At 39.3% G+C, this 144,179-nt stretch overlaps 1 protein-coding gene across 2 annotated transcripts; it reads left to right on the top strand.

Annotated features, from left to right (window-relative positions):
• Nucleotides 1-56,735: 56,735 nt before the first annotated feature.
• STAT4 (signal transducer and activator of transcription 4) lies at nucleotides 56,736-140,745 on the top strand (the record flags this gene model as incomplete). 2 transcript variants are annotated; one of them, XM_079924622.1, is made up of 24 exons in its annotated part: nucleotides 56,736-57,230; nucleotides 57,895-58,023; nucleotides 59,337-59,481; nucleotides 101,596-101,694; nucleotides 104,560-104,652; nucleotides 105,579-105,657; nucleotides 108,457-108,542; nucleotides 110,034-110,185; nucleotides 111,806-111,964; nucleotides 112,770-112,862; nucleotides 115,636-115,695; nucleotides 115,997-116,014; nucleotides 116,101-116,194; nucleotides 117,980-118,024; nucleotides 128,921-129,004; nucleotides 130,522-130,620; nucleotides 133,018-133,153; nucleotides 134,730-134,779; nucleotides 135,016-135,110; nucleotides 136,241-136,377; nucleotides 136,707-136,898; nucleotides 138,362-138,428; nucleotides 139,355-139,463; nucleotides 140,504-140,745. In XM_079924622.1, exons 2-24 carry the CDS (start codon nucleotides 57,896-57,898, stop codon nucleotides 140,528-140,530), a joined length of 2,247 nt encoding a protein of 748 aa, XP_079780748.1. In that variant the 5' UTR covers nucleotides 56,736-57,230; nucleotide 57,895. The 2 variants fall into 2 exon arrangements, with proteins under 2 accessions (XP_079780748.1, XP_079780747.1); XM_079924621.1 differs by lacking the exon at nucleotides 140,504-140,745 and having other exon boundaries at nucleotides 139,355-139,505.
• Nucleotides 140,746-144,179: the final 3,434 nt, after the last annotated feature.

Below are 144,179 nucleotides of genomic sequence, written 5' to 3'. Positions count from 1 at the left end.
GTATCATTTAAAGCTTATGTTTCCTTATTTATTTTCATTTTGGTTGATCTGTCCATTGGTGAAAGTGGGATGTTAAAGTCTCCTACTCTGATTATGTTACTGTCGATCTCCCCTTTTATGGCTGTTAGCATTTGCCTTATGTATTGAGGTGCTCCTATGCTGGGTGCATAAATATTTACAATTGTTATATCTTCTTCTTGGATTGATCTCTTGATCATTAGGCAGTGTCCTTCTTTGTCTCTTGTAATATTCTTTATTTTAAAGTTTAGTTTGTCTGATATGAGAATTGCTACTCCAGCTTTCTTCTGATTTCCATTTGCATGGAATATCTTTTCCCATCCCCTCACTTTCAGTCTGTATGTGTCCTGAGGTCTGAAATGGGTCTCTTGTAGACAGCATATATATGGGTCTTGTTTTTGTATCCATTCAGGCAGTCTGTGTCTTTTGGTTGGAGCATTTAATCCATTTACATTTAACATAATTATTGATATGTATGTTCCTATTACCATTTTCTTAATTGTTTTGGGTTTGTTATTGTAGGTCTTTTCCTTCTCTTGTGTTTCCTGCCTAGAGAAGTTCCTGTAGCATTTGTTGTAAAGCTGGTTTCGTGGTGCTGAATTCCCTTAGATTTTTCTTATCTGTAAAGGTTTTAATTTCTCCATCGAATCTGAATGAGACCCTTGCTGGGTAGAATAATCTTGGTTGTACATTTTTCCATTTCATCACTTTAAATATGTCCTGCCAGTCCCTTCTGGCTTGCAGAGTTTCTGCTGAAAGATCAGCTGTCAACCTTATGGGGATTCTCCTGTATGTTATTTGTTGCTTTTCCCTTGCTGCTTTTAATATTTTTTCTTTGTATTTAATTTTTGATAGTTTGATTAATACATGTTTTGGCATGTTTCTCCTTGGATTTATCCTGTATAGGACTCTCTACGCTTCCTGGACTTGATTGTCTATTTCCTTTCCCATATTAGGAAAGTTTTCAACTATAATCTCTTCAAATATTTTCTCAGTCCCTTTCTTTTTCTCTTCTTCTTCTGGGACCCCTATAATTCAAATGTTCATGCATTTAATGTTGTCCCAGAGGTCTCTGAGACTGTCCTCAATTCTTTTCATTATTTTTTCTTTATTCTGCTCTGCAGTAGTTATTTCCAGTACTTTATCTTCCAGGTCACTCTTCTGTTCTTCTGCCTCAGTTATTCTGCTATTGATTCCTTCTAGAGAATTTTTAGTTTCATTTATTGTGTTGTTCATCATTGTTTGTTTGCTCTTTAGTAGTTCTAGGTCCTTGTTAACCGTTTCTTGTATTTTCTCCATTCTGTTTCCAAGATTTTGAATCATCTTTACTATCATTACTCTAAATTCTTTTTCATGTAGACTGCCTGTTTCCTCTTCATTTGTTTGGTCTGGTGGATTTTTATCTTGCTCCTTCATCTGCTGTGTATTTCTCTGTCTTCTCATTTTGCTTAACTTATTGTGTTTTGGGTCTCCTTTTTGCAGGCTGCAGGTTCGTAGTTCCCGTTGTTTTTGGTGTCTGTCCCCAGTGGCTAAGGTTGGTTCAGTGGGTTGTGTAGACTTCCTGGTGGAGGGGACTAGTGCCTGTGTTCTGGTGGGTGGGACTGGATCTTGTCTTTCTGGTGGGCAGGGTCACGTCCAGTGGTGTGTTTTGGGGTGTCTGTGAACTTAGTATGATTTTAGGCAGCCTCTCTGCTAGTGGGTGGGGTTGTGTTCTTGTCTTGCTAGTTGTTTGTCATAGGATGTCCAGCACTATTGCTTGCTGGTCATTGAGTGGAGCTGGGTCTTAGCATTGAGCTGGAGATCTCTGGGAGAGCTCTCGCCGATTGATATTACATGGGGCAAGGAGGTCTCTGGTGGTCCAATGTCCTGAACTCGGCTCTCCCACCTCAGAAACTCAGGCCTGACAGCCGGCTGGAGCACCAAGACCCTGTCAGCCACACAGCTGTTGGAGGACAGCTGCCTTGAATAAGTTCGATCAGGCTTATTCTGCTGCTGGTAATGTCTTATTTTTGAATCTGTGTGCTGGTTACATGACTATACTTAGTGTCCACTGCTAGCTGGCTGGGAGCTCAGCTTTGCATCCTCATTCCAGGATCCAGGCTGCTAAAGCTGCCACAAAATGGAACATTACCTATATTAAGGAACCACTGACCAAAACTGCCCGCCTTGGCCAGACACGATAATAACCACTTGCCTGAGTTATCTCATAACAGGAGGTCGCGATAAAGAATGAGGTTCTGCCACCAAAAAATAACCAGGAGAATTTGGGAGGGGCCAAAAACAGGATTAGTGTCCTTTTAAGCAGAGACACCAGGCAGCTTGGCAACTTGCTCCCCCCAGTGCACAGACTGAATAAATGCCACATGAAGACAAGCAAGAAGGAGCTGTCTGCAAGCCAGGAAGAGAGCTCCAGCCAGCAACCAAATTGACTTGAACCTTGATCTTGGACTATTAGCCTCCAAAATTATGAAACAATGAACGTCTGTTGTTCAAGCCACCCCGTCTATGATATTTTGTTATGGCAGCCTGAGCAGACTAAGATACCCATTCTTTCTCTTCTCCCCTCACTTAACTCAAGTTCCTTCACAGGAGGGCCTGGGTTAGGTCAAGATCCCTCATCTTCATCATTGTGGCTTCTCTCACCATTTCCACACTGGATTGTAAGCACCTGAGGGCAGGGACTGACTTGCACTTATTTCCATAACTCCCCAGCATTTAGCAGATTATTCCCCTGCAGTAATACGTGAGAGACCAGGCAGGACACACAGAGGAGGCAGATGCATGCAGAGGGTGCAGAAGGAAGATGCCTAAACTGTCTTGTTATTTCACCTTTTCCTTTTAATGGTGTGTCAAGAAAGCATTTACTCCCATTGTTATGACTGCATGTGAACATATTGAGGCCAGGAATGGCTGAGATGCTGGAGTAAAAACAGAGTGAACCATGGTCATTATGTCAAATGTGGAAGACAAAGAACTGCATCAGCTGCCCAGTGCAGGCCCCTCTTTCCAGGCTTGGCTGGGAATTGCAGACAGCTTGAAGTGCAGGAGATGGTGTGGGGGGTGGACTCCTAGAAGCACTGGAAATCTTGCATTGGTGAGTCCTTGGTATATAATTAGGAAGATCTATCCAATCCTTATTAGGGGAGATATTCAAAATATCTGACATCTGGTAGGGCAGTTGTAAACAACCAGTGCAGCTGTATTGGTGCACAGCAGCTGCTCATCAGCCCAGTAGTGAGCTAAACTCTGTTTCCACTTTCCACATTTGCTTCACATACAAAAGTCACATTTGTGGGCACAGCTAGGTCAGGGCAGTTAAAATCCAGCCTGTATAATTCACCAGAAGAGCATGTGTGCTGCCATGAGAGTTACCCAGAGAACTAAGTCACTCAAGGGCACAGGGGCAGGAGACCCCGTTCTAGATCAGACACCCGTCTAGCTCATGCAAATGTTTTTCTTTTTTCTTTTTTAAATATTAATTTTGTTTATTTATTTGGTTGTGCCAGGTGTTGGTTGTGGCAGGTGGGCTCCTTAGTTGCAGCATGCGTGTGGGATCTAGTTCCCTGACCAGGGATTGAACCCAGGCCCCCTGCATTGGGAGCACAGAGTCTTAACCACTGTGCCACCAAGGAGGTCCCCATGCAAATGTTTTTAATTTAAACCAAATACCAGGGAACCAAAAATAATGCCCACAGTGATCCTTGCCAAACACAAATATATTAAATGTACAAATTGGCATCCTGTTTTCATGAGTACTTCATCTTCTTCACTGCAAAGTTTCAAATATTGCAAGGAATAGATTTAGAGAGACAAAATGTAGAAAACAAACCAAATATAAGATTTTGCTTATACTCTAGGAATTATGTAATGTGAAAAAGTTATTTCTAGTAGGTCCTGGCATAAATTCCATAAGATGAGAAACAGTGACAAGGGGAGTAGATGTAACCAAATGTTAGGCTCCAGTCTAAACTGTTCAGGCCACATACAATTCCTGCACACACTGGAGGCACATACTTCGAGAGGAAACTCCCACATTTGGAATGCATCTATGCGATACGGCAAAGCAGAATTTCTTGAATTCTAGAAAAGGATTTTATAGATAAGTATTCGCTTCAGCCACAATAGCACCTCCACTGCTCAAATGCCATTTATGTAATGAATTTAGTTATTCAGAACCCAGCTGGGAATCTGGAAACATTTCCAGAGGCCTTGTAGTGATGAAGGCATAGAAGTCCATGCATTAAATGCCATTCATTTTACTTCCTAGGAGAAACCCACATTATTCAAGACCTCTGCACAATTCTCTAAGAGGCTTGGATATTTGGTATTGGAATATGGCAGAAGCTGCTAGCGGTTGGCCCCAGCATCCATTCTTCCATTTCTACTTAGTATCAGAAACTCAAGTTTGTTCAGGGGAAGTCGTGCAGCCAGGTAAAAACTATATTTACAACTATAAAGGTGATAAACTTTTGACCAATGAAAGACAAGCAGAAATGTTGTTTTATAGGCCACCCAGGAAGTATCCCACAAAGTGGGACCCAGCCCTGCTGTCTTCCCACCTTCCAATCTGCTGGCTGCCTTGCTATGATGATTCTAGGAGTCTTCTTGGACTGTGACTATGAGGACTATGGCCTAAAGATGTTGCAGTGGAGAGCTAGAAGGAAACTGAATCCCTAAGAAATTCAAGATGTGTCCTACTCATCTTGGACTGCCTATCTCTGGTTTCTTACACATGAGACAGAAATAAGCTACTATCTTGTTTTAGCTGCTATTACTTTTGTTCTAAATGTTATATGCAACCAAGTTTATTCTAATAAATATGTTCAACATAAATCAAAAGTAATAAATTGGGCTTCCCTGGTGGCGCAGTGGTTGAGAGTCCGTCAGCCGATGCAGGGGACACGGGTTCGTGCCCCGGTCTGGGAAGATCCCACATGCCGTGGAGTGGCTGGGCCCGTGAGCCATGGCCACTGAGCCTGCGCATCCGGAGCCTGTGCTCCGCAACAGGAGAGGCCACAACGGTGAGAGGCCCACGTACCGCAAAACAAAAACAAAAACAAAAGTAATAAATTGTTAGTTTTGTGGATACTAGAAGCAGATACATGAAACCTGGAAAAAGGGATGTCTGACACCCCTAACAAGATACCAAAAAAAAAAAAAGAAAAGAAACCCAGAAAACACAAACAACTAAACCTGTAGTAGGTTTTCCCGTAAATACTTTTAAAGTAAAGCATTGTAGTCACACCTATTGAGATAAATTGTCCCAGACCTCTTAGGTAGGCTCCAAGGGTATCAATATGCTACAGAAAATTAGAATCATCTGAATTCATGTGTAATTATGCTTGGAGTCATCAAGAATAAATTATGTTTGGTTTAAGAGATAGGAAACATCATAGAAATATTTTAATTCAAAATACTTTCGTTTTTTAAAAAAAATTTGCTCACATAAGAGCATGCAAAAAGAGCAAGTTTTCTGGAAATTCTGTGATATGGAATAGTACATTTTTCCAGGTTGCAAAATAAATGAGTTTTCACCAGATATGGTTCTGTTGTTTCTAATGTGCTGATTTTATGTAAGAATAATTTTCTCAAAGTATCTCTATACTTAAGTATTGTATTCATTTTGTTTGGTCAGCATGCCAACTAGGTATACATTTTTGCCACAAAATAAAAAAGTTAAAAGAAAACCACAAAATAGTATCTTGAGCCTTGGAAGCAACAAAATAAATGTTATGCCCTTCCTGCTCTCTTTATTTCCTGGGAAGTTTTAGTTCTTCTATTCAAATCATGTGAAAATTCTCACCTGAGCAATGCTTTACACAGATGAGTGGAGAAAGAGCCAGCTTTTTCTGGCAAAGATCAGAAGTAGGCCTAAAGGCAATTTGATCTTTAAGCTAAAACCAGATAAATAAGAAACATATTGCAAATGGGAAATCAACCGAGAACTTGCTGGCTATTTGCCATTCTCCAAACAGAGCTAAAGATAACAATGGCATAAACAGTGCAAGCCAAAGGTTAAAGAACAAAAGCATTCGTGCATAAAATCCCTTAGTAGTGCCTTCATTCACATAGAGTAACAGGAACTCTCCCCTCTAATGCTTTACCTTCCAGGAGATAGATGCCCACACCACACGTTCCCTCACAATCCCCAGCTTCCAGGATTCTTCAGTTCTCTTACCAATTATTACATTTTTTTTCCCCACAAAAGTTTTCAGCACTGTGAGGGCAAAGGCTGTATTGTTCTTATGCACAGTTTATATCCCTGTTACCTGCCTACATAGAGCCTGGCAGATAATAGATCCTCATTTAGATATTGGATGGATAGATGAATGGATGATGGAGAAAAAGAAATTTGGAGGAAGGTATGATTAGGCCCATAGGCCAGGGACATATTTTAACCAGAAAAAATCCTTAATTCCCACTCCTTCCAACCTATCTTTGACTCTGAAAACATAAGGGCTCTAGAGGAAGAAAGGTAGAGAAAATGTAAAGAGGAAATAGAGGAAAAGGAGACAGTAATGAGAAGCTGACCAAATTGATTTTGTAATATTCATCCCTACACACACACACACACTTCTAACATACAGAGCTGTTCAACACAGGCCAGACGTTGCCTCAAAAAATGGTTACTTTGAATATTGTGTTAATTAGATAATAATCGATCATATGCAAATTTCTGCAACCCCCAAGCCTGACAGTGGGCCCTCAGCGGGGACTTTCCTAGGTGGATGGTACAAGGCCCAGGAGCCACATCTGAGGTGGATGAATTTGCATTTTACACTTCTTTCCCTCTGGCTCTTTAGTGCTTTGCTTGCTGAGTAATAACAAGCCTAGAGGCTGGACGAGAAAAGCAGGAAAAAAAGAGGCCCGGTTTATCCAGAAACTGAGTAATACACCTGTAGGAACATAGAGTAAACCATTCCTTAACTAGGAACACAAAGCTCAGCAAAAATATAGCCACAGAAAGAGATGAACAGCAGAATGACGCAATGTACAATAGTCAGGACCAGGGCTTGTGTTTCTGGTCGTCTTCCTGATTCTGCTCTTCTAGGCTCACACGTGTGCTTCCTTACCTCCATATATTGAACTCAGATGTGGCTGTATGATTGCCTACCATCAATAAAACATGAGGGCAAGTGATACAGGTCACTTCCAGGTGAAGCACTCAAGACCTGGTGCACGATTCCTCGTGATCTTTTTTCTCCCTGCTGCCATGATGGGTGCCTTCCAAACAAGGGAGCCTCTACCAGCCTGGGTGCCAGAGTGAGGATAATGTAGAACAGGAATCAGCAATCTACAGCCCCTGGGTTGGCTGCCTGCTTTTATAAATAAAGTTTTATTGGAATAAAGCCATATCCATTTGCCTATGTTTTCAAGTTGCAATGGTAGAATCAGATTGTTGAGGCAGAGACTGTATAATATGCAAACCTAAAATGTTTACCAAATGGGCCTCTAAGAAAAAGTATGCCAACTGTTGATATAGAGCACTGTTTCCACAGCCCACATACTTGAGAAAGACATGTAGATTGAAAGGAAATACATGCCTTTGCTATTTTAAACCAACAAAAAGTGGGAATTATTTGTTAGTCATACATAACCCAGGTTATTCTGACACAAAACTCTTAAAAAAAATCACCCAATTTGTGTGTATGTCATTAATAGAAATATATTACTCAAGAAATAGTGAAAACACAGATGTTAAAAACAAACTTATGGTTACCAGGGGGTAGAGGGGGAGGAGGGATAAATTGGGAGATTGAGATTGACATATACACACTACTATATATAAAATAAATAACTAATAATGACCTACTGTAGAGCACAGGGAACTCTACTCAATATTCTGTAATGACCTATATGGAAAAAGAATCTAGAAAGGAGTGGATGTATGTATATGTGTAACTGATTCACTTTGCTGTGCAGCAGAAGCTAACATTGTAAATCAACTATACTCCAATAAAAACTTTAAAAAAGTAGTGAAAACAACTAACACAGTACTTGGTGCAGAGTAGGCACTTAGGTAGTAGTTTCTCTTTTCCTGGTTGAACATTCCCCATGGAAAAGAGACAGAGCACTGGTGTAATCAGGAGGGGACTACTTGTCACTCCCTCAGAACACATTGTCTAAAAGTGGTGGGTTTTCAGCAATTTTTAAAGGAAAGATGTTGACTTGTCAGTTATTAAAATGTTAGAAAACATTAGAAGAGCCAGAGAATGAAAGCAAAGGTGAGTCTGTTGAACACGTTGAAATCAATTGTCAGAACAGGAGGCATGTAAAGAAAGGAGGCAAAGAGTGGCCCCTTTTCATCTGATTGCTCCTGGGATGCTGGAGCCTGGCTACACATTGGAAGCAGAGGTGAAAAAGCTGAACTGGATACAGCTACTTCAGTAATGGAAATGATTTAAAGTTTTAAATGGTAAGTATTTCCGCCCCCCACCCCCACCCCCCGCGCTCTGGAAGAAAGTTTAGGGAATATTTATTAAGTTTTAAATATCAATACCAACAACGAACACTTTGACAGCTCTTATAATGTTCCAGGCGCTATTCTGAGCACTTGACACATTTTCGCTCTTATAATCATCCTACGAGTTAGGTATCATCATGATCTCCAGTTTAAATAAAAGGGTGAAGCATATAGAAATTAAGTAGCTTTCCCAAGGTCAGCAATTACAAAGAAGTGGAGCTGGCCTTGAACGCAGGCATTCTGGGTCCAGGGCAATGGCTCTCAACCGTTTTGTTCTATTGAAGTTCAAAAGTTTACTACTGGACTTGGGACAGAGTATGAAGGCAAAGACTCATTGCTAGGCTGCTGTGTTCGCTAGGATGCTTTGGCTCTGCGTATCAGAAAACCCAACTCAAACTGCCTTAAGCGACGAAGAAATTATCTCGTGTAACAGAAGTCAGTAGGAAGGGCAGCTGCAGAGTTGGTCGTCAATGGTTCACCGATATCATGGAGAACCCAGGTTCTCTTTGCCTTTTGATTCTGTTACTCACAGCACTGACTTCACCTAAGGCTCTTTGCCCTTACGGTCAGTGACGGCAACCAGCAGTAATGGGTGCATATGTGCTCCTTTGCTGGCACCCAACAAGAAAGAGACCCCTCCCTCCATTTTCCATTCTTTCTGGACGAAATTAGGTCACACGTTTATGCCTGGGGTGGGGTAGCAGGGGGGAAAGGTGACCAGGGCAATGCCGATGCTGTTCGGCTTAGAAAAATCGAGGTTCCTGGAATTGGAGAAGGAGTCAACTTCAATCCTGCTGCATGGCAAAGGGACTTAATACCTGAATAAAATCAGAGTTTAGTTAGGAAGGAAGATGGGAGCTGGATGGATTAGCAACTAACAATGTCCAGCGGCAGGTATCAGCTAAAATGCAACCGTATCTGCCAACTTGGTTATCTCTGCCACCCTTTCTCTGGGAATCCCTTCACAGAGACAGTATGCTGAAGTGATAAAAACTCATACTCTTGTTGCATCATGAGTCTGAATCTTAATTCTGTTATCTGTTCAAAGATAAGCTGCTTAAATTCTTGAGAGACTGACTATACAAACAGACAAATATATATTAAAACTATGAATATATAAAAAATATATATATGTATAAATATATTTAAATATATATATAAATAGGACTCTGACCCACAACCTGCAGCAACCCACCCAGAAAGCCAGCCTAGTATGCAGTCCAGGAAGTCAGATTACTATCTCTAGCCATCAGTTCATGAACCCAAACGGTACCCCTGTAATGATAGGCCCCAAACAGTCAGGACTTGATTAATAACTGACACCTTTCATCATTTTTGGCCTCAATTCCAACTCAGGACCAACCAGAGAAAGTCAAATACGCACCCCTAACCAATTACACAGCAATTCCACAATTCTAGTTAGCAGCTTACAGCTTTCTCATGCCAACAGTCTCCAATCAGGATAGACCTGAAGCCTTCCCTTTCTCCACTACAAAGTTTTAATTTGAATTGCATATTGAAACCATTTTCATGTAGTTAAGAAGCTAAAATGTTAAGGATCTATGATGGAAACATATACTTAGTCCTCATAAATAATATTTCAAACCACAAAATTATAATTCATTACCCCTACTGAAAGGAAGATACAAAGAAATATGATTAAAATATAGTGAAGAAGAGGAAATACGAAGGGAGAAAGAGGAAGAGAGAGACAGGCATCTTTTCCCATGTGCATTACGAGACACATGAACAGGGCGGAAGAGGCTCCCAGGGGGAAATAAAAAAGGACAGGATGGTGTAAGTGTCTTACAGAGAAGGAGATGATTTATTCCCTTTATATTAAGAAACGGTAAAGTGTTTGTTTTGTGCACCCATCTGTATTATAGATTATTCTGATTAAAAGGAGTTAAATCTCAGTGAAAGGTGGAGAGAGTGAAGATGAAAGTAACTATGGTTGGGGGTAATTCCAGGTTATAATCAGTTTATCCCTCAAAGACCTCTCCAAGTGATCAAAGAATGTGAACAAGTTCAGGACAAAATCATTTTAATCATACTGATTCAGAGAAAATACTATGAGGCACCTGCATGAGGTAAGATGAGTCAGGGCTAGGTTTCTCAAAGATGATTCATGGGGTACCCTGGATTCATGGTGACCTATTCGCATGAAAACCCCAAGAAGCATCCCCACGCAGCCACCTGTCTGGACACTTGCAAATACATGGACAGCAGGGGGCTAAGGGGGAGGAAACACTTCTTGGAAGGTGATAATTATAGCCTCTGGGAAACACTGAGAGCTCAAAGAGATATCCTAAAAATTAGTCTTTGATTATCTGTAACAGAAAGTAGTGGGGAATCAGAGTCCCATCTCCTTTAAGTGATAAAACAATAAAAGACAATAGGGAGGCAGAGAACTGACCACAGTCTTCTGCTGTATGCCTTAAGCAAGAATGATTTTTTTTTTTAAGCTCAGACTTGATGTTTCAACAGTTGCCAGGCAGATTTTTCCTTTGTGAGCCAGGTTCTGCGCTTACTCACTGATTCTGCATTTGGCTCTCTTACACTAATAACCCCACAGAGACCCCTCTTCTTTCACGCACAGTGAAGCAGTAACTCCTCATTCTCTATCTCTCCATGTGAAGCAGATGCTGTGTCAAAATGCTGTCGACACCCAGAAATAGATCCACACAAATATACCCAACTGATTTTTGACAAAGGTGAGAAAGCAGTTCAATGGAGATAGGACAGCCTTTTAGCAAATGGTGCTGGAGCAGTTGGACATCATAGGAAAAAGAGAGAAAGAGGGAGAGAGAAAAGGAGAAAAGGAAAAGGAAGAAATGAGCCTTGACCGAAGTCTCACACATCATAAAAAAATTAACTCAAAATGGATCATAGACTCAAATGTAAAACATAAAAACTACAAAACTTTTAGAAAAAAAAAACAGAGAGAGTCTTTGAGACCTAAGAGTAGGAGAGTTTTTAGACTTGGCACCAAAACCATGATCCATAAAAGCAAAAAAAAAGAAAAAGAAAAAACCACACACACACAAAATCGGACTTCATAAAGTTTAAAACTTTTGCTCTATGAGAGCTCTCATGAAGAGGATGAAAAGAAAAGTTATAAGCTGGCAGAAAATATTTGCAAATTACCTACATGGTAGAGGATTAATATCTATAATGGGAAGAACTCCCCAAACTCAAGATTTAAAAGAGCAAACAATCCAATTAGAAAAGGGGCAAAAAAGACATTAATAGACATTTCACCAAAGAGGATAAACAGATAGAAAATAAGCACTTGAAAAGATGGTCAACTTTGTTAGCCTATAGGGAAGTGCACAGTGAAACCACAAAGAGATATCACTAAGACATATCAGAATGACTAAAATTTAAAAAGTGGCAATACCAAATGTTGGGGAGAATGTGGGGAAATTGGGTAACTCATACATTGCTGTTGGGAATGTAAAATGATACAACCACTTTGGAACACACTTTGGAAGTTTCTTATAAAACTACATGCAACCATCATATTACTCAGCAATTGCATTCCTAGGGTATTTATTTCAGAAAAATGAAAATATACAGTCACACAGAAACCTGTACACAAATGTGCACAGCAGCTTTACTTGTAGTAGCCGAAGCTAGGAATCAACCCTCCAACATGCACATGGTTAAACTGTGGTACATATATAACATGAAATACTGCTCCCCAATGGAAAGGAACAGACTATTGTGATGGCTGCAACAATTTGGACGAATCTCCAGGGATTTATGCTGAGTGAAAACAGCCAATTCCAAAAGGTTACATGGTACAAAATTCCATTTATATAACATTTCTGAAATGATGAAACTTTGGAAATGGACAACAGATTAGTGGTTGCCAGAGATGAGAAATTGGGGAGGTGGCACGAGAGGTGGTTATAATGATAAAAGGGCAACAACATAAGGGATCCTTTTGGTGCTGGGACTGTTCAGTATCTCGACTATGGTGGTCACAGACCTACACAGCTGGTAAAATCATATGGAACTTGATACAGAAGTGTGCCTGCACCTACAGGAACACACGCAAATGAGCACAAGTAGAACTGGGAAAATCTCAGTAAGATCAGTAGATTGTGTCCATGTCCATATCCTGGTTGTGACATTATACTATAGCTTAGCAAAGTGTTACCACTGGGGGGAACTGGGTGAAGTGTACAAAGGATCCCTCTGCCCTGTTCCTTACAACTGCGAACTTATAATTATCTCAACTAAAAAAATGTATGTATACGTATTACGCTGTTGATGGAGTAACAACCAAAGTAACAACACGTGTCAGAAAACTAAACTAGGCCCTTTTGCAGGTAATTCTGACCATTCTAGATGTTTGTATGTTTACTCTCAGGCTGTGTCCATATCATACCCAAAGTTTTGGTTTTTAAGTTTAATTTTTATCATAAAGGTAATATTGAACTGTAGAAAAGAAAGAAATAGACATAAAAGGAAAATAAAATAAAAATCACTTTAATCCCACCACCCAACAATAACTTGAGATTTGGCTTTTTAAATAGGCCATAATATAATTTTTAGTTTTTATCATTTTAGTATTATGATTAATGCTCTCATAAATATCTGAGGCTTTCTTAAAATATATATATATTTTTAAAAAATATCTTATTAAAGATACCATTACTATACATATAAATAAGATTAAGAGATTGTATGTCAATATCCCAGTTATGATATTATACTACAGTTTTGCCTTTGTACACACATGTACAAGAGAGTTTACTCCAGTACAGTGATCATGAACATTCCTGCTGCTCATTTTGGAGATAACTCTGCATCCGTGTTCATATAGGAGGTCAGGACCCTCAATGCGTGCTTGGAGAGAACATCTATTGCTAGTGCTGTTACCCGACTGCTCTACTAAGGTGTTGGGCTGCACCCCGTGTGCAGGCCTGCAAGCCCTGTAATTGTCCAGCCTCAAGACCAAAGAAAGAACCTGGAGACAGCAACAGAGACATCAGTGACTTACTGGGCAGGGCATCCTACATGTGTGAAACGAAGGATCCTGGAGCAACACCTGCCATGTGTGGTATGCAGCAGGCAGGACATGGCAGCAGTCCTCACTACTCCGGGGAGAAGGAAGCTACCGTTAATAGGGGGAATTGATGTCAGTTGGGCTCATCAGTTACCAGGGAAACCAGTGGCTGGGGCTGGGGTAGGGGGAGAGCATGTAGGCAGTTACTAATTAAGCCCTATAATTAAGAGCTTGGATAATCATGTGAGTGAAGTGGGGCTTGTCCAGCAGGGATGTACAGAGAGCAAAAGATTAGCCATCTTGAATGGCCTGACCATATGCTCCACCCCTACATACCCTGCATGACCCTTAGCGTCCTGGTCCACCCCTCTTCTGGGATATCCCTGGGGCCAGTTTTGTAGAGGGGCACCGCAACCAATTACCACGAATGCAATACAGATGGCAACAGCTGAAGAGTATTAGGAGTAAGACACCTAGTAGACTAAAGATAGTAATTCACGAAAAAGTGGGCAAACTTTGGAGCCAGATGCTTATCGGGTCAAGTTTTCATGAAAATCTAGAGGAGGATAACAACAGCATCTCGCTGGAGACCCAGCAGTCAGACTTTTTCCACAGGTGAGACCACCACTGTCATCCAGTCTGCAAACAGATTCCTTCCCCTCAGACTAGGGATGAAACGTAAGATGTTTAACAGGCACAGTACAGGTAAGTTCATGACCGTTAAGCAGCATACAAGCAGTAACAGCATTCTGAGATAATACCAGCCCTGCACGTGTTTTTTGTCCTGGCCTGCAGTTCCATACCCTCTGTCCACACTCAGTCCCCACAGCCAGTACCGGACACTGGAGAGACAGTGGAGAAAAGCAGAAAATAGGGTTAACATATTGGTACATTTCTCCAGTAGGGGGCCTGGATTAATTACCCTAGTAGTCTCAGGTGGGGCCGGGTAGAAGACAGGTGAAATCTGTACATCGTTTTTTTAAATTCTTTTCCCCAAGGGGTGGCAAACCCAAACCACCAGGGACTTACCTTACCAGGACCATTTTGTAGTGTGTTCACCTGGGGTAGATCCTGTGAGGAGAGCAAAAGTGAGTTTTCATCCTGACAGTTGGCAATGGTACTTTGGTGGTCAGCAGTTGAACTCAAATTGTGTTGACTAGTTGCCTCTGGGTTAACTTGGTGTAGGCACTGGGATGATTGCTCCTGGGATGTTTGGTTATAGTTTGCAGGGCTTAGCTAGCCTCCTGGTCCACATGTTGAGACAGTGGTCTCCCACCTCAGTCGTTCACAGCCCGGCAGCAGTCGAGTTGTAAGGCAGGTGGAAATGCCAATGTACGTTATTTTTATTGGCCCATTCCTGAACTTCATGGTCCTTGGTCGCTCTCCATGTCCATGGGAGGCCCATATGTCGCACACAGCTGTTCCAGACCCCGAGCAGCGGTTTTCTGTGTTGCTTGACGACTCAGGTAAGCCTTTCGTAATGTCTTCCGCCTGTTGTAACACATCACAGAATGCATATAGCTGCTGTTCCATCATACTCTTGTTGCTATGCCCCCTCCAGAGCTGGGACCAGAAGCCCACGGGTACTCTTTTATTGTTTTGCCATTACCACTGGCCCCAACCAATCCGTCTGGGTAACATAGCCACGTCCAATTCACATGCCTGTCCCTAAGTTAATGTCCCTGAAGGCTGTGTCTGTAATTCTTTAGGGGTGGTGGGTTGGGGGTATGCTTGTCTTACCCAACCAGAAAACATCCAAGTATTTAATAGATAATCCAGGTCCTTGCGTTCTGTCTGTATTCACCAGCCACACCCCGTGCGGTCGGATGAGCCATGAGCGTGGGGCTGCTACTTTTAAACTGGAGAGAGGCTCTGAGGTTTACAGGATATCATCCGTACAGCAGAAGAGAAAGACATCTCTCATGGTGGTCAGCTGCCACAGGGCCCCACATGCTAGCGGATGGCCACCTCAGGATTACCTCCTGAAACTTTCCGTTCCCGTCCTTATTTCCCGACATCTCCATGCTCATGACGTTTCCTCGGCCTCCTGGCTGGCTCACCAGTTGTTGGGCTGGCTGCACCCTCACAGGCCTGCAAGCCTTGTAGTTGTCCAGCCTCAAAACTGAAGAAAGAGCCTGAGACAGCAACTGAGACATCAATGGCTTATTGGACAGAGGATCCTACACGTCTGAAACAATGGATTCTGGAGCGACACTGTACCATGTATAATGGGTGGGTGGCAGGCAGGACGTAGCAACAATCTTCACTACTCAGGGGAGGAAGAGGCTACCATTTACAGGCTGAATTGATGTCAGGTGGGCTCATCAGTTACCAGGGAAACCAGCGGCTGGGGCAGGGGGTTGGGGGAGAGCAGGTAGGCAGTTACTGATTAAGCCCTGTAATTAAGAGCTTGGATGCTCATGTGAGTGAAGCAGGGGCTGGTTGAGCAGAGGATGTACAGAGAGCAAGAGAACAGCCATCTTGAGTGGCCTGACCATACATAAGGGTATACATTCAAGGAGGGGCAGAAAGTCCTCCAATATCTATCAAAGACTAGGAGATTGCCTCTCCTGGATTTCTGTGGGCTTTACTGCACCTCCCAGGTCTGAGAGGCATGTACATTCAACAACCTTCCTTCATATAAAAAGAAAAGGAGAAAAAGCAAAACAAACAGACAACCAAAAATCACACTTCTAGAGAGTCCAGTTCTGCGAGCCTGGCTTAGTCTCCATGAGTAGGTGAAATCTGATTTTTTGGCTCTACTTGTGCAAGCCTGGAATGGATTCTCCTAGGCAGCAGGTAATAGACCCTGACATTTCAGAAAGCCTCCAAAGTAGAATTCACTGGAATGAATACCCTGCATAATTCAGGAAACAACCAAAGAAGTGCATGACTATATATTTCCAAGTCTTCGTCATCACAGTGCCACAGAAGGACAGTAACCTTTCTTAAGCTAAAAGGGGTAAAATAGGAAACTCTACAGGCACAAAAGTGTGCTATTACTTCCATTCCAGGAGAGGTTTCCAGCATCAGAGTAGCACCTGGCAGTCCCTGGAAGCGAGCATCCTTTCTGTGGTGGAAACACTAGTTGAAATGCTTTACTTGCACTGCTGATGTGACAGTCTTGCCTGGAAACTACCTATGCTTTTTCTCACACTTCACTGAATTACATTTAATCTGTGTTTTTCTTGTTGTATTTCAATGTATCTTTCTGTGCTGGAAAGGGATATAAGGAGAAGAGCTGACAGATTGAATAGATGCTGTTCCCCCCCCCCTCCCCGTCTATAGCTGTCTTCTCATTCAGGGCTTGATTCCCTGTGGAATCAGAAGTGAAATTTTGGCTTGGCAAAAAGCCTCTGAAAGCAGTGCCAGGGCACACCGTAGTTGGCATCCACCTGTGGAAATTCAAGCCAGCTCCTCAGTTCCCTCCCACGGCACTGGGGCAGATATTCAAGCAAATTGGTACCAGGCTAATTTAAGACATGATGGGAAACTGATTTTAGCAAGCCAGAATTACTTTTTTTAAATCTTCTCCGACAGGAAATAAAAACAAGAAGTTCCCTAGGATATTATTTGGAACATAAAGTGAAAGAAGATTAGAACATCGTCCCTGTGTAGCTTCTGTAGCTCCAGAAATGGGAGCTGTCAGAAGGTAGAGTTCAGGTCTTTACGTTGTCAGCGCACATGTCAAGAGGGCAAGAATCTCCAGATGTCACTGAAGTCAATGTGTCCACCAAGGGCAAAGCGAGCAGGTTGGCTAGAAATGAGGTTATTTTCAAGGAACAAGGGGTTTCTGCTCTAGGTGCACATGGACCTTTATGACAGCTACGAATGCTGCTTCAGTAGCTGTGCTGAAAAGGGCACAGACTGTTATGTCTCCACTTCGGCATGAACATAGAAGAGAGGAAGAAGACCTCCCAGCCAATCCTCGAGAGTTGTTAACATAGATTTCGAATTCAAGGGAGCCAATAACTCCACATGACACACTCACCTTTGTTTGTTGCACTTCCTTCTCTGTATTACACTCTATTTCATATCTGAAGACGAGGTGTTGCTTCTGGAAACATAGATCCTTCTAACACCCACTGTGATTCACCAACAAGCCAGGCTAGTGTTGTTTAAAGACTTTTTGTTCCAAAACCAACAACAGCACTTCAAAATTACATAACATCTTTCCTTCAGTGTTCTTACAGCAGCTCTTAGACATCACCGCACTAAACCGACACCTTCAAAATACTTTGATAAAGGCAAGAGTGGGTGCCAGGTAACCCCCGCCCCCCGCCCTACACCTGCCTTATCCGTGTGATATTGCGGAATGAGGCCTGCGCTGGAGGGAGGTGGTCTCGCTTCTCCACTTACTGTTTGGCCTGAGAGGGTCACCTAAGCTTTGTAAAGCTCACGCATCTCATCTGCAAAATATGGAGGCTGAACCAAATGATTTGCACGCTTTCCAGTCCTGTGAGCCTATGAAATTCTGACATGGGGAAAGGTTCTCATGACGAGAGGTAGAGAACCAGCTTGCCATGCAGTTAAGTGGGCTTAACTTTAACATCAGGCTTTATTTCCTTGAAGGGAAAGTGCATATACTAGGCCCAGTTTCTGTGCCACCCAGATCCACTCATCCTCACCTATTCAATAAAACCTGGCCATTAGCCTTCTTTCCTAACTAGGAAGGGCCTGGCTGCAGCCCATCCATTGCTGCAGTCGTAAGGTCTGGCCGCTGTTGCTGGAGCTGTCACCACAGACGGAAAAGCTTCAACAGACGTGACCAGCTAAGGAGGACAGACGACTGTGACCACGCGCTGCCTGGATTGGGCCTTCAGAAGCTCCAGGGTCTTCCTGGAGGGGTGATGAAACAACTCCGATGTGGCGGGAAATTGACATAATGGGGTGAATTCTGACCAATGGGAGACAAGAAATGAGAGGCCACCTGCACATAAACTCCTTGCCTTTTTCCCCCCAACAGACTGTCCCAAATGCAGTTATTTTCATATTGTCCCTCTGGGGATGTCCTTATTTTATTTATTTACTTTGTGTGTGGCCCCGTCGGGTCTTAGTTGCAGCACGCGGGCTCTTCGTTGTGGCGCACGGACTTCTCTCTAGTTGCAGCACGTGGGCTCAGTAGTCAGTAGTTGTGGTGCATGGGCTTAGTTGCCCCGTGGCATGTGGGATCTTAGTTCCCCAACCAGGGATTGAACCCTCGTCCCCTGCATTGGAAGGCGGATTCTTAACCACTGGACCACCGGGGAAGTCCTGGGATGTCTTTTTAAGACTGAGAAGCTAATGTGTTTGTGGCGAAACTCTGGCTAGCTAGGTCATGCACTTCCTTGTGTTTGTTCTTCCTCATTCCTGTCCTCATTTCTCTTTGCCTGCTGCGATGCCACCCTACAGTTAAGTGTTAGCACAGAAAATTTTGCCTCAGGCTCTGTTTTCTAAGAACCTAGGCAAATACAGTGGTATAGGGAGTGCCCTTAGAAGTCAGACATTCAGGATAGAAGTGTGGATCCCCATTTGTGGTGGTAAACTGAAAGCCCCTGATCCCTGGCATGCAGTGATGTCATGTCCCTGGCATGCAGCCCCTAATCCCTGGCACGCAGGTGATAAAATATTCACCTGGGTTTAGCTGGTATGTGGTATAGGTGGAAGGCAAGATATTGGTGTGTCAAGTGGCTGCTGTACCTTGACATGAAGGGGAAGTGATAATTACCAGAACTGTCTTATGGAGCAGCTGCTTTTGATGGCTTTGGAAGATTTACAAAATGGAATAACAGGCTCAGGAAAGCTAATTGCCCACTTACAGCATGCTGTGAGAGCCAGAGGGTCTCTATGGAAGCTTTTAAAATCCTCTCGTCTCCTACAGCTGCAAGGCAGACAAGGAAGAAAATCATGTCCAGGATTGCATGTTATAGGGTAGCAAACTTTCAAAGTAGACAGAATGCACAGCCCAACGTGCTCCTATGTCAAAGTGAGGGTCTGGAGAGGAAGAGTAATAACCTGAGACCTAGAATGGGGACATTTGAGTGAACAAGCCTGATCATCGTGAATGTCCAAATGTCCCTCTGCCCCTCCTTCCTGCCTGGGAGAAATGGCCCCTTCTCCCTCCCCAGAGGAGAAAAACTTCTACTTGTGCTGAACAATGTAATGATCTCATCTGAAGTCTTGTTCTGCTCAAGATCTGCCCCATTGCCTTCAGGCTGATAATCACGGTAACATCTCAGAACAGCCTGGCCACGGAGGGTGCTTTGGTCCACAGGGATCGCTGGTGATGGGTAATGGATCATGACCATCCTAGGAGTGAGATGGATAGACAGACAGCCAGAACGTTGTGTTCTCACTCTCTCACTTTAGCTACCAGATCTCTATAAAGAAGGCCCAGTTTCAAAAGTGGCCCAGAGGCAAAAGTGATGTGCAACCAGTCCAGGCTGCAGTGAGGGCCTCTCTGCCACTTGAGCCATGTGACTCACCTGGTTGGAAGGTTCTAAATGTATCTGTGGGTGAGAATACTGCGTAGAATCTCTGAAAAGTCTCATTAGAAGAATCATAGCACAGACCCTCGTGATTCTGGAGCACAGTTTCATCTTTTGTCGCAGAGAACAACTCCCTATTTGGAAAAATAACACAATGTTCATCCCAAATAACAATTTAGACCTCATCATGGAACACCAAGTGACTGTGAAACACAGCTGCTCATCATGAGCTGAGTGCTATCAGATCTACCAAATCACAGGGCCGGGTGGAGACGACAGCAATGCATGACACAATAGAAGAGGTACATTCAGGATTAGACTAAAGTCAGTCCAGGACACCTGAGTAAATTACAGAGGCAGGTGGCCTGGGCTCGTTTTCCCTAACTCTGTTGTACTAGTACCTGTCCTTCAATCTACATCTATGGCATCATCAGGGGTTCCCTATGGCAACTGTCAGAGGGAGAAAGGACTTGGGCCTGGTTCACAAAAGGGATAGTGTAATATGTTGGTTCCAGCCAGGGGTGAGCTGCTGCTCAAAATTGACCCTGAAGGAAAGTGGTTAAGAGAAATCCTTCCACTGGGCAGAGTTAAGGGCAATACATTGGTTATCCATTTCATATTGAAGGAGAAGTGGCCTGAGGAAAGGATGTATACCGACTCCTGAGCAGTGGGAAGTGATTTGATTGAATGGCCAGTACTTAGACGGAACAAGACACGAGACAAGGATTTCTACAAAAACTGCATGTACACAGACTAATGGGAGTGAACAAAATGCACACAGATCTGTTATCACATACTAATACGTACCAGAGAACAGCAATCTCATACCAAGCTCTCAACAAACAATGTTAGTCAGCTCCTTACTGAGTCATCCAGTGCTTATGCAATGGGGCCATGAAACCAATGTGGCAAGAATGGAAACTAAGCATGAATCAAAAAGACATGGACTCCCTCTCAAGAAGGCTGAGGCTAGCTCCTGCCACTACTGAATTCCCTACTTGCCAGGATCAGAGACTAACACTGAGCCTTTGATATGGCCTCAGTCTTGGAAAGACCTGCCAGCCAGCTGGTGGCAGGTCAATTACAGCAGACCCCTTCTACCTTAAAGAGAGCAGTGATTCATACTTGCCTAAATTGATACTTTGGAGATGGATTTGCCCTCCCTGCCCACAGTACCTGTACCAGAAAAGGGACAACACCTTGTAGGGTTGGGGTGCTGTCCTTCGTGGTGTGATTGATTAGGTAGGTAGATGTCCTATATGGTATAGCGTTGGACCTGTTCCACCATAATTCCAAGCGACCCACCTGCAGAATTTGAGCTTCTCATGCCCACAGACTCAGTCTCTGCTAAATTAAGGTGTTCTGCCTCCCTGGGTGGGAACTCTTGGGCCTGGGGTTCCACTGAACTGAGGGCTAAAACTACCACCTGACCTCTTTGGGCTTCACATGCCAGTGAACCAGTAGGCAAAAAAAGTTACAATACTGGCAGGCATGATTGGTGATGATTCCCTTGAAGAGAGAGGGTTGCTGGTACAGAAGGGAATATGTCTAGAACGCAGGGGATTCACCGGTACGTCTCTTGACTCATCTGTGTCCAATAATATCTATTAAAGGGCAACGCATCAAAAATGATTTGCTAAGAATAAGGCAACTAAGGGCTGAAACACTTCAGAAATGAAGGTCTGTGTTACCATACCAGGCAAGCAACCAAACCAGACCAAAATGTTGGTCAAGGGTAAGGAAAATCTAGAATGGGTGGTCAGGGGATGAACGATGAGTGTCGGTGCTGCCCAGGGATGGGCTGCAGCAGCAAGGGCTGTAGCTTGGTTTGTTAACCTTCTTTAAGCCTTTTAAGAGATTACAACTGACCAAAGGACTGGATTGCATTCCCGCTTTCAGGAAAAGAAAGAACTTATCATCATAAGGATAATAAAGTCAGGATATCAGGTCTGAGTAGCCCGAGGGAGGGGTCATGTCTGTGAAGGGAAAACTACCACGTTGCCAGCATCATACTCACTCTCAGACTCTGTCACGATGCTTCTCATCATCAAGGGAAGAATCAAGGTGTTTCTATGAAACCAGTCCAAACAGTAAGTCTTGATAAAGGGAAGCACTGGGATGGGGGAGGGGACGAGGTCAGGGGAGGATTCCAGCACTGGTTCTTGGAACAGCAAGAAGAGCCGGCATATGCTGCCCTGAGGGTACGAATCGGCTAAAAATCTAAAGCGTGCTTGTCGTTCAGCAAGGCTGAGGCTTGCCCGGCAATTTTCCACAAAGAAATGCAGAGTCATCAAGGGATGTGCAACCAGTCCAGGCTGCAGTGAGGGCTTCTCTGCCACTTGAGCCATGTGACTCACCTGGCTGGAAGGTTCTAAACGTATCTGTGGGTGAGAACAGACCTCCTGTCAACTGGATCAGCCACCTCAGAACCAAGGTGTGGAATGAAGAAAATGATAAGACTTTTGCACGTTTTGTTTGTGTTAAATAAAACCTCAAATGGGGTGTGTGTGTGCGTGTGTGTGTGTGTGTGTGTGTGTGTACGTACACAACACACATACAACAGCAGTAGAGGGTAAAAGGAAGAAAACTTAAACTTCTCAGAAAACCCACAAAAGCAATCTGGGGAGATTCCGAGAGGAGCATAGATACATATCAGTTTGTTTAAATCTGAATTGAAGAGAAAAGAAGACTAGGACTTTGTCATTGAACTCTCTCCACTGATAATCACTGGATTGAGGTTCAGGTGACCATGAAATGGGCTGTACTTGAGACTCAGAAAGTAAAGACAATGAACCTAAAGAATCAAAAAAATCCAGTCTATGTGACAAGTCAATACTCAATGAACTAAATTGGGCATCTATAAAGGATCTCCCTACCCACTGCCCCCATAGTTTCTGTTCACGTAGTAAATTACTTTTGTATTCAAATTACACAAGGACGTGATGAACTATAGGAAGACTCAATAAATATTTATGGAATGAAAAATATTTACTGCAGAATTCTAAGGCAATGCTAGAAAATCCCTCTAAATTTCTAAGGCCCAAACAAACAACTTTATCGGGATATTAGTCTCTAGTAAAGACTTTTTTTATTATTCCTGGTAATTGTAAAACTGGTTATTTGGAAGGAAGGACTTAAATTATGTATTAGCAGTGTAATAGGGTTCTTTGAGAAACAGAACCAATAGGATGTGTGTGCACGTGTGTGTGTATGTGTGTGTGTGTGTGTGAGAGAGAGAGAGAGAGAGACACAGAGACAGAGACACAGAGAGTGAGAGACACATACAGAGACAGAGACACACACAGAGAGAGACACAGAGAGACACACAGAGAGACACACAGAGAGAGAGAAACAGATGCACACACAGAGAGAGAGACACACAGACAGAGAGACAGAGAGATTCATTTTAAGGAACTGGCTCACACAACTTGTATCTCTGTGGAGATACAAGTCCAAGACCTTCAGGGTAGGCTGGCAGGCTGGAGACTCAGGGAAGAGTAGCAATTGAGTCCAAATGCAGTCTGCTGGCAGAATTCAATCTTCATCAGAGGACATCTGTCTTTTTTTTATTAAATACTTCAGCTGACTGGATGAGGCCCACCCACTGTCTGGAGGGTAGTCTGCTTCACTCAAAGTCTACTGATTTAAATGTTAATCTTGTCTAAAAAATACCTTCATGAAATAATGTTTGACCAAATACCTGGGTACCATGACCTAACCAAGTGGACATATAAAATTAACCATTACAAGCAGTAAGTGAATATTCAAGCATATTTCATTGGATTATAAAGTTGTTTCTTTGCATTGAGACAATGAGTGTATTTGTTGAGTTTGCAACATCAATGCTTTGACTTAGTTGTTAAGTAGTACGTTTAAAATACATGAAAGTGATTCGTGCTCTGTGAACTCCAAGACATCGGGTCCTAAGTGTGGCCAGTTAACACCCTAAACTTTTGTGATGTGTTGGGTTGTGGTAAGGTGAGCAACTCGTTTTGGTTTTCCTAGGACTCCCTCGGCTTTAGTACTAAAAATCGCACTTCCTCAGAGACTCTTCCATCCCAGCAAACCAGGCCGCTGGTCACCATAGTGTGCTGTGCTAAAACCTTCCCTGCTTCCCAAGAGCAGCAGGGATTTAAGGGTGGTTTGTGCTGACAATAAAATAATTTATGTTTGGACAGGTGTGAATTGCTTCATGATGCTCTCTGCCTCTGCCTTGGAAAGAATCCCAAAACAAGCAAAGAGAACCCGAGATGGGGCATCATCCCTGGGCGACTTTATCATTTGATATGACTAACTGGGAATTTTACCAAGAACAGTTTTGGCAATCTCACATCCAAAATAAGGTATAACCTCACTGTTTGCTTCCGTGGCCCCGAGGACCAAAGTCAGGACCTCCGTCAGGAGGCAGCTGCCCTGGTGGTGGGTATTAAACCAGGTCTGTGATTGGTTCTGCCCTCCTCTAGGACATAGGAGCACCCATGACAGCACAGGAGTGGGTCCACCGGTGGCCAGGGCCCTCATGGCCACAGCATTCCACCTTGTCAAAGATACACCTCTGTCACCTATATATGGCGTTGGTCTGTTTCCTGGATTCATTTGCTTGAGCGGTATGTAGACAAATGTTTAGGATTCTAAAAATTATTGGGGGCTGTAGACTAGAACCACAGAGTTCCTGAGGTTTTTTTTTTTTTTTTTTTTTTGCGGTACACGGGCCTCTCACTGTTGTGGCCTCTTCCCATTGTGGAGCACAGGCTCTGGACGCGCAGGCTCAGCGGCCATGGCTCACGGGCCCAGCCGCTCCGCAGCATGTGGGATCTTCCCGGACCGGGGCATGAACCTGTGTCCCCTGCATCAGCAGGCGGACTCTCAACCACTGCGCCACCAGGGAAGCCCAGAGTTCCTGCGTTTTGGGAAAATGGTTGAGAGACCGGAGGATGCTGACACCTGGTCAACCTCCCACCTCCAAGGCACACCCTGAGATACTCCCCTTTCATGTACTTTACATTCTGGGCATCCACACCAGGTTCTGTTTAATTAAAATATTATTTTTATTGCTAAAATGTTTGAAAACAAAAATATAGGATACAAAATATTTAACATTTACCTCTACAGATATGATTATGAATACTTTAAAGCACTTGAGTGCCAAAATGACCCCAACATGCAATATTTTAAGCCACATAAATTTTTTTTTCTTTTTTTTTCATTTCCAAATATAGCATTCCCCCACCCTCCTGCCTTTTTTAAAAAGATGTTAAGGCTGAGAACTTGAATGATTAGGTTCAAAATCTAGCGCTGCCATTTTCTACCTTTCTTACTGTGACCAGTAAACTTAAGCTATGTGAGCCTCTGTTTCCTTGTGTATAACATGAGTATAATAATGCTGACTTTCTGGGTTCTGTGAGGGTTAAATGAAATAATGCACATAAAGTGCCTGGCATGTAGTTGCTTAATAAACGGTAACTACTCTTCTAATAAACTGACCATGAAACTTCACGACCAAGCCTCTGCATACCTCTCCAGTCTCACCTCTCACCATCCCCTTACAGTTCACCTTATTCTGGCTTGAACATCCTTTCAAGTTCTGGCAGACGCTTAAATCACTTTCAGAATAAAGAAATTAAAGAGTTTTCTTATTTGGGAAAGGGTGGCAGAAGACGCCTGAAGTGTGAACTCATCATGCCATCCTGCCCCCAAATCTCCTTCTGTGCTTTGAATATGCTGTTCTCATCTGCCTGTGGTCCTGTTTCTCATCTTCTTCACCAGACTAATCATTAATGCTCCCCCAAGGGTCAGCTCAGGTGTCACCTCGCCAAGAAGCTTTCCCCTTACTCCTCCCATCTAGATGAGAGGCAGCCTCCTCTGCAATCTACCATGGAACCCATGAGAAGGCCCTGTAAATGTATGCTTTAACATTTTAGCCCTCACGAGACTATTGTAGCAAACACATCTCATGGTGCCTGTATGACCAGAGCCTGTCGTAAGAGGATCTCGCTACTCAGATCCCTGGGGTGGTCATGTTTTGTACACCCTGCTCCTCTCCACCCTATCTTTCCCCTCCTCAGATGAAACTGTACTAATTAGGAGCACCCGACCCAAGGTCTTCGCCATGAACTACAACGTATGACTTGTCACCTATGGCAGTAGTTTCAGTCCTATTTGTGCATCAGTATCACCAGTGGAATTTTTTTTTTTTTTTTTTTTTTTTTTTGCGGTACGCGGGCCTCTCACTGCTGTGGCCTCTCCTGTTGTGGAGCACAGGCTCCGGATGCGCAGGCTCAGCGGCCATGGCTCATGGGCCCAGCCGCTCCGTGGCATGTGGGATCTTCCCGGACCGGGGCACGAACCTGCATGCCCTGCATCGGCAGGCGGACTCCCAACCACTGCGCCACCAGGGAAGCCCCATCACCACTGGAATTTTAAAACAAATACACATGCTGTGCTTTCCATCCCCAAAGATCCTGAGTCAGTAGGTCCAGGATGGACCCATGCATGGATGTTTTTTAAAAGCCCTCAACTGATTCTGAGAGGCATCCAGGATAAATGACTCTCTCAACTAGCACAGAAAGAAGACCCTGCCTAATTAGATCTTACTGGAAATTTGAATAAAGAAACATGAAAGGAATTTTAAAATGAGCTTGGATTGGAAAGGGACAGAATTTCATGCGATTGAACAAGGGTTATGGAAAGTCAAAGGCACTCATCATAGGAGGTGACAGGGAGCAGAGCATATGTGGATGGTGAAGTTGGTCCTTAGAGAGAGGACAATGGAGCTGATGTGTAGGCAGAAGCTAACCAAGCGAGAGAGCAAGAGACACAGAGACAGAGCGTCACAGAGAAAAACAGAAAGGACAGAGGCAGAGAAAGAGAATGAGAGAGAGAAACAGGCAGAGAGAGAGAGAGAGGGAGAAAGAGAAACTTCTTTTAGAACTGCCACCATTAACCTAGTTCCCCAAACCTCTATGAAATTCTCGCTCCTCAGCCACATCCAATCTTGTCATTTCCATCTCAAAAAATGTGTTTGAAATGTGGCTTTTTGTTTTCTCTTATCCTGCTGTCACTACCCTAGTCCCAGCCTCCATTAGCACTTGCTAAGACTAAGGGCAAAAACCTCACGTCTCGTCTCTCCCTCTGGAATCCTCCTACCCCAGTCTATCCCCAACTCTGTTGCTAATCACACCACCTTATCCTCTGGTTTATGAGACGACAGGCCTTCCTGATCTGGTCCAACCTGCTTTGCCTCATCTGCAACGTCTACTCCCTCCAGATCTCACAGCAGCCTGGGCCCTCGCCCTTGTAAACGCGGTTCCCTTGGCCCTCTCTTTTGTTTTTGGCAAGCTTCTACTGAGCCTTCAAAACCTAGCTCAAAATTCGCCTCAGTGTTGCCTTTCACCTTCTCCAGGCAGTGTTAGCTTATTCGAAAGCTCCTCCCTTCCCCATTAGCCCGTGAGCTCCTCAAAGAGAAGGGCTCTTTTGTTTGTCTCCGATTTCCCAGAAGGCACTTGTGAGGTGTTATCACTGTGTCTGGGGGATTGTAGTAACCAGCGAGCAGTAATCTGAGAGCCAGGGTATTGCTGTGTGCAGAGGCAGCTGTGTGTATGATTCTATACCCCCAGACTCTGCTCCTGCATTGCAGTGTCTTGTATTCATCTGCATTTACATACACAGATCCTCTGGATGCTCCAAAGAGACTTTCCCCAAAGTTTCTGGAGATGACAGCTCTGGGAAGCAAAGAAAAGCAGGTGGGGAGAAGAAGCCATTTGTCCATGTGGGTATTTGGACTACCTAGATGTACAAAAGGACAATTTCTTTCCTTTTTATTTTGAATCCTAAGAAAGTGCCCCAATAGGAAGACTTAATCTTGAAAAGGGAGAAGATGGAAATGTGAATTAACTCATTCTCCATGACCTGAACCACTTAAAACCTCTAACTAAGCTTGGGGGGCAGAAATATGAGTTCAATCAATGTTGAAACAATCATTCTGATGTGGAAATGTACATGCAAAGAGCAATTGCTTTTCTTTTTTTTTTTTTAATATTTATTCATTTATTTTAGCTCCGCTGGGTCTTAGTTGCAGCACGTGGGATCTCCGCTGCAGCATGCGGACCTCTTAGTTGTGGCATGCGTGCGGGATCTAGTTCCCCATCCAGGGATCAAACCCTGGCCCCTGCATTGGGAGCACAGCGTCTTACCCATTGGACCACCAAGGAAGTCCCTCAAAGAGCTATTCTGACCAGTTTTTTTTTTTATACTTTTTTCCCTTTGACGGTGATGGCAAAAGGAACAAGACGTTTGTTCACTAGAGGAAGCTCAGTAACATGTATCAGGGCAATTAACTTGAAAGTCTCTAGTGGCTAAGCATGGTTCAGGGGCCTACTGAATGTCAATTCAAGGCCTCTCATGAATCCTGTTTGCTTCCATTGGCTGAAAAAATACTTTAAAATCTTGAATTATGTGCTAAACATTTTCATTTTGGTCATGACTCCCACTTGAGTCACTTGGTATTAGATGGAAAATGAGTAGGAAGGGACAGATCTCTGCCAATTGGAAGGATAGAGGCTAGTCTGGGCAGAGCATTTCGTAGGATGCAGATTTGAGTGTAAGCCAACTATTTTTAGAATCCTCATTCTTCTAAGCTAGTGCATGACCTCCATAAGGGCGAGGGGATTCTAGAGGTACATATTTGCCATCTGAAGTGGCCTGTGCAATTCATCTAGAAACCTGCATCACTGAGAACTCGAAATTAATCACAGTGATGAACAAGGAGAACAAGCTGGGGCAGAGAGGTCAGTTTCATTTGATAAGAATGGAACGCGTGGTCTAGCTGGGAATGTGCTGACATTCATTACATTCAGGAAAATTCTCCACAGCCTCTCTCTCTGGAGAGGATTCCTGGGAAAGAGAAGGGCTCCCTGTGAAGCTATAAAAAAGAGAACCCCTAAAAACCCTGGCTTTTGATGGTGTCCAGAATCACGGTGACCCTAATACCATCAGATGCCATTCTTTTTGGTCCTGCAAGGGAAAACATCTTTCCATTCACACCTGGTGGGGTTCCTGTGTTTGTCCGAAGCATGTTAGAAGCAGAATGCCTAGTTAGTAACCAAGCACCAGCTGGAGCTGTTTTCTACCCAAATGGATGGTTTTTATCTTGAAGCTCCCTGTTCCATTGTTCTTCAGAGCTGTGAAGGGCTTGTAACTTAGCTAACCGCATCTCCCACTTTGTCCTGGGAAACCAAACGCAGATCTGGCTTAAACTTCAAGCAGGCTAGAGGCAAATTTTATTGAGTTCTGTTGCTGTTATTCGTTTTTGAAAGAGGCAGCAGTGGGAGTGGCATTTGAAGTTTGCTTTCAGTGTTTGGGGAAATAGGCACCTATCACTGTAAAAGACATTTTCTTCAAAATGTGAAAGAGCTCCTCACTGTTTCAGCTTAGCTCTTGAAATTGAAGTGTTTAGGGAGAAGTGGATATCTGGTAATAGATGATGATGAAGAACTTAAGGGGGTGAGAGAAGATATGAAAAGTCATCGAATACAATTCCTTGCTTTAATAAGACCGCAATCTGTAATTTTCTTTTGAAGTGATGCAGCCTGGAAATAGGTATTGCAGATGAGTCTAGGTCCTTGTACTTCTCTGCTTCTATGTCTTGGAACCGTCATTCACGAATTCTACTCTGCCGTCTCTGAAGATGACTTTTGAATCTGCGTGTGCAGAGGAATTGGCATCAAACAGAGCTGGGTTAAAATCTCAACTTGGCCACTTTACTGCTGACCTTGCATAAATTACTTGCCCACTGTGACTCTCCTGATGAGTCTAATCCAAGTTGATATCTCCCCTGGCTTTAACCTATTACAGTTCATTATTCAGTATTGGTTCTCCTCACCTATAATAATAATAACTATCTTGCAGGGATGATTTTTAAGACTAAATGAGATAATACTATTTCCCCTACTTGGGTAATGCACACAACTCCTTTTAAGTAAAAAATTGTGTGAAATTCAGTATTTACGAAATTATTTTTATCATAAGGTTACTTAAGTCTTGGTGCTGAGCTGTGAATAGTGTCATAGATGCCCATACTTGAGTGGGCTTATGGAACCACACCCCTCTAAAATCCACTGAGAAATCTTCAACAGAGGGGTTATAAGTTAACTGCATCTTATAAAAAGATCACTTTGGCAACCATTTTGAGGATGGCTTGGAGTGGCTGAGAAGTCAGGGGAGGCCAGCTGGGCCCTAGAAATACTCCAAACTCATAAGCCTGACACTCAAAACACCACGGCTCTTTCACTGCTCGCTAGCTTTACCCACTTCTGTTTGCCAGTATGAAGCGTCTGCTCCTTCCCCAAACTCACTGTGTTTTCCTGTCTACTTGGCCTTTACTGACACCTTTCTCATCACTTACAACATCTCCCAGTTCTTATCAAGGATCCTAAACCCAACTAGGGTCCTTCTTCTCCACTCAGTCTTCCTTAGTTTGTTCAAATGACCTAATATGAATCACAGGTCACCTTGTACTGAGGTATTTATGTTCAATACTATGATTTGTCTCTTTCAGCAATTGGGATCAAATTTGATGGTAGGGACGAGTCTTTTACAGGTTGGTGTCTCACTTGGCTTTAACCTATTACAGGTCATTGTTCAGTGTTGGTTCTCGGTAACTTACTGAATTAATAATGAATAAATAAACCACCCACTGACTCATCTTTTAGAGACATCTGTATACAGGTATAAGAAAATTATTTAGTAAATGCCTAAAATCTATTCAAACTGGATGTTTTACATTAAGTTCATAAGTGAAAAGTGAGAGTTCATTTAAGACATAGAAGTTTGTCAGAGATTTCTAAATGAAGCTTATTTAATGAGCTATTTTACAAAAGAACATGTACAATAATGGAAAGCCACAGAAAGTGGAAGTGATGTAGAAATATGCTTTCGAGAAAAACATTTTACTAATTTCAAGGAAAGTAAAAATAGAAGCAAACAGTGAAAAGACTGAAATAATCTTTTTTCCATATGTTTTGTTTTATGTTTCTTTTACTTCTGACCATGACAGAAACAAAGTTGCAGATAAAACAGCACTTTTAGTTGGTAAGAGCAGGGCACTGGTTTGCAATACATAGAAACTATAAAACAGTAAGAAAAAAAGTCAGAAATCTAGGATCAATAGACAAGGCTGGAATGATACTCTACACCGTAAGTTTAAAAAGTCAAAATGAAGCAAAGTCATAATTTAAAAAGCTGTTTTAAGAACTGTTTTTTTGAATTCTTGTCCTAGTTTGCACCAAGTCTTAAAAGTACTTAAGGACTTAGTTACACCTTAGTTGTTATTCTTGGCCACTTTACAATTACTCTGATAATTTTTTAAATAGAAAAGTCAGTACTGATTAGATCATAATCAAAATGCTCCCCAATGCAGCTGTTCCCATTGGGGAAAAACTTAACGAACTGTTCATAATTTTTATTTTCTTTACACCTCATAAGGTGCCTTGCAAAAACAAGGCATTTAATAAGTGTTTGGTGAATGAGTGAATGAATGAATGAATAAATGAATGAAGGATGAATAAATAAATAGTACTGCACAAAGCAGTCATCCACTGACAGCTCTTTGAATGATGGGCAAACTGTCTCAAAGGAACAAAACCGTCCTCGTTGGTCTGTGGTTGGAAATTCAGTTTTTTAAGGAACAGAAAAAGGCACAACATCTTAGATTAGCTCAATCCCCTTGGTTTTATACCCTGGTACAAAGTATGTCCCTAGCTGTGGTCTCCAACCCCCCTTACTCCCACCTGGAGACCCAGCCTTGTCATGGCTTCTCAGCTTGGCTGTGTACTCTGCACCACTGGTCCCAGCTCTGACACACACCTATAATTTACCTATTATTTGTCAATAGATTAAAATACTAGATTGGTCTGGGGAAAATGTAGTTCATGTAAAGTCAGTATCTTATTCTAGTCACATTATCCACTGTGGCAATTTTTTCCCTTGCTATAAAAGTTGAGCTTACAGGTCTTTAATTTTTAGAACTAAACCTTTTTCCCTTTTATTACACAATCGTTTTATGTTGGCTCTTTTCCCAGTGTGCGGTCACTTCCTCAGTCCTCCATGAAATGTTAAAGCATAACAGATGTAACTCGGCAAAACTTCAACCAATTCAGCGTGTTCACTGTGAAGTAAGTCATACTCCCTGTAAGTCTGAAGACAGCTTCTTTATAAACAATCTACCATCAGTCTCTTGTTCTCTATCTGGGGCTCTCTGTCCCTATTTCTAGTCCATAGTGCAGTACTATTTTGATATTCTATCAATCACATTGCTTCTAATAGAAATTCAACTCCAAGTTGCTTAAGGGAATAAAAGGAGTATTCATTTTCTAGGTTAGCCAGGAAGTCCAAAGGTCCACAGCTTTAGATACAACTAGATCCAGAGACATATGTTGGCTTTGTTGAATAACACCTTCCATAGACAGGAGAGGAGGCCACTGAGAGTTCCAGGCTTACATGGTCCTTACCATTCATGATCCTGAAGAGAGAGAGTCAGAGAGATTGAGTGCCCTGACTGGCCATCCTGGGTCCCACCATGAGTCTGAAAACATGCGTGATTCCGAGGAATAAAGCATTGCTGGCTTGAGATTACTGCGTTCTTCACAACAAAGACCAAATTGGAGTAGGAATCTGACAGCCAATCTGGATAGGCCTAGCCTCCCATCTCCAGATATTATAAAATGCACTTTGAGAATTTGAATTAGCCATATATGTATTCAACATTTGATTGTAAAAAGAAAATACACTCAGGAACAAGATAGACTCTCCAGTTCATAAAAAGAGCAAAGCCTAGGGATGAGAAATCAAGCATTTCAGCTGTGCTATTGAATACATTCAATCAGGTGAATAAATAAGCCGGAAACAATGGCCCTTTCTGAGCCAGAGTTTACACAATACAGTACACAGCAAAGGTGAAAGCCTCTCTAGCCACGAGGGCCCTCGAGGACTTTCCCCCTCGTTGGCCTTGTCCTGTAAAGGTGTTCTCTGCAGTAACCTGACCTTGAGTTTTGCGCAGGCATCATTTACAAGAGTTAATTACATTTCACCAGATACCATTTACTCCACTGGTTATCTCCAAAGAAAAGAGCAGGACTGTGTTGGAAGCTCCCATTTAAGGAATTAAGTAGAGCATGAGCACAGCCGACTAAAACAGATTTGGTGCTCTGTCAGTATTGCCAGAGAAGACAGCACAACGAAGTCAGTGTAGCTCTTACTACTTGGCCCTTTGCCTTAAATAAAGTGTTAGATTCCCTATCTGGGGATTCTGCCCTTGGCTGGAAAGATGAGTTGCCTGGATGATCTAATCATTTTTTCTCCTTTTGCCAACCACTGTATGTAATCCATTGTTATCATTATTAAGCAACACAGAGAGGCTTTCTCTGGGAATGGCATAGGAAGTTAGAAATACAAACACAGGGAATACAGCCTTCCCCTATGATGTCAGCTTCTGTTTTAGTTTAAATATTTTTTAGAGGATCTCCCAGTTAAGCCAGACGTCTTGTTTACAATGGGGCAGTATTACAGAGTGTGAGAGAGAGGACAATACACTTATAGTACAAGTTACCACTATGCAATCATGTCAGAGTTTCATGTTACATCTGGTTAACTGGCTGCTGCCGATACGGCCAAACATGACAAGCTTCTCTGCCCTGAATCTACAGACTGAACGCCATCTAAAAGGGGGTTTGAGTAGCTAGCTAGCTCTTTGGTACATTACCAGGGATCTTAGTATTTATGAGAATGAACATTATTTTTATTAATTAATCTTTGATGTCATAGCAACACTTGATAAAGATGACTACCACCCAAATTTCCCTGTGGATTTTTCTGCCCCTTGTAGCAAATGAGGAAGTGAATGCAGAGGCCTTGCCTTTATATGACAAGTGAATTGGATTATTAGGGAAAGTTCTCTGGAAAAACCAGTGAACCAACAAATAAGCAGTAGTGGCTCTAGAATTTCCATAAAGAGAGAACTTAAAAGTAACACCTTTTCTGGAAAGGACAGCCAAAGAATTTGTCTTGAAGGTGAATTTGCATAGCAAGTACACCATATTTACTTAGATAATGTGTTCTTTGGTGGGTGACGTGGTGAATGTTATGGAAAGGCAAGAGATTCCTGATCTCTTGGCAGTACCGCTCTGGGTAAATTTGAAAAACCCAAGTAAATAAAGTGCAAACAATGATTTTTATCTAAATTGACCAAATTCCTGGCTCAGATCTCACCTAGGCATGAACCTGACAGTGTCACCATTCAGGTATTCAGGTAAAGCCGAGCCAAGAAAAAAGCCCCACCATTCGTTGACCTAAGTATTATTGTTCACATCACCACTGCTCCCCTACACATCCATCCTGGTGTAAAGTACTATCCAATACACTTGCCGTAGAGCAAGTTGGTGGGTCTAGTTTATCAATTCTGTAAACCCTGTGATGTCTCAGGGACAAGGCCGTTATTCAGTCACAGATGACAAAAGCCTAGAGAATAATACTTGTCTCGTTTAAATGTGAAAGGAACTGTTATAGATAAATTCAGAAGAAGCCTCTGTCTTCAGTCGCTCTGTGAGTTGGTTTCCCTGTGAGAATAGTGCCCTCTGGTGTTTCTTTAATGTTCTAGCCTTCAAATTGGCTAGGGAAGAGAAAACCTTTACAACTTGACCAACTGGAACGATTTAGGTAATAGGATTGGCTGTCCTTAAAATAGCACTTTTCCATTAAAGACTGTGTTCTTAATTGTGCCTCAGACTCCCCACCTCCCTTGTTCTAAAATAACATAAAACTAGGAAGGAACTCGGTAGCTGACACAGACAGATCAATGCAGGCAGTAGCCAAGCAGACAAGATATACATTTATTGCAGCTCAGCAGCGCTGATTTGCAAAGTCAAACATTTCTTAAGAGAAAAAAGATAGCAATCCTTCATTTTCAAGATTTAGTTCATTATTTTCACACCCAGTGTAGCTACAGATGGAGGTTCACCATCCGTGGAGACATCTAATTTAGTTTCCTTTAGTTTATATTGGTTTTGGACGGCACAGCCGTTGGTAATTTCTACATATGGAAGAAAAAAAAATGCTATTCCCTTCTCGTGACAGTTTTTCAGAAATCAGATATTTGTTACAGGTGGTTATTTGCTTTAGAGAATTTATTTTTCTTTCTTTTTTTGCTGGTAGCAAGGAATTCCAAGCTGGTGAAGATTGGATACAGGTTTTTTTCTATAAAGATCTGTTATAACAACTTTCATAATCTCCAGATCTCCAGAGAGGGATACTAGTCTGAAATTTGGGGGGGGGGGGGGCGAAACTAAATACAAAACTATAGATCCAACCAGTTAAGTCTGCATCTGGTTGCTTCAATCTATTTTTCCGGACGCGCAGGCTCAGCGGCCATGGCTCACAGGCCCAGCCGCTCCGCAGCATGTGGCACCTTCCCGGACCGGGGTACGAACCCGTGTACCCTGCATCGGCAGGCAGATTCTTAACCACTGGGCCAACAGGGAAGTCCCGTTTCCTCGGTTTGGTTTTTTTTTGTGGTACGCGGACCTCTCACTGCCGCGGCCTCTCCCGTTGCGGAGCACAGGCTCCGGACGCGCAGGCCCAGCGGCCATAGCTCACGGGCCCAGCCACTCCACGGAATGTGGGATCTTCCCGACCCGGGGCACGAACCCGTGTTCCCTGCGTCGGCAGGCGGACCCTCAACCACTGCGCCACCAGGGAAGCCCGCTTCAATCTTTTAAGATCAAGCTGATGAATGAGAGGGGAGAGAAAGGAGCTGTTTGGGTTCATGTCTTCCAAAATACTCACATTCATCCATCTTGCCAAACTGGGTAGTATTTGCCTTGGTTCTCCTCTTCCTCCCTCTTCCCTTTCTCTTTCTTTTTGGGGGAACCCGCAGGAGGTAATATAACTGTGTGTAGAATGATCAGGGCTTGGAAATACTGCTTTAAAACTGAGAAGGCACGCTAGTAGCATTCACGCCTGCAGATGTGTGTTATTTGGTTAGAACAGTGTAAGTCCACACTGTGTATTGTGAGGTGTACCTGTGTGTGCAGGGGGCGGGCTTACACTTTTTTGAATTATGCCAACAGTTGAAATGCAAGAGATTTTTCCTTAAAAATCCGGATTTGCAGCTTCTCCTGAAAGACTTTCCAGAGAAAAAAGATTTTCAGGTATATGTTAGAAAGGTTCTCCACAAGCCCATTATCTTCCTGGCCCAGGAGGCCTTTGAGTTCACAGCACCGGATTTATGGTGGCCATTCCTTTTTTTTTTAATTGAAGTACATTGATTTACAGTGTTGTGTTAATTTCTGCTGTACAACAAAGTGATTCAGTTATACGTATATATACATTCTTTTTAAAAATTCTTTTCCATTGCAGTTTCTCACAGGATATTGATTATAGTTCCCTGTGCTATACAGTAGGACTCTGTTTATCCATTCTATATATAATGGTTTGCATCTGCTAACCCCAAATCGCCAGTCCATCTCTCTCCCACCCGCAGGGCCATTCTTCATTGGTTGCCTTTCTGTTAATATACAGACCATTGGGGCTTGTGTTGAACTCCCGAAGGGTCCTATCAAAATATTCATCCACAGCCCCATCAGCTCCATCTCACTAAACTACTCTGTTCCCTCCAACCATAATACGAAATTTCATGCTTTCCCTTTGCACTCTTTTTTTCCTAGTAGCCCAGGAAAGAAATGCTCATGGTTCAGAGACGATGCACCTTCAAACATCTCCACCTACCTCTCCCCATAGTGGCTCTCACACGGAACCATCTCGGTCAGATGTCCGGAGGTAATTGTACTGTGACTACTTAGAAGGAAGGTACCAAAGCTTCCACCCGGAGCCTCAGATGCCCACAACAACCTTAAAATTAGAAAAAGCATCCTTTCCTCTGACTAGATGAGCCCCAGCACTGAGACTTATATCTTGGAAATTAAAACAGTGTAGATTTCAGTCCTCACCTATCCTCCCACCCGGTTCCCCTTGTGCAGTGAACAAACTGAACAACTATTCTCAGAGGCCCTGGTACCAGCTAACTTTGTTTACGATGGCTCTTCCATAGTGTCTTTTTGTTCAGGTTATTTTCTCTGTTGTCCAGAAGGATACCAATCTAAGTCCTGCATCAGCGTCTTACATCTTCAGGCAGGCTGAGCGTCACTGTCCCTCCCAGGCCTGAATACAGTTCTTTCATCCTTCACTTTTTCTTGCTAACCATGTCTCCTGGATTTTCTATTTCAGTCCGTTTTGGTCTTTAACTCTTCTGAATTCCTGTGGCATTCATGCCGAGTATTTTAGGTCAACTGAGAATTGATTAGTCTCATATATGCTTATTTTGTCTTCTCTGTCAATCTGATATCTCCTCCTGGAGATCTCTCCCTAAATCATTCTCATTCTGATGAGCACAGTGTAGGAGTTTGGTAAGTATTTCACACAGAAGGGAGTGGATTTCCAAACAAGTATACAGCTCCAGTACCTAAAAGAGTCTATGGGAACTTCTGCTTTGGACATGATGAATTAATAGGGATTAAGGTTGCCAGATAAAATCCAAGAAGCCCCATTAAATTTGAATTTCAGATATAATTATACTATAAGTGTGGGTTATGATAAAAAGTATTTGTTGTTGGTCTGATATTCAGATTTAACTGAGTCTTGCCTTGCTGAGTTTTGCTACATCTGGCAAATCTTCCAGGAGTGGATTTACCCTCCTGCCTTAAACAACTTTGAAAAAAACTGAAAAATATATGAAACAATGGTTTTCAGACATTGGTGAACAGGCAGTGCAAGAGAATGATCCCTGAGAGAAGTGAAGAAATGAGGCAATTTTTATGATTGCCCTAGCTTACTTTTTGGAAAAAGTTTCCAGGCTGCTGCACAGTAAGAGGGAACTCAAACAGAGCCTGGCAGGCTTGCTGAAGTTGAGAGCTTGGGGAGGCCAAGTTGGCTAGAATCTACAGGACAGAGCACCAGAAAGGAGACTGCAGAAGGCTCCCCTTGATTTTTCAGCTGAGTACTGATCACTACCTGTGTGTGAAGGAACTACCCAAAGTTGGGGGGAAAACCACTAGAAAGGAGAGGGTGGGACAATTTCTGGAGTTCACACAGGGCTAGGCATAGTTCATATTCCCAACAGTCAGAATGGAACAAGCCCATAATACACGACAAAGGCAGAAATTGGCAAACTGGATAAAAAAGCAAGATCCAGTTATAGGCTACCCACAAGAAACCAGCTTCAAATATAAATAAATAAATTAATTAAAAGTAAAATATTAGGGAAATAATATGCCATGCTAACATGAATCAAAGAAAATGGCTATATAAATATAAGATAAATAGACTTCAGAGAAAAAACCATTATCATGGATAAAGAGGGATTTCATAATGATAAAGGGGGAAAGCATCAAGAAGACAAAATAATCCTAAATGCTTATCACTTAATAGTAGCGCTTCTAAATACATGAAACAAAAGACAGAGCAGAGCTGGAAGGAGAAATATACAAATGCAGAATTATAGCTGAAGATTTCAATACTCCTCTGATAATAATAGTTTGAATAAATAGGTAGAAAATCAGAAATGATGTAGAAGACTTGAACAATACTATCAACCAACTTGGCCTAATTGATGTTAATAGAACACTCTACTCAACAGCAAAAGAGACCACCATCCTAAATATTGACCAAGATAAACCATATTCTGTGCTATAAAACAAGAATCAATAAAGTTAAAATAATTCAAATAATTAAAAAGTATAATCTCTAACAACAATGGAAATAAATTCAAAACAGATAACAGAAAGATATCTGGAAAATCTCCACATATTTGGAAACTAAATGACACACTTCTTAAAAAAAACCCATATGTCAAAGAAAGAATCATAAGGAAAATTAGAAAGTATTTTCAACAGAATGAATGAAAATTAAAATACAGTATATCAAAATTTGTGGGATGTAGCTAAAGCAGTGGTAAAGGGGAAATATGTACATGCTTGTATTAGAAAAGAAAGGTCCAATCAATGATCTAAGCATCCACCTTAAGACACGTGAAAAAAGCAAATTGAAACCAAAGTACGCAGAAGAATGGAAATAATAAAAGCAAGAGCAGGGATTAATAAAATAACAGAAAAACAGAGAAACCAATGAAACCAAAAGCTTGTTCTTTGAGATGATCAATAAAATTGATAATCTTCTAGTCAGATTGTCTTGGAAAAAAGAAAGAAAGAAATTACTGGTATCAGGACTGAGAGAGGTGACTTTACTACAGATTCTACAGATGTTAAAAAGAGCAAAAAGGGAACATGAACAACTTTATGTCTATAAATATAACAATTTAATTAAAATGGATACAGTTTTTTAATTGAAGTATAGTTGATTTCTAATATTGTGTTAGTTTCAGGTATATAGTAAAGTGATTTGGATATATATATATAACCAAAAGAATTTTTAAAATATATATTTTATATATAAATAAATATTATATAAAAATATATATTTCCATTATAATTTAGTACGATACTGAGTATAGTTCCCTGTACTATACAGTAAATCCTTGTTGTTTATCTATTTGATAGATTGTAGTGTGCATCTGTTAATCCCATGCTCCCAATTTATCCCTCTCCCCCTTCCCCTTTGGTAACCATAAATTTGTTTTCTATGTCTGAGTCTGTTTCCGTTTTGTAAATAAATTCATTTGAACTATTTTTTAGATTCCACATGTAAGTGATATATAATATTTGTCTTTCTCTGCTGACTTACTTCACTTAGTATGATAATCTCTAGGTCCATCGATGTTGCTGCAAGTGGCATTATTTCATTCTTTTTATGGCAGAGTAGTATTCCACTGTATATATGTACCATGCCTTCTTTACCCATTCATCTGTCGAAGGACATTTAGGTTGTCTCCATGTCTTGGCCATTGTAAATGGTGCTGCAATGAATATAGGGGTGCATGTGTCTTTTTGAATTATGGTTTTTTCTGGGTATATGTCCAAGAATGGGATTACTGGATCATACGGTAACTTTATTTTTAGTTTTTTAAGGAAACTCTGTATAGTTTTCCATAGTGGCTGTACCAATTTACATTCCCACCAACAGTGTCGGAGGGTTCCCTTTTCTCCACATCATCTCCAGCACTTATTATTTTTAGACTTTTTAATGATGGCTGTTCTGACCTGTGTAAGGGGATACCCAATTATAGTTTTGATTTGCATTTCTCTAATAGTTAGTAATGATGAGCATCTTTTCATGTGCCCTGTTGGCCCTCTGTAAGTCTTCTTTGGAGAAATGTCTATTTAGGTCTTCTGCCCCTTTTTTGATTGGGTTGTTTCTTTTGTTGTTATTGAGTTGTATGAGCTGTTTGTATATTTTGGAAATTAAGCTCTTGTAGGTCGCATTGCTGGCAAATGTTTTCTCCCAGTCTGTAGGTTGTCTTTTCATTTTGTTTATGGTTTCCTTTGCTTTGCAAAAGCTTATAAGTTTGATTAGGAAAGTTTAGCAAGGTCACAGAATGCAATGTCAATATACTAAAGTTAATTGCAATGAACAAGTAGAAGTGAATTTTTTAAAAAACCATTTATAATCACACCAAAAAAGAAGCAATTTGGCATAAATCTAACAAAAATGTATAGGATTTATATACAAAACACTAATGAAAGAAATCAAAGGCTTAAATAGATGGAAAGATATGCCACACTTTAAAAAATACTCTTTTCATTTCCTTCAATAGTACCACAACAAAAACCATGTTGGTCATTCATGAAGCCTGGAAGGGATGAAGGAGGTGGGCAACAGAGACAAAAAATAACTTGATATAGATTATTAGACATGGGTCATTAGACCCCACTACTCAAAACTTTCCACTGGCCCCCATTTTGAGGCAAGTTTTGTGCCATATTTTGTTTTCTCTCCCATTCTTTCCCCATCTTCAACTTCCTCTATCTTCCTGTATCTTCCTCTTTCCTTTTCTTTCTTTCTTTCTCTCCTATCTGCTTCATTCTCCCAATTTCTATTTATGTCTTTAAGTGGAGTCCTTTAGCTGTTTTTTTTCACTTTTTCCTACCACCCAAAACACCTTAACCAATCTTTTCCTAAGTAAAGATTGTGCTCTCCCCAAAATATCTGAATGAGAGAATGAGAGAGAGAGAAATTGAAAGATAACCTACTCTTCCCTCTTTAACTTGGTGTTCAGATAGAATTGATGTACATTAAATCATTATATTAATTTATATAACTATTAATAAATGTATAAATGTGAGATATTATTATACTTTTCAAGTGTAGTGAAAACCGTGGTAGGAATTAAGGGACTCGACAAGAAAAGTCATCAGAAAGAGCCCTTCTCAGGACAGACTATGATAATAGAGCCCTTCATTAGCTCTTCTCTCTGTTCAGTAAACAGAGCTACTGAGCCCGTGTGCCACAACTACTGAAGCCCTGTGCACCTAGAGCCCATGCTCCACAAAAGAAGCCACCACAATGAGAAGCCCGCACCCCACAACAGAGAGTAGCCCCTGCTCACCACAACTACAGAAAGCCCACACGCAGAAACGAAGACTCAGTGCAGCCAAAAATAAATAAATAAAATAGATACAACATTAAAGAAATTAAAAGAAAAAATGTTAAAAGAAAAAAACAACCTAGCCTGCTGTCAAACTTCATTTTCTAATTTGTGGCTCAGCAGAAACAGTCACCTCATGTACAGTATAAACAAGATGCTGTAGAAACACGTCATTTGCTAAATGTTTTGGAACTCTGTTGGCAATGTGTCTACCATCATGATACATCAAGGACTTTTAAATGCATGGCTAGTTGTCCACATGCTCCACAGAAACGCTGGAGAATCAGAGTACATGCATCGTCTCTAACCAATGGACTAGGTAATGAGCCTCTCTATTTTGGAATTTGTTTTTAGATCCTTAAATTTACCTCTTCCATAGCTCTCTGAGCAATTTATTCCTTTTATTATCAGAGTAGATAAGATTTTTAGTAAAGCTGAATGCTTTCAAGTGCTGTTTCTGGAGTCAGATAGGCCTGTGTTTGAATCCTAAATCTGCCCCTTACCATCTGATTAACATTGACCAAATCCTCTAGCTTCATTAAGCCAGGTCTCCTTGTCTGTCTTGGAGATAAGAATGATACTTAGTCCTGGCGTGTATTGTGAGGATTAGGTAAAACAATGCATGTGGAGTTCTCAGCACCTTGCCCGCCTTGGAGTTAAAGCTGAAAAAATGCTATTATGGGAAAGTGCTATTACAAAGGCCCATTTGTAAGTTGCAATGCTGCCTAATGGGCAGTAGAGGGAGCACTGTCATTGGGAACTGGACTTGAGAACTCTAACTTAAGATAGGTAGTAAGCCCCTGTACAAGACATTGTTTTGGTGGAGCTTGAGTGACCTATACACAGATGAGCTACTAAGACCCACACCAGACTGCCTTGTCCCAATAATCCTGCTGTACCACTCATTTGATACCAGCTACCTTGGAATCCGGTGTATATTTCTGTATGTATTGATAACGTGTTCTGTCAGTCCAGCATCCAACTCTTAACTCACTCCAGTTCCCTTGGGACACACAAGAGAGGAAGCTTGAACAGGAGAGGTAAGGTGCCACCACAAAAATAAAAACAAAACAAACAAATGTTTATATTCTTTGTATAAGAATTGGGAGAACGTGGAGCTGGCTTACACCCTGCGGCAGAGAGAGTGATACCTTCTCTTCCAGCCTCACTGCCTCCAAAAAGCAGCTCTACTTAGCACAGCAGAAGAAGCAGTCAGAAGAACTGACTGAATCCTCTCTGCCTCCAATTTACAGGTGTGAACCTGCTTATCTCACTTTACCTCTCTTCATCTCATCTCCATTTGAAACCCCATCTGGACAATGATGGGGAAGGGAAGATGGAGGGTTAACCTAGTGACCTCCAAAGTTTCTTACAACATGGTTATATTTATTACTCTATTAGCAATAGCTGCTGAGCATTTTTCCTTATCTCATTCCTGACATTAGATCTTTGAATCTTCCCAGCAATTTCGTGTGAGCTATAATATCCCCATTTTTACAGGGAGTTTGGGACTCAGAGATTAGGTAGCTTAACCAGCTTGGTACTGCTAGAAAGTGGCAAAATCAGAACTAGAATGTATTTTTCTGAAAATCTATAATCTGGTATTTCCTTCTTAAAATGAGGCAAAAAAAAAAAAAATAGCGGTAGGGCTTATAACGAGGGCAATTAGGGGACCATTTAAAGGGGAGAGAGATCCCTGGGGCCTTAGGGCCAGGTCCAGGGTGCCACAGGACTGTCAACCGTACCTACTTCCACCTAAATTTAGTAGGCTCTCACAGAAGCTGTTGGTCTGATAATTCAACCTTGTTCTTAATTTGTATATTCTGGATAGTTGTAGTTGTCAGATATATGTACAGGGAATATTTTCTTAACAATGACATTTTTTATAGGTAATCTTTTTTTTTTTTTTTTTGCGGTACGCGGGCCTCTCACTATTGTGGCCTCTCCCATTGTGGAGCACAGGCTCCTCCGGACGCCCAGGCCCAGTGGCCATGGCTCACAGGCCCAGCCGCTCCGTGGCATGTGGGATCATCCTGGACCGGGGCGCGAACCCGTGTCCCCTGCATCGGCAGGCGGACTCCCAACCACTGTGCCACCAGGGAAGCCCATAGGTAATCTTTTTTTTTAACTTTTTATTTTATATTGGAGTACAGTTGATTAACAATGTGTTAGTTTCAGGTGTACAGCAAGGTGATTCAGTTATACAAGACTTTAAATTTTTTTCATGAAATACAAGTTGTTGGCTTTTTTCCTGTTAGTTTTAGTGTTTTTATATCCTTTCTAAGAAACATTTGCCTACCCCAAGTCACAAAGATAGTCTTCTGTTTTCTTCTAGAATCTTTATAGTTTTAGCTTTTAAGAACAGTTCTATGATTTAGCCTGAATTAAGTTTTATGAGGCATAAGGTAGGGTTCAAAGTTAATTTTCCTCATGCATTTGTTCAACTGTTCCAGAACTATTTTGTTAATAAAACTTTACTTTCCTTAAATAAATAAATAAATAAAGGGGAGAGAGAAATCTCTGAAGGCCTTTGAGCTTGGGAAACCTTATGGGGATTGCACTTTAGAGTGTTTTTGTTTGTTTTGCTTTGGATTCTTTTGGGGGATATTTTTGGTTTTGGGGTTTTTTTGTTTGGTTTCATTTTGGGGGTTTTTGTTTTGTTTTGTTTTGTTTGTTTTTTGTTTTCTGGCTCTGAGGCACTGATGAGGCCAAGGTCAGTGTAGGGTCAATAAATTGGGAACCTAGCTTTTTAGACTTGATTCTAAGAAAGAGAAGCAAAGTGGATGTAGACATACCCGTTCTTAGAAGCCTGGCTTAGTTCATGAAATAGGAGAGGAAACAGAGGTTAAGCATATGTTTTAACCACGAAAAAGTGTCCATTTGGGTGGAGATTCCCTCATGATCTATACCTCTGGGTGACTGACTACTGTGGACAGGAGATGGTGTGGTGGATGGAACAGGGGTTCTGAAAGTGTTGTCTAAGGACCCCTGAGGATAGTCCCCCAGGTCTTTTCAGGGCGTCCGCCAGGGTAAAGCTATTCTTGTAATAATACTGTTTTGCCTTTTCACTCTGTTGACATTTGCACTGATGGCACCAAAGCAATGATGGGTAACGTTGATGCCTTAGCATGAACCAAGGCAATGGTGCCAAATTATCCTAGTACTCATTGCATTCTTCACTACCACACACTTAAATTTTTCTAAATGCCAGTTTGAGTTAAGAATTTTCAGTGAAGCAGGAAAACGTATTAATTGTATTAGATCTCAGACCTTGAATCCATGTCTCTTAATATTCTGTGTGATGAAATGGCACATACACATATTAATATATGATGGTCATTTCAAGGAAAAGCACTTGTGTGACTGTTTGAGTTGCCCGCCCACTGTCCCGGCCACTTTTACTTGAAAGAATGACTGACAAACTATGGCTATACGGACGTGGGAATTTGGAAGACGTTTTCCTGAAAACGAACAAAGTGAGACTGTCACTTCAAGGAAAACAATTGGCAATATCTGTTGCCAATAACAAAATGGGAGTTTTTAAGCAAAAACTAGAATTTGGGAAGCTTGTATCTGTCATCATGAGTTTAACAGCTTTCAAATACTTAAAATACTTTTCTAATGAGATCAGTGGAGATATTAACTAATGTGATTTTCTGATATTGTATGATGAAGTATGTCAGCATCTGGAAGAGCTGCATAATTCAGTGAGCCAATATTTTCCAAATGGACAGTGTGTGATATTACAAAATTATTAGTGGGTAAGAGTTCAATTCAAAATACAAGGTATACCAATGGATTTTAATGTAACAGTATATATAAAGTTCTGTGATATGGTTTCACATTCCACAGTACAACTAACTCTTAAGGAACTACCACTTTTTGAGTTTTGGTGTGGTATCAAAGAAGAATATCTACATTATCTGAACAGGCTGCTAAAATGCTCTTCCCTTTTCCAATTATATATCTGTGTGAGTCCAGACTTTCTTCAAATACTTCAACCAAAACAATATTTGGCAATAAATTATATGTAGAAGCAGATATAAGAATCCAGCTGTCTTCTCTCAAAGCAGACATCAAAGAGATTTTTTTAAATGTAAATCAATGCTACTCTTCTGTTTTTTTGTGTCTATGTTGGAGAATACGCTTGTTTTCCATTTTTTAAATGTTTAGCACATAATGGGTTTATGACTATAATTTTCGATGAACAGATGTTTTAATTTTTCTCAGATTTAAGTACAATACATTAAAAAATGAATACAGAATAGAAATACACAAAAATTCTTTGGGCTTGTCAACAATTTTTAAGAGTATAAAGTTATCTTGAGACCAAACAGTTTGAGAACTGCTAGGAGTGTCCCAAGGTGAGGTCCTTAAAAGGAAGAAGGGAACAAACTCTCTGCTTCCTACAGCAGTCACTCAACAGTTGAATATAATGATGATAAAGACCTGCAAAACCACTATGACTAATACTATAAGGCAGGAAATGAAAAGTGTTACGTGAGTGGGCTAGGTCTCCACTGTCCAGTATGGTAGCCACTAGCCACATATGGTTACTAAGCACTTGAAATGTGGCTGGTCCTAACTGAGATATCCTTGAACTGCCAAATACACACCAGACATCACAGATTTAGTATGAAATAAGTTTTTTAAATTGAAGTATAGTTTATTTACAATGCTGTGTTCATTTCTGGTGTACAGCAAAGTGATTCAGTTATACATGTATATATATATATTCTTTTTCATATTCTTTCCTATTATGGTTTATTATAGGATATTGAATATAGTTCCCTGTGCTATACAGTAGGACCTTGTTGTTAATCTATGGAATGCTCTCTCTCATTAATAACTTTTTATATTGATTATATGCTGAAATGTTAATATTCTGTATTTTTAATGTGGCTACTAGAAACAAACATATGTGGCTTGCATTTTTTTTCTCTTGGACTGCACTAGTTTGGACGGGAAGTACGATGAGATTTCAGAGCGGGGAAAAGTTGCTTATGGGTTGGGGTCATCAGTGAAATCACTGAGAAGGAGAGGATTTCAATAAGTAGACAAGTTGGGGGAAGAAACTGCAGCTGAAGGGAGCATCAATACTGAAATATGAGAGGTTCACCTAGGGAGCAGAGAAGACTGGTCTTCATCAGATCATAGGCTTTCGTTGGGGGCGTGGGGGGAAGTTTCCAGGAGAGGTTAGGACCAAGTTGTACAGAACTTTGAGTGCCTTGAATCTGGACTTTTTCCCATAGGCGGTGACCTCTTCCCCAGAAGAAACCCAGGCTTTGCCCCATAGCTTACGGAACAGCTCAGAGGAGGCACTTTCTTCAGGTGGGGGCAGATCAAGCGTAAGCCCCTGGAAACCGCCCAGTGAGAGCAAGCGGCCAGGACCATCTCTACCTGACCAGTGAATTTAGAGGGATGACTTTGAATTTAGATGTGTGACTTTGGGGTGGATTGACTTATTTTTTGTGAGTGAGGGAGAGGGGTAGTAAATTTAATCACATGATAATAATGTCTCCTGAAAGAGGAGGAGAATCCTGTGCGATGCTGGTCCCCACGATGGTGAAGCAAGGCCTTTGACCTTGGCAGATGGCTCTAGGCATGTGCATAAGCAGATTGAGTCATTCTTTCTACCTCCTTTTGTCTATCTTCCTTTATTTTTGTCTTTATTTTCCTGAACTTTTGTAGAACTCTTACTGCGTGTCAGGATGTTAACATCTGGCTCCGAAGAGATGAAACGAAAAGAGCACTAAGGAGGGAGTTGAAAGCCCCAGACTCTTACCCAGCCTCTGCAGCTAACTCATTGAGTCACTCTGGTCACCTCTCTGGGCCTCAGTCTTTTCAGATATGAAAGAGGAATCAGAACCAGATGAAGCCAAGGCTCCCTCCAGCTCTGTGATTCTAGGACCAGCCCAAGTCACAATGGGAGAAGGGCCCCAGGTGTGGGGAGGGAAGGAGGATACTGGGCTAGTAAGGGCAGGAGTCCACCTGCACAGGAGACGGCCCAAACCTTTGGGTGAGGTTGTCCTCCTCCTGGCGAGCAGACCCTGCTGGAATCCGGGCACAGTGAAGTCTTCGATTTGCTGTTTTCATCCTGGCGAGGTACCCCTTTCATCCCAGGGGCTGGCTCTTACCAAGATGAGTGGAGTCTGTAAGGAGGAGGCTGGGAAGCCAGGAATGTAGCTCCAGGCAAGTAAGTCTGCAGGGGGTCTCCGATGGTCCGGGGAAACCAGAAGAAAATGACTGTGTGTGACCCCCCTCCCACGCCCCTCCTACTGACACCCACGGGCCACAGGCAGTGGCCGGAGTGATTGATGGGGATGCGGAAAGGGCGCCCTGCGAAGCGGCTTCAGCCAGACTGTTTCTGGTCTTCAGCTTTTCTAGAAGAGAGAGTGGGTGGGAACGACCCAAGTAAAGTCCCAGACTCTTAACGCTGACGCACAGGAAAGCCTCAAGTGGGAGGAGAAATGCAAATCCCCTACTGACGATGGTGTCAGCGGCTGGGTTCTGGGGAACTTGAAGGGCGATTCCGACTTTGGACTTGAGCACCGCCTGGGACCCGGGCTGAGAGAGCCAGGTAAGGAGGCCGACCACACCTTGGCCTAGCTTCTCCGGAGCAGCGCAGGCCAGGAAATGCTTCTGCAGGACGCTGCGGAGCCTTAGCTGTTCCCTTGCTGTTTTGACAGTTACTTCACGTTAACCTAGCTGAGGATGGGTAGTTTTAAAGAGAAGCGATCGACTCCACGATTCAAAGGTGCGCCGTGGCGGGTCTCTCGGGGAGACTCGGGCGCTCTGCCCCCGAGAATGTGAACGGTGGGTGGGACCGTTGTGGCTGCTGCGGAGGTGTGTCCTGGCGAAGGGCGGAGTGGGCGCTCCCTTCACTTTCTCAGCCGACTTCTCTCAACTGTAATTTCTGACATTAGATTGCGTGCCTCGGTTTCAGCAGACAGCCCCGCAGCTGAGGTAGCTAGTGATTGAGGCTTTGAGGAGAGCAGTGATATTTTAGGGCAGGTCTCCTCCTTTGCACGCTGCGGCTCACCTCACAACTAAAGCGGCACCATTAGCTGCCAGGCGGTGGGACAAAATGCCCGTTTATAGGGATCTTCTAGGACCAGGCATTCAAAGAGACTAGGCAGGCACTCAGTTTTCAAAAGAAATGCTCCATAGTTTTCTTGGGATGGGAGAATTAGCCCGTAGAGAGTGAAAGACGTTTTTAGAATCCTTTAAAGGCATTTCTAGAAGCTGCAACAGAAAAGAATGTCCTAAGACTGTGAACCTATCTTTTCCCTTTTCAGCCTTGAGTTCAGCTCTCTGGAGGATGACTCAGGTCCTAGGAGTGATCTCTCTAACTTCAGGATGGGTTCAGTCCAGTTAATTGTTAGTTAGAAAACAGATTTTCGTCCAAATCATACCAAGGGTTTAACAATAGTAGCAATTACAATTATAAGGCTATTTTCAGCACCTGTTCTCTTGTCATTAACTAGAATAAATTGATAGAGCAGGGCAATGGCAATAGTAACATGGGAACAAATGTTCCAATTTTGGGTGGAATATGGTTACACCCAGCGTCTAGAAAGACGACCATGTCTGGTGTCAGGAGACCTCAGGTTGATCCTGAGGAGCTGTGCATCTTGGGCAAGAGTCGTTTCGCCTATGTGTCCCTCAGATTTTTTACATTTTAAAGCTGGGGTAATACTATCCACCTGTGCTATTCATAGCATCAGGAGTGCCACTCATTCTTCTCTTAATGAGCACTTATTGAGCACTTACAACACACCTAGGATTTTATGTGTAAGTATAAAGTGATAGGAAAGTGAAACATTTCTTTTTCCAGTTGCTTTCTTTAAGCAAAACATTGGCAATAATCTTTTTCTAATACATTTAGATCAGGGAAAGGTGCCCCCAAATGGTTCCATTTGAAACCTGAGGAATATGTATATGAAATATATGAAATTTATTATCATGATGTTCTGTAGGCAAAAGTAAATCTTAACTTACCTACAAGATAGGTTGAAATACTATCGTGATTGATCACATAAAAGTTTTTTCAGTTTAATCTAGAATTACTGACAAAACAATAAAAAATTTGACTTTGAAAAAAGTAAAATACGGTAATTTCAAGGAGAGATGTCATATTAATTTCCCTGAGTTAAGAAATATGTCTAAAGCTTCTAAACTGGACAGATTAGGGTTATGTTGGGGAAACACATACTTTCATTTTATGACAGGCTGCTAACTATGTATCAAGTGTGGTTTCTTCTTAAGTATCTTGAGGGTTTAACTACTGTCTGATGCATATCAGAGACTAATTAAAAGTAGACTTTAAAAGCTTTGCCTAGCCATAGCGGATCATTACAGAGAGAAAGAAAAATATTTATTTGTCCAGAGGTATTTTGAACTGAAAAATTTAGAGCCCACGAAAGTGTATACATGAAACTCTTCATAAAGATAAGTCTGAATTAGACTAGAAGACTTGGAACATAAGGCTGACTCCAGAAGCCAGACAAATCTGAAATAAAGAAAAAAGGATTAGGCAGTTTTATATAAAAGAAGCTTTTATTGGGTGTTCCTCACACATAAAGCCTTAAGAGGCTCTTAGGACATATACTTGAGTATGTTATTTGCCTTCAAGTTGCTCAAAGCCTAATAGTGTAGAGGCAGCAAGAGATAGGGAAGGAGCTTGTTGAGAATCCAAATCTGTGTACACAGGTGTGGGGTAGGGTGAGGGGTGTTGAGTGGGAGTGAAAGCTTTCTAGAGAAGGCAGAACCAGAGTTTCTGTTAGAACAAAGAAGGACGTGGCTTGGGGGCCGAGAAAGAATCCTGTTTCCTTCACTAGTGATGACGTAGGAAAAAGCTCAGAATTACATTATCTTCGGATTGAAAATGTTTTAGCATTTCTGTTTTCTTTAATTGGGTGACTATAAGAGAATTTTTTTTTTACACCTTTATTGGAGTATAATTGCTTTACAATGGTGTGTTAGTTTCTGCTTTATAACAAAGTGAATCAGTTATACATATACATATGTTCCCATATCTCTTCCCTCTTGCGTCTCCCTCCCTCCCACCCACCCTATCCCACCCCTCCAGGCGGTCACAAAGCACCAAGCTGATCTCCCTGTGCTATGCGGCTGCCTCCCACTAGCTTCTATTTTACGTTTGGTAGTGTATATATGTCCATGCCTCTCTCTCGCTTTGTCACAGCTTACCCTTCCCCCTCCCCATATCCTCAAGTCCATTCTCTAGTAGGTCTGTGTTTTTATTCCTGTCTTACCCCTAGGTTCTTCATGACATTTTTTTTTCTTAAATTCCATATATATGTGTTAGCATACGGTATTTGTCTTTCTCTTTCTGACTTACTTCTCTCTGTATGACAGACTCTAGGTCTATCCACCTCATTACAAATAGCTCAATTTCGTTTCTTTTTATGGCTGAGTAATATTCCATTGTATATATGTGCCACATCTTCTTTATCCATTCATCCGATGATGGACACTTAGGTTGTTTCCATCTCCGGGCTATTGTAAATAGAGCTGCAATGAACATTTTGGTACACGACTCTTTTTGAATTATGGTTTTCTCAGGGTATATGCCCAGTAGTGGGATTGCTGGGTCATATGGTAGTTCTATTTGTAGTTTTTTAAGGAACCTCCATACTGTTCTCCACAGTGACTGTATCAATTTACATTCCCACCAACACTGCAAGAGTGTTCCCTTTTCTCCACACCCTCTCCAGCATTTATTGTTTCTAGATTTTTTGATGATGGCCATTCTGACTGGTGTGAGATGATATCTCATTGTAGATTTGATTTGCATTTCTCTAATGATTAATGAAGTTGAGCATTCTTTCATGTGTTTGTTGGCAGTCTGTATATCTTCTTTGGAGAAATGTCTATTTAGGTCTTCTGCCCATTTTTGGATTGGGTTGTTTGTTTCTTTGTTATTGAGCTGCATGAGCTGCTTATAAATTTTGGAGATTAATCCTTTGTCAGTTGCTTCATTTGCAAATATTTTCTCCCATTCTGAGGGTTGTCTTTTGGTCTTATTTATGGTTTCCTTTGCTGTGCAAAAGCTTTGAAGTTTCATTAGGTCCCATTTGTTTATTTTTGTTTTTATTTCCATTTCTCTGGGAGGTGGGTCAGAAAGGATCTTGCTGTGATTTATGTCATAGAGTGTTCTGCCTATGTTTTCCTCTAAGAGTTTGACAGTTTCTGGCCTTACATTTAGGCCTTTAATCCATTATGAGCTTATTTTTGTGTATGGTGTTAGGGAGTGATCTAATCTCATATTTTTACATGTACCTGTCCAGTTTTCCCAGCACCACTTATTGAAGAGGTGCTGTCCTTTCTCCACTGTACATTCCTGCCTCCTTTATCAAAGATAAGGTGACCATATGTGCGTGGATTTATCTCTGGGCTTTCTATCCTGTTCCATTGATCTGTCTTTCTGTTTTGGTGCCAGTACCATACTGTCTTGATTACTGTAGCTTTGTAGTATAGTCTGAAGTCAGGGAGCCTGATTCCTCCAGCTCCATTTTTCGTTCTCAAGATTGCTTTGGCTATTCGGGGTCTTTTGTGTTTCCATACAAATTGTGAAATTTTTTGTTCTAGTTCTGTGAAAAATACCAGTGGTAGTTTGATAGGGATTGCATTGAATCTGTAGATTGCTTTGGGTAGTAGAGTCATTTTCACAATGTTGATTCTTCCAATCCAAGAACATGGTATATCTCTCCATCTATTTGTATCGTCTTTAATTTCTTTCATCAGTGTCTTATAATTTTCTGCATACAGGTCTTTTGTCTCCTTAGGTAGGTTTATTCCTAGATATTTTATTTTTTTTATTGCAATGGTAAATGGGAGTGTTTTCTTGATTTCACTTTCAGATTTTTCATCATTAGTGTATAGGAATGCCAGAGATTTCTATGCATTAATTTTGTATCCTGCTACTTTACCAAATTCATTGATTAGCTCTAGTAGTTTTCTGGTAGCATCTTTAGGATTCTCTATGTATAGTATCATGTCATCTGCAAACAGTGACAGCTTTACTTCTTCTTTTCTGATTTGGATTCCGTTTATTTCCTTTTCTTCTCTGATTGCTGTGGCTAAAACTTCCAAAACTATGTTGAATAAGAGTGGTGAGAGTGGGCAACCTGTCTTGTTCCTGATCATAGTGGAAATGCTTTCAGTTTTTCACCATTGAGGATGATGTTGGCTGTGGGTTTGTCATATATGGCCTTTATTATGTTGAGGAAAGTTCCCTCTATGCCTACTTTCTGGAGGGTTTTCATCATAAATGGGTGTTGAATTTTGTCGAAAGCTTTCTCTGCATCTATTGAGATGATCATATGGTTTTTCTCCTTCAATTTGTTAATATGGTTTATCACATTGATTGTTTTGCGTATATTGAAGAATCCTTGCATTCCTGGAATAAACCCCACTTGATCATAGTGTATGATCCTTTTAATGTGCTGTTGGATTCCGTTTGCTAGTATTTTGTTGAGGATTTTTGCATCTATGTTCATCAGTGATATTGGCCTGTAGTTTTCTTTCTTTGTGACATCCTTGTCTGGTTTTGGTATCAAGGTGATGGTGGCCTCGTAGAAGGAATTTGGGAGTGTTCCTCCCTCTGCTATATTTTGGAAGAGTTTTAGAAGGATAGGTGTTAGCTCTTCTCTAAATGTTTGATAGAATTCGCCTGTGAAGCCATCTGGTCCTGGGCTTTTGTTTGTTGGAAGATTTTTAATCACAGTTTCAATTTCAGTGCTTGTGATTGGTCTGTTCATATTTTCTATTTCTTCCTGATTCAGTGTTGGCAGGTTGTGCATTTCTAAGAATTTGTCCATTTCTTCCAGGTTGTCCATTTTATTGGCATAGAATTGCTTGTAGTAATCTCTCATGATCTTTTGTATTTCTGCAGTGTCAGTTGTTACTTCTCCTTTTTCATTTCTAATTCTATTGATTTGAGTCTTCTCCCTTTTTTTCTTGATGAGTCTGGCTAATGGTTTATCAATTTTATTTATCTTCTCAAAGAACCAGCTTTTAGTTTTATTGATCTTTGCTATTGGTTCCTTCATTTCTTTATCATTTATTTCTGATCTGATTTTTATGATTTCTTTCCTTCTGCTAACTTTGGGGGTTTTTTGTTCTTTCTAATTGCTTTAGGTGCAAGGTTAGGTTGTTTATTCGAGATGTTTCCTGTTTCTTAAGGTAGGATTATATTGCTATAAATTTCACTCTTAGAACTGCTTTTACTGCATCCCATAGATTTTGGGTCATCGTGTCTCCGTTGTCATTTGTTTCTAGGTATTTTTGATTTCCTCTTTGATTTCTTCAGTGATCACTTCGTTATTAAATAGTGTATTGTTTAGCCTCCATGTGTTTGTATTTTTTACAGATCTTTTCCTGTAATTGATATCTAGTCTCATAGCGTTGTGGTCGGAAAAGATACTTGAAACAATTTCAATTTTCTTAAATTTACCAAGGCTTGACTTGTGACCCAAGATATGATCTATCCTGGAGAATGTTCCATGAGCACTTGAGAAAAACGTGTATTCTGTTGTTTTGGGATGGAATGTCCTATAAATATCAATTAAGTCCATCTTGTTTAATGTATCATTTAAAGCTTGTGTTTCCTTATTTATTTTCATTTTGGATGATCTGTCCATTGGTGAAAGTGGGGTGTTAAAGTCCCCTACTATGAATGTGTTACTGTCGATTTCCCCTTTTATGGCTGGTAGTATTTGCCTTATGTATTGAGGGGCTCCTATGTTGGGTGCATAAATATTTACAATTGTTATATCTTCTTCTTGGATCGATCCCTTGATCATTATGTAGTGTCCTTCCTTGTCTCTTATAACATTCTTTATTTTAAAGTCTATTTTGTCTGATATGAGAATTGCTACTCCAGCTTTCTTTTGGTTTCCATTTGCATGAAATATCTTTTTCCATCCCCTTACTTTCAGTCTGTATGTGTCTCTAGGTCTGAAGTGGGTCTCTTTTAGACAGCAAATATATGGGTCTTGTTTTTGTATCCATTCAGCCAATCTGTGTCTTTTGGTGGGAACATTTAGTCCATTTACATTTAAGGTAATTATCGATATGTATGTTCCTATTCCCATTTTCTTAATTGTTTTGGGTTTGTTATTGTAGATCTTTTCCTTATCTTGTGTTTCTTGCCTAGAGAAGTCCATTTAGCAGTTGTTGTAAAGCTGGTTTGGTGGTGCTGAACTCTCTCAGCTTTTGCTTGTCCGTAAAGGTTTTAATTTCTCCATCAAATCTGAATGAGATCCTCACTGGGTAGAGTAATCTTGGTTGCAGGTTTTTCTCCTTCATCACTTTAAATATGTCCTGCCAGTCCCTTCTGGCTTGCAGAGTTTCTGCTGAAAGATCAGCTGTTAACCTTATGGGGATTCCCTTGTGTGTTATTTGTTGTTGTTCCCTTGCTGCTTTTAATATGCTTTCTTTGTATTTAATTTTTGACAGTTTGAGTAATATGTGTCTTGGCATATTTCTCCTTGGATTTATCCTGTATGGGACTCTCTGTGCTTCCTGGACTTGAATAACTATTTCCTTTCCCATATTAGGGAAGTTTTCAACTATAATCTCTTCAAATAGTTTCAAAGTCCCTTTCTTTTTCTCTTCTTCCTCTGGAACCCCTATAATTCGAATGTTGGTGCGTTTAATGTTGTCCCAGAAGTCTCTGAGACTGTTCTCAGTTCTTTTCATTCTTTTTTCTTTATTCTGTTCTGCAGTAGTTATTTCCACTATTTTATCTTCCAGGTCACTTATCCGTTCTTCTGCCTCAGTTACTCTGCTAGTGATCCCATCTAGAGTATTTTTCATTTCATTTATTGTGTTGTTCATCGTTGTTTGTTTCATCTTTAGTTCTTCTAGGTCCTTGTTAAATGTTTCTTGCATTTTGTCCATTCTATTTCCAAGATTTTGGATCATCTTTACTATCATTATTCTGAATTCTTTTTCAGGTAGACTGCCTATTTCCTCTTCACTTGTTAGGTCTGGTGTGTTTTTATCTTGCTCCTTCATCTGCTGTATGTTTTTCTGTCTTCTCATTTTGCTTATCTTACTGTGTTTGGGGTCTCCTTTTTGCAGGCTGCAGGTTCGTAGTTCCCATTGTTTTTGGTGTCTGTCCCCAGTGGCTAAGGTTGGTTCAGTGGGTTGTGTAGGCTTCCTGGTGGAGGGGACTAGTGCCTGTGTTCTGGTGGATGAGGCTGAATCTTATCTTTCTGGTGGGCAGGTCCACGCCTGGTGGTGTGTTTTGGCGTGTCTGTGGACTTATTATGATTTTAGGCAGCCTCTCTGCTAATGGGTGGGGTTGTGTTCCTGTCTTGCTAGTTGTTTGGCATAGGATGTCCAGCACTGTAGCTTGCTGGTCCTTGAGTGAAGCTGGGTGCTGGTGTTGAGATGGAGATCTCTGGGGGATTTTCACCGTTTGATATTACGTGGAGCTGGGAGGTCTCTTGTGGACCAGTGTCCTGAAGTTGGCTCTCCCACCTCAGAGGCACAGCACTGACTCCTAACTGCAGCACCAAGAGCCGCTTATCCACACGGCTCAGAATAAAAGGGAGAAAAAGTAGAAAGAAAGAATTAGTAGAAGTAGAAAGAAAGAAAGAAAGAAGCGAGGGTGGGAGGAACAAAGGAAGGAAGGAGGGAAGGAAGGAAAAAAGAAAGAAAGAAAGAAGATAAGGTAAAATAAAATAAAGTAAGATAAAATAAAGTTATTAAAATAAAAAAATAACTATTAAGAAAAAAAATGGACGGATAGCACCCTAGGACAAATGGTGGAAGCAAAGCTATACAGACAAAATCTCACACAGATGCATACACATACACACTCACAAAAAGAGGAAAAGGGGAAAAAAATCATAGATCTTGCTCTCAAAGCCCACCTCCTCAATTTGGGATGATTCGTTGTCTATTCATATATTCCACAGACATCAAGTTGATTGTGGAGCTTTAATCCACTGCTCCTGAGGCTGCTGGAGAGATTTCCCTTTCTCTTCTTTGTTCTCACAGCTCCCAGGGGCTCAGCTTTGGATTTGGCCCCGCCTCTGCGTGTAGGTCGCTGGAGGGTGTCTGTTCTTCGCTCAGACAGGACGGGGTTAAAGGAGCCGCTGATTCGGGGTCAGGCCGGGGGGTGGGAGGGGCACGGAGTGCGGGGCAAGCCTGCGGCGGCAGAGGCCGGCGTGACGTTGCACCAGCCTGAGGCGCGCCGTGCGTTCTCCCGGAGGAGTCCCTGGATCCCGGGACCCCGGCAGTGGCGGGCTGCACAGGCTCCCCGGAAGGGGGGTGTGGAGAGTGATCTGTGCTCGCACACAGGCTTCTTGGTGGCGGCAGTAGCAGCCTTAGCGTCTCCTGCCAGTCTCTGGGGTCCGCGCTTTTAGCCGCGGCTCGCGCCTGTCTCTGGAGTTCCTTTAAGCAGCGCTCTTAATCCCCTCTCCTCGCGCACCAGGAAACAGAGGCAAGAAAAAGTCTCTTGCCTCTTCGGCAGGTGCAGACTTTTCCCCGGACTCCCTCCCGGCCAGCTGTGGCGCACTAACCCCCTGCAGGCTGTATTCACGCCGCCAACCCCAATCCTCTCCCTGTGCTCCGACCGAAGCCCGAGCCTCAGCTCCCAGCCCCGCCCACCCCGGCGGGTGAGCAGACAAGCCTCTCAGGCTGGTGAGTGCCAGTCGGCCCTGATCCTCCCTCATCCCTGTGCTCTCCTCCGCGGCTCCGAAGCTTTCCCTCTCTGCCACCCGCAGTCTCCGCCCATGAAGGGGCTTCCTAGTGTGTGGAAACATTTCCTCCTTCACAGCTCCCTCCCACTGGTGCAGGTCCCGTCCCTATTCTTTTGTCTCTTTTTTCTTTTGCCCTACCCAGGTACGTGGGGGGTTTCTTGGCTTTTGGGAGGTCTGAGGTCTTCTGCCAGTGTTCAGTAGGTGTTCTGTAGGAGTTGTTCCACGTGTAGATGTATTTCTGGTGTATCTGTGGGGAGGAAGGTGATCTCAGCATCTTACTCTTCCACCATATTCCCGGAAGCCCCTCTCTTGAATAACTAGGCTTTAAAATGCTTAGGCCCTGGATTCTGCCTCACCCAGTTTCTGACTAAAACTGAAGTGGATTTAGCCCCTACCTGGCTTCTGAATAACTAGGCTTTAGAATGCTTAGGCCCTGGATTCTACCTCAGCAAGTTTCTGCCTAAAACTCTATAAGAGAAATTTTTTTCTCCGGTTACTTGATGGACAACATTGTCTTTGTCCGAAATCCAAGAAAAAAAGAAAACATGTACCATAGTTATTAATTAACATTATTTTTAAACTCTAATTTTCCCTCTTCTTTGTAGTATGACTCAGTGGAATCAAGTCCAACAGTTAGAAATAAAATTTTTGGAGCAAGTTGATCAATTCTATGATGACAACTTTCCTATGGAAATTCGGCATCTGTTGGCCCAGTGGATTGAAAATCAAGACTGGTAGGATCAAACATTATTGTATTTTCCCTAGAGGTTGATGCACAAATGCTTTATGCTCTATCCACGTGGATTTATTCTATGGTCCACTTTTGATTCAGTTGATACATTCTTATCAGGTAAAGAACTTTCCTTGAGGATTTGGAAAGCTTCCTTAACGGAGGAGAATCATTGTCCTTTCTGGTTTCATCCACTGTAGGTGAAAAAATGGCTCTAGTGCTTTGTTTTTTAATAAGCTAAACTCCAACGATTTCTAAGTATTAAAAAGACAAGAAGTAAATCTCTTGTTTATATCAATTCTCTATCATAGACTCAATATAAATATTTTTCTTAACATGTTTTACAAACGTTTTTTAAAGCTCTATTCACCTTGTACAATTAAAAACATATTTTGCTTTAAATAGTTGTCTTAAAATTTTTCTTTTGATAAAATATACATAACATAAAATTTACCATTTTAACCATTTGTTAGGTATACAGTTTAGTGGCATTAAGTATATTCACACTGTTGTGCATGCATCTCCAGAACTTTTTCATCTTCCCAAACTGAACCTGTGTACTTATTAAATAATAATTCCTCATTCTCTCCACCCCGGCCCCTGGCAACCATTATTCTGTTTTCTGTCTCTGAATTCAACTAGTCCAGGTACTTCATGCAAGTGTAATCACACAATATTTGTTATTTTGTGACTGACATTTTACTTAGCACATTCTTTCAAGGTTCATTCATATGAGAAGCATGTATCAGAATTTCCTTCCTTTTTAAGGCTGAATAATATTCTATTGTATGTATCTACTACATTTTATTTATTCATCCATCCTTCAGTGGACATCTGAGTTGTTTCCACCTTTCAGCTATTGTGAATAAAGCTGATATAAATGTTGATGTCAAGTATCTACTCAAGTCCCTGCTTTCAATTCTTTTAAGTATCTACCCAGACGTGAAATTGTATATAATTTTTTGTTTTTAATTTGAGGAATCTCCATACTGTCTTATACAGTGGCTGTACCATTTTCCATTGCCACCAGCAATATATAAGGGTTCCGGTTTTACATCCTCACCAAAACTTATTTTGTGTTTTCAATAATAGCCATCCTAATAGGTGTGAAGTGGTATCTTATGGTTTGATTTGCATTTCCCTAACGATTAGTGATGTTGAATGTACTTTCATGTGTACAATTTAATTTTTAAAAACCAGTAAATGCTTATCACTGCGGGGTATATTTATCACTTTAAAATGATTATGGTTAAAAAAAAAAAAGTAGACATTTTACTAAGTTGTTTCCTGCTGTGTAATAGCACTTTTGTTTTTTAGGGAGGCAGCATCTAACAATGAATCCATGGCAACAATTCTTCTTCAAAACTTGTTAATACAACTGGATGAACAGTTAGGTCGCGTTTCCAAAGAGAAAAATCTGCTTTTAATACACAACCTAAAAAGAATTAGGAAAGTCCTTCAGGTGAGAATTCATTCTACTTTTTAAAAATATTTGGATTTACAAGTCCTAAATTTAGCAAAAACAAAAATGTAGCCTCATCTTAGTTCCAAACCAGATTTAAGAGGGAAAAAGCTGAATTCTCTTACTATTTTAAATTTTGTGCTCAATTTTATTTCATTACCCAATGTTTGTTTTGCACCAACTTTTGAATCTAAAATACACTACAACTGGGAGGGTATGTGATTTACATGTGACTGCTTACTAGGTATGATCAAATTGAGAATGTGGATCAGGTATTTGAAAGATGCTAGGTTCATGGCTATCTCTCCATCCTCCCTTGCCTTTGTCTCTTATGTAACAATTTAGACTTGGTATTGTTCTCATTCATAGGTGGAGGCATTATGGTTGTATGTGTCCTTCCAGATTTGGCTCAAACTTCACCTCCTTCAAAAGCATTCTGTGGTGCCCTGTAGCTTCCTATTCCAAAAGTTCACCCAGGCAAAGCCCATCTCTCTGTGTTCCCATAACACCTCCAACACATCTGTACCACAGCATTTAGTATATTCTACATTAGTGTTATTTCTAAGTTTTTCTTCTCCCTCAAATTGTGGGTTACTTGAGGCAAGGACGTTATATTCAGCTTTGAATTCCCAGTGCCCACCACACAGCTGGATATATAGTAGGTGTGTAATATTCATTGATTAAAGGGATGAATGAATGAAGTAAGTGAAACAGAGATCTAAAGAATTAAGGGCAGACTAATAATGACCTAAACCCAGAGATGCTTATGAAACAAACTCTGAACGTGGACAGCTCTAATATTTACTGAGTGCCTATACAACGTATTAGAGAACATGAAATATACATATGTCGTTTCTCAGTGAGGCTTCTTTAGAATCTCAAACTTACAATTAATGCATTTTTACAAAAATTTTCCTAGACTATAATAGAAATGTGCTTGATGTTACTAACACTTGTGAGAGGGACATAGGTATTAATTTTTTATTGTTGTTTGGATTGTTGTTTTTAATTGTTGTTATTGTTTTATTGTTGTTTGGATTGGATTTTTTTCATTGCTGTTTTACTGTTACATTTGCCCTTATAATCCCCTACAAATTTGCAAGACACTTGGCTGGGGGTAGGAAATGAACTTGTTGCCAACAAAACGGGATTTTTCACAGTGTAAAGCAAACTATCTGTTCCAGAGGTAAGACATTTAACCTTGGCTTCGTTAGTTAGTGCTCTAATCAATAAACCTAAAACAGGGGTTTGGCATACTGCTACCCGCAAGTCAAATGTGGTCGCTGCCTGTTCTTGTACGGTCCATGACTGAGAATGGCTTTTACATTAAGTGGTTGAAAAAGAATAAAAGTAAAATAAATAAGTGGCATGAAAATTATAGGAAATTCAAATTTCTGTATTTTAGTGGAATGCAGCTTGGTTAGTCAGTTACGTATTGACTCCGGCTGCTTTTGCACTGCAGTGGCACCATTGAGTAGTTGTGACAGAGACTGTATGGCTCCAAAGCCTAAAATAAAAATGTGTATATGTGTATTGTGTGTGTGTGTGTGTGTGTGTGTGTGTGTGTGCGTGCGCGCGTGCGCGTGTATGTCTGTATTAAGCATATTTATCTGGCCATTTATAGGAAAGGTTGCTGACCCTTGGTCTTTGCTAGAGGGACATGGGTGGGTAAAATAGGTGATGCATGGTCTTTGGAAATTCTGATTCTCAAAATGTGGCCTTGGGCAAGTCACTTAATTTTTCTAAATTCCTATATCTTTTCATGTAAATGAGGATGATTATTATCTACCTTTTGGGATTGTAAGAAAGACTGAAGCTTTTATTTTGGCAAAAAAAAAATAGGCTTTCAAAAAACAGACATTTTTGTTGATAGGGAAAGTAGCAGGATCTTCTCTGTAAATCAAGGGTAAGTGTCCAGCCCATCATTTTTCTGAGTGGAGATAAGATTGTGAGGGAGCCTAAGAACCCAACGGTAATTCCCAGTCACATTTCAGCTCAAGCACAAATGTCTCTGCTTAGGTCACGGGCCTTCCAGCATCTTGTCTCTGTCGACCTTTTCCAATAAACTGCCCCAAGCTCCTCAACATTCCTGCCCCAGAAAAATAGATCTACTCCTTGTTCCTGAGCACAACCAGCTCACTCTTGAATGACTCTGGGCCTTTGTCCATGACAGTCTCATGGCCAGGAATGCTCTGCCATCTCTCTTCCTCCAGTCCAGCTCCCATTCATCCCTAGAGGAGCTGTGGAGGTCCCAGAGCAGTAAGGGAGCCTTCACCGGTGCTTTACCCCTTATTCTCATTCCTCACGGAGCATGGGCTGCAAGACAAGCAGTATCTCATCTGTGCTAGATGTGTCTAAGCAGGTCACGAGCTCTTTGAAGTTAAAAGTCTGAGTTCCTTTTGTGACCTTCCTCTTCCCTCCAGTACCCAGCATGGTTCTACTACGAACTAGAGACTCCCAAAACAGTTTGATTGGTTAGGATATTTTGTATTTATTTTTATTTATTTATTTTTGGCCGTGCTGTGAGGCTTGTGGGATCTTAGTTCCCCGACCAGGAATTGAACCCGTGCCCCCTGCAGTGGAAGCTCAGAGTCCTAACCACTGGACCGCCAGGGAATTCCCTGGTTAGGATATTTTGAATGGACAAAAACATTTGTTCTTTCCTTTGATTTATAAACTATACTTATTGGGTATTTATATTGATTCAGAACATTGCCAATTATGTTAAGACAAGTCTTTTTGATAAAACAAGATCCCCCTCCCCTCAAAAGAAAAAAAAAACACCTCCTGCTGAAAGAATAGTGACACTGTTCTTACCTGGTTTGAACATTTTCATCCTCTGGCATTTTAAGTACAACCCATCATAACTATTATAGCATAAAAGAGCAAACAGTATTGTATCAGGGGAGCTAAGCAGGTATAAGGTAAATTTATTTTAGCTCTTGACAGAGCAACTGGGATCTCCAGTTTCAATATTTTAATTTACTATTTATATCCCACCTACTTCTGATAAGAATTTGGAATGGCTTGTTATAAAAGACAAACAAAACCATTGAACCAAGAGTCAAGGCAATCTCCGTGGTGGAAGCAGTGAACACTAATGTCCAGGTCGCCTTAGTCCCTCTAAGGGGAGGTAGCCTCAGGTGAAGGCCAGGAGCAAGGACTATGTTGGGTTGAATCCTGACTCTGTGACTTCCTTGCTGTGTGGCTCAGGGCAAGATGTTTACACTCTCTCGCCTCAGTTTCCTCAGCGGTGTGAGTGGAATCACAATGGTACCTACTCCACAGGGATGTTAGGAGCATTAAAAAAAATTGTAAAGCATGTGGTAAGGACTGTATTAAGGTTTGCTAAAAATAAATATCTGTCCCAGATATTTCAAGAATGCTTCACCCTGTTCTTAGGACTTTTTAAAAAAAAACAATAGACTTTATTTTTTTAGAGCAGCTTTAGGTTCGCAGAAAAATTGAGCAGAAAGTACAGAAAGCTCCCATATTCTCCCTCTCCACCTGCCTCTCCCCAGTTTCCCATATTATTATCTGGCATTGGTTTTGTACATTTGTTTCAGCTGATGAACGTATCGTGGTACATTATTATTAACTTAAAGTCCAAGATTGCATTAGGGTTTACTCTTTGTGTTGTACAAGTCTATAGGTTTTGACAATGCGTTATGTCATGTATTCACCATTTCAGTTTCACTGCCCTAAAAATGTCCTCTACTCCACCAATTCATTTGTCCGTCCCTCCCCCACTCCCTAACTCCTGGCAACCACTAATCTTTTTACTCTATAGTTTTAGCTTTTCCAGAATGTCATATAGTTGAAATCCTACAGTATGTAAACTTTTCAGATTGGCTTTCCTCACTTAGTAATATGCTTTTAAGTTTCCTCCGTGTCTTTTTGTAGCGTGATAGCTCTTTTTAGCGCTGAATGATATTCCTTTTTATGGCAGTTGTACAGTTTGTTTATCCGTGTTGGGAATTGATAAACAAAGCTGATATTAACACTTATGTGTAGGTTTTTGTGTGCATACGAGTTTTCAATATATTTGGGTAAATACCTTGGAGTTTGATTGCTGGATCTTTGTTCTTGGACTTTCTAGTGAGAATCTATTTTCCTTATTCGTCTTCCTGTCTGTGTCTTAGTCTGTTCTGGATGCTATAACAAAAGTACAATTGATTGGGTGGATTTTAAATAAAAGACATTTATTTTTCACAGTTCTGGATAGGAAGCCCAAGGTCAAAGTGCTGGCACATTCAATGTCTGATTCAGCTTTCTGGTTCATGGATGGCTGTCTTTTCCCTGTAACCTCACAGGGAAGCTCTCTAGGTTCTCTTTTAAAAGAACACTAATCCCATTCAAGAGGGCTCTGCCCTTATGACCTAATCACTTATAAGAGGCTCCACCTCCTAATACCATCACATCAGGGGTTAGGATTTCAACATATGAATTGGGGAGACACAAATATTCAGCCTCTAACAACCCTTCTCTCTCTTTGTCCCTCAGAATGACTAAAAAAATTAAAATGGTGCATATTCATAACTTTAAAAATTGAAGCAATACAAAAATATGCAAAGAAAATATGAAATAATCCAAAATCTACTCCCCAGATATAACCATATTAATATTTCATGAACATCATTCCTAACATACATATATAAATATATGTGTATATATATATATGAAGCAATACAAAAATATGCAAAGAAAATATGAAATAATCCAAAATCTACTCCCCAGATATAACCATATTAATATTTCATGAACATCATTCCTAACATACATATATAAATATATGTGTGTGTATATATATATATATATATATATATACACATATATATATGCAGATAGTAGGGCAAGCTGCTATTGACATTTTATACTCAGTTGCTATCAGTGTCTTTGTAGCCTCCTGTGCCCCCACCCCCATCTCCACTCTGCTCTCTTCCCACCTGCAGTAACCACTCATCTAAATTTTAAGTTATAGAACCAAAAAAAATTTTAAACTGTAAAACAGAACTGTGAGTAGGAGCTGACCTTGTGGCTGTCATATATTCTTAGATTCTAGAAATACAGGCCCCAAGCATCATAAATAAAAAGAAACTGCAGGACACCAGAGAGGAAGAAAAGGTCCAAAAAGTAGCAAGGGAATCCAAATCTATTACCTACGTAAAAATGAGAGATAAACTGAAAGCCAAATTTAAAACAGTATTAAGTGAGAGACGAGTGGAATAAACTCTTCACCGAGCTGCAATACAATACCCATCAACTTAGACTTCTATACCCAGCTCAATTATTATACAAAAGTAAAAGTTCACTACAAAGGTATGCTCACAGAAGGAGCTACGAAAGGGAATCAGACACAGATGTTAAGCGCACATGCTAAAATTTCAAAAGTATCATTACAAAAAGTGAAAATAGAGTGCATGAAAGATTGAAAGCACCCAATAAGATATCAGAAAATAATATCCATTATGTGGACAAAACTTAGCAATTCTAAGACAAACTGTAGTTTTTTCAAGGATGTATCTAAAACATGAAATAACAAAGTGATGAGATCAAAGAGGTTAGCTGGGCTGTCTTGTATAGAAGCTTGTGGGCCTTGGTCAGGAATCTGAGTCTTATACTGAGTGTGATGGGAAACCATTGAGAGGTTTGAGCAGAGGTGTGACATGAACTGATTTCTGTTTTTTAAGCTTACTCTGACAAATGAATTGTAGTTAGTCAAGGAACAATCAGGGAGATCTGTTAGAAAATTCCATTGATTTTTTTAAAGCAACATACTGAAGTCAATCTTTTTCTATCACTGTGGGTTTATCAACTCTCCTAAGCTTCTAGAAGTTTTTGCTTTGTGTATTTGTTACTATGTTGTGAGGAGCATAAGTACAAGATAATATTGGTGAATGCAACTTTTAAAAAATCAATGTAAAATATCCTTTTTGACCCATTTATTAAGTTTGCATTTTACTGTGTGGCTTTCTTTTTGTTACCATTTGCTAATAGGCACATAAGTCCATCTCTTCATTTTCATACCTTGTCTGTCACTTTATACTGAGTCTTTTATAAATATCACGTAACCAATCTTATTATCTAGTCAACAAATATTTAATAAGTTCTTATGTTATCAGTCACATATTAAGCACTAGGAATACAATTGGAGGAAATCATGAAGCTTACAGTCTAAAAAATTCACACCTCCTGCATTTTTGTTTTTAACTGATGGGAACTTCTATGGCTATCCCTCACAAATTACTGTTAGGGAAGTAAGGGGAAACAGGCAACAGCAAAGTTGTCTGAAAGTAGAAAAAAACTCCATCTATTAGAAGGCTGAGTTCAGGGTTTTGGTGTTAAGTCTGTGGTTAGTAACCCCACCACCTACAGAGCATTTTTCACCCACCAGGGTAATGAGTCTGTTAGTGAGAGTTTTAGACTCTGTGTGTGAGGGGGGAGTGGGCAAGGGCAACCCACACCTAGCATGTTCTATTCTCTGTACCCCCACGGCCTCTTTCTCAGAGTTGTTTGGATTTGCCTGAACAAAAATACATGTTGGAGTTGAAAGCTCCTCAGAAGTTGGGCAAACAGTGTTTCCTTCCTGTCCTGTCTGTAAAAATCCTATTGTTGGTTCTGAGTATCAGGTGATATGAGATTTTTTTGTGTGTGTGGTATGCGGGCCTCTCACTGTCGTGGCCTCTCCCGTTGTGGAGCACAGGCTCCGGACGCGCAGGCTCAGTGGCCGTGGCTCACGGGCCCAGCCGCTCCGCGGCATGTGGGATCTTCCCGGACCAGGGCACGGACTCGTGTCCTCTGCATCGGCAGGCGGACTCTCAACCACTGCGCCACCAGGGAGGCCCATGATATGAGATTTTTTACATGACAAAGTGAAGAATAGGAGACACTATTTTGCGATATGGGGGAGAAAAAAGTTGCTTTAACTGCTGAGCAGCTCTGAGTCTGCCAGATTGTATCCTCTAATTCATGCTGCTTTCTCAGTTCACTCCTCTTCCTTCCTCTCTGCACCACATTGCAAGAGACGCCACCTCAACCTCCAACCTGAACAGAGCCTGGTGTGGCCACTCGGTGTTAACTCTGAAAGAGCTGAATGGAGGGTTCAATCTTTCAGGTCATTTTCTGCACATGGGTGGCAGCCAGTGTGTCATTTTCAGGCCACAGTTATTTCCCCAAGTCCTCAGCACACACCCCCAAAATCTGTTTTCCTCTGAGAAAATTACCTGATGCCAATATCACAGTGCTCATATTTCAAAGGCTAAGAGACCTGCATGTCATGCCATCTAAGATGAAATGTGAGTTAGCTGTCAAGATTTTGTTTGCTGTATAATCTGGGACAGCCAACAGAAGGTAGATGGTGTGCATCACAATCCTTGTCCTGTGCACATCGCACTACACTAGAAGTCCAGAGTGATCAACTCAAGATCCCACCCACCTGAAACTTTCTTCATGGATCATTTTGTGCATATTCACCCAAGCCTTCATCTTAACCAAACCTAGATTGCGCTCCCTCCTTATTAAGTTTTTTCTCACAGTTTATTACTTGTCTATAACAATTTGTCCTTTCCTTCTTTGTGAAACAATTACTTTGTCTATAGTGCACATGTTTTTAAATTCCAAATTATAGTTCGGATTTCTTAAAGTAGGGCTCATATAATTTGCTTAGTAGGTATACTAAGTACCTACTTCACAGACATTTGTTGATCGAATATTGGTTTCATCACATGGATTTTTTTTTTCTTTCTTTTTTTTTTTTTTTTGCGGTACGCAGGCCTCTCACTGTTGTGGCCTCTCCCATTGCGGAGCGCAGGCTCAGCGCCATGGCTCACGGGCCCAGCTGCTCCGCGGCATGTGGGATCTTTCCGGACCGGGGCACGAGCCCTGCAGGGAGAGGCCACCAACCAACCATAGAATGGCATTCCATGCCATTAAATATTCTTTTTCAGCATCATTTGTATTCACCTATTAATTGGACATTTATTATTTGTTCCTGTTTTTTACCAATATAAACCAGTGAAGAACACATACCTATTGTCAAAATTTCATTAATATTTATGATTATTCTGTTAGAATGGTGGGTTTTAACTCTATGCATCAAAATCGCTTATAGAGTTGTTTTTAATATACCCACTATTGACATGAGTGTAAACTGATATTAATGAGAATAACACTAGTTACTGTACTAAATAAACTATCAGACAATAGGATTTTATTTATCATGCACATAACAGTTTAATATTGGTTACTCTGTAGATAAAGTGGGTGGCTTTCCTTTTCGTTGCAATTCAGGGATCCAAGTTTCTTCCACAGTGTGGCTTGGCTATTGCAAAGGGATGTCTTTGGAGATAGACAGGAGCTAGAGAAAGAGCATGAAGTCACAGCCACATCTAAGATTCCTTGGCCTAGTAATGACACACTGTGTATGCATCCCATTAGCAAGAACTAGTTACAAGCCTTCCACACCATGCAAGGAATGCTAGGCAGTGTAATCTCTGAATGGGCTGCCGCTTTCCACCTCAAAGGACTTACTGCATCCTATCACAGAGGAAGCAGGAATTTGAGGGGACAGGTAGGTATGTCTGCCACATTTAGTAAAACCATTTTGGAAAGCAGTTTGTCAATATCAAAGTTTAGTGCAACTCATGAATTCCATTTCTGGATATTTATCCTACAGAAATTCTCACACAGGTAAAAAGAAGGATATCCATACAATGATGTTTTTTGTTTTGTTATTTATGATAACAAAATGTGAAAATGATCTCAGGTGTCCATCTTTAAATGATCTCAATGGTTAAATAAATTGAATTATTTACATCCATAAACAGCTATTAAAATATTAGATTTGAATATACTGAAATAGAATAATAACTATAATATATGTTATAGAGTGAAAAAATGCAGAACAACATGTTCTCTGTGATTACCCACAGGGAGTGAGGGGAGGAAGTGGAGGATGGGGAAGGATTTTAACTTTTTTAACTTTTTAAACTTTTTTTTAACTTTTTAAAAACTTTTTTAACTTTCAGCAATTTTAACTTTTTTATTACCTGAAATTAAAAAAAAAAAAAGCCCAAATGACAACAGTATTTTCAAAACCCATGTTCCCAGACCTTGCCCCAAATCCACAGAATCAGAATCTCCAGGGAGTGGGGCCCAGAAATGTAGTTCATAAAAGCTTCACAAGGGATTCTGATAAATTGCCAAGGTGGAGACCACAGCCTTAGGATGAATTTCTAAAAGTGGAATTACTATGTCAAAGGGTATGAAAAATGTCAAGGCTCTTGATAAGAATTGCCAAATTGTCCTTTAGTCACATACCAATTCACATTACCACCAGCAGCGTGTAAAAGCTCGTTCCACCATCAACACTGAGTGGTGCAAAGTGTTTTCATCTTTGCCAGTTTGAATAATGAAAAATGGTACCTCTGATTGATTTCGACAGAAGCGCTCGTTTGTTGTGTCTGGTTCTCTTTCGGAGACATTCTGTCCCATCTGTCTTCCTCTTAAATTTTGTAGAGAGATTCATCACCCTAAGTTAGCATTTCGTTATAAAAATCCCTTGGGAACTTGTTAAAAGTGTAGATTTCTAGCCCCCGCTTCCAATTCTGATCGAACAGGTTGAAGATGTGGTTTGGGACTATGAAGAGGAGGGGTAGGATTCAGAGAGTTTACAAAGGAGAGATGCATCCCAGGCAGAAGCAACAGAAGAAGAAATGAGCAGTGGTGGATTTAGTTTATGGGTATTTCATATCCCTAGAATAGATGCTTTGCTCATGATTTGCCAGGCCCTCTGCCCAGGACCCAATTCCCCTTTCCTCCCAGCATTCATTCACCAGCCCAAGACCTATCTCCATGTCATTAAAATCCGCATTGATTTCTCCCTCCTCTGCACTCCCCCAGCCCTTAGTGTCTGAACAACTCATCCTGACACTTAATCACATGCTGCAATTACTTTAGATAGATGAGAATCGACTTACAGTAATAAAGATATAGTCTAATGAAAGTTGTAGAAGTATTACTTCAGGACAAGAAGAAATGCCCCAGGGTAGTCTGGAAAATAATCCTGCAATAAATTACTTTTGTGTTGACACTAAATTAGAAGCAATGGCATCTCTATAGAAGACGAAAATTGAAGTCAGGCAGCCTTAAAGAATTGGAAACGAGTGCTTCTCTGTCAAAACAAAATAGAGGTCACTTTTTACGATATCTTCCAAACTGGCAAAGATTAAAAACCCTTGATGACACTCGGGACTGGGCGGTATTGTGGACTGAGCAACCCAGGTGATTCTTATGATCAGACAAGTTTGGGAAAGAGTGCCTCTCAGTCAGTATTCTCAACATTGCCTGCTTATTAGAATCATCAGAAACACATTTAAAAATTAGCCATGCTCAGCTCCATCCCAGAGATTCTGTTTCAACTGGGATTTTTTAAAGCTCCTCAGTTGATTACAATGTGGAGCCAAGGTTGAGATACCTTGCCCAAGGCAATGCAAAACAAAAATCATGTGTAGATGGCACATATAATGTATCTTATTATTTTTTGCCACTTTACATGGAGGGGATAAATGAGTTGCTTTTCTAGTGGAAATGATGGATTCCCAAGGATTTATTTAGTATCTCCCTCAAATCCATTGTCATTTGTGAGACGTTTGAGTAAGTTTACTTTTATTCATTCATTCATTCACCCAACAAGTATATGCATTGAGGAAGTTGTCTGTCAGGAGCATGGCTGATGTTGGAGGTATTGACTTCATGGTGTGTATAATCTACCAGAGCAGATGGAAATTTAAGTAATTGCAAGGAATTACATTGGAGCTGAATCTGTGGCTAGGCTTTAGTGATGTTCTACTTTAGCCAAGAAAGTTAACCGTTATGGACCATTCCCAAAATATGCCACCTTTGTCTTAATTGAATGCATTGTGTTTAAAAAAAAGCTTTTCTAATTCTTTTAGGTTATTTCTTCTAATTTTTTTTGTAAATCTACAGTTATTTTGGGCTTCCCTGGTGGCGCAGTGGTTGAGAGTCCGCCTGCCGATGCAGGGGACACGGGTTCGTGCCCCGGTCCGGGAGGATCCCACATGCCGCGGAGCGGCTGGGCCCGTGACCCATGGCCGCTGAGCCTGCGCGTCCAGAGCCTGTGCTCCGCAACGGGAGAGGCCGCAGCAGTGAGAGGCTCGCGTACCAAAAAAAAAAAAAAAAATCTACAGTTATTTTATTAGAAGATAATTTTCTATGGTACTCAGGGTTATTTCTTTCTAACCTGAAATAACATTTCTCAACTTTCATTAGGCTATTTTTTTTTATTATGACTAAACTGATTCTTCTTTATCTAAACTTTATATTGCAAAGTAAATTGTATACCAACAAGACCAGCTGACCAGGGCATGAGTCCAGGTTGGAGTGTAGTGGCCAATAGGATCCTGTAGAGAAGGGGGTTACCAGATGGTAGGTCTAAAAGCATTGCATTATCAAACTGTTTCCCTCTTGTCGACATCAGTGGACAAAGGGTACATGTGATGTTTGTCTCATGTTGGGAACTGGAAACAATGGAAGGAGCCATCAAGATTTCCATCTGTCAGTCATGACCTTTACCCAAAGTATTTCATGTTATAAGCAGAGCACATTCCAAGTAAATGCAGTTTTTCTGACAATTCAACATCATTCAAAGTTTTTCTCATGATCATAAGGTTCATTTGAACCATAGGTTCCATGACCATAGGTTCATTAATCCCATTTGACTAATCCCTTACTCCTGCAAGAATTAAGCACTACTATATAATAGACACAATCTTATCTGGCCTTTTCACGTAGCCCTGCTTGAAAACAACAAAGGACCTAATATGTAGAATCAGAGTACATTTTTGGACCCCCAAGAATTGATATATATTGATTACTATAGTCCTGATATAAAGTACGTAAGATGATACCTAATTTATTAAGGAATTCTTCACTGTGCATTGGTAGGGAGTCATTATTTCCAAGGACCAGGCTGGACCCCCAAATACTTAAATGTAGCCCAAGATCCTCATTGGAAACATGGAGCTGGAAGCTATTGCAATTTTGCTACAGCGGGGGCATCATTCTGTCCAGTTGTGTGCAGATGAATAAGGACCCTAATGAGACACAATAAAAATGCTGCATAGGCTTTTGGGGAGTCTGATAAAGTAGCATTAAGCACAAGACCAATGCAGATGTTTTCAAAACAGTAGAGCTTTCAACGTCTTGAAGTATGGTTGACAGGCTATGACCTGCACAGATGTGCTAGGCTGGGGGAAAAGAGAGGACCCCTGTTATGAAGCTGTGTGTCCTGGTGTGAGACTGCCTAGGTTGCTTTATTGCAAGTCACATTAAGTTGTCCTAGGGCCCAACAGCTGTTTTGGTTTTGTTTTTTTTTAACTTTTTTTTTTTTTTTTTTGGCCTCGCCACATGGCTTGCGGGATATTAGTCCCCCGACCAGGGATCCAACCCAGGCCCACAGTAGTGAAGTGCCGAGTCCTAATGCTTTTCTTTTCTTTAATTTCCTATCTGCCTATGAGCCCTGGCCCTTCCTCAGCTGAGACACATCCAGTTTCTTGTCCTCTGGGGTTGGCATTGTTTATGAACCTGACAGCGTGAGGCAAGACATGACCGCCAGCTAGAAGGGAGAGCCCAGTGTGTGCACAACTACTTCAGGAGCAGTTGAGGTGTATTACTGAGGTCAGGACTTACCAGCCCATCCAATTTCAGGCCTGTATATGCTTAACTAAGAAATTATGGAGCTGGGAGAATGGAGTTGCTCTTTTTGCTTCAGTGAGGCTGTGTGAGTGAGAAGGCTGTGTTCAAATACTTCTAAAAAAATGATACAAATGAACTTATTTACAAAACAGAAACAGACTCACAGGTTTAGAGAATGAATTTACAGTTACAGGTGGGGGGGAGGGGTGGGGGGAGGGATAGATTGAGAGTTTGGAATTGACATGTACACACTGCTATATTTAAAATAAAATGCCTTTCCATTAAAAAAAAAAGAATTCTTATAAACACAAGGTGAAAGTACATAAGTAAAAGGAAGACCCCCTCCTTGTGCTTAGTTTGGACCAAAGCCTAGAGTTCAAACTAGCCTTTGAAAAACATACCCTTTCTATCATCCTGCTTGACTTCATGAAGAAAAACTAAAGGACACAATACAGATTAAATCCAGCTCCTCCTTAAGAGTACAGATCAAATCACACTTTCTCATTGGATTGATCTCTAACCCCAAAGAAGAATTATTTTCTTCTCTGGGCTTTGAACAGCAACTTTGTTCACACCATTGATAAAGCAGACATGTCATGGCTGTTTACATATCCGTTTTCTATTAGATTGTGAGTTTTTGAGAGCAAACAGCCAGGAATCACTTTGGCAAATGGGCTTTTAGTGAACTGGTTTTTGACGAATTGACCTGGTGGTAGAATTATATTTTATTCAACTTTCCCTATTACAGAGCACAATCTCTGGCACATAGCAGATGTTCCATAAGTGTTGGTGGAATTGAAAAACAGATAACATTTTTTTTTCTGTTTATAAAAGTAATGCACTTCCATGCTTGTCAAAAAAAAATGTGGAATGTAGAGGGAAATATCAACAAATTTAACTTTTGAGCACACAAACTAGTTTTGAGAACCAAAAACTAATAGTAGCAATCAATGATGACAACACAGAAACCAAGAAATATGAAACGTTGCCATTGAAAGCGGGACTATATCTTCCCCTGACCCAACAAAACACTGGTTGGCTGCTAAATTGAATTGGAAGCAGACCTCTGTCCTCTTCCATTTTCATATGTGCTGTCTCCCCCTCAAAGGAATCCTCTAATCTCTCTACCCCTCAAGGGGCACGGTCAACAGCACTGACCCTATGGCAGGTGAGATATTTTGGTAGGAGAGCCCCAGTGCTTTGATTGCGATGAAGGTGACGTCACATGTTATAAGTTGTGTCATGATGGTGTTCTCACTAGAAGTGACTTCATATTTCTAATAAATGCTCAGCTGAAAAATACACAGAGGATGGAAAACACAAATTATGCAACTGAGAACTGTGACTTCCTGTTGCACTTTGTGGAGGAGGTGAGAATAGAACAGTAAGAGAGAAACTATTCTTGAATGCTTCTTTTTTGACATATTGTTTCTTCTTTTGCTTTTCCCGCTATCTATACTATACAGAGAGAACACTACATTATCTGTTTATTACACTATATGTATAAGCATCCTAGAAAAATAACATTTTAGATACGGAAAGGACCTTAGAAATAATGAACATCTATGCAACAAATAACCAGCAAAACGGTTTTTTTGTTGTTGTTGTCGTTTTGGTTTATTTTTAGAGAAAGGAACATTGTCTTGATATGTGGTCTCATTATCATGACTTTGATAAGACTTCAGGCTATAAATCTTTTTTAAGTTTTATGTCTTGTTCAGCTTTAAAAACGCTATTAGCAGCTTAGCATTGCATACAGCAACACTTAAGCCTTGAGGTTTTTCATTAATTTCATTGATAATTATTCCCCTGTCTCTATGACAATTCAGTTGCTTAAACTAAGTCTAAAAAGCTACCTACATTGTAAAACAGTTGTGGCCCAGACTAAATTCTAACAGCAGCTTCCTGTATATCACACTTTGCTCAGACCACAGCTTTCTTAAGAAACAGTGTATTTTAAACTCAGATTTGATCAACCATAAACTCTAGGGGAGCCTCCTGTCTGTGGTAGTTTTGAGCAGAAGAGAGAGAGGCAAAAAATACATATGAAAACATTTTCTCTATATAAATCACTTTCTCTATTTTAAAAACCTATAACGTTCATACAACATTCTCTGCTGCTCTTGGGGAGAACTTCCTCTGTGAAAAAGCTGCTTTTAAAAAAATTTAAAATTTCCACAGATTTTCATTATACTGCTTTCTGTAATTATTTTTCCTTGATACTATTTCCCTGGTCCTTTTGCTGAAACTCCCACTTGAAGCACTCTCTAAATTTTACCTTTAAGCTATTTAATCCCTCTTTCAAGTGACAAAACGTGGTGAAAGTTGGCCCTGGTGGCACCTAGTTGCCTTCCTACATCTCCCTGAGAGGCCAAAAGTTTCCTAGAGTTTCTTAAACCACTTCAGCCTTGTTCAAGTTTGGCTACCTTGTGTGAGTTTCTGAACATTATTTACATCAAACTTTTTTATTATATCATTTCAACACTTTCCCTTCTCTTAAATTAATAAATTTTAAATAAGAGTTTGTCTCCCACATCTCAAGCCCTGTACCATGCACCTGCCATAGCTCTGAAGGTTAAAGGAACGACTACAATATAGGCACTAAGAGTGAAGGTCAGATTCAAAGAAGGGGAATATGGAGGAGGTGATGCTTCTTTGGTGTGGTTTTCTCAGCACCCAGATCAGTGCCTGGCAGTAATTGTTGTTCAATACAAATTTGTGGAATGAATGAAGGAATAAGTGGCATCAGTAATGTCTGCAAGCACTGGCAGAATCTTTATAGTCAGAGGTGTGAGCAGGTGTCACAGGTGGACAAAACTATGTATGCAAAGGCACAGAGGTAGGAAAGCAATGTGAGGAGACATAGGAACCTGGACCAGGCAATTTGTGGGCACCCTTGGCCCATGCACTTGTCATGGGAAGATGGATCAGAGCAATGGAGAACTGTGGGGATGCCCTTCACGTGATGGAGCACAGTGAACTGGCATGGGGTGCAGGGCAGAAAATCCTTTTCCTTAATACTGGGTTGGCCAAAAAGTTCGTTCGGGTTTTTCTGCAACATCTTATGGAAAAACCCAAACGAACTTTTTGACCAACTCAATATTTGCTCTCCAAAAACGTATATATAGACATAGGACTACAAATTGTCTATTTAATCTGAGTCACAGAATACTTATTAACTACTTTTGAGAAATGACCTTGAATTTTCTTCCTATGGTTTGTCCAAAGAGCCCTAGACCTGAAGTCAGAGTGTCTGTGTTCCACTCGTTAGCTGGATGACTTACCCTCCTTCTGTTTCAGTTTTCTTACCTGCAGAATGTGGGTAATATTAGGACTTACCTCACATTGCTGTTAAAACTAAGATGATGTTTGGGAAAATAATAATAACAGAAGTTTCATTTTTCATAGATTGATTCATTGCTGCTTTGGGGTTCATCACTATCCTATATTATACATAGATTGTGCCACAATATCTGCTTGTATGAAATATGTACATGCATACACATAGGCGTACATATTCATACATGTGCATGAATAATGGCACATGCTTAGTATACTCCAATGTCTAAGTTCATTAGCTCATTTAATCCTCACAACAACTCTGTGAGGTAGCTACTGTTATTTCCCCCACTTTACAGGTGAGAGAACTAAGGCTTAGAAAGGTCACACAGCTAGGAGGTGAGAGAACTAAGATACAATCTCAGTTTTTCTGAATCTAGAGCCTGTGTCCAAAATATTATACACATGTAGGTACTATCCCCAGTTTTTTCTTTATATTTCTCCGAAAAAATATAGTTTATGATAATTTCAATAAGTTATTGAGTTATAATGATGTACAATAAACACATATTTAAAGTGTACAATTTGAGAAGTTCTGACACAAGTATCCACCCATGAAGCCATTACCACAATCAAGATAATGAACATACCCATCACCTCTAAAAGCTTCCTTGGGTCCTCCCTTCTATGCCTGCCTGCCCTGGGTCCCTTCCACAGGCAACCACTGATCTCCTTTTGCTTACTAAAGATTAGTTTGCATTTTCTCGAGTTTTTATATCAATAGAACCACACCTTGTACTGTCCTTTTAACTGGCATCTTTAACTCAGCATAATTATTTTGAGTTTATTACTTTTTGTTGCTGAGTAGTACTCCATTGTATGTATGTACTGTAACAAGTTTGTTTATGATCATTTTTAATAATTCCCTATACCCTGCAAGAAGTATAGAAGAATGTGCAAGAAGTAAAAAATCACATCAGATTCTTAAACGTGGTGAGAGTCCGTTCCCCTTAATTTATATTTCTTTTAATACTTAGTATCATGTTTCCCTGAAACATTAAGTAAATGTCTAAACTGAAAAAGAATGACATAGGGAGTTAAGAGAGAAGAGAACAGAGGATGGATAAGATTTGTCTCCCAGATGTAATATCACTCTGGTCTTTCAAAGCCATGTTAATTTTGAAATTTTACCCTCACAGGCATGCATACAAAATCTATATTTTTGTATTCTCTATATAAAGTTCTACATTTGGAATATTATGTTTACAATTAAATTAATCCAATTTGGTGCTATAAACTATGGAAACTCACTCCATGATACAGTGCTTCAATTGTATCAGTTGAAATTCATACTTCTTTTCTTTGGTGATACAGTTGTAAGTGACCAATAAATTTTCCCACTTTAGATACACTTATACCATGAAAAAACACTTTAAAGAAAGACTAATGACTCTTTTTTCAGAGTTGCAGATTGAAATCAACATGACACCTGGCTCCAGATGATATAGTAGAAAGACCCATGGATCTTAGGCTGGGATGTGGCTTCCCTTCTCCTCAGTTTCCCTGTTTGTAAAACAAGAACAATAGCTCTCTTGAAGGGCTGCACTGGGCTTTAAGTAAGAAGGTGTTTGAGAGCCTATGACACATGGAAGATATTTATAAATGGTATTTCCTCTCCCTGCCCTTCCCGAGTCCTTTTTCCTAGAGACTTCCTTAGGCTCCCAGGGAACTTAAGACTTAAGGACTCCTTTTACCATTCCTGTTTTAGCACGTTTCATATACTTGCTTCCCAACATGTATCACAGAGGCAGGCACATAGCTGGTGCTGGAATATTTGTTGAATGAAGGCCTGAAGGGGACCTTTTTATCCTAGCACTGGGCATCAAACCAAATCCATGGTTGTGCAGACTGAAGAATGGGAGAGATTGTTCTGCGGCCTGTTCCCGTGAAAGGCATGAAGCAGTGTCTCTCTGGGGGAACTGAGGCCATTGTGTGGTTGGCATTTGCTGCGGGGCCTTGTAGATTGTGCTGTCGGTTGTTGGATCTTGGGTGGGAGGTGACAGCTCAGATTGGAAACCAGGGGTTTGCTAATTGTGGTCTTTCTTTGTGCATGAGGCCACCTGGGAAATGTAACAGCTTATCAAGGGCCGTTTCGCACAGCTGGAGTGTTGGCACACCCTCAAAGCCAGTGATTAATAAACCAAGTACCTTGCCATTGTGCGAAGTGCAAATATTAGTTTACAGGGAGACAATCAAGAGACCCTTGTGAGACTTTAAATGCTTAGAAACTTGGGCATGTTGAGTGAGAAAGAGAAAATGACAGAATTGTTGCCAACGTCAATAGGTTTGCTTAGACAGTGTTTCTGGGTCTGCAGTTAGGCCTTTTTCCACCAGTGGTTTGTTCTGTGTGTTCTGAGCCTCCATCCTCTGTATTCGTTCCTGCTCCAAAAAAGAAAGCCAGAGTTGAACTCTAAATGACCACATAAAACCAACAGTGGGGTTGTTTGGAGGGATAGAGTGGGACATGAGAAATAAAATGTTCTCAAAAACATTTTTGAAACCACTGGAATCAGAGAAATTCAATGCAATGTAAAACTTAAAGAAAAATGGCTAACCTGTGTAACTTTCTCCCTCCACTATTATAGAAAGACTTCTGGAGGGGCAGGAAAATTTGGTCTGAATTTCAAGCCGGCCTCTAACAAGGTCAATGACTCCAAGGAAGCCACTTCACTTTGAGAATGCTCATTTCCCCCATTTGTGAACTAGTGATTCATGGCATCTATCCTACCGAACTGCTTAGAAGAGGACAGACAAATGCAAGCAAATTGAGGACAGACAAACTGAACACAGGACTTAGCACAGTGTTCAATAGATCTTTGTTGCATGAATGCCTGAAGGAGGCCTCCTCCTCTTAGCTATACAAATGGAAAACATCCTTCTGGCTTCCCTCCTTCTCTTTAAAAATATTTCATCATATTTTGTAAGTTTCTCTGAAAAGCTGAATTTTCATCAGAACTGATAGAGTTTCCTTTCTGCCTCTGTTCTGGTATCTGTAAAATGGGGATAAATCCATCTGCCTCCTAAGGTGTGTGTGAGAACCACAGGAAATCAGCGAAAGTGCTTAATGCACACCCAGCGCACCGCCGCTCAACAAGCATCTAAAAACGCTGCTTTTCTCCGGAGCAGAAACACACGGCTGTTTGCTAATACTTGTCAGTATCTGAAACCATTCAGATAGGGGGAGAGTCTCTTTGATAAATAGGAAAGTAAATAAAGCTAATACTTTGCAATTTTCCATTAGAAACCAAGAGGTTTCTGTTTTTGCCAAATGGAAAAAGATTTGTCACGCATGCAGTTTTAATTTTCAGGTAGTTTAGTAGACATGGAAAATTCAATTAAGAAAAGCTATTTTGTTAGTGAATCTCTATCAAATTTTTTAAGGGCATGTACCCAGAGTTTTAGGGGAGTTTCCATTAGTGAATAGCACTTGTTTTGGCTGTGACCTTTTGGCTGGTTTAAACCTGTCAGGTCCAACCACAGAATCATGGTCCCAGGGCACAAACTTGTTTTCTCCTTTTAACCTATTCACCACCCCTGTTTTGCTGATGCTGACCAAAAGGTTTCCTTTTCTAAGTAAGAAAAATGCATCTGCTTAGCTTCGTATAACTTGTATGCATAAATTGAAGTGAAATAAGCAATATTTCATCTGTCCCTTTTCTTCTTCCCCCACCGCCTCCTCCACTTCATTTCATATTTGACTTATTTGTCCTGAACATGCCAAAATCAGTTTCTGAATCTGTTTCTCAGAGCATCACTGCGTGTAAGTGAAAAAGTATCTGTTTCCAAAAGAATATTCATCTAGAACAATACTGTAACTATCATTACATTTATATATAAATAAGTTCCCTTTTTTTTCCTGTTACATCTCCATAAGTTAAACAATGGATAATCTCTTTATTTCATCCTTGGTATGCTTCATAAATTACATAATAGTTTTCAGAGATCATAGAAACTACCTCTCTTTGTAAAATGTGGGCACTGATCAAGTAAGAAACATTCTATAGAAATTGGGGCCCTTCAGCCTATAGAAAATTTGGGACTTCCCCACATAATAAATACTTGATGAAAAACTAGAGCTGTCATTGAGATTCTCTTTCTGTGACCAGACATTAAAACAGCAGGAAGGGGTAATAATAATCCAGATTGAAACAATGTAAAACAAAGAATTATACCTTGAATATTTCCACTTAGCCTGGGTAAACCGAAGCCATACTCACTGACCTGCTAACACATGTATATGGAATCTAAAAAAATGGTTCTGAAGAACCTAGGGGCAGGACAGGAATAAAGACGCAGACGTAGAGAATGGACTCGAGGACACGGGGAGGTGGAAGGGTAAGCTGGGACACAGTGAGAGAGTGGCATTGACATATATGTACTACCAAATGTAAAATAGATAGCTAGTGGGAAGCAGCCACATAGCACAGGGAGATCAGCTCGGTGCTTTGTGACCACCTAGTGGGGTGGGATAGGGAGGGTGGGAAGGAGACACAAGAGGGAGGAGATATGGGGATATATGTACGTATAGCTGATTCACTTTGTTATACAGAAGAAACTAACACAACATTGTAAAGCAATTATACTCCAATAAAGATGTTAAAAAACACACACACACATTAAAACTAAAAAGTGGAAACAATTTAAAAACAATAGCATAATGTTTAAGTGCGCATGCATTCATGAATCAGACTACCCGGGTTGACTCCTGGTTCTGATTTACTAGCTATGTGACCTTTGACAAGTTACTCAATCCCTCTGCACCTCACTATCCTTATCTTTCCTATAAAATGGGGAGAGCAGTAGTGCTATGCCCATTATCATAGGGCTATTATGGACTAGATGACATAATTCATGTAAAGAGCTTAGCATGGTGCCTGGTACTCAAAAAGCCCTCAATACATGTTATTTTATAAATATTACCATATCTAGAACTGAGTGTAAATGACATGTTTCTTTAAGACTGGTAACAGGACAATTACAAAAAAGAAATAAGGATGATTTGGAGAATTTCAGCTCATAAACATGCTTGCAGTACATACAGAGGTCATCACACTAGGTTTGACCTTGGGGATAAAAGGATGACTATCACACCATAGATCTCACAGAACAAGAAGGCTAATCTCTGAAACTTTTAAGCACTTTTCATCTTACTAACTTCCCTGGACACTGCATTAAAAAAAGAAACCTATATTTATTCCGTGCAATCACAAGTTTCTGCTGATGGTAAGTGTGTAGAAGTACTTGAATTCAGCAGCTCTGCAGATCAGCAGATCAGTATCAAATGCAATATCACTTGACTGACACACTAGTTATATCACCAAACACTAAACATGTCACCTCTTCAGACAGCAACATCCTTGTGTAGTTTACTTTACCTAGAGGATTCCAGGAATGCTCTCTCATAAAACTGAGGTTTCTCCACATACTGTAATATTCCTAATGGGATCTGGCCTCATTCTAATGCTGTGCATAGACATATGCCGTCACAGGGATACAGTCTTGCTCTACGCCTAAAGGATGTATGTTTGCTTTAACTAAAATGATTTGATGAATCACACACATTTTATTTTTCCGAAAGCTCCTTAAATTGGACACATTTTTATTTTTTTCCTACACAGCCACTAAACCGTGAAACTTAAACAGAATTAGGCCTGTGTTTTGACTTGTCTCCTGCTTTGCCAAGTTGGAAAGTTCCCAGTACCGAGTGATCTGTTTGCCAGCAAAGCCACGAAAGTACAAATGAGACCCCAAGGGTTACAAGTTCTTTTGTAATATCTGTGTTCTAATGGATGGCTAATTATTTTTGGCTTGAGACCCATTAATAACAAAACAAAAATTAGGGGAGCTGGAATTCTAACACCATTTAATCCAACTCTTAATGTTACTGATGATTCAATTGAGGCCATAATGACCTGACCAGAATTCCTCAGTAACAGAAAAGCTGACCGGGGATCTTTCTCCTGCTCATTCTCCTGCAGTCCTCACAGCAAATCCCAGTGATACACCCACAGTCTTAGGCTATCGTAAGCCTCTAGGCTGATGCTAACACTATCCCACTCCAGAAGTTAAGGGTTAGCTATTTTCCGTTCATATGTGTTAGCAAGGATAGCAAATACTATATTTAAAAATCAGGAACAACCTGAATGTTCATAACAGGGAACTTGTTCCATAACTGTGGCCTAGCCAAATAATTCAGTGACACACATTTATTTAGCATCATGTTTTTGAAGGCTGTTTAATGCCATGGAAAAATTATCTTGATGTGTTATTTACTAAGTGAAAACTATGGAATACAAACTTTCATCTCAGTTTATATCATACTATATATACATATTAGGAAAAAATAATTTTAAAAACCTGGAAGTAAATTACATAAAAATGTTACCGATGGGGGCTTCCCCGGTGGCGCAGTGGTTGAGACTCCGCCTGCCGATGCAGGGGACACGGGTTTGTGCCCCGGTCCGGGTAGATCCCACATGCCGCGGAGCGACTTGGGCCTGTGAGCCATGGCCGCTGAGCCTGCGCGTCCGGAGCCTGGGCTCCGCAACGGGAGAGGCCACAACAGTGAGAGGCCCGCGTACAGCAAAAAAAAAAAAAAAAAAAGTTACCGATGCTTATCTTTAGTGAGTAAAATTCGGCATGATTTTAATTTTTTATGTATAATTTTCTTGTGTTTTATATATTTTATACAGTAGATATGGATTATATTTATAATCTGAAAGACAAAGATTGTTATTTTAAACAATCCAGTGTATTCATAATCAACTAGAAGAGAGGTGTCAGCAGCTGTAGGGACCATCCCCTTTTTAAAGTAAGATGTCAGCATGAATATGATGCATGATGTACGTGCCATGAACTCATGACTTTGGCTTGACTAGGACAGTGTAAAGACTGTGGCTTTTATTTTGAAATGAGAAACCACTGGAAGGTTTTGGTAGAGGAGTGGCATGATCCAACTTAGATTTTAACAAGATCACTCTGGCTTCCATGTTTAGCCAGGTTGAACAAGGATGGTCGTGGTAGAGGCGGTGAGAAGGTTTGAATTCCAACTAGTTATCCATCACAATGTTAGGTTTTGAAATCTATTTTCCTACAACCTATCATTTATTATATGGGGATTTATATTTTTTATACCTTTATTGGAGTATAATTGCTTTACAATGTTGCGTTAGTTTCTGCTGTACAACAAAGTGAATCAGTTATATGTATACATATATCCCCATGTCCTCTCCCTCGTGAGCCTCCCTCCCACCCTCCCTATCCCACCCCTCTAGGTGGTCACAAAGCATCGAGCTGATCTCGCTGTGCTATGCTATATGGGGGTTTAAATATGTATTTTATATATTTTTTTATCAGTAGAACTTGTGATGAACTGACAAAGCATTGGATCTTCTCCATAAAAATAATACCAAGTCTGATTTTTCCTTTCCTTCTCAAACATCTGCTTCTATACCAACAGTTACTCTGTCTCTATGGAGCCAGGTAAGATGGGCCTTTGGGACTTCTCTGTCCAATCACCAGAAGAACCAAGTCTTAGTCCAGGGGGCATCAAGCACCAGCCAGGGCCCATCCTTAATAAAATTTTCACCAGTCAGCAGCAAAATAAGAAAATTTGCAAAGCCAAATTTATTCCTTTTAAAGGATTTTTTAAAAAAATTCTATAACATTGTGTATCCTTTCCAGTCATTTGGGATAGGAATGTTCTGTTTTTTTGAAATGATGATGATATGCATGGAAATGTTTGTGGAGCTTTCCTTATATACTTATTTAAGCAGAATAAAAAGTTGACAACTTTATATCAGTCACCAAAACTTCTACTATTTTCTGGTCCACGAAATCCTCACATCTGGAAAACACAGCATTAGTCTGTATGGCAAAATCTTCTTCACATGTGCCTACTGTGAATGTCTTTTTGTTTGTTTGTTTGTTTTTGGTAACTGAATGAGAAATGACCCCTAATTCTACAATTTTGTATCCACAATCTACTTTTGTCCTTTCCCAGAAAACAAATGTTAGTTGGAACTGAACATGGGAAAAACATAATTCATTGGTTTAATTCCTTCATCATTAACGCTTTGTTCAGTTAGAACAGAGTGGGTTTTTCTTTGATTATATAAGTAATGCATATTAATTATAGGAAATTTGGAAAATAAAGGCAAAAAGAAGATAATTATCCATAATTCTACCATCCAGATTTCTACCATGGTTGATACTTTAATATATTTTTTCTTATCATTTAAAATGTATTATAGATGGATGCATACACTTTTTCACAAAATGGAGATTATATGGTTGTTTCTTTACTATACTACATCAAAAAGCTATCACAGAGGCTCTGATACCTAGAAAGCTTAGCAACCCATTACTCATAGTCTCAAACCTTATTTGCTATCAGAAATGTACAAATGAAATTACATATATTTGAAAGGCTGGGGTGATGAAAAACATAGGCAAACTAGGGAAAAACTACAGATTCCCCAAAGTCTGTGAAACTTCCTTCATGTTAAAATAGAGATTAATAGACATTAAAGACATATTAGCATCTCAGTGAGACTAATATGGTAAAAATAGTGACAGCCATTTTTTAAAAATCAAATTATGCTTCAGCTTGAATAGAACCAACCCTACGAGCAAGAGAAATAGGGCTTTCTAGTTTTGCTATTAGGAACTCTGACAAGAGATTAAATTTTAGCACATCCCTAAAGATGTCTTTTTCAGTCTACCATAGTGCCTGGAAATCATACCTTTGACTTTGGTAACAAAGACTTCAAATTTACAATTGTATATAAAAATCTCTCCAAGCTTTTAGATAAAATACATAAGAGGAAAAAAAGACAAATACATACAACATTAAAACCTAAAATGACTGGACAGTTAAATACCAGAACATGAGTGAAATCTATACCAGTATGAGACAAATAAAACTAAATCAGGAAAATCAACCCCACATTCATCCATTGAAACATTGCCTAAAGATACATGCCCAGGACTTATGAAAAAATCCTGATAACAAAAGACTGGCAAGCTCAAATTGATGTATTGAAAAACCAGCACACTTCTGAAAATGATCTACTCCAAAATATGAAGAGTTTTTTGGAAATCATCTGAATAAAATAGGAACAGAAATCTAAAAGAGGCAAATAGGTTTAAATGAAAATTTCAAACAGATAATATGAAAAGAGGGAGATGATAACTAAGATAGGAAGTGATTTTAAGAGGGAAAAAGAGAAACAGGATTAAATCCATGTTGGACACAGGAAAGGATAGAATTGATACTATGGAGAATAAATAAGTGATGTGGGATGTACGCTTGAAGCACCCAATGTAGTGAAGTGAAGGAAAATGGAATATGGAAATCAGAGACAGAAGGGCCAACACACATATAATTGGTGAAGAGACCAAAACAAATGGAACAAAAATAACAATTGAAAATATATTGTAGAAGAATACTTTCTTGGGATGACAAAGAAACGACTTAGACATGGAAAGTATGCTAAATTCCTTATTTTGACGTGGGAATTTCAAAGCTTAACTTTTACTCCAGATACTTAAAATGAGGCTTCAATGGCAGTGTCATACAGCCATGGCATCTTGTGACTGGTGCAAGAGAAAATGGCAGAATTAGAGATGGTGCAACTGGGAATTGTACATAATCCACAGCCCATTCTATTAATGTGGCGGTGCACAGAGGAGTATGTGGTGAATGTGAGGTTATCCACCAGGTGACTGTGGTGAAAACTAAGCTGTGAACTATTGGGTGCAAAAAACAGTTTTGATAAATTCAATGATAATTGCTATAAGTATGTAAAACTGTATTTATATCTTCCAAAATAGTGGAGAGAGTGACAGAAAAGATGTATAGACTATATAGCAAAAGACAGGCAAAGGAAAGAGAAAACTGGTGACAAAGTAAAACCAAACATATTAAATATGGCAGTGAATGCAAGTGGATTGAGCTCTCTTCTTAAAAATAAGAAGATTCTCACTTAGAATCAAAACAGAAAATTCAATGACATGCTATTTACAAACAACCCCTAAAATGAGGTATAAGAAAAGCTGAAAGTAAAAGGTTGGGCAAAGGTATATCAGGCAAATGGAGAGAAAAAGAAAGTATGGTCACTATATATTGTTATAATAACAATAATAAAATAGAAATGAGATATAATAGCTGACATTTATTTAGTGCTCAGGACATGTAACATCTCATTTAACCCTCATGGTGGCTCTGAGGTTGTTAGACAATGTCAAATTCCAGTTCAAAATTCCAGTTCAGAAGCAATAATCAGGACAAATATTGTATTATTATCAGAGACAATTTCAAATGAAAGTATAACTTTCACAGATCAATATGCACCAAACATATTGAATCAAAATATAAAGTAAAAATTATAAGTACAAGAAGAAATGAGAGGGCTTCCCTGGTGGCACAGTGGTTAAGAATCTTCCTGCCAATGCAGGGAACACGGGTTCGAGCCCTGGTCTGGGAAGATCCCACATGCCGTGGAACAACTAAGCCAGTGTACCACAACTACTGAGCCTGCGCTCTAGAGCCCGTGAGCTACAACTACTGAAGCCTGCGCGCCCTAGAGCCTGTGCTCTGCAACAAGAGAAGCCACTGTGATGAGAAGCCCGTGCACCACCACGAAGAGTAGCCCCCTCTCCCCACAACTAGAGAAAGCCCGCACACAGCAGCAAAGACCCAATGCAGCTAAAAATAAATAAATAGATTTAAAAAAATAACATAAAAAAGAAAGAGAAAGCAAGTAGTAGTGGGACACTTTAATAAACTTTTCTTAGTTTCTGACATATCAAGTAGGCAAAACCATAAATGAACAAGATCTAAATACTGTAATTTAATGAGGTTGGTTTAATCAAGAATATATAATATCACAGCATTTTAATGGTGAAAATTTATAAATAATCTAAATGCCAACAGTGGAGAATTTATTCAGTAAATCAGAGTAAGGCTAAATTAACCATTCAACAGCTATTAAAAATGATATTGTAGATGTTTTAATAACATTGTGATTTAATTATCAATTAAATGGAAAAGCAGATATATAATAATATATAAAGTGTGCTCTAAATTTTATTTTTTTTAATGTCTGTAAATATGTGTACATTTGCACATGGAGAAAATAAACTAAATGGGCACATTAAATGTTAACATCAGTTATCTCCAGATCTTGTGATTATGGGTGTCTTTTATTAGTGATTTTTGCATTTAAAAATTTCTCTTCAGAGGATATTTTTGCTTCTGCAATCTAAGCAAAACATAATTGACCTTTGCTTAATGATTGACTCTGATCTTATGAACATCCCACTTGATTCACACAACTTAAGAGAGAAAGGCAGGGTACAGATTTTATAGGGGAGGAAATCAAAGCTCAGAGATGTAAAGTGGCTTTTTCTTTTTAATGTCATAGTTAATGGCAGGGCTGGGGTAAAACCCTGACTCTAACCTCAAATCCTGAGGACTTTCCGGTGACTTCTGTGTAAACCATGTCTCCACAAAGGCCTGGCTCAGCATGGCAAGTGGTCCAGGCCCTCAGGTAATAAAATATATATAAACCCATGTATATTGTATAAACCCTTACAGCTTAATAGGATTTTTCATCCAAGTTGATAGGAGAAAGAGGCAACTACATTTGATTATAGGCTCTATATGAGCAAGAAGTGTGGGAAGGAGACGAATACATTTTGATTGAAGCTGACAGTACAAATAGCCCTGAACGCCAGAGCTGGTCATCTTAAAAGGCTCAGGCACCTGAGGGATGAATTTCACATGGTTAGCGTCTTTTCTAGCGTGGCCTTGAGAGAAAATGTCCCTTTAAATATAAACATGTTAGTGTGACTTGCATTTTAAGCCTGAAGACCACTTTGAAGTGTCACGCTGGGTATCTGTAAACCAACATTAGGATTCCCAGTTTTAGAACTAGCTCTGAGACCTAGCCCCATGGTCACAGTTGAGTAATAGGTCATTTGGGCACTCACTTTCCATTTTCATGAGCTATTAGCAACCCTTCAGTTTCCATTTCTCTCAGTAGCTGAATGGTATTAATACCTCCACTACAATTCAAATAGATTTCAGATTTCTGTTCAATGGAAAATGTACAGGAACACTTTGAGAATTGCTTCGTAAATGTCGATGATCTTCAGAGAATGGTTTTATTTCTTCCGGTTGGAATGATTTTTCCACTTCTAGATTTAGGAGTTCTAATTTGTGCACAATATGTAAATTAATCAAAAAAGTTTTTACTATGGTCTTTTTATTTGAATTAAAAATGAAACTGCTTTATTATCAAATCTTTTCATTTGCAGCTCTTAAAGCATTCAATACATAGGAAAATAATTTCAATAAACACATTTTATAATAAAAAAATGTCAGAAACTGTTAAAATTTCAAGATCAAAGAGAGTCAATGATACAATTGGAAGAGACTAATATGTTCTAATATATGTACTATGGTCTTTTTTGATAGGATGAAAATAGCTTTCTAGTTTTCCCCCAATTGCTTAAATAACACAAATCTTTGTAAAAATTCAAACAATAGTGAAAAGTCTAAGAAGAAACTAAAAATCCCCTAAAATTCCACCAAAATAAAATAACCACCATTATCATTTTTGTCTCTATCTTTTCATGTTTTTACTGCACACTCACATATAATTTACCATAAATTAGACATAAAACATGCTGCTTTTTTATTACAAACTTTTTTTCCTTTCTTTTTCCCTTACCTCCATCCACACCGTCACCCCCAAAGGCATCAGTGTTAACAATCAATGGGCACTCTTCCATACCTAGATCTGATTTATAAATAAAATGCGAACATGTATAATTTATCCCCATGCATATTGTGTGTGTTTGTTTTTTATTTATGTTATTTTTGGCTGCGTTGAGTCTTCGTTGCTGTGCGCGGGCTTTCTCTAGTTGTGGGGAGAGGGGGCTACTGTTCGTTGCGGTGTGCAGGCTTCTCATTGCGGTGGCTTGTCACGGAGCACAGGCTCTAGGCATGCAGGCTTCAGTAGTTGTGGTGTGTGGGCTCAATAGTTGTAGCTCACGGGCTCTTGAGCGCAGGCTCAGTTGTTGTGGCTCACAGGCTTAGTTGCTCCGCGGCATGTGGGATCTTCCCAGACCAGGGCTCGAACCCATGTCCCCTGCATCGGAGGTGGATTCTTAACCACTGCGCCACCAGGAAGTCCCTATTGTGTGTGTTTTTACGGAATTTTGTAAATGAGAAGTTTTGTTAATTTCTCTGCTTTCCAAACTTTATATCACAGAAATCTCTGGATGTGAATGGTAGCAAATGGTCCATGGAGTGGATGTACCATAATTTATTGAGCCATTCCCATTAGTGGAGAAAGCACTTTAATTCCAGTTTTCTCTACCATACTGTTGTAACAAACAACCTTGTGGGTGTGTTCATATGGGCTAGTGCTCTTATTTTTATGGGATAGATTCCTAGAAATGTATTTACTAGTCAAAGGTATTGATATAAGTATTTTAAATTTTAATAGGTATTGTCAAGATTGCTTTCCAAATAGGTTGTAAAATTCACATTTCCATCAGCAAAGTATATGAAGACCCTCTTTCCCATAACTCCATTAATAGCAGGTATTTTCATTCCTTTTCATTTTTGCCTACCTGATTGTTAGGAAATAGTATCTCTTTTTACTTTGCTTTTCTCTGACTACATGTAAGGCTGGGCATTCTTTTTCACATTTATTGGTTACTTGGATGTGCACTTTGTCAATTCCCCATTCACTTTCTTCTATTGAGCTCTCTCAACAATTTCAAAGGGTTCTTTATATATTAAAATGTTACTTTAAAAATATTTTTTATGGTAAATAACTCTTTCATATGAGTTACTAATATTTACCTCAATCTATCATAAGTCTTTTGGCTTTATGACACCTTTTCCATACAAAAAAATCTTTAAATGTGGTGAAAAATCCACATTTTTGTATAGTTTCGAGGAATCTAGCCTTGGTTAAACGTCTCCCAACTCTTAAATTATACATGTTTTCCTGAATTTTATTCTAACTTTTCTTTAAAAATTGTCTTTCATCTACATAGAATTCTTTCTATAGAGATCCAACTTTTTCTTCTGGATTGATGGACAATTATACTAGCAAGATTCTTTAAATAATCATTTTTTCCCAACTGAACTGAAATGCCATCTTTTTGCATGTTAATTTTCTCATGTAATAATTCTCCACCACCCTCTGTTATGCTCCGCTAGTCTAGTTACATGTCAAAATTATTGATTATAATGTAAGTTATATAATATATTTATACCTTATAAATAAATATACTACACTTTGCAGTATATTTCAGGATCTTGTATGGCAAGTCCTCCTCCCCTTAACTTGGAGACAATGACCTTGTGGCTAATTGGTTGAAAGCACACACTCTGTAGTCAAATTGAATCTTGGCTTCAAGTTGCTTCACATCTTTCTATCTCAGCATACCTATCTGTAAAATCAGATGATAGTACTGATCACAAACAGTTGCTGTGAAGATTAAATGAAATAAAACATAGAACACTTGGAAAATTCCCTGATGTATTTTAAGCACTGAAAAATTAATTAGCTTTTGTAATTTTCTTAACTGTTGTGCAACATTTCTTTCATATGAACTTTATTGCCTCTTTCTTTCAATCCAAGTCCTCCAAAAGCAACTCTTGGAAGTCTAACTTCAATTGCATTAAATATATGTATTCATTTTGGGATAATTAACATTTTTAGGATAAAGTCCCACATCCTAAAATTCTGTTATGCTTATTCTATGTTGTGTTTTTAGTTTATGCCATCTCAGATCTTGTTTAAAGTCTTTAGTATGACCCTAGTTTAATTGATGTAAAATGTGTACCTTTCTTGTTAAATTTATTCCTAAGTTTTAAAAATACTTTCCTTACTATTTTGAATGCAACATTATCCCCATTGTCAGTCTGAGATGATTATTGCCAGTCTAGAAAAAAAGTGTCATCTTGTTTATTCATTCTAGAATTTTTTATTAGTCTCTTGTTTTTTCTAGATATACACTTACATCCTCAACAAGAGAGATGTGTGTATACCTTCTTTATCAATATTTACATTTAGGATTCCATTTTCTTGTCTTTATACTCTCGTCTAAATATTCTTCGATTATAATGGTGATGTATCCTTGTTATCATGAGAGCAAGGGTGAAAGGGTGACTGAAGGATCCTACTAGACATAAGCAAAGGACATTGATTCTTTTACTATCAGTAAAGGATGTGTCTTACCATACAGAGAGCAGGAGACTCAGAGCATCATCCCCGCTGTTCACATCTCCCAAAGGCAACCTCACTACCAGTGACAGTGGTCAACCAGGGTGAGGATACCATCAGGTCTTTGAGAAGCAAAGTTGCCATCTCCAGGAATATTTCATACCTTGCTGTCCTCTTCCAACTAATCTCAAGACTCTTTTATATCTTCCTGGCTACTAGGGTTAGGTGACTAATAAAAACTCGAGAAGGATTTAAAGACATCATCTTTACCAACACTGTGATTGAATAATATGCTTTTTCTATTTTTTCTCAGTTAGGAAGGAATTATTGTAATTTATTTATCTTCTCATTTGATTATTCAACAAGCATTTATGAGGTTCCTATAAGGTAACAGCTACTTCAAGTTCCATCTTGAAGAAGACCAGTTCCTGATTTTGAAAGATGCTGAGTGTAGATGGGGAATAAGACATAGAAATAAATAATGGAAATGCTATGTGATAAGTTTTATGATACAAATTGGTATCGAGACGTGTGCAAGATCTAGAATTTTACCTTCCTCTCAAACTAGCAAATGAGCTTGTTATTGTTTCATGGGTGCCAGATAAAACATGAGACTTCCGGATCAGTGGCAAAGACTTTATTATTCACAGCAAAAGTAGTAGTCAGAGCTTCATGCCCATTTGCATTGGTTTCCCATGTGCCCCAGGTCCTACAGGGGTGACACAGATCCAGCACACTCAGTGGGTTGTGTAACAGGAGAGGAACAATTAGCTTGAGGAATTCACTGCTTTTATAGCTAGGGGAAGCAAGCCTGCTCTTTAGCTGGGGGGAGACGTTAGCTCATCACTTAAGGTTGCTTGCTGCAAATACAACCCCGAAAAATGAGACGAGTGATGAGTGGTCAGGACTTTGTATTCTTGGCATACCAGCAAGATCACACAGGGACACTCAGGGGCCATGTCAGATTGCCTCTACAAATAGCAAGTATAACTGCCAGAGGTTATTAAGACCTAAGTCATCTCAGGAAAAGTGATTTAATAATTTTACAATCAAACACATGGTAATTTTCTGTTGGTTGGTTTAACCACTGCAACTATCTTGAGGTTCCATAAAGAAAGGTTAATCCTTGAACAGATTTGTCATAGGAAATACTATAAAGATAATTTCCAGGAAAAATAAAGTTAAATGCACCTGTGGCTGTAGGGGTCCAGATAAATAAACAAGGAATGCATTTTTTATAAAGCAGTAGTGATTTGGAAAGGTCATAGTTTGTGGAATGAGATACATCTGGTTTTTGAAGAGCTCCTTCACCTTAGCTTCTGAATTCTGTGACTTTTCACAAATGACATGACCTCTGGGCTTCCTAATATGTACCTTGCAGGCTATTGTCAGCTTTTATATATAAAATATATATAAAGCATATAATAGGTATTCAGTAAATGACCGGTTCTGTTATTGTTATGTTCAAACATATAAATGATAGAGTTTGTTAGCATCTACCTTGTTCTCTTCCTGTCATTTTGAATTAAGCAATTTATTTATCTCAATTACAAGACTCTGAGTTCCCCAAAAGCATTGAATTTTAGTCATCATAATGATCTAACTAGGTTCCGACTCTCCTTTTTTTTTTTTTTTTTGGCGGTACGCGGGCCTCTCGCTGTTGTGGCCTCTCCCGTTGCGGAGCACAGGCTCCGGACGCGCAGGCTCAGCGGCCATGGCTCACGGGCCCAGTCGCTCCGCGGCATGTGGGATCTTCCCGGACCGGGGCACGAACCCGTGTCCCCTGCATGGGCAGGCGGACTCTCAACCACTGCGCCACCAGGGAAGCCCCTAAGAAGTATTTTCTTTTAATTTAAAAAATAGACCAAGACAAACTATACCTGCAGTTAATTTTTAGTTAGTTTGTTTTAAGATGGATGTATTATTATTAGCATAAATAGAAATGGGGCATTAATTATTTGTATCCATGGAGAATCTATACCTCACTTCTCTTTTATCAAGAAAATCTTTGTGGTGATGAGAGAATTTAAAACTAACTGAACAAGAGAGGCAGGCAACTCTAGTTATTTGAATTTGTTCATTCCTGGCAAAAGGAATAGCACAAAGATATGTGAGAACTGTGACTTCAGAATGACAATTTTTAAGAATAGGCTTAATTTTTTTTTTTTTTTTTTTTTTTAGAGCTGTCTCAGTTTACAGAATAATTGAGTGGAAAGTACGGAGAGTTCCCATATACTCCCTTAGCCTCTCCCCCCAACCCCTGGCAGAGACTTTCCCCTATTATTAACATCTTGAATTATTAGTGTTGTACATTTGTTATAATTGATGAACCAATAATACATTATTATTAAAGTTCATAGTTTACATTAGGGTTCATTCTTTGTGTTACACAGTTCTTTGAGTTCTAACAAATGCCTAATGTCATATATCCACCATCACAGTAGCATACAGAATAGTTTCACTGCCCTGAAAATCCCCTGTGCTCCCCTCAGCCCTCCATCCCTCCCCTCAAACCTCTGGCAGCCACTGATCTTTTTACTGTCTCCATAGTTTTGCCTTACAGTATTCCCGTAGCAATATGTTTTCAAGTTTCCTCCATGTCTTTGTGTAGCTTGACAGCTCATTTCTTTTTTATCACTGAATAATACTGCGTCATAGAAATCTACACAGTTTGCTTATCCATTCACCTATTCAAGGACATCTTGGTTGCTTCCAAGTTTTGATGATTATGAATAAGGTTGCTATAAATATTTGTATGCTGATTTTTATGTGAACATAAGCTTTTAATTCATTTGGGTAAATACCTAGGAGCATGTTTGCTGGTTTGTATGATAAGAGTATTTTTAGCTTTGTGAGAAAATGCCAAACTGTCTTCCAAAGTGGCTGTACCATTTAATAGCTCCTGTTGCACCATATCCTCACCAGCATTTGGTGAGGTCAGCGTTCTGAATTTTAACCTAATAGATGTGGAGTGGTACCTTATTATTATTTTAATTATCATGAAAGAAAATTGCTTTTTAAATCTATTAGACTGACCATTCTACAAATAAATCAGTCTTAAGACAACTGGATTAGCTCTTCTTCAATTTAGTAGTTTTTTTTTTCACTGTAGACATATCCTTATGATTCTAGTGAGGAAATCTTAGGAAGAAGCCATTAAGAAAAATCGTGTGCTCAGAACAAAGGGAAGGAAACAATAAGAGGCTGAAGCTGAGAGCGTGTTGTCATGGCCAGTGTGTTTGACACTGGTAAGGAGCAAGGCTGAACATGATTTAACAGCAGTACTTGGGATGATAAAAGGGGAGAGACTGAGCTGGCAGCCAGAAGTGTGCAGTGGATTGCAGATTGCCAATAAAAACATGAATGGAAACATTTTACTCTGTAATTGGAGACAACTGCTTCATATCTCAGAGGTACCATAAAAGAAGAAATATCAACATTTGAGTGTAGTATGGTTGTAGGTAGTTTAAAAAATGAGAAGTCAAAAATTTCTCGGGCTTCCCTGGTGGCGCAGTGGTTGAGAGTCCGCCTGCCGGTGCAGCGGACATGGGTTCGTGCCCCGGTCCGGGAAGATCCCACATGCCGCGGAGCGGCTGGGCCCGTGAGCCATGGCCGCTGAGCCTGCGCGTCCGGAGCCTGTGCTCCGCAGCGGGAGAGGCCACAACAGTGAGAGGCCCATGTACCGCAAAAAAAAAAAAAATTCTCAAAATGAGGTTAGGAGGAGAGCTGGAATAGCAGACTGCCCTGCCCATATCCCTTGGACCTTATCATTTTAGTTCAATCAGGTGGACTTAAAAATGCCAGCATCTGTGTCTTTTTGCTTTAGAGCTAATAACGACAAGAGCTGATGTAAAAATACTCCAGTTCCCAAAGGCCTTGGGTAGATAACTCTAAGGCACATGTTCTACCCTATTCCCAGGGTTCCCAGCCAATCTTAGCCAATGGCTGGATAACACACCCTTTACTGGATGCCTTCTCTCCCTCCTCTCACTTACCCGCTCCCATAACTGTGTGTTTTGGGATGAACTCCCATTTATATTTCTTGCACTGGAATCTTTATCTCAGGGTTAACTTCTAGAGAAATCTAGGCTCAGACAGTTTTTGGCTACATATTTCTTCAGAATCCTACTTCCCCTTTGGTTACTGTTGCCTTCCTCTTTCAAGGCTCTCCTGAAACTTCTTTTATTTGTCCTGGGACCCATTACTCTCAACCTGCAGGTGCCAGGTCACTGCAGCCAGAGAGCACATCTGATAAATCCTTAACAATGCAGAGGAAATTAATTAAATGTAGTGTTAACTCTCCCTCATATCTTTGCATTCTAAAGGGGATCCTGGGGGAAGAAACTCAAAAGAGTGAAAGTCTAGTTGTGAAATCTCAAATTTTGTGCCACCTGAACGGAGGAGGTTATTTTGAGCAGCCTTATCACTTCCTTTACCTCTGACTCTGGTACTCCTTGGACCACCTGGGGGGAAAAAAGTAGATGAACTAGTCATTCTTTAGTGACAAGTCAAATTTAGAAATTAGATGGAAGGTAGTAGAATTTGAAGGAAAGCCAAGGAATTTAGCATAAAGCAGAAAAAATCATAAAATAGCACATTTGTTGATTCTAAGACACCTTTTTTCTGCATTTTATCATCTCTGAAATCAAAACGCATCTTATATTCGATAGCATCTCTTAATTGCTATTGTCAGGTAGCAATCACAATGGCATTGCCATTTCCTGTGATGTAAAATTGGGTCATAGCTATTCATGTTGTTGTCACTTCAGTTGAATTATGTGCACAGTTGGTACAACACATTGAATTTAATTGCTGTTTAAGTGTCGTCAGTATAATACTGTGATTTAGGAATGAAACAAATAGTTTTCATGTATGCAGAATGGGACAGGAACAAATCAGCAGGGCATAATTTGATATTTGTTAAGCAAGTTAATAGTCACTGGATGGTTGGTCCTAAATTCCATATTTTCTTAGAAAGCAACAATAAAGTGCTTTGCAGGATATAAGAAAGGAAGGAAGATGTCCACTAGTAGAAGCTGTATTATATTTTATTATTGAGACTCATGCAAAAGGATTGCCTGTCATACACACAGCAACAGTGACAAGAGAAATCAGCAAATTCCTCACAATAGATGAATAAAATCTCAGCACAATAGCAGGCTGGAGTAAATGAATCATGCATTGCACAGGATTATCATTAAGATGTACAATATCCATTTATCAGAAACTTCCTGCTGATTTTGAACAGAATGCACTTAACTTCCAGCATGATGCCATTGAGGAAAAATTAAAATATGTGTTTAATCAAATAGGTAATGCTGGGAATTGGGGGTGGTTTTCTTTGACAAGACAAAATTACACTGTCAATGCAAAAGGATTTTTTTTAATTTTATTATTTTTTTTTAATTGGAATATAGTTGCTTTACAGTGTTGTGTTAGTTTCTGCTGTACAGCAAAGCAAATCAGTTATATGTATACATATATCCACTCTTCTTTAGATTTCCTTCCCATTTAGGTCACCACAGATCATTGAGTAGAGTTCCCGGTGCTATAATAGGTTCTCATTAGTTATCTATTTTATACATAGTAGTGTATATATGCCAATCCCAATCTTCTACTTCATCCCACCCTCCCCTTCCCCCCTTGGTAATCATAAGTTTGTTCTCTACATCTGTGACTCTATTTCTGCTTTGCAAATAAGGTCATTTGTACCATTTTTCTAGATTGTACATATAAGCAATATTATACAATACTTATTTTTCTCTTTCTGACTTATCTCACTCTGTATGACAGTCTCTAGGTCTATCCACATCTCTGCCAATGCCACTGTTTCATTCCTTTTTATGGCTGAGTAATATTCCATTGTATATATGCACCACATCTTCTTTATCTGTTCCTGTACTGATGGACATTTAGGTTGCTTCCATGTCCTGGCTATTGTAAATAGCGCTGCAGTGAACATTAGGGTGCATGCACCCTTTCAAATTATGGTTTTCTCGAGATGTATGCCCAGGAGTGAGATTGCTGGGTTGTATGATAGCTCTATTTTTAGTTTTTTAAGGTTTTTTAGGGTTTTTTAACCCTAACCGTAACTTCCATACTGTTATCCATAGTGGCTATACCAATTTATATTCCCACCAAAAGTGTAAGAGGGTTCCCCCAAAAGGATCTTTAAAAGGATCAAGAGTACGAGTTTGGATTATGAAAAGCAGTGTATCACTGTAATCTTATGCCTAACTGACAACTGCTGAAGGTACCACCATATTTAATTTAAACTGTAAACAATGTCTACGAATAAGAACTTCTTCAAAGATGTTATTAGGAGTGAACCAAAAGAGTACAGGTGGTAGTTGAGCTGATAGAGTATTGGTTAGACATCTTCTGGAACAGACATCTAGGAACCTGCTATATAGTCTAGTTCTCAGTGACTTCATGGACATGTATCTGAACAGTTGCCTAATCATTTCATGTAAAAGTATAATGGTTGTGAATCATGATGGCATGACTAGGCCACTACAACCCTCAATGCTTCAGTCATCAAATCATTTCAAGACCATTTGCAGAAGGAATGTGAGTGAGTCCTGGTTCTTGTCTGAAAACTTTCTGTTGAAAACTTCTGGTAAGATCAAGGAGGTGCCAGCATCGAAACTCACAGAATGTAGGTAATAGTGGTGCACATTGAAAGAGATGCTGCATCACTGACTTTCCTGGTGGCCCAGAGGACATTATTTTATGGGAAAAAACATGAACGCCAATGAATCTAATTTGAAAAGAGATTCAGAAAAGTTGAATTGTAAATATGCAAAGAAGTTTTATGAATACATAACCAATTTATTTCATGTATATTTACTCTTTTATATAGGTATGATGTGAATATGTGATATTAAATATCTATATGTTTAAGTAAATCAAGAATTCTTTCAATAGGATGAAATAAAAATTCTAAGTGATAATAAATATTATGTCATAGTTTATATTTTTGTTTCAAGGCAAAAAGCATTCTTAACAATAAAGGTCAGTTCATAGTATTGAAAGATTTGACTCATTAGTAATACATAACAAGTCTGAATGTGTATGAAAGAACCACAAGAAGAAAAATTCACAAACTAGATTTTAACATGCCTCTCAATATGTGATAAAATTAATGAGGCAACAAAATCAGCAAGGATTTTTTGAACAAAACAATTAACAAAGTTGGGTTAATAAACTTTTGTATAAGACATTTGCACCCAACAACTGCAGAATTCACATTTTTTACAAGCTCACATGGAATATTTACAAAAAGTCCATATGCTGGGCCACAAAGCAAGTTTCAATAAATTTTAAGTGACTGAAGTCATTCAGAACATCTATTCTGATCAGAATTTTAAAATCTATAACAATCAATAAAAAGGATAATAGAAAATCCCTATCTTTGGAAATTAACCAATACATTTCTAAATAAATCATAGTATGAAGGTGAAGTTCTGACTGATATTAGATAAATGAAAAGGGGAAAAAATATTATCAATACTCATACAAGATGTGATTTGTGTTTGCAGAAAATCCAAAACAATCTACAGATGAATTTTTAGACTTGGTAATAGATATTACAAGTACATTATTAGAATTATTAAGAGTTTAGCAAAGTTGTTGGATTTAAAGTCAATATATAAAAGCCAAATATATTTCTACATACCGGTGAAAACAATTAGGAAAGAAAGATACTATCCATTATGAAAAATACCAGCTACATAGAAATAAACCTAGCAAAAAATGTATAAGATCTCTGTGGAAAATTATAATGCTTAATAGAGAGACATTAAAGAAGACTTAAATAAATAGATTAGAACACAAAGATGCCAAGTATCTAAAGATTTAGTGCCATTCAAATTCTCAACTTGTGTGTGTGTGTATGTGTGTTCGTATCTTGACAAGGTGATTCCAAAATTTATGTGAAAAATGCAAAGAAAAGCTATTCTACTTGACGTCAAAAAACTTATTATACAACTCTAGTAATTAAGACGGTCTGTTGATAAAGCAGATAGAACCATAAGATGGGATGGAGTCAGAAGCAAACCATCCATATATGGGCACTTGAGTTATGACAGTTGGCCCAGCAGAGCAGTGGTAAAAGAACAGAATGTTCAATAAATATTGTTGGAACTGATATTCATAAAGAAAAAAGTGAAAGGGACCTCTCATTATTAAGAAGCTCCAAGTGAATTACAATTAATGGCAAAATTCTAACAGCTTAATATATATATATATATATATATAGGAATAAACCTCCATGGCTGTAGATTAGGGAAAGATTTCTTAAGTCATAAAAAGCACTAACCATAAACAGAAGAGTTAATAAATTTGACTTCACTAAAATTAAAAACTTCTATTTATTGACACTAAGAGATAGTGAAAAGAGAGCCACAGAGTAGAAGATATTTGCAGTACCTACACATAAGAGAGACAGACTCACACTAGAAAAAGGGCAATTTCTCTTCCGTCCTTCCTCCCACCAACACACACTTAGGGGTGGGTTTTCTTTTGTTATTTCTGTTTTTCTGTTTGTGCTTTTTTTTCTGGGGGGGGTGTCCATGGTCCATATACATGGTAACTACTGAAAGATGAACATAACTACATCTTTGATAACGAAAATTTTAAATGCTAATTTGAGACTCACAGACATAGAAAACAAACTTATGGTTGCCAAAAGGGAAAGTGGAGAGGGGTTGATAAACTAGAAGTCTGGGATTAACAGATACACACTACTATCTATAAAATAGATAAACAACAAGGTCCTACTGTATAGTACAGGGAACTATATTCAATATTTTGTAATAACCTATAATGGAAAAGAATTATACATATATGGCTGAATCACTTTGCTGTACACCTGAAACTAACACAACATTGTAAATCAACTATACTTCAATAAGAAATAAATTTTAAAAGCCTGATCATTAAAAAAAGTGCTACTTTGGTTTTTGAATCTATAGCGGTCAATTTTCCATAAGATGTTTTCATCTCATACATTTAAGTGAGAGCTAAGTTAGGAAAAATGCAAAAAGAAAGTGAAAAAATAGCCTGGATAAAAACAATAGTGATTCTTTACTCTTAACAAAGGAGAAAAAATGAATAATTTAACCTCACAAGACATAGGGGGAAACCAAATCTGAAAGGGAAGGTAGAAGAAATTCAAGCAGGAAAGAAAAATGAAAAAGTATAGACAAAGGAGCTGAGAAATGCTGAAAGATAGGATCTGGATAATCAACAATGAAGAACTCCTGTAACGGTGAGAAAAACAAAGACAAATAGTGGTGATTCTTGGGATCTTAGAGGAACTCCTGATCTTGGATAGGAAAAGCTTTCAACGTTACATAAATGGCAGTCTCCAAATTAGCCCTGGGAGAAACCCTTTATTTTCATCAGTGGAATATTTTAAAAATAAAGGCAAAATGAGCAAACATAGCTTTTCTTGGTGAGTTAAATGGAAGGTATATGGGAAAACAAATCAATGGGAAATTTTAAAAACAAGAACAAATTCAAACTAGGGAGAATCTGAAATTGTCAGCATGCAGGAATCAGAAATTTGGTATCCCTGCTTAATGAATAGGATAATTTTAATTTCTTTACCTTAAGAGTTTCTGTCAATTCATTTTTGTTTTTTTCTTTCGGAGTGTTCTCATTTGAAGGGGAAAAATGTTTTAAAAGCTATAGAATATGGAAAAGCAGGAAACCAGATACTTGGTGTTTACCCTGGTTTTACAAATAGAAATGCTAATTAGAATGCATCATCTAATAAAATTGTGGCCATGGTCAAGGCCTTAAAAATGTTTACAACCAATAACCTCATTTCTTTCCAAGAAAGACCCTTTGGTTTACTAGTCTGTATTATCTACTTTTGATTATTAATTTTCCACTTTTATCTTTTCTGCTATTGCCCTTTGGCCATTTCATGGATAAGTAGCACCTCCTTCAGACAGGAGGGCAGAGGGAAACTAAATAAAGGCATTTGTCTACATTTATTGTGTTTCCTGTTAATCCTGCCATGGAAGGGTCTAGTAACAAAGAAGTTTAACACTACTGACTAAAATGATGGTGTTTTTCAAATTAATCCTGCAAACCAAGAAAACCTATAGGTGCCTGGCAGGTAAAATAAATGAGTGCCTAGGTCACTCAGTGCTGGATACTATGGAAACTATGGGTAGTACATGTTCCCCTGAAGGGATTACAATATTTCAATTTACACAACATACCTTATGGCTGAATTAGACCCACAGGTTGCCAGTTTACAATATCTGAACCATTAGCATCGGTAATAAAAAAATGTATATACTTAGATGTCATAAAAATATTGTTGCTAAAATGTGTGTGATAGAGTTTCTCTCTAGCATACCGATATAGTTATGAGCTAATTGACATGAAGAGCACCAAACAGGGACCAAAAGAAATGCGTTAGGCACACCATGTAGTACAGAGTTAACAAATGAACAGCTGGGACCACCCTAGTTCATAATAATTTACAAAGAAGTAACGCTTGTAAAACTTATCCTAAGCCCAAAGTAAACTGATCCTCCTGAGTGTGTGTTCAGGGTCTTTCCTACAGAGGTGCTCAAGAACTATTTTTGATTATTAACAATAACTTTTAGAGACAGAGCAATATGCTGCCTAGGCATCTACATTCATAATATTAGTTTCTGTGGCTTTATAATAGAATAGGTTGTTGAAACAAATCCCAAATAATTTCACATATTTATTTGGAGATTATTTTTGATTTGCAAATAATGATGTATATATTGAAGATTTTGTGTTGTTTTTCGCTTTTTTTCAGGGAAAATTTCATGGAAATCCGATGCATGTGTCTGTGGTTATTTCAAATTGTTTAAGGGAAGAGAGGAGAATATTGGCTGCAGCCAACATGCCTGTTCAGGTAACATTTTCTTCCATTGTAATCTTGTTATCACCTGGAACTCAATTTTTCTGAAACAGAAATTCTAGTCTTCTTTCCAGCCATCTTCTTCTACCTATGTTGATGGTCCCGTCATCCTTCCAGTCACTTGGAATCAAGGTCTTAGGATTATCTTTGAATAGTTCCTTTTCTCTGCCTCCTTATTGAGATAACTACCAAGTCTTTCCAGAGTTTGTTTCTGGAATCCTATCTATACATCCTTTTCTGTTTCCACTGCTCACGCTCTGGTCCGTGGTCTTACTATATCAGTTGAGGAATAGAGTAACCACCTCCGGGCTGAATTCCTAACTACCATTTAGGCTCTGTTTCTCTCAGCATGTTTATCCTCAGGGATTGATCTTGCGCAAACCCTTCATAGTTCCCAATTTCCTACCCGACAAGTCCAAACTACTCCACAAGCAGGAATTTTGTCTTACAGAAACTCCATAAATATTCGCTTGTTTATTGTTTCAGTGTGCTTTGCCTTGCCAATAATATTTTAGATTATATTTTATCCCACTGTGCTGAATGAACTCAGAGCCCCCATCAAAGATAAGTAGAGGAATATGAAGTCCCTGGGCATACTTTTTCAGTTAATCCTTTCGAAAAGGAAAGAGCGTGTGAATAATCAACTTTCCACATGTCACACTCTATAAGTTAGTAAATCACACTAGTGTATTTATTTTTGAAGATCCAAGAAAAGTATCTTTTTTCAACTATTAAAAATTCTCAGATTTAGTTGCTGTCAGGTTATGGTTGTTTTTAGAGAAGTATGAAGCTTTAACAACTTACTCTTATTTTTTAGATGATAAAGAAGAATGGTATCACCTTTATTTAATTTAAAATCTAAAGTTAGTGAGTTTCTAAAGTAAATATAATTTGATTCAGTGCTTTTTGGGTGAACATTGAGATGCTGTTACTAATATATGATATTTTCATATATATTCTGAGCTGTCCTTTTTCGTAGCCCTCTTATCTCTAGTCATTTTGTCTGTGTGTGTGTGTTGTTGTTGTTCTCTTCATATGTCAGGTATCAGGCAAATTAGAAACACTTATTTGAATAGATGCTCATCAAAACATTCCACAAATAATCTGCTAGTGCTACATACTACCACAAAAGAAACACTAGTTTGTAAATTTTGAACAGTAGACAAATATAGGGAGATACACACACACACACACACACACACACACACACACACACACACACACACAAATAATGGGGGCCAAAATGAGAGTGAATTTTACAAAGGCTTTACCCATCTGAAGAATGTGATGTAGTTGAAAAAACACTTGATTGACAGTCAAGGACCTGGGTTCCACTTGAGATTCTGCCACTGATTTGCTATAGATCTTAGTCAAGTCATCATCCTTTCTAACCATACGTCCCCATCCAACTGTAAGGTGAAGGGTTTACTGACATTCTAACTCAACTCTAGATATCTACGTAAACGTTATATCTATGGAACTTAATGCCAGATTATTAGAGTGGCCAAGAAATGGGGCTTGCGGTTCCTAACGGCGCAGACTGGTAGTGGTCCGTGGCCCTGGCGTTGGGGACCCCTGCTGTAAACCATCCTCTCCTTTGGGGTGAAGTGGGGAGAATAAGGGGGAAGAGAAAGGGTTGCTTCTTCATTTACCTGCCTGGGACATAGAGGCTTCTCCCCCACTAGGGAAAGTAAAGCATAAATGAAGCTAGATCACATTTGGAGCCCAAAGTGGTTAGCACCAGAGTTTGGACTTTACTGTAGTTGGTGGTGAGCAAAATGGGAGAGCCTTGACATCTCCAGACTTGCCTTAGAAGTTTGGTAAAGGGCGAAGGAGAAGGATGGGGCTGGAGACCAGGAAACCTGAACTCAGGTGGTGGGAAGGACGTGCAGAATGTCACACATGAGAATAAATCAAAGAGAAAGCTACTCTTAGAATTTAGAAAAGGAATTTAGGATCCTCAGATGAACACATTACTGTTAAAAAGTTCTTTGAAAAGAAGGAAACAATATTGTCCTTCTGTGCAGCCAACAGAAACATTTCACAACATTCCACTGACCTTACAGCTTCGAACATAATGAATACAGCTGTTAAAAATCATGATTTTCATATATATTTAATCACACAGAAAGCTGTTTACAATGTGTTACAGAATGAAAAATAAAGTTATAAAATCATACTTAATATGAAAAAAAAAAAAGAAATGGGGCTTGGAGTAGCTGGTTAACCTTTCTATTTAGCCAGCCTAACATTTTTACATATTCTTTAGCAAACTCCCTTTGTTCCAATGTAAAAATAAATCTCATCCTGACAGATTCAACATCCCTAATTCTGAATTTAAGTCCAACTTAATGTAGTTTCACTATACTAATTTTTAAATTACATGTATTCAAAAAAAATTACATGTATTCATTTTATAGAATTTCAAAAGCAATATGGGTCTGTTATAGAAAATTAGGGGAAAAAAATTTAACCATAAAATCATCTGTAATTTTACTGCTCAAAGATAGCACATGATAATATTTTGGGATGTGTGTGCTTCAGGTCACATGTACTTGAGTTTACATGTCTATACATATATCCAGATTTTTGTAAATAAATAAATAAGTATAAATATATATATATATACAAGCAACAGAGATCACAGACATATGGTGTCTTATAATTTGCTCTATTTCTTAACAATTTAACACTACTTGTATGTCATTAAATATTTTTCTACAGCATGTTTTTTAATGGCTGTAGAGTATTTCATATCATACTCATCCATACCTCAGTTCAAAGTATATTACATATACTACATTCTTCATAAACCTGTTTTATCAACATCATCGAAATTTCAAGACATTGTTTTTCCAGGGACCTCTGGAGAAATCCTTACAAAGTTCTTCAGTTTCAGAAAGACAGAGGAATGTGGAGCACAAAGTGGCTGCCATTAAAAATAGTGTGCAGGTGAGTGATCTCTTACAGACACCAGGAAAGTCTAGCTGTTGTCACCATACTATGCATCTTTCTCTTGTGTGCCCAAAGTTAGTGCGTACAGAAATCATAGGGTAATTTGTTATAAGATAAGTATCTCTCACACACTACATTCATATTAGAAAAAATTTATTTGTGGGAAGCTTTTAACTTCAATTTACTGGAAATTAGGGTTTCCACACCAGACTCCATCAGTGAGAAGCCATGTGACCTTAGGCGAGTAGGCTGCTTCACACCTCTAAACCTCTGCTTCTTCATCTGTAAAAGTGAGGATAACCACTGTAACAGGATTGTTGTGAGGACTACGTGAGATAATACTATATGAAAAGCCTTTAGCTCAGATCTTGACACCGTTATATCTGAGCAGAAAAACGTCACCAGGTTTGGAGAAGAGTAAAAGTAAAAATCTCAAAGACAGAAATGAACAGGAGACACAGAGGAGCCACAGATATTTTTTTTCTAAGAGGTAGAGAGGAAAAAAATTTAGACTCAATTGTCATAAACTATATCATTTGAGAATGGAGATTTTAAGCAAAAAGATAGTTGGTACGTTAATACAGAGTTGTATGGAGCTAAAATGAAAAAAGTATCCATACTTTCCGATAAAAAAGATATTAGTTGCATCATTTGGAATTAACTGAGAAATGAGAGGCAAGATGCTGAAATTTGCAAACACTCAGGAAGAGAAAATGGAAGAGCAACTTCAGTCTGGTTCTTCTAGGGCTATTCAACGTTCACGGGCATTAGCTCTTTAGAAATGTAGATTCTGTATAGTTAGTCTGGGATATTACTGGGGATTGCAAGCACCAAACTGTGTATTTTGAAATACTGATGATGGATGATGTTGTTGCATTGATGTGCTTAATTGTAACAACAGAGTATGTTTTCTTTGTAAAAAGATGACAGAACAAGACACCAAATATTTAGAAGATCTGCAAGATGAATTTGACTACAGGTATAAAACAATTCAGACAATGGGTAAGTTTTTGTTTTGTCTATAATTCCACATAGGGACATAAAGGCAATGTGACTAGGGTTTCGTCTTTGCTGCAGAGTTGATAAATTGATCCCTTTTTTTGAAGAGAGTGTGCAGGAGAAGTTAATTTATTTTGCTTCCTCCTTTTCTCTCCATATAAATATATCTTTTTACCCATGATTCAAAGTAAATTATAAAGCTCATGAGAAATCACCCCTATTTCAGGATGCATCTCCAAAAAGTAAGAACATTCTCCTATAGAATCAAAATATCATTATCACAACTAAGAAAAATAATAATAATTGTCTAATATGATCAGGAAATTACTAATATTATCTCTAGGTGAGTCTTTTAATATAATTTTTAAAAATTAAAAGTAGAAATGTGACTCTAGGAAATTTAGAAAGTAGAAAAAAGTATTACAAAATTAAAAACCACACAAAATTCTGCTATCTAGATATAAACACTGTCAAAATGTTAGTATATTTTCTTCCAGCCTTTTTCCTGCACGTTCAAATACATACATATCTATTTATTTATGAAAAACTTGAAATCATCTTGTACATAGTTTTTTGTATAGCATTTTAAGCTAAAGTTTTATTTTATGTATTTCCTCATATAAAAAAATCTTCAAAACATAATATCAATAATTGTGTAAATACCAAAATGTAAGGACACTGAAATTTATTTGACTATTTCATTGTGGTTAAATATTGAGGTTGTTTACAATTTGATGTTTTTTAAGAAATATAAGGAAAGAATGATAAAATTTATAAAATCTAAGATTTACAAGTAATAACATTTAGAGTGTGTTGCAATTAGTGGAACAATTGGAGAAATCTCATTAGTTCTAGATTAGTTAATAGGATTGTGCCAGTGTTAATCTTCTGGCTTTGAACATTGTACTATGCTTATCTAAGACACTAGAAGAAGCTGGATGAAGGATATATGGGAACTCTGTACTATTTTCGTAACTTTTTTGAAATTCTAAAATAATTTTGAAAAACACATTAGATATAAATTCTTTGTACAGATAATTTACAGAATCATCCTTAACTACTGAAATGTTAGCTTAAAATTTATCTGGGGGCTTCCCTGGTGGCGCAGCGGTTGAGGGTCCGCCTGCCGATGCAGGGGACGCAGGTTCGTGCCCCGGTCCGGGAGGATCCCACATGCCGCGGAGCGGCTGGGCCCGTGGGCCATGGCCGCTGAGCCTGCGCGTCCGGAGCCTGTGCTCCGCAACGGGAGAGGCCGCAACAGTGAGAGGCCCGCGGACCACAAAAAAAAAAAAAGAAAAAATTTATCTGGAAGGAAGTAGTATGGGTGATTGTGATCAAATTCTTTGTTAACTTTCCATCTAAGATTTAAAAGAGAGGATATTCATTTTTCCTGGCATAAGTGAGATGTGACATGTCCTTCTGGCACCTTCAGGATGTCTTGACTCCCATGAAATGTTATTGAATATATTCATAATTGTATGTACAATGTTTTTTCCTTTGGAAGAAATGACACAAGCACAGGTTTCATCAGCTTATCAAAGGGGTCCATGATTCTTAAAAGGTTTAGAACAACTGCACATTTAATCAAGCATTACAATTCATTGAAAGCAGCCTCAGCCTAAATTTCATATGTGAACCATGAATTTTATGAAATAGGATATACATTAAAATATACTGTTTTACATTAAAACAGTAAAATTATTTTGAACTTAGTATATTACAATTAGAGTTACTTTAGTATCTTACAGTGCTTCATAAGCATTATGAAGAATAAAAATGATTATTACTTAATCAACAAATATTTTGTTGATTATAAGTGAAAGGAAATGTTTTAAGGGAAATGAAAGATACATGGGAAACAAGTTATATCTTTGCTGGTGAAGACTGGAAAGTATTAGCTAGTGAAGTTTTGAAATGATAAAATGCCATATCAGCAGGATTTTGCTACATATGGGATCTAGGAATTCGTGAATTTGTGAATTAATACAACCAGAAATGACTTCTTGGAAATCAGTGCTATTTTGTTGAGGACTTTGCCACAGCATTGTTTGGGGGCCTCTTTTCACAATAACACAATTCAGATCAGCATTCCAAAACTTCATTTATTATAGAGATGAGCAGTTGGTATAAGCAGTCACTTACTATATACCAATAAAGTTTTAGTTCAAATTAAATAATACGATGTTTATTGTACATCTGTCATTTAAGAGGATAAATCATTTTGGGTTTTGTTCAGTCAGAGATTTTTCTTAATTTGCAACTCTTTCCCACTTCTTCTGGTTTTACTGTGAGGCTAGCCTGTTTTGCAAAGAAAAAGAGAAAGCAAAGGATTTAGTCTTTATTAGTTAATGAGACTATGTACTATAAAACGGCAACTCTTCCAGGAGATCGAGTAAAGGCATCAGGAGGGGTCAAATATGATTTAATCATAGGCACAAAGAAGGGCCCCTTTTCTTTCTTACACATCCCAACCAACCAAGGTCATTATAAATGTAGAGATGATCTAATAAAGAATCCGTTATAAAAACATTTATATTCTCCTCTCTCCCTGCCCCCAAAAGGAACATTGTGTGAAGAATGGTGTTCTCTCAAGGTCTGTAAGATAGAGAGCTCATCTCTGGCATGCTTGGATGTAATCCTTCCTGGCAGCCAGGGATTTACTTCTAAGCTCATCACTAATGGCCCCATTTAGGCTCTTGCATCATGGGATCTTAGGATGGCAGGTTACAGCTGGCTTTGGCTTTCAGGACAGAGAGCTTTGCCTTGGAGAGGACTCTAAGTCTGATCTCTTTTCCTTCACAGATCAGGGTGACAAGAACAGCGCCCTAATGAATCAGGAAGTTTTGACTCTGCAGGAAATGCTGAACAGCCTGGACTTCAAAAGAAAGGCTAGTGAAGAACTTTAATTGGGCCTTTTGCCTATTTTTCTCCTTTTTCTACATCTAGTTCTACTAGATTAAGCTCTGAAATTAAGTTCTTTGATTTTATCAGTTCCATTTATGCTGAATGAATAAAAGGCAGTGTTTCTAGGAAGAGTATCATACTGTTTGCCATGCTTCTTCACCTAAGTTTACAAAGCAGAACCCTTCTAGAGTCTATTTATCCTGCTTATGTGGTACATGTACTGTAGCTACCATTAATTTCAAGGTGAACATTTTACCCAGTTTTTTTTTGCCACTGTTTCAGACATGACTGTTTTAGTTGCTATACTTAATATGCTGGGATGGGTTCTACTGCACATGTATAATTAAAATATTACTTGACGACTACTAAAACTTTGTTACAGAAATAAGTGTCCCAGTTTCTATTCTGAAAAATGACATTGTGCAAAATAATTCTGTAGGTTTCAGGAGAGTCCATTGAGACCTGAACATGTTCAATCTAACCTCTTCCCAAGGAGAGGAAGAAAATTTTCTGGCTCAATAAAATATTTTGAAAGAGGAGAAATATCTCTCAATTCTAACTCTCCTTGAAAATAGACACATTGAAATTTAACCAGTCACTGAAATCAATAGTTTATTTCTAAAAGTTTGGCTTCATCTTTTTGTGCAGGAATTTGTGTAAGCACAAATAAATGTAAAATTTATTTTCACCCTAAATTAATTATAAACAGTTATATATCAGATTGTAAATATTTAACCCAAGATTAACTTAATGCTTTTATGCATAATAAATCTATGCTATACATTTTATGCATGCCATCTTATTCTACTTTGAATAAGATTTTAAGGAGAGGGGGAATCTTAGAAATAATTCAGTCCATTCACCTGACTGTATAGAGAAGAAGATCAAGTCCCAACAAAGATAAATGGCTTGTCCAAATTCACATAGCTGTGGCAAAGCCAGGGTAGAAATTCACATCTTCTAATCCCTAGGCCTTTGAAAGTTATATTTTCCCACTATGCTTCCCCAAACCCAGATAAAGTGGTACTAAAAACTAACACAGAAAGGCTTAAATTCTAGTCAGTACATTTAAAAATAAATGCATAAACATAATTATAAGAATATAAGTTCAATTTATAAATGGCTTTTTAAGAAGCAGATATATGGCTTTTATGACTACAGGATTCAATATTGTCACAGGAGTTACAAATTCAACCTACTTATAGTAAATGATATTATGAGAGTATTATGTGCTATTATGAGAGTGTTAACTATGGTCATGCTTCTTTCTTCATGACATTATTGAATTGCAATAATTTAATTATTTGAAAAGGCAGTGCTATGGCAGATAGAAGGTAGTATTTGGTAAAATATTTGGTCAAAATTTTAACCAAGGCTTTATCTCCCAGGTCAGACAAATTATTTTATAGGTTAAATTATGAGTAACTTTGGTTGTGTGTCATAAGAATCTTCTCAGTAGTCACTTTTGTCTTCAGGAAGCCCTCAGTAAGATGACACAAATAGTGAATGAGACGGACTTGTTAATGAACAGCACCCTGGTGGAGGAGCTGCAAGACTGGAAGAGGCGGCAGCAAGTCGCCTGCATCGGAGGTCCACTCCACAATGGGCTCGACCAGCTCCAAAACTGGTAAAATGAACTGAATTTAGTTTCTAGTGAAAACCACAGGAAGTACACAACAGTGTCGCTTAGCCAGAGAATACAGGCTTAGACCCAAATGTCAATTCATTCAGCTTATTGATGGCTTATTAGCAGCTGGAACTCTACCGTTGAAAACAAATGGATGTAATTGTCTGAGTGTTCTTAATTTCCATCCCTTTGGGGAGAAAAATAAAGCATCTATAGAAATCTATAGAATGCATAAGAATTGCTTATTTTCTTATCTAATATATCAATCTTAAAAGACTCAAATGAACTTTTTCAAATCAGCAATAAATACACTTTCTTGAAGGGCATGAGAAGCCCTGGCTTCAAACACTGTATCTCATTTTTAAAATGTGTATCTTAAGGTGTCAGAGTTAAATACTAGTTTTGTGTTTTCAACAAAGTGATTTATTTTTGTATTTAAATGAAAAAATCTCAAATGGCTAATACAACATGGCATCCCCTGCCTGTGTACACATGCATACATGCAATTATGTACAGATATTATCCTTTGTATTAAAAAAATGTTTCTTGGTTTTCCCCTTCATCAATGTAAAAGAAAACTATGTGAGTGAAAGAACAATTAGAAAATATAATGAAAAAGAAGGAAAATTTTCAGTTGAAATCTAAAATTGCTTTCCAAGGGTACAATCCAATACAATGAAAAAGCACAGTAACTGGGCACACTTGCACTAAAAAGTCTGCACTGCCAGGCCTACTTCTCAGGAAAAGTAACTGGGCTCTTTTTTAAATTTATTGATTTTCCTTGGGGAGATACTTTGATTCTCTAACCTCACTGTACTCTGTTGTTGTGAAAACAAGATAAACAACAAAGGGAGCATAGCAGATAATGGTGCTCATACCAAATTCAGTAGGGGGTTTGCAGTTCTTTCTACAATGTTATGTGGGGAATAAACTTTCAGTAGAAAGAGCTGCTGTCAGGGCACATGGACTTGCAAGTCTCATGAGACTTCTGCCTCCTCTTAGTTGGAGGCCTCTTCTGTGTGCCTTTCAATCTCCCTCCTTCCCAGACTTCCAGCCCAAGCTGCCACCTCTGTTTCTAAGGTAAGATCCAAGGTAAAACTCTAAGCAGATACCTTTCTCCAGGAAGATCCACTGATAATTTTTTGGCTAATACTTAGGACCTGTAAAAAATATATATGGGGGGGTCATACTGTTTTTTTCTTCAGTACTCTTACACATAACATTCTTCATATCATGTATTTTTAAAGTTTTAAATTTGCTCTCTTTAGTGAGTGCAATATTTTTTAAATATATGTGTTTAACAGACTTTTTAAAAAGGATAATTAAAAGGGATTTCGTTCCAGACGTTGACAAAATTTCCTAAATGATTTCTTATCTATAACTGAAGGTAAAAATTTTAAAACATTGAAAACAGTTAACATCTATCATGCATTTTAGCAAAAAGCTGGGTTAGGAAAATAAACATTAAAATAAAAACTGTCACTAACCTTTAATGGAATTAAGTGACTAATTTAATTAATTTAATAATTATTTAGTAATATTTGCTAAATATGGTTAATAGTTAAAATGGTAGATTGTTAAGTGGAAAACTATCTGCGTTTTTCATTTGCTGTTCGATAGCTTTACACTGTTGGCAGAAAGTCTGTTCCAACTCAGAAGGCAGTTGGAGAAATTAGAGGAGCAGTCTACCAAAATGACCTATGAAGGGGATCCCATCCCACTGCAAAGAACACATCTGCTAGAAAGAGTCACCTTCTTGATCTGCACCCTTTTTAAGAAGTAAGTCAACACTTTGCTATACACCTGAAACTAAAACAACATTGTACATCAACTATACTTCAATTAAAAAAAAAAAAAGGAGTAAGTCAAATGTTATCCATTTAAATGCCTCTTGGGAGCCTCAGTCCTATGGAGTTGGGAGGACACCCTGGCTGGGGTTTTGGTGTTCAGGTGAAGGAGTGGGAGGGAAGTGTTAAACAGTGAGCCTCAGGGTGCAGTGAATAAAGCTCCAGACAGTTCCAGAAACATTTCTACTCTTCACTGTTTATTCATCAACACTTCTCCCACCACCTAACTCGGTTTTTCATGAGCCACCACATCACCCACCCAAAGTTCATTTTTCATCTTTTAGAAAAGAAGATTTCAAGGATTTCTTCTCAAGTACGTATCCAAGAAATGAAGGGTGGAGAACATGTTTATGTTTATAAGCTCATCTAAAGGGAAAAAAAAAATACTAGTATGTACCAGAAATCCTAATGTCTAGCTCAAAAATGGCATGAAATTAACTTTCTACTTGATGTTTAGTATGATAAAAATAGACTGGGGCTTTTATTCTTGACCCAATTATAACAATCAAAAGTTCTTTACTGTTGTTACTTAGGGACAGTCTTTAGGTATTTCCCATCTCCTGGTATTTATTTATGAGAAGTCTTGGAAAGATTTGAGCTTAACAAGGGTTTGAATGCCTTCTAAGTGTAGAAAATTTGGATTTTATAAGAGGACAGCATCCTGTTACTCTGTGGTTTTCAGCCCGTCAATGTTTCCAGTGTTTTCAAATGACGCGCTTTATTTCCTTTGAACCCAGCTCATTTGTGGTTGAACGACAGCCATGCATGCCAACCCACCCTCAGAGGCCGATGGTACTTAAAACTCTCATTCAGTTTACTGTGAAGCTAAGGTAGGCAGAATGTATTCTATCATTTCATATTTATGATGCCATAGCCACTGTGTGATTAAGGCTAGTTGCTCTCATTGTGTCTTTCATTCAACTATTCTTTACTGAGCACCTCCTGCATACCCAGCACTCAACTATGGTAAGTACCCACAGAAATGTTAAGGTGAGAGCCCTGCTTGTAAACATTAGAACAGTGAAGATGAGGACATGAGAGTTATTAGCATGAAATCACAATATCGGACAACATGGGATTAATTGCTCAAAAGGCTGACTTGAGAGAAAACTGGGGAGCCTGGAGAATGCCTTGTGGTCACTGAGGAAGGACCTTGAGGGAAGAGCAGGGGCGTGGGAGAGTGAGACTATAGAAATAATGACTTCCTGGGTCTGTTTTGTAAGCATGGGGAGCAGGGAGAGAGAAAATTGAGTAGATAGATTGGAGACAGATTATGGAAGGGTTTGACTATCCTATCCAGGAAATATAGTGGAACATTCTTCACCTGTGAAGAACACCCAGCAACTAGCTTATTGGATGGTCCATGAAAAATCTCAACACCACGATTTTCAGTACATCCTTATTATGTACCTGATTTAAAGAGAAATGATTATGTTGTTGCCGCTTTATCTATGTATCTGATCCTTTTCATTTGCATGACCAAACTAAAGCATACAGTTTTCCCTAATGACACTCTTAAAATAATGAGTTTGACTTCAAACTTTCAAAGATTTTCATCATGCCTCAGTCTCTTGAGTCCCAAAGCTTTACATTTCTAATCACTAGGTCACCTCTGGAAAGCTGAAATTCCAGACTAGTACTAGAGGTGGTGATGCCATGATAGATGGTGATTTAGGATCCCAAGATAGCATCCCTGATCACAGATCACTATTGAACCCCATTTTAAGTTTAGTTTAGTTTCATTTTATTGAGATATAATTGACACACAACACTGTATAAGTTTAAGCATAATGACTTGACATACATAAGCTGCAAGATGATTACTACAATAAGTTTAGTTGACATCTATCACCTAGGAACTTCATTTTTAAAAGGAAGGCATTTGTCTTTCGTTTGCATTTCAGAAACCCATCTTGAAATTCTTAATCATTTCCTTTGTGTGAATTTGCACCAAGACTTTAAGAAACAACAAAAAAAGGCAGAGACCAGGTTCCTTTTTAAAATTTTATGATTTTCAGAAGGTGTTCCTTCCTCATCCCCACATCTCTATGTAGCCCAGAAAATTGTAACACTAAAAGGAAATAGAAGGGTGGTATATATGCTGCTTTTCCTTGAGACACCCCCATAGATGTTATGTTCAGTCTAAGATGCTCTGTGGGACGAAGGGGAAGATGATTAGGGACTGCTCAGCAAAGAGTTCTGAGTGGAAGAGGTCCCTGAATGGCGTGGTGTTTGAACTGATTGCCAGAGGCACAGACCATTAGTCCCTGGCTTAGGTGTTCTGCCTTCCTCTTCCATCTAACTGTTCGGTCCCCATCCTTCTTCTCTGTACACTGTCCTCCACTGTCTTGATAGATGATCCTTTACTTAGTATTCAAGATTTTCCCTAAAACCCCTCTCTACCATAGCATTCCATCTTCCTGTTTCAAAGGAAGGGGGTGACATGGGACTCCCTTTTGTCGTCAGCATCCTACAGTGAATGAGATCCTTCCTGAAATAGGATAGAGAGGAATGCAGAGGGGAAAAACATCTTGTCTTACTTCATATGACCTCCTCACCCCTCACTACCAACAGCTGTACACTTATTATATCCCAAGCTCTGAAACCAATCCTGGCAGGATTTTTAAGGAACCTTTGCTACATTATTTTTGTTTTGTTTGGGCTGTCTGTTATCTATGACTGTATTTCTCTAATGCCATTCAGTTGCTTATTACCATTCTCTATATTCCAGCTCTTTGGCTAGACTTCTTCCTTTGATGTATAGCCATGTCTACTCTCCTCCTTCCCTAATCTTCACTTTGCCAGTTTCCCAGTGCCTGGGGCTGTACAGGGTCTATATGAGGAGTTCAATACATGCTGAGTGAATGAACAAGGTTTGGGCTGAGTGCATAAATGAATGAGTGAGTGAGTGACTGAATGAATGTCTCTGAAACTGAACTGAACCTGCAGAGGTAGTATGTCAGAGGGTACAGCTCGGAAGAGTTGGGAAAAGCTAAGGAGTGAAGGAGGGCTGACACAAGAAGGAATTAAAGGAATTGTTATTCTGACCTTTGATCATTTGTTTGTTTGAAGTTAGGTCTTTTTTTAGTTATGACCATTTTTGCTGTTACTTAAATATAGTGTCTTTAAAGACTGCAAATGCATTTGAAGTGGAATTTTCCTTATTCTACAGAGTCCTAGTCTTTATCAGTATTTTACCATAAAACACTTATCAAACCATTTAGTCTTACTAAGCTTACAATTTTTTTATAATATGAGAATAAAATGGAGCCACATTAATAGACTTGCAAAATTTTTTTTTATACATTTAACCCAAATAGCTATTTTTCTGACCTAGCCAATGTGTTATCCAACACACATCAACTGAAATAATATGGAAATGCTTTCCAAGTATGTGTTATATTAAGTGGCTGATGTCAATATTAGTAACATGGCAAAGTAAAGAGGAATTGGACATTTTAAAAACACACTAACATATGACTGGAAATAATGTGAGTTTGATTTATATGTACTTACAGTAAATATATTTAAATCTTTAAATATAAAAAGGCTTTTAGCCATTAAAATTTTTATCTTTAATTCTTTATTTATGTGTCTTTCCAGACTACTGATAAAATTACCAGAACTAAACTATCAGGTAAAGGTGAAAGCATCGATTGACAAGTAAGTTTCTAATTTCATTTTGAAACATGAAAATGTAAGACTTTTTAAAAACAACTGTCCTTATTTTATAGAATAATTTTAAACTTTTAAATTTACTTCTCTAACGTTACATATCAATATACTTCAAATATTTGACTTTGAAGTTCAAACATTTAACAGAACGCCAAGGAAGACTTATTTTAAAAATTTTACTGTAAAGACTTGAAATGAAATTTTATATACTATCCCCTAAAGTGTCATAGAAAAATTGTTATTAGATCTATTAAATAACTCATTTTAAAGAATCTTCTTGGTTTTACAGGAATGTTTCAACTCTAAGGTAAGACATTTACTTTAGAATTTTCGGCTGTTCTCATAAATATATTTTACCTGAGACCATGTAAATAGCCAAGATTTTCTCTCTAGCAATCGAAGATTTGTGCTTTGTGGAACTCACGTCAAAGCCATGTCCATTGAAGAATCTTCCAGTGGGAGTCTCTCTGTAGAATTTCGGCATTTGGTGAGTTTGGCAGTAAAATTACGCAAGCATTTTTTCTCCTCCAAATCAGACACATTTAAACTAATAGGCTTTATAATTTAATGTGTTTTGTTCTTTAGTGTTTCTTATGCGAATTAAGGGCCATATTGAGAAATAAAACATGCCATCATTGAAGAATTTTAAATGGTAAAAAGAACTCTGAACCTTAACTCTGAAGGTGTGAGTTCTCAACAACGGTGATGTTGTACCTAAATATATGTCTTAATTAGTTAAAATATTTTGGTAATACTGACAGAGATAATCTGTCTTACAGTCGATAGGCATCCCTGGTTTCATTTTTTAAATCTCCCAAATGATACCAATAATGACATGTCTGGCTAAAGGCTCTTTCATTTTAGGAGGATTAGCTTGGGGAAATATGATGTTTCTGGGTGTGAGTTGCAGTTTGCCTTGGCATTTCTAGAAAGCTTCTGACCCAGCCTCATCCTGTTACTTCTTGCTCTTACCACTTCCTCCTAACCTAGAGTTCTCTTCCTGCTTTCTTTCTAATTCTTTGCATAGTTCTTAGATTCCCAAAGACCCCGCTTGTCTTGCCAGAAACATGTTGCTCATCTGGTTTATCAGCATTTGGGAGGTACCTCACCTGAATGTTGGGGCACCACTGAAGCAGTCTCTAAAAGTCTGCTTCCTTAAAGATAAAATTTCTGGTAACAGAAAGATATCTGCATACATAAATTTATGCTGGTTTTCATTTTTTATTTTGTTTTTGTTTAGTCTTCAGTATTGAAGAGTACATTTCTTTGTAACTGAATCTCTCTATATGACACTGCTAAATCAATAAAATGTAATGAGGAGTGATGACATATACATCCTTATAACTAGAACTCTTTTTGCTTAAGTTCAATTCCTATTTTCAAGGAACTTTCAATAATGGCCAATGTTTGCTAATAAGTGAAGCCGTAAGAGGCCCTTCTGTCTCCCAAGAGTCACTTGGAAAAGGAAGGACAAGGAACAAACCAAAAAGTGATGGGTCTCTATTCCAGCAGAGATAATATATAAAATAACAAAACCTTAGTTTTCATGGTGCTTTTCTAGTTGCTAAGCATTTTCATGTATATTATCTTTTACATAATACTTTAATCACTTTTTAGTACAAAAGTAAATATAGAAAATCAGAGAAAAAATTAAAAACCACCTATGATCCCAACACCTTGACATAACATACTTATTTTTACATTTTCATTCATATATATATATATTCTTTTTGTTAAGTGGGATCAGATTGTACACACTAATTTGTTTTCTGTCCTTTTTTTCCCATTAAGTAATCTATGTCATGAACATTTTTGTATCTCCTGCTCTCATGGCATTTAGTAGCTCACTGTGCCATGTGGCACGCTGCCCCATTGTCTGTTTCCCCAGGCCTGTGTGTTAGACTTGATTTCGTAGGCTTTGAGAATCATCACGGCTGAGCTCAGATGATACTTGTCAGGTACAAAGGAGTGCTGAATAGATTCTAAAACATCCCAGCATGATTTCCTCTTTCCAAAATGTGACTGAAAAATACAGTCTTATGCCAGCTTGCTCCCTTATCTCAGCGACAGTTCCTAAAGTGGCATACCTTGAGATGAAACAGGAAGCTCCTTTCTGTTGAATCCGGGCAGCTATGTCACATCAGGTTTCAGTGAGTTAGAAAACATCTCGGTTACTGTTCTAGAAGTCAAAATTATGGGCCAAGAAAACCCCAACTTGATATTTAGCTGATAATGCTTCTCCATCTAAATACTGTTGTTTTCTTTTACAAAGCAACCAAAGGAATTGAAGTCTAGTACTGGAAACAAAGGAAATGAGGTAGGAAATATTTTCTCCAAAAGAATCTTTCTAGGTAATAATCCTATAATGTCTTATTTTTACAAAGCTCTTAAACTGCCCTTTATATTTTTATATAAAGTCAAATTCATGTTTCTCTAGTTATACATGTAAAGCTCAATAAATTGCAGACAGTATAAGAAATTTTGTTATTAAAATAGAAAATGCATGTAACACCCTCCTAAGAAAATGACTATTAATATTTTGGTTCACATCATTCTAGACTTTTATCTTTTATCTAGACTTTTATACTTTGAAAGTATATATACACATTGTTTCATAACCTGCTTTTTTTTTTTATCACATAGCAATGTGAGGTGAACAGCTTTCCATAAACTTAAATACTCTTGGAGAACATGATTTAAAGTGGTTGCATTATATTGCTATAATTTCTTTAGTCAGTCCTTTATTATAAAATATCTTAAAATCACTCATTTTCCACAGATAAGAGGTAAGTCTTGAACATCATGACCCAGTATGTGAAAATCACAAGTGAAAAACAGTTCTATTACTTTATGGTATCAATGACTTTGCTCTTATATTAAAGTTGGCATTTCACTAGATGAATTGATTAAAAGAACAAACTGGTGCAGCCCAAGTGTTCAAGTTTGAGTCGATAAATAATAGAGTGGTCAAATCCTGGATTGGAAGTGACTTTGGGAATCAGCTGTTTAGTTGACCTGGATACCAGTGCATATGTTTATGCCCTACGTATTTGGAATTAGAAAACCTGGGTTTGAGTCCATTCTGACAGTGACCAAAAACGTGATCCTTGGCAAATCATCCGATGGAAAAATATTGCGTTTTTTCCCTCTAAGAGATCAGAGTAGTAATTCCCAGTGCTCCCTGCTCAGAGAAACTGCATATGTAAGACCACCTACATGATGCAGTTCTAAAGCAGTGAGGCTTGTTTCTAGTACGGTTGGCATGGATCCAATCTCCTGGCTTTATAGTCACAGCTCCTATGAGAAATCCCTTTGAATTATTTGGAAGAAAAAAAGCACTTTATAAATCCAGCCTTCAACTGCAGTCAATCTAGCGCACTCCACAAAACCACAAAGGTCCATCACAACAGGTTTTATGCTCTACATTTTCCCTTCCAAGAATTCTTCATTCCCTTAATCGTATCTTAAAGATATGATTTGCCAAATATCACAGCCTCACCGAGGATGAGCTAAGCTTTCCTCCCAGGGTAGAACCTTGGCTTAGGGCAGAGCATCAGACAGGTTTCTCAGCCCAGATATCACAGGAGCAAAGCTTTTGAGTTTAAGGATATTCTAATAAACCAAACAAGTAGGAGTTATTCTTCTCACCTGATAGAAATCGATAAAGGTTTTCCAAACTTCCTAGTTGAAACATTAGCTCGTTATAAATAAAAGCCCATTTCATGATTATCCCTGGAATTTTGGCCAGAGTTGCAAACAATATTTCATGCAGTGACCTCCCTGAATAGTATTTACTAAGTCTGAATAGACTGAGCACAATGCTTCTAAACTCTTCTTAAGGAAAACAAATCAAATGGGAATAAATCTAAATCCCTGAACTCTTTAGTACCTTGTCATCTTTGTGAATGTAAAATCGAAATCTTTACTTGGATTTCTCTAGAGCCAGAAATCTAAGTAAATCATCTTCTACTATAGAAAAACAACGGCCTACTTATCTCTCTTTGAATTTATTTCCTCTCATTTTCTGATTAATAACAAAATCATATGGTTATATCAGAATGATTTTATTTCTTCCTTTTCTTTTTTTTCCAAGTTTGCTGGAGCTGGATAATTTTATTTTAAGCTATTCTTTGAGCTCCCCCTGTTGACAAAATTTTAATATGACTCCTACGTACATTTAAAACAAACCATAGACTTGAATGCTATTTTACGAGCTACAGGAACAATTGAAAAGTCACACAATATATGACGTGGACTCAGAAAGATGAGCCTGGGGAATCAGGGACTTGGCTAGGCAGTAGGGGTGACGAAAGGAAAGTCAGGAAAGAGTGGAGGAAGATCTGATGATAAAATGGGCTTCATAAATTAATGGGGCCAGGGATTGAAGTAACCAAACTTTAGGGAGAACAGGAAGCTAGGATGTTATAACCTCATTTTCGAATTTCAGACAGTGGCTGTCGCTTATCGCTTATCTGTGGGCACCTGAAGCAGGAGTTCACAGCCTGATAAGAACTTATTTGACAAATCCTCATGCGGCATTTACTATATGTCGGGCACTGTCTAAGAGCTTCACTGGCATTGATTTACGTAGCTCTTGCAGAAGCCTATGAAGTAGATACCGTTAGTGTCATACTTATTTTGGCTAGGGAAACTGAGTCACAGAGTGGTGCAGCTAAGATGATTCAAACCATAGCAGTCTGGCTCCCACGTCCATGCTCTTGGCCGCTGTGCTGTGCTCCCTCTGTAGTCATGAAACTTTCCCTTGGAGAGGCTGCCCTAGTTGGCCCTCCTCTTTGACCCCTGCTGCCCCTTTATCTCATCCCAGCCCGCCATTTGCTGAGATTCCTATAAGGGAGATCTTTTTTTTTCCTTTAGGTTTATGGTATGAAATTTATTTTTCTGATTCTTTGAAAAGAAAATTTAAACGATATATAATTTTATGCTTCTGTACTTTTATTGTTGCCTAGTATTACCTAATTTTTCTTTAAATGAAATACATGAGGCAAATAACTTGTGGGAGAAATTTGTTATGGTCTGGCAGCTCAATCTGCTTGAATGCTTTTTACATCTTTATTGGAGTATAATTGCTTTACAATGGTGTGTTAGTTTCTGCTGTATAACAAAGTGAATCAGTTATATATATACATATGTCCCAATATCTCTTCCCTCTTGCGTCTCCCTCCCTCCCGCCCTCCCATTCCCACCCCTCTAGGTGGTCACAAAGCACCGATAAGGGAGATCTTTGCAGGTTTGCGAACAGCATCTCATCCTTTCCTCTCTGTTCCAGCTGCTGCTGTCGTTGTCCTCACTTTACCCACCTGCTCAGAAATCACATAGCTACCTCACACCGGAATCCTTACGAAGGGTAGAAGGAATTTAAACTAATGCTTCCTGAGAAAACGTTGACTTCTCCCTTATCTCCTGCGTGCATCGGTGTGGTGGTGGAAACAGCACTGCCCACAGCTCTGCCTCTTACAGGCAGCTGACCTTGCGCTAGCTGTTTTACCTCACTAACTCCTTAACTATAAAGTTGCATGTTAACCTGCACTTCATAGGGCTGTCGTGAGGACCACACGAGATGGCGTGTGTGAGAGTCAATTGCCGTGTGCTGTGCGGATGTCTGCCATGGGCTTCCTGATCAGCCCTCCAGGCTGCCCCCTCTATAAAGAGCAGGTGGAGAAATGGCTCTAAAGGTGGTACCTGGCCTAGGATAAACCACTAATCCTTATCCTTCCTCTTCTGTCCACCTGCTAGGTGCTCTGCTGGAAACATTCCCTTTCAAGGGCCAGTGAGCATGGCTTTCTGGCTCCAGGTCCATGCAACCTCAGACCACCCCATATATAGGCCCCTTTTATAGGACTGCACGTCTACCTGCTGCCCACCGCATCACCACACCCCACAGCTTAGGGTCCCTCAGTTCTATGTTTGTGGTTGTGAGAGCTTAGACTGAATACTCATTAAATGATCATGGACACACCATGACAGTTTCCCCAGGATTGCCAATCCAAAGCTCCTTAGAATTGCAGCACCCCATGTCTGTTTGACTCTGAGATTAGCCAGGAAGAGGTGACCTGTCAGGATGTGCATGGGCGCCTGGCTGTAGCATTGGGTGAAGGGAGGATGTTGACGTTGCCCTAGACTCATGCTGTCCCCAGAAGGCCAGGGAGAACAATGGTGCCACCTCCTTGGTTGGGGGCTGGTGAAGGGTGGAGCTCTGGGTCCCCCACCCCTGTTTCAATCAGTCAGCTCTACTTTAAATATTTTACAGATTGGGACCCAGGTGGGAAATTTACTTTTAAGAACATGCTCCGGGCTTCCCTGGTGGCGCAGTGGTTGGGAGTCCGCCTGCCGATGCAGGGGACGCGGGTTCGTGCCCCGGTCCGGGAGGATCCCACGTGCCGCGGAGAGGCTGGGCCCGTGAGCCATGGCCGCTGGGCCTGCACGTCCGGAGGCTGTCCTCCGCGGCGGGAGAGGCCACAGCAGTGAGAGGCCCGCGTACCACAAAAAAAAAAAAAAAAAAAAAAAAAAAGAACATGCTCCAGGGTTAAAAAAGATTTGAAAACTGTTGGACTAGTCAATCTCTAAGTTCCTTTGAATGAGATTCTGTAATCCTCAGAAGTACAACAGAGGGTAGGGTCATTTTTTTCAAAATGAATTTGATTTTGAGAATCTGCTTTGAAATGAGGAATCTGTAGACATGCTATCTACAGATTCCCAGGAAGCAAGCTTTCCCAGAGGTCCTTAGAGCCAGCTAGAGAGTGATTGTTCAAGTGCAGAAATTGTTTGAACAGGGAGGCTGGAATTGCAGTGTCTCGAGTTTGCTCTGTCAGTAGGCTTTAACTGATAAATGACAGTTTTAGTCACAGACTGAGGTGCTAAGTAATTTTGTTTATGTGGTGGAAAGTCATGAAACACAAAGAAGCTATTAGTAAAGCCTGGGTGACTTGAGTTTTGTTTAACAAAATAGCCAGAAACGTTCTTTCAAGGTTCAGTGTTCTCAAACACAGAGCCACCACTCACACTCCAACTAGCTTGAGCATCTTCACAGGAAGTTGATTTCCTTCTGAACTAGTTTAAGTAGTTGCAATGCTTTCTTAAGACAAACGTTGGTACCAGAATAACACTAAAAACGTAGACTTTTTCTGCAACACCCTCCATACAATCCCCTTACATTATGGGCTGAGAATTTGTTGTCACTTTACATTCGTTTCCTATGATTCTGTGATTAAGGGCTGTCTCTCATGTGACTGTACCATTATTTCCCCTCTTACTGTTTCCCAGCATCTAGGCCAGTGGTCTCCACATGATAGGGACTCAACAAATACTCATTAAGCAAATGGATTATTGCAGTTGTTTTCTATTCCACATAGTTTTCCATGTGCGGCATTATCATAGAGTATGGCTTGTTAAGAGACGAGCAAGATAAACAATAAGGTCCTACTGTATAGCATAGGAAACTGTATTCAATATCTTGTAATAAACCATAATGGAAAAGAATATGAAAGAGAATTTGTATATATATGTATTACTGGATCACTTTGCTATACACCAGAAACTAACACAACATTGTAAATTAACTATACTTCAATTAAAAAAATACCAAAAAATAAAAAAAGATGAGCAAGAAATTTAGATGAAAATCATCCTTATCCCAGTCATATTTTCTTAACAGAGGTTGTCTTTCAAGTCAAAATCCAAAAGCCATAGCCACTTGTTAACATATTCTAGGTTTTCAGGGTGTGCTGTTAGACACTGAGCAGAGGTAACATAAAAGAATATGGTGACATCTATACCTACCTTTCATCAGTTTGTGTATTTTTTTCCAGGTGGAGCCCTGGTCAGGTTGTTCAGCCAGTTTTCTAGTTTCTTAGCAGATTATCCAGTGGGTACAATACAGTCAATCCAGTTATAATATCAATGTCATATAATATAAATATCATAAATATGGATATTTTAAATCTCTAACCATCTCAGATGGTTAAAATGGCTTTTAATACAGACATTAATGGTACATCTTATTTTGACATTTTGCCAGTCAGTGTGTAAGGAATGGACTCTGGGAACGTGAGATTGAATAGTGTCTCTGGCTTGGACTGCACTGATAAAATAATAAAGACTGGGCTTCCCTGGTGGCACAGTGGTTGAGAGTCCGCCTGCCGATGCGGGGGACATGGGTTCGTGTCCTGGTCCAGGAAGATCCCACATGCCGCGGAGCGGCTGGGCCCGTGAGCCATGGCCGCTGAGCGTGTGTGTCCGGAGCCTGTGCTCCGCAACGGGAGAGGCCACAACAGTGAGAGGCCCGCGTACCGCAAAAAAAAAAAAAAAACAACAAAATAATAAAGACTGTGATTGATGGCATTCAAGCTTTGAAAATTAATGACACTCTCTTCTGTCAGAACTGCTCGTCTCCAGTCATGTGTATTGTCCATCAGCTTCCTTGTTGGATTTCATTCTAAATGTGCCTCACAGTTGCATCAGGGGTTTTAAGTAAACATTAGAAATTAGTTTGAATCACTGAGAAAACCTCTCACCACCCACATTACAGTTTAATAAAGTAATATTTAACGTACAAAGTCTTCTTCCAAAGTTAATGGACAACCCCGTGTGTCATTGCTCTGTCTGTGGAGTTCTGCCATTTGGACAGTGAGCACACAACTGCCCTAACATAAATATCTGAGGGAATTATCCATAATGAATTATCTTATCATATATATATGTACACATTTAATCATATAAATTAAACTATAGAGGCTAGAATGGGGGAGGGATAAGCACTCAGAAGGCTCCCTTTGGCTGCCCCTCCAGCTGTGGCCCTTCCCTACAGAGAAAGATGTCTGAGCGGTCGAGGCTATGTGCTCACCCAGAGCCTAGGGCTGCAGAATTCCCAGCCCCAAAGACCTCAAGCCCACTTCCAGGGCTTGTACAGACCTCTTCCCCAGGTATGCTCTTTCAAGCACAGATGACACCATCAATGCAAACATTTCTAGGCACAAGGAGAGACCTAGGGGCCACACTAGTCAAAGTAAGCCCCTCACAGAGGTAGAAGGGAGGGGGATGGGCCACGGTCCAGGATGGCCACACTCTCCCCAGGCCAGCATGTTTGTGGCACTTTGAGGAGTTAAAACCTGGCCAGTTAGGTCAGGTGAAAGCTTAGCTGTCAAGGCAGGAGACGAGACCATATTTTAACAGTTTGATCACTTGCTTTGTAACAGCTAGATAGTTAGACATACGGTATGTGGTCTCCATCTGTGTGCTTGCCTCAGGCTTCTAAATGTGCTGCCCAGGCTTGTGTCCTGTCCGCCACTGAACTCAGTGAGAATGTGAGCACCCCCCACCCCCACCCCGTTAGTGAACGTGGACTTGTGGATTCTTCACTTGTCTCAGTGCTTTGCATAGCGTAAACACTTCCTCCCCATAGGGCAGTGGGATTTTCTGTTGTTTAAAAAAATGTGGTTTTTGTTCACCCTGGTGGCTGAACATAGCCAACTACTTCACGTCATGCTCAATCAAAGGAAGAGCAATTTATTTATTTCAACATGTAAGGGGATGTCAGGGGAGGGGGCTGGCTGTTTGGTGTGTTTGGAGTAATTTTAGGGGTGGTCTAAGGGAATTTTCAAGAGGAATTTTCAGGATCATAACTTTCTACTAATCCAGTAAGAAGCAATCTCACCAGGTCAGTCTAGGTTACTCCAGGCAGTATAAGGGACCACAATGATCTAACCCAAGGGCGAGAGGAGTTTTTAATTTTCTATTTCCTTCTCAGGAACAAATTCTATTTTAATGTGCCTCATTGTCACCAAAGTCTTCCCTCATGTAGTTGTTATTCCTATCATCATATTAGAACTATTTTTATTTTTTGAAATTTAATACCGATGGATTCCAGCTTATTATCAACATATATTCAGCGGTAGATGTCCCTTTCCCTCAGGGCTGACTCAGCCACCCCCAACCCCACCCTGACTTTCCTAACCTAGATAATTCCACTTCTGTTCATATGTTCCCCCAGGGCTTGTTTTTAAAATCGTTTTGGCTTTCTGTATCATCTGTAAATTTTCCACATCCCTTTTGAGATGAAACACAATGTGGATACATCGCATTGAGAATAACTGCCTCATAAATTCCACCCGGGGTTTTTGTTAAAATGCAGAATCTGGTTCAGTAGGCCTGGGATGAGGCCAGAAATCCTGTTTTTCTAACAAGCTTTTAGATGATGACAGTACTGCTGGTCCTGGGCACATAGCAAGTTGCTGTCAGATTTCATCATGGAAAAACAGCAATTTCTGTCCCACTCCTTCCCGCTCCAAACCCACTCCCCAGACATGACCATTTTTTGAGCTATAAATATCATGCTAATATCATACTGATACTTCCTGATTTTTTTATTTTATACACTTAATTCCTGAATTATTTCTATAAAAGATTAAGCTGTGGCTCTCTCTCTCTTTTTAAACTTTTTATTTTACATTGGAGAATAGTTGATTAACAATGTTGTGTTAGTTTCAGGTGTACAGCAAAGTGATTCAGTTATACATATAAATGTATCTATTCTTTCTCAAATTCTTTTCCCATTTAGGTTGTTATATAATATTGAGCAGAGTTCGCTGCGCTATACAGTAGTACCTTGATGGTTACCCATTTTAAATTAAGCTATGGCTCTCTTATACCAGCTCTTCATGCATATTAATTTCACCCATCTTCACAATATTATCATATAATGTGTTTTGGTTAGTTAATATATTCAATGTTTACATTACTATGATTATATAAAAATCGTTAACAGCTGAACCATATAACATAGTATGATTATATTTCCATTCTTGTATTATTTTAGTTTTCCCTGGATTTATTAGTTGCCTCAGATTTTTTATTTAATCAATTTATTTTATGTACCTGTTACTAATGTAGCCCCAAACTTTCCTTCAGAACTTGAAAGGTCCTTAAAATATAGTCATACAGGTCCATCTGAATTTCTGTCTTTTTCTTTCTTTTTGGCAACATCCCTCTGGGAACCCTCCATCTCTTGCTCCAATCTGGGCTGATTGCCCTCTGATCCTGTTGCACAATCGTGTTTTGTTTTTTTGTTTTCTGGTTTTTATAAACTTACTCTCACCATCATCCTGGGGAGTGAGTGCATCTCCTACTTTACTAGGTATTGAGACATTATTCTCAAAAAGTGATTGTACCAACTCCCATCAGAATGTATGAGTTACCATTGGGTTATGCCTTTGATAGTTCCTCTACTCCATTTCCTCTGTTCTCTTTCTGGAACTTCTGTTTGTTGTTTTGAGTTTGTTGATTCTTTATTTGTTATCTTTTCTATCCTATTTTTTATTTCTTTGGGTTTTTTTTGTTTTTTTGGTTTTACTTTCTGGGATATTTCCTCAGCCCTACTTTCAGCTCTTCTGTTGTTTTGTCTATTTCTCTTATTATATTTTTAATTGTTCATCATTCTTTTCTGAATGTTCCTTTTGGTAGTATACTATTCTCCTTTCATGGATGTAATGTATTGGTTACATCTGTAAGGATGTAACATCTGAAGTCTTTTAAACATCTTTAAGAACTTTTTAATGAACAAAACATATATGTGTATACAACTGTATACTAAAGTATATAGAGAAATACAATGAACCTTCATTTTTACATCACCCAGCTTCAACAATAATTAACATTTTCTCTGTCTTAGTTAATCTATTTTCCCCATAAACACACATATTTTTCCTGGAGTACTTAAATTCCAGATAGTATACTCATTGATATTTTGGTAGGTATCTCTTATCTAGAAGATAACATTTTTAAAAAACCTAACCACAATACACTTATCATAAAAAAACCAAAAATAGCATTTACTTAAAATCTTTCCTTAATAAAACTCCATTATTTGTTCAAATTTCTCCACTGTCTTGAAAAGATCTTCTTACAGCTGGTTTGTGCAAATCAGTATCCAAGCAAGGTTCACCCATTACAGTGGTTGATTTGCCCCTTTCCTATGCCATTTATTTGTTGAGCTAATGTATAAAACTGAGCCTGATATACTTTTTTTATTATAATATTTTTTAGTATAGTTTTTTTAAACTTTCCATTTGCTTTTTGCATTCTCTCTTTTTTTCTGAGTTCTTGGTTGTTGATTTTTGTATCTGCATTTCATGTGAGAGGCTTTGTCAAATGTTGGATGACCATTAGTTTACTGTTTAAGAGCACTAAAAAACTGGAAGTTCTGTGTGCATGGTAGGGATTTAGACTTAAGTGTGATTATTAGGACCTGGCTGTCTCACTGGGGGGTCCCTAAAGGCAGTATCTGTAAGTTGTTTCTCCCTTGGTCTGGTTACCTCCCGGATATCTCTCCTGGAGGTGTCAAGCAGAGACAGGGGCATGGGCTTCCCCTAAATTTGACAGGATCCTCCCGCACAGTACCTCACCCTGCCCTCATCTTGCCCTTGTATCCAAAATGCAGAGAACCTCTCTAGTTCCTCTGATACATCCGCTCCAGAGAGTAAACTTCCTGTCTCCCACCAGTGTCGGGGAATGTTGGGAACCTCGTTGCAAGGGCTGGGGCTAGTAACTGCTCCTCCTGTTCAGCCCTCGCTCCGGACTCAGGGGGCGCAGTGTTTCCAACCCCAGGTTCTGAGACACACTACCCCTACTGCCACCCTCGCTCCACACTCCCCTACCTCTCATTTTGAGACCTAGATTACAGCTTTATTTTCCTGGAAAGTAAATAAAACCCTAGCTATTACTTTACTGAAGTTTCTGGAAGGAGCTGGGGAAAGTACTCGTTTTACACCTACCATGTTTAACCAGAAGGAAATCTTGCTTTTTTAAAAAAAAAAAATCCATTATGACATTGACTTGTTTCTTTTATAGCTACACACATATGGCTTGCTTTTATTAATGGTTGGTAAGTCAAAAGGACTAACTTCCAAAATTAAAAATAAGGAAAAACTTGTCTGAATTCAACTGATGAAAATATACTGGAATTGTAAAAACTAGAAATTATATTGTTTTGGAGACTTAAAATCATTCTGTTTGTGGAAATGAAGATTTCTCAAACTCTGTATATACTTTAAATAACCTTTTAAATAATAAGAAGGAATGTTCCATAATAGGAGGTGTTTGAGGGTATTTACTTTAAGAATTTACTAATGTTTATAAAAGCATGCCTAATAATAGATAACAACTATGTATTTGTAAGATAGCAATTTCTTTCTCCCCTTAGGGCTGTCACATGGTGACTGAGGAGCTTCATTCCATAACATTTGAGACACAGATCTGCCTCTACGGCCTCACCATAGATTTGGAGGTAGGTATTTCAAGGAATATCTACTATTTACTAATAACATTTTCAGGAACTGGTCATCATTTGAAGATGAAAGCTCAGTATTTTCTAGGTTTTAGTACATTCCTTATTCATCATTTTTGTTTTAATTTAGGAAATCAGTATGTCAAATATTCACTGATTCGTCAACATATATTATTCTGGTTAAATATAAATGATAAAATCTCACAGTCATTATAATTCAAGACTTATGGAATAATTTGTTGCCCAGACTGTTTTTTTGTCTGTTTGTTTGTTTTCTGGGATTCCCTGAGTCATGGATACTCAGAGGAAAGCCTAAAGAGAAATAAGTATACTTGAACCATGTCATGTATGATATATTTTCAAAATTTTAACGTGTACGTAAAAATCCCTCAGAAGAAAGGTTTTCATAGTATAATGAGCAAAGACCAATGATAGGAACATTAACGGTACATTGTTTTGATCCTCTTATAACTGTTACTATTGAACTCAAAGAAGGAATAAGGAAACTGGGGATTAAGTTGAACATGATTGACAATGAGCTCTTGAAGGCAGGACATTACACCTTTATCCCTCCATTACCTGTGCCTAGCACAATGCCTAGCACATAATAGATGCTCAACATTTGTTGAATAAATGAATGAGTGCATGAATGAACAAACACAATTTCACATGATTGAATATGGTCCTATTTGTAGGATATGTTTTTTTAGAGTTCTGCCTTTGCTCTTTTATCTTAACGAATGTAAACATGTTTATAAAATTTTCCATGGATTCTTTCCTCATCTCTTTTCCTTAAATGTCTGTTTCCATGAGCTATTAAGTTCCTCAGGTGGGTACTTCACTGTCTACAAGCAACCTAACCTCCGTTAATGGGAAGGGGCTAATGTAAGTTGGTTAGAATCCCAGACTAGTCTGTGAAGCCTGTTTATTCCATAAGGTTGAAAACTTCAGCACGAAAGTACTAAGTTGGGCGCCATGACAACAGATGAGGCAGCTCTATCTCCCATAATGCTTTGTTTTCCAAGATGGCTTGCCTCTCCATCTTCTACAATTAAAACTCCCATATCTGATACTGACATCAATTAGATGTTAGATCATAATTTGAATATATTAATCCATTCCAGAGATAAGTTTTAAATTAGATTCTTAATGTAATTTATTAAGAGGAAATTTGCTAAGTCAATACAGGCTCTAATTAGTTACATTTTAGGCAGTACATGACATAAGAAAGTAAAAATACCTCCACAATGTCAAGGAAGATATTGGAGCTGACTGACCAAGCACTCTGAAAGGATTCCTATTTGGATAGCTCCTTTCCTCCCTGTACCTTGACTCATATATGCTCAGAAGGTTCCAGTGCCTTCATGAATCATTTTAGTGACCAAGGCAGTATAGACACCACTGCCTTGGAGGAGTGGGGTTGGCTTGAGATGACCCTTTAGGGAAGAGGGCCAAGTGTAAAATCAGTGTAAGGTACTACTACCTGTAATAACTGTGCTATTTTTCTTTTTAACCAGACCTGCTCATTACCTGTGGTGATGATTTCCAATGTCAGTCAGTTACCTAACGCTTGGGCATCCATCATTTGGTACAACGTGTCAACCAATGATTCCCAGGTACAGTCTCTCTCTATTCCTGTTTCTCCTCCTTTAATTCTATTTGATTTGTTTTATTGTTAACAAAACCCATCTGCCCCAAAAGATGTGTGTGTGTGTGTGTGTGTGTGTGTGTGTGTGTGTGTATAAATTTTGGCATGTCTTTGTGGGTTGTTTATTCCAAAATTCCAATATATTCAGTTGTATGATTCCTCCCTCATGTCATATTTAAAGTAATATGTTCTGATGTACTTGGACCCTGAGAGAGTTCTGGCTAGCAGAAGTGACAGACAGGTATTCTTTATTTCTGACAGTCTGGTCAGCTCCCAACTCTGTACATCACAGAGAGTTCTAGGGCCATCCTGTGGCTCTGTTAACTAGGCTCTGGGGAGACTCCTTTCTCCAGAATTTGATGTCTGACTGTTGTGTTTACCTCCTCAACTACTTCTGGCCACACCTTACCCACACAGGCTCTTCCACAAAGGTAGAGAATTGGTTTCAAATAAGTGACTAGAATATTCATCAATCTCGCCTAATGACACTATACAAATTTTCAAGTTGATTATAGATTTAATCCATTCTAGGCTCAAATTTGCTTTTAATGCCATCTGGTGGTTATTTAAGATATGGAACAAAAATTGGCCTCAAGTTTCAAAGCAAGCAGAGAATAGAAGCTCTTCTTAACAGAAGGCCAAGGAAGGGTGTGGTAAAAAAGATGAGTCAGCATTTCCCCTTGCTCCCTCTTACAAAACCCCAGTGTGTTGTCCTGGAAACCACCAAGGTCTAGAGAAAATAGGTCAGATGTAAATATTTCTTCTTGATTCAAAGCAAGTGTTTCTTCCAAAGGGAAGAATTCTTTTACCTCAGGTCATAGCAATAGGAATAGTCATGATGAGTAGCTCCAAGTTCCTTCGCTTTTGTTTTAATGTGCCTCATAAGGAAACAGCATGGAAAATGACTCAGCCCTGTTCCTTCTCATCCTCTGGTGCCCTGGCATCTGAGGGAGATTAACTGCAGAAAGGAACGCTGTACAGAGTGCCCTGTGCCTTACTTCCTCTCAGCCTGCAGTGAGAACAGAACTCACTAGAAAGGTTACCTGGTCTGTAAAGCCAAGAACAGCCAACACTTCTGAGATTTAATGTCATTCCCCATTAGGAGCTACACATTTGGAGCTTTTCATCCAATTCCAGGATGTAGGAAGGAAGATGGGATACTCCTCTGTCCTCCAGCCTCAGAGTGCTGTGCTGCTACACTTAGCTTTCTTCAGCATCCTTCTTCTATAAGAAAGCCACCAAAGTTGTCACACTAACCATCTCAGATTCTGCTCTAGTCTTGGATGAGGAATCTGGAGATGTATTTCATATACAGCTCCTAACACATATATGCACAGCCTACATACAGAGTTCAGCAGAACAAGTAACTCTGGTTTCTCTTCCTAACTCTATTCTGCTTCAAAACCTAAGCTCCTAGACCTTGATTATGTTCTATGCTTTTTGGTCATTTGTCCAGACATAATCCTTAGGTTCAAGGAAAACTGCCCCTCTAGAAATTCTTTCTCTCCATTCCTCTCCTACCTATTTCTCACTCCTTCTTGGATGCTGTGTCCTCTTTTATTGCCACCTTCTGAAGTCTCTTGAATTGGTTCCTTTTCTTGCTGCCCAGCTTAGTTCAGGTTCGCCAAAGGCCTTCTCCCCATACTGCAATGGATTTCTTAATTCCTCCCCCCACCCTTCCTTTCTTAAAACATCTTTCTCGGCTTTCACACCTTCTGCTTTCCAGTAATCTGAGGTGAAGTCTTCTGTTCCACCACCATTGACCCATTTTGTGGTACAAACAATCTTACTTGCAGTTGATCATACCAAAGATCCTCTTGTCTAGAGCAAAATAAGAAAAGACTACAGTCCTATCCATAAAACAGGAGTCCCAGGTTAATTATGATTCATATTGTAGGGTCCCCTTCCTTAGCCTGGGACTTAACTGTCTTTGTGCTTTGGGATGCTTTGTTTGGTCAAGGTATAACTTGTACCAATCCATGATAAACCAATTAAATAACATGATATAGGTTTTGTTTAAGATTAATATTATTTCAGAAGAGAGTATTTGTCTAACTTGTTGAACAGTGTTCAGTACTTGTATGAGTTCGTTGATAGACTATAGTCTAGGGAAAGTTAAAGAGCTACACAGTGATTCTTTCAAGGATAAGATAGAGCCATATATTATATTAGACTCAAAGAACAAGGGACTCTTTAGGAAAAGGCAAAATCGGTCTTACTATAAAAGCACAACAGAGATGAGACAATAGTTCTGTATTATTAACTGAGGCTGGCCTAAGGAGTTTAAATCAGGAATCCTATTAGTTGAACTACAGTGGGTTCAATGTGATTAATACATATAATCATCACTACAACTCTGTTTCAGAACTTGGTTTTCTTTAATAACCCTCCATCTGCCACTTTGAGTCAACTCCTGGAAGTGATGAGCTGGCAGTTTTCATCATATGTTGGCCGTGGCCTGAACTCAGATCAACTCAATATGCTGGTTGAAAAACTTACAGGTAAGATCTGGTAGATGTGGAGGACTTGCCCCTGTTTTTGGTACTCAACCGTTTTAAAGAATGAGGGTGAGATTACTATTAATAATAATAATGATCATCACAATTTATTGAGTGCCTACTACATCGCTGGGCATAGGGCTAAATGCTATAGTATCTTTCTCACAAAATTTCCTTAAGGCAGAATATTGAGGATAATTCTTCATTCTATCCATTTTATACATGGGGATACTTAAGTTCAGAGGTTAAGTGACTTGCCACAGCTAGTACATACTAGAGCCAAGATGCAGGCCAGGGCTGTCCAGTTCTAAAGCCCCTTCCTTTCCACTCCACACTCCAGCCTCCAGGGTGTTCTTATGCCATTTCCACTGAATGTACTGTGAAGCCTTAATGGTGCCTTGATCTTCATATTAATATTGCAATGGTCATTAACCAACTGGAAAACAGCTGATCCCAGGATCAGGAAATTTATTATAAATTTAAAAACTATCCAGGTAATACTTAATTCTTCATATCGAGAAAATTTCAGTTTTGACTGATATTTCTAAAGTTTGCAAAATAGTCACTGGTGCTCCATGTAGTGACTACAGTGTAAGCTTTTTATAAAAGAATTTTAAAAGACGTGTATATTTTGACAAGTATGGGGTGAACACATTTGGCACCAAGAAAAGAGTTAAAATTGAACTTGTATACATTTCTGGTTAAAGTAGAGCCAAAGATGATTTTGAGCAGCAGTAGTAGAATCGTGTGTGTTTGGTTAAATTTGACTTACAAGTGATGCTGGGTCACCCTTGTACTTACTATCCGATCAATTAGTGTTTAAATAAATTGGAAATATTACAAAATTTACTTAATGTAAATATCCTTTTTGATCCTTATTTAATTCATAAACCACAAGAGTAGGCATTCAATAAGTATTTGTTACTGAGTGAATAAATCTTTTAAATATATACAGTATAAATAGCAGCCATATCCTTTCGGGTCTTCATCAAATTTTTCTCATAATTTCCTTAAATTTTAGATAGAACCTCTTTTTTCATTGTCCTGGATCAAAACAGTCAGTGGAAAAAACAAAACAAAAAAAACAGTCAGTGGTTCCTTATCGCCAAGTGGATCTCTAGTTCATTCTTTTCATGACAGTATTCAAGACTTCTGGCATTCTGGCTTTCACAAATTTATTTTATAATGTTTATTTACCAACATTAGGCTGCACTTCCTTTCTCCTATATAAGCTGTGTTCATATCCACTACACCTCATCCTACATTATTCTTGCTGCTGGAGTGGCCTCTTCCTTCTCCTCTGACAATTTATATCCTATCCATTCATGGAGGTCTTGTTCTAGACACCCACCCACTTCCTAAGGCTATCTTTAGCTCCTCCATTGAAAAGAATTCTTTCCTAGATAAAAAAATTTCATGATATCTTTTATTTTTACTGTTTCTAGCATTAAATGCACTGTAAACCCATAGCACGTGCTTAGGAAATGCTTAGCAGTGGTAGGGGGGGAGATCTAAATTGAGCACCAAATTGAGGAGTCTAATTGTTTAATAAAAATCTCATTCTTTTCTTTCATTTTAGTCCAGTCTAGCTACGGTGATGGTCATCTCACGTGGGCCAAGTTCTGCAAGGTACAAACAGGGGGAGGGGTAGCATCATTTCGATTTTTTTTTTAGTATTCCTTTTTAAGCCTCCATATTATAATTTGGGATTTCGAGGATTTCCTGGATAAGGTTATTTTAAGAAGAAATTCGAAACTGTTTTTTCATTTAAAGGAAATATTTCATTGAAAAAAGGAACTTGAATTACCATACTAACATTACTATTGAAATAATCATTGTCCTAACATGTTTGTTTATTCCAATAGGAGCACTTACCTGGTAAATCATTTACCTTTTGGACATGGCTTGAAGCAATATTAGACCTAATTAAGAAACACATTCTTCCCCTTTGGATTGATGGGTGAGTTACAGCCTATATTTTCTATGTGAACTCATTAGGTTCTTATTTTTATGCTGTCAATTTTTTTCCCTTTTTAAAAACATTGAAATATAGTTGATTTACAATATTGTGTTAGTTTCAGGTGTACAGCACAGTGATTCAGTTATACATACATATACATATATATGTGTATATATATATATTCCTTTTTAGATCCTTTTACCTTATAGGTTATTAAAAAGTATTGCGTATAGTTTCCTGTGCTATACAGTAGGTCCTTGTTGGTTATCTATTTTATATACAGTAGTGTGTATATGTTAATCCCAACATAAATCCTAATTTATCCCTCCCTCCAACCCCCATTCCCCTTTGGTAACCATTAGTTTGTTTTCTATGTCTGAGAGTCTGTTTCTGTTTTGTAAATAAATTCATTCGTATTATTTTTTAGATTCCACATATTAGTGATATCATATAATATTTGTCTTTCTCTGTCTGACTTCACTTAGTATGATATCCTCTAGGTCAATCTATGTTGCTGCAAATGGCAATATTTCATTCTTATTTATGGCTAAGCTTCCATTGTGTATATATACTACATCTTCTTAAGCCAATTATCAGTTGATGGACACTTAGGTTGCTTCCATACCTTGCCTGTTGTAAATAGGGCTGCTATGAACATTAATAATAAATGCTGGAGAGGGTGTGGAGAAACGGGAACCCTTGTACACTATTGGTAGGCATGTAAATTGGTGCAGCCACTATGGAGAACAGTACAGAGGTTCTTTAAAAAAAAAAAGAGTTACCATATGATCCAGCAATCCCACTCCTGGGCATATATCCAGAAAAGATAAAAACTCTAATTTGAAAAGACACATCACCCCAATGTTCATAACTGCATTATTTATAGTAGTCCCTTTTTCTTTTCTTTCCTTTTTAAGCATATCTAGTGTCATAGTGTGGAAAGTAGTTGCAGTTTCTTACACTTTATAGAGTATTAATACTTACTTTAATCTGTATAAGAGTATTTCAGGCACTACTGACTTTTGATTATATCACAAAAAATTCAGGTCTGTTCTTTGTGAAAGCAATAAATGCAAATGCAGTAAATTATAATCTTGGATCAGATAAAACTATGCATGTTCTATTTTTAGGTATGTCATGGGCTTTGTTAGCAAAGAGAAGGAACGACTCTTGCTAAAGGATAAAATGCCGGGAACCTTTTTGTTAAGATTCAGTGAAAGCCACCTTGGAGGAATAACTTTCACCTGGGTGGACCATTCTGAAAATGGTACATGCTCACTATTATGTATTCATGTGAAATTAGTATTGTGTTTGGTTACTGGTCTTTCCATCTTCAGAAGTGTGTGGCTTGCTGTTCTGTCTTTTATGTGTTCAGTGGGCTTGAATATTAGTTGTTACAGTTGTTTCAGAGGAGGGTAGCATGAATTTCTCACAGCCTATGTGGGTGTCCTGTATCACGTGGCAATCTGTACTGTCCACATGCAGAGAAGGGCTGGCATTGTTTTACAACAAGTGACATGAAGATAACGTGGGCAGGAAGAATGGCCACAAAGAATGCCTGCAGGAACCTGAATATTCTGTTTTCTCTTTTTCCAGGAGAAGTGAGATTCCACTCTGTAGAGCCCTACAACAAAGGCCGGTTGTCTGCTCTGCCATTTGCTGACATCCTTCGAGACTACAAGGTTATTATGGCTGAAAACATTCCTGAAAACCCTCTGAAGTACCTCTATCCTGATATTCCCAAAGACAAAGCCTTCGGTAAACACTACAGCTGCCAGCCATGTGAAGGTTAGGTTCTTTCCGTTTGCTTTGCTTCTTAAGATTTTGGAAAATAATCTCAGATTGGAGTAAAGTAAATGAAGTTCTTCCCTTTATGTTTACTTTTATCGTTATAAGATCTAAGAGGTATGTGGAGGTCAAAGCCTTAGAAATGAAGTGGTGTGTCAGCAGTTCCTGAAAAGGAACAGCTGGGGCTGTCCAGCTAGCAGAGCACTTAGTAATCAGTAGCTGTAGACGGACTTCACCAGGGCCATGGGAGCCTCTCAGCCACTGGTAGAGTTTCGGTTTTCTCCTTTCTAATAGGAGTGGCACCAACTTCACCTCTATGCCTGGGGAGAGGAAAAGAAAGAGGAGGTAATGATTAGAAAGCTGTTAAAAGTTAGGCAAGGCTGTTTTTTACAAAAGAAGCTCAGGGTTGATAAGCTTTATATTTTTTACTTACTGTAGTCTCACAACTCAGAAAGTATCGTTCATTTACCAGGGAGGGGACAAGGGGGTCTGTGCTTCATACCCTTCCTCGCAGCCTATCAATAACAAGTCTTGACATACCTGCCTTTTCTGGTTGTATCCTAAGGGTCTAAAATGATACCTGGCCAAAACAGGTATTTGGTAAATATTTGTTGAATACATGAAAAGAACATTCATGAAATAGCTATGTAATTGTAATATAAGTTCACTATTCTGTTTCTTTAAATCGAAGTATATACAATCCATTACAATATTTCATCTGTAGCAACTAAATACATGAGCATCATCATGTGGAATATCGTACAGCTGTCACTCACAGGTGGTGACTTTCTGCCACCCTCCTTCACCCCCCTCTGAAGCAAACAAAAGACAACAACTACCACAAAAACCTGTGGCTTTTAAGTGTTACTACATCTGACTGAATGAAATAACAAATGTCAATGCAACAAATTACAGCTGAAGAATTACGGTTGGTCCTTACTATTGGATCACACACAAGTTCAACGTAGTATACCAGAGAAATCTGGGGGGGTTTCCAAGGTGAGGTTTGCACATGACTGTTACTACAGCGCAGCAGTGCTTTTAGTAACACTGATGTCTGTGCCTCAAAACTTTGTGTAATTATAAGATTATGATTGGTGTCAGTTTTAATGAAAAGAATTGCGTTACTATAAATCCCCAATCCATGAATAAATCTGTCCTTATAATTAAACTTAAATGTAACATGGAAGACAGGTAATATAGTTGATTCCCAATTTTTCTCACACAGTTTAGAGCATTAGTATGTAAAGTCAGGTTAGGCCTGCCAAGAGGTTTGTTTCTCTCTTCTTGCACATTTTATGCTCATCTAAAATGCTGTTTCATCTATTCAACTAAAAAAATTTGTGAATCACTAGACAATTGTATTATCTCTTCTTTTTAGTATCACTTATACTTTTTTAGACTTTTTTTCTAATTTTGTCAATAATAATAACATTTTTCTCCAACATACCTTTCTTTTCCAGTTTCAAGACCAACAGAAAGGGGAGACAAAGGTTATGTCCCTTCTGTATTTATCCCCATCTCAACAATGTAAGTAATCTTAGTCACATGTAAAATAGTTCTTATTGAACTTATCCAAAAAAAGCTGGAAATTTAAGAGTAGAGCAGGGTACATATAACGGAGAATAAAGCATTTTAATGCTCAATGTCCCATTACCTTTAACACATAAAGCTAGTCTTCAGGATGCACCACGAAGCCCATCACGAAGGAATTCTAAAGTTGCCCTTTTATATGCCTTATATTCCATAGCAGGCTGAAAGCTCTGATTTCAAATGATGAATTAGGCATCTCAGTGTCACAAATAGATGAAGTCCTAGAAATGAGTTCTGTTGGGGAGATGGAAATTTCCCCCTCTACCCCTTCCAGTTCTTATGGCTGGACTAATAATAAAATTGACACAAGGTAGATTAACAGGATAAAAGGAACAAATTTTAAGTCGTGTGCATAGAAGTCTCATAGAAATGACTGAAGAAATGGCCAAAACAGGCAGCTTTTATTCTTTTTTGGGCAAAAGGTCAATAAATTTGTGAGGAATCGACAGGAAAAAGATACTTAGGCTTTGGGTGCTTAAGTCGTGAAGAATCTAAACAGAGTTTGGGCCTGAGGTATTAAATTAAAGAAGTAACAAGGTTCATTTGTACAGGCTTCTCAGCCCCGAATGAATCCCCTGTCTCTGGCAAGAAGGATGTTCTTCCACCTCCAGATGCAAGGAGGGCACCTCTCACGGAAGAGATTTATTTCCTGCTTTCAGGGAGGCAAAGAGGAGGGTCAGAGTGTCCCTCCTGCGTTGGTTCTTTCTTAAGTAACTTAAGTCATTTAATTCAAAATAATCGATATGCCACTGAGGCACATTTTGGAGTGGCCTGCCCTGAGCCCTAACAGTTCCTAACACAGTAAGTCACTACAAGCTATTATTTTTAATCCCTTTCCATATTTACCCTGTGATCTCTTTAAGCCGAAGTGATTCAACGGAGACACATTCTCCAACAGACCTTCTTCCCATGTCACCAAGTGTGTACGCAGTGCTGAGAGAAAACCTGAGTCCCACAACAATTGAAACTGCGGTATGTCCCCTTTCTTTCCATTGCTGTCAAGGGCATTTCTGAGGAAGCGAAGGTGGTGTGTGAATCAACGAGGGGTGAAGATCTGCAGTGAGAAAACACATTTGTTGGAACAAATCCATGAGCATAACACAAGGGGTGTACGTCTGTATGGTGCTGCGTGTTGCTGATGTTAGGGGCATTGGAAGCAGATACCTACACTGACTTGAACTGCTTTGAGGTCTTTCCATCAAAAGCCATCCAAGGGCAAAATATCTCTGTATCCTCCTACTCAAGTACACTTCATCCCTACTTCCACCATCAGCCCCACCAATCTCCACCACTCTCCCCACTGTAGCAGACAATACTTATATGTCATTATATGCAAATCTAGTTTAATATTTTATTTTAGCAATTCAAGCACCACAAATTCCAATTTTTCTTGATTATTGGTTCTATCCTGGGAGCTTCTTCAAGTAGTATATGAACAACAATCAATAGCAGTATAATAATACTCTTTTGAGAACTGAGTCATAATCTTATATGCTACTATGTGCTTTAGGATGCATTCTATCTAGTATTATTCCCCAATATTGTCAAACAGTTCAAAACCCCAATTACATTAGGATGCATGTACATCAGAATAATAGATTCTTGGAGGGACCCTGAGCTCCAAGAGATTAGTGTCTGGCTGTAAATCAAGTGGTTTTTAGTCCTTCTCTTGAAGAGTTCCAGGGATAGAAAAACTTATTCCAATGTTAATTGTCCTTAAATCATTTAGTTGTAAGAGGACTTTTGCTACATTTTACACCCATTCCTTCATTACGTTTTTATGGGATGAATAGGCCTCCTTAAAATCGTTTTTATTTATTTTAAAGTTGCGTTTTATTTTAGATTGATCAACCTTAGTTACTTTTGTAAGTACTGTACTTAGTAGTTAATTGGTAGAAAGATTATGAAGTAAAGTATGTATTTAGTAGACAAGAGAATGTTTACCTAAGAAATGGTGACTTACTTGCAAAACAATAGTTTGCTCAAAGGTCATTTTCATTTTCCAATTTTAGATGAAGTCTCCCTATTCTGCTGAATGACACGATAAGCTCTTGACACTCAAAAGAAGGAAGCAAATGAAAAAGTTTAAAGACAGATCTTTGCCAACAATCACATCTTGTTTCTTCAGCTTTGTATATACCGATTTCCAGGAAATGGTTAAGTTCGAAGCTTTCCTCTCACTGGTATGACACCCCCAAATGGGAATGTCATGATTGAAATGCTAAAAACCAAAGCTTCAGATAAAACACTTTAAGAAACCAATGTTAATATAATATTAACAAAAGACTCATTTGTATGTATTTGTTTCATTTCTGATTCTGTTTCTCTTGTGTTACTTATGATTTTGGCTCTAGCAGGTTTAAGTGTTAAGATTTCACAACAGGTCAAAAATAACAAAGTCACACGTACATTACTCAAAAACCATCAGGATGGCCTGATGGAAAAGCCTAATAAGCTAATGTCCTGAGTTCTAGCAAGTAAGAGTCATCACACTAGATACAAGATGGAAGTAATGACAGGGCATTAACAGCAGCAATTCACACGGTGTGTGTCCAGGGGTGAATTAGGAAGCCTCTTGGTTGCTATGTCAACATTGTCCTAACTTCAGAATTCACAGCTGCTGGTACCACAGCCAGGGACACCTCTCCTATTAGGGAGAGAGATCCAGAGTCATTCCTGGTGGTACCTCAGGCAAACCGCACTAAAAGCAGACACACGGGTAAAAATCTCATGAAATGAGGACCTGGAGGAAGATAACAACACTGGCCTTGGGTGAGTGATTTGATCCCTGGCTTGTGTGTTCTTCCTCTCTAGAAGAGGTTAGGCTAGGTGGGCTATGGTCCTTTCCAGCTCTAAGAGTCTCTGGTCCCATGAATCCAACCTGAGCCAGGGGAAAGGAATTTAGGATGAGAAGTTCCATCCCTGGTGATGCAGGAGGGGAGGTGGTTCACCGAATGGCAATGCATGTATACGGGCTGCAGGTCTACTTTGATCCTCCCCTTGCCCGGACTGAATGCTTAGTGGTGCCATTGAACAGCTGCTGCCCTTAGCAATAGTGTGGGATCTCCCAGTGCCCAAGCCCTGGGGAGCTCTCCATGTCTCCAGGCCCTAGAGAAGCTGCTGAGCCAGGTGAGGAAGTCATGATGCTGAGGCATCTTCCATGACCAGCCACAAAATGTCCTGAGGCTGGTGTCCAAGGTAAGCCCTGACTGCAGAGTCAGAGATGGCAGTCCCCTGTGAGGTGTTCCTCACTAACTTCTTTAATCCATTTCCCATCTTCCAGGTAGGTCAAACAAGGAGAAGCTAATGTTTGATGGAAAAGATTTCAAAGAAAAAAAAAAAAGCTTTTAATGTAACCTGCCTTCTCCCTTAGAGAGATTCCATCCTATCCATCTCATCCTTTATACCCACCCACATGATCCTAGATTGTTCCTATGGGACAAACTCTGCACCTGTCCCAAGGCCAATTCCCTTACTCCTTTGCAAGCTCTTGACAGTATTCTTTGGGTGAAGGTGTCTGTTCAATGTAGGACCACAGGCTAACTCAAGGTGCATTTTCCCAGTCTCCACTTCTCTTCATCAGCCCAATTTTCTTGAAATTCAAATATATGAATTGGCAGCAGAAGCAATAATTTTAAACTTGGTTTAAGGAGGTAATTTCCTCCCAGCAAATACTCATAAACAATTGGATTTAGATACCAAAAAATGTTGCAGAAGCTTTTTTTATTTTTATTTTTTTATTTTTGGCTGTGTTGGGTCTTCGTTGCGCATGGGTTTTCTCTAGTTGCGTCAAGCGGGGGCTGCTCTTTGTCCGGGTGTGCGGGCTTCTCACTGCGGTGGCTTCTCTTGTTGCGGAGCACGGGCTCTAGGCACGTGGGCTCAGTAGTTGTGGCCTGCGAGCTCTAGAGTGCAGGCTCTGTAGTTGTGGTACACGGGCTTAGTTGCTCCACAGCATGTGGGATCTTCCTGGACCAGGGCTCGAACCCATGTCCCCTGCATTGGCAGGTGGATTCTTAACCACTGTGCCACCAGGGAAATCCTGCAGAAGCTTTTTATTCCCTGGAAAATATGAAAAGTATGATGGACTCTCACTTATTTCAGAAGAATTTTGAAAAGCTTGTAAATATAGAGCCTGGCAGAAGAATGTCAAGGTTTCATATATGTGATCACAGCCATCTTTGTTATTTGGAGGTAGACAGTACAAGGACATTTGTAGTTTACTCCCTATAATAGAGGCAGAGGCCTCAGTAAGAGTAAGAGTTCAGTAAGTGGCTATTTTTTATTTAGATTCAGAAAATCAAAATCAAGTTCTTGATCCCAGGGTAAAGAGTTATTTCCAGCGGTGTGAGTCTTGCATTCCAGAAACCATCTTTGTGGGGGTAATGGGATTTTGTCAGGAGATTCTTGGGGATACCTGTTTAGATCAGGATAAGGTGTGCTGCATGAGATGGAAATATGATGGGAAGGGAATTTAGACCACATTTCCACCAAATCCTACCCCAGAATATTTTTTTTCTGCCAACTAATAGCAAATAAGCAGCATTTAATGAAGCAAAATGGAAATTTATTTTCAAAATATTAATCACCTTTTCACTTCTCCCTCCAACCATCCAAGACCAATCACAGATGCCCATTTTGCTAATTCCTTTTCAAATTCTTTTTAATGTAAAGACTCACTTTGACCAATTGTACTGAATACCAATGTCTTTATCTGGAATAAGTGGTGAAAGAAGGCAGCTGCCAGTGGATTTCCTCAAAGTCGTAAGGTAACAAGAAAGGCTCCCCAAAGAACCAGGAACGGGGAGGATACTTGTGGCAAAGCTGAGGGAGTTTTCTGTACCTCAAATGGTTCAGGAGGCCCATGTACTCCCTGCAGTAGCAGGAAGAGAATCAGGGGTCAAAGCATCCTAGTGCTGTGTTCCAACAGCAGGAAATTATAGTCCGAATTGGGCAAACTGGTCTCGCTGTGCACACATTCCAATTTCTGACAGACAAGTTTTCCTTTTTTTCAAGTTGACCGTGAACATTGATTGATTTGACTGCACTTCTAAAAATCTGGCTTATCGAAGCATAATTTACACATAATAAAATTCATCCTTTTCCAACAAACCCATACAGTTGTGTAACCACCACTGTAAGACATAGAACATTTCCACCAGCGTCCTCACAAAGAGGACACTATGAAAACATGATGAAGGACATTCTCCACAATATCCTTAGAGTAAATACAGCAAACTATTCCATGTGGCCTCTTATGTAGACAGAAGGCTCTATTTAAAATAAATGGGTTCATTTTACTCCCTGCTTAAAATCTTCAAAGGGCTCATGGTGCTGTGGATTGGCCCTCCTCAGCTGGGGTATGTGGACAGAATTCTGGAGAGTCATGAGTTTGAATGGCAGAAGTTAAAGCTTTATTTTCACAAACTTCTAACTGAAACTTAGAGTTTCCTTCAATTAGGAATAAAGGTAACAAACCGTAAACCACACCACGTTTTTGTCACATTACAGTTGGTACACTTATCTCAAAATATTGCTTATGCTAAGCATGACTTTGAAATTGCATTCATCCGACCCACTGCTAGATCTTACTTAATGCCATTAATGAAGAAGCACTTATATTACTCGATCACAAAGTTGGTTTTACTATTTTGATCTCTGTATTTCAATGTAATTGGTTTCCTATTTAAT

The sequence above is a fragment of the Stenella coeruleoalba genome, assembly GCF_951394435.1.
Source record: "Stenella coeruleoalba genome assembly, chromosome: 6".
In the NCBI taxonomy this organism is placed as follows: Eukaryota; Metazoa; Chordata; class Mammalia; order Artiodactyla; family Delphinidae; genus Stenella; species Stenella coeruleoalba.
Note: the sequence above shows the minus strand (reverse complement) of the source record. Positions and strands in the feature narration are given on the sequence as shown.